Raw genomic sequence first — 108,793 nt, forward strand, 5'->3', positions numbered from 1 at the left:
GCTCATCTGCATTTTTCCACCCAAAGATTGATTTACTTCCTAGTCTCTCGCACTGGTGCAGGTGCAAAGTCTTGGGTTACCTCCCATGCATTCTCAGGCACATTAGCAGGGAGCTGGATTGGAAGTGCAGCAGCCAGAACTTGCACTAGTGCCAGCATGGGATGCCAGTGTCACAGGCAGAGGCGTAACCTATTGTACCATTGAGCTGGCCCTGGCCTTTTTCTACCAAACCAAACCACTTAGCAGAGCCACTGAGTGAGGAAGAGATTAAGATATAGAATTCTCTCTATTTGCTCACTCCCCAGTGGTCCAGCCAAAGTCAGGAGCCAGGTACCCCATCTAGGTTTCCTCTGTGTGGGGCAGGTGTCTGGATACTTGAACTGCCTTTGGCTGTTCCTTCGGGTACATCAGGAAGCTAGGTTGGAAGTGGTACAGATGGGACTCAAACCAGTAGGATGCCAGAATCCTACTCAGCAGTTTAACCCTCTCTGCCACAGTAGCAGCCCCCACCAGTAATCTTCTGTTCTCCAGAAAATGTGTTCTCGCTGTCATTCTTTATATAAATTTGCATCCTAATTATTCAAGCAGAAGGCCTGTATTCCTTGTACTGCTCTGTTCAATGGCATGCTGCTCTATGGTAAAAATCTTTTGTTGTTGGGAATGGAAGAGGCTTCAGGTCCATTTTTCTGTCATTATCTTTCCCTGTACACCCCTTACTCTGAAGATGGATAATTTGCCACGTGGAAGTAATGTATGGATAATGGAGGCCTTGCATACTTACTGTTTTGTATTACCTCTACTGCTGAGCATAATCTCATTTGATAATGGTCAGTTGGGCGTGGACTGGGTCTGGGCTGTGCCAGACTGGACTAGACTCCAGCACCTGCTGGTGCTCCTGAGAGCCTCAGTGGCTGTAGGACAGGCTGGGCTAGGTTTTGGTTCCCACTGGGCCACGTGTGTGCTGTGTCAGGGCATGGACTAGGTGTTGGCTGGGTTGCATTGCCCAACAGTAAGAATTGGGTATAGGCCATTTAGGCAGGGCTATGGTTCTTATGAGGACAGAAGGTGGACTAAGTCAGCCTGGCCAAGGACCCACCAGTGTGCCCAAGATCTGCCACTGAGAGGAGACCCAATAGAGCTTGGGGAACTCCTTTGTCAGGATGCATTCCCTGCAGGTGAGCACCAGAACCAGAGCAAAGAGCAGCCCAGGTTACAGTAGCTGCTGGCATACGTGTGACTCGGGCCTGTGGCTGGGCCAGGCTCGGCCGGTTCATAACACCCGTAAGCAGATGTGAGAACCAGGAAGGGGTGCAAGACAAGCTGGGTCTGGCCACGTCAACAGCCAGTTCACATTAGGGCTGTGACTAGGGGCTGGCTGTGCCAGACTGGGCAGCAGCTCCAGCCAGAGTGAGCTGAAATGGGCAGACCAGGAGGGGCCATGCTGCAGCACCTGCCAGCAAATGCCGGGGTAAGATGGGCCACACCAGACTGGACCACAGCACTGACCAGCACAATTGAGACTGGGACAGGGGTCAGGTGGGGTGGGGGTGAGCCCGGTAGGGGAATAGTGGGGACTCCCTTGCTGAGCCACTGCACATGCTGGCTAGCATGAAAGCTGGAACTGGGGGCAGACCAGGGTCGGGTAAAAGATTGTATCCCACCAGTACGGCATGAGCCAGAATAAGGACAGGTGGGTTGTGCTTTGCTGCACCGTCAGCTGGCAAGAGCTGGGACTGGGGGCAAGTCGTGTCAAGCTAGACTGCAAGGTAAAGGGCAGGGAGTGGGTCCAATGGGGAGGTTGTGGGCTCCTCTCTGGATTTCCTCATCCTTGGAGCAGTGATATCAGTGGCATCTCAGAATCTGCAGAAAATATTCCACGGTGGGCACCCTGGGGTGGCGACAGGTGGCAGTGCCCCACCCCACAGGTGATGCAGCGGTTGGGAGGCTGGGTGTGGTTTCTGCTCTTCCCACCCTAATCAGCTATGTAAACATCATGGAAAAAAAAAAAAACCCAAACCAAAGCATAAAATTGCCCATAAAGGCTTTTTAAACAGTTGCAGGAAAAGCTGTTGACAATGAGTTTATCCCATATGCACAGGCTCCTAGCTCAGTAATCTTCCACATGAACCATTGTCACTTTGGGTGACCCAGGAAGCAAACCACGAGTCCACATTTCTCACCCTGACTCCCCGAGGATTAGCATGCTCGAGGGTTGCTGCAGCTGCTGCCCACGCGCCTTGCTAGCCCAGCAGAGGCCGGGCGGCCTGCCTTTCCACAGGTGGGCACCATTTGGAAAGACGGAGTGATGGCTCTGTACCCACCGTGTAGCCACCCTCTGGTACAGGGCTCACCAACAGGTCAAGTTGGAACACCTGAGTGTATCACTGCACACTTAAAACTGCAAGTAGTCTTGCTAGATACGCAGATTTCTGCAATTTCGTATATCTAGTCTTCCCGACCTTTTAGCATGCAGAAACTTGGATTTTTATGAATCCAGATAGCTTCACTTTACATGGCTTCCTGTGGTCTCTGAAATAAAGCGAAAAAATTCAAGCAGCGTCCAGTTGACGGACGTAGATTTCCTGCTTTTTAAAAAGTTTTATTTTTATTGGAGTGTCAGATATACAGAGCAGAGGACAGACAGATCTTCCCTCAGTTAATTGACTCCCCAAGTGGCCACAACGACCACCGTGCCAATCTGAAGCCAGGAGCCAGGATCCTCTTCCGGGTCTCCCACACGGGTGCAGGGCCCAAAGTTTTGGGCCGTCCTCGACTGCTTTCCCAGGCCACAAGCAGGGAGCTGGATGGGAAGCGGAGCATCTGGACACTAACTGGTGCCCAAATGAGATCCTGGCACATGCAAGGAGAGGATTTAGCTCCTAGGGTATCGCGATGGGCCCGACCCTTAGTTTTTCAAGGTCCAATGATATGTAGCCAACATTTCTTCAACCTTCCCCTCTACTTCAAGCTGGGAAGTCCGTCCACTGTCCCTTCTTCGTTCCTCATTTTTTGAAGGTGCTCACTTTCTGAACGACACTTAATGACATTGAGCGATCTCTGATTCCATTATACAGTAGACACTTTCAAAAGGTATTTCGGTCTCCTTTCTTTTCTATCCACAAGATGAGATTCAGCCTAACACCTGTGCGTCTGTAGTTAAGACAGGAAGATTTTCATTCCATAAGCGTGAGGAAACTTCTGTTTATAAGGGAACTGCAAGGAGTTCCTGGAAATGGAATTAAGCTTATTTTAGAGGAAAAAAAATTAAAACTCAATTTTTATGGGGGGTGAGGACTTCTTAAAAAGATAATGGACATGTGCATTATGAAAAGCTGTACAGATTTAAATAACTTTGCACTAAAATAAAATTAACACCACTTCCCACAAATTCTATGAAATATCTGTACATATTAAGAGACATGGGAGGGCCCGGCGCGGTGCTGCAGTGGTTAAGGTCCTCGCCTTGCACGCCCGGGATCCCATATGGACGCTGGTTCTATATCCCGGCAGCCCCACTTCCCTTCCAGCTCCCTGCTTGTGGCCTGGGAAAGCAGTCGAGGACGGCCAAAAGCTTTGGGACCCTGCACCTGAATGGGAGACCTGGAAGAGGCTCCTGGCTTCGGATCGGCATAGTATCGGCCCGTTGCGCTCACTTGGGGAGTGAATCATCGGACGGAAGATCTTCCTCTGTCTCTCCTCTCTGTATATCTGCCTTTCCAATAAAAATAAAATAAATTAAAAAAAAAAGAGAGAGAGAGAGAGAGACACGGGAGCACAAAGGATCTTTGAGACCTTCGGCAAGAATCTACTGTTCCCCTAACTCCTAGTCCGTGCTGGAACTTGGCCACGCCCAGAACAGCTGGGAAACAGATGCGTGATAGGCAATTGTCATGTGGACTGCGCCTGTGGGGAGGGCGCGGCAGAGACAGAAGCAAAGCTGGTTAGCACGGCGGTTATGCTTTGTCCCAGTGCTTCCCTCGGTATCTGCAGAGGAGGATATAGAAGGCAGCAGGACGCTAGCGGTGAATAAGCACTTACTATGGTTGGGAACGCAAGTGCCTGCGTAAGGTATTTAAATGTAAAGGGAAAGAGGAGAAAAGAACCAATGCAATGTGTAATGCAGCTGTGTGGATGCGCTCAGGTGCTTATAAACAACATACCAAGGTTGGCACATTTATAACAGATTTATAATATATATTTTAGATAACATGAGTATACGTGTATGTGAATGTAAATAGGCATATGTGCAAGTTTAGACCAAATATTTTGTGCTTTTCGTAATTTTCCTCTGATGGCAACCGCAAAAGAAGAATGTCACGGGCCCGGCAAAAATAGCCTAACAGCTGAAGTCCTCGCCTTGAACATGCTGGGATCCCATATGAGGGGCGGTTCTTTTTTTTTTTTTTTAAGATTTATTTATTTTTATTACAAAATCAGATATACCTAGAGGAGGAGAGACAGAGAGGAAGATCTTTCTTCCAATGATTCACACCCCAAGCGAGCACAACGGCCAGTGCTTTGTCAATCTGAAGCCAGGAACCAGGAACTTCTTCCTGGTGTCCAACACGGGTGCAGGGTCCCATGGCTTTAGGCCGTCCTTGACTGCTTTCCCAGGCCACAAGCAGGGAGCTGGATGAGAAGTGGAGCTGCCAGGATTAGAACCAGCGCCCATATGGGATCCCAGGACCTTCAAGGTGAGGACTTTAGCCGCTAGGCCACGCAGCCGGGCCCATGAGCGGCGGTTCTTATCCCAGCAGCTCCACTTCCCATCCAGCTGCCTGCTTGTGGCCTGGGAAAGCAGTTGAGGACGGCCCAAAGCCTTGGGAATCTGCACCCACGTGTGGGAGACCCAGAAGAGTCTCCTGGCTCCTGGCTTCGGATCAGGTCAGCCAGGTCAGCACCCGTCACTGTGGCCTCATGCAGAGTGAACCAGAGGATGGATCATTCTCTTCATACAGCCTTCTTTCTGTGTATCTCCCTTTACAATAAAAAAACACCCTTTTTAAAAAAGCTAAAATTTACTTTAGTGTAAAAAGTTGAAATTTGTGTGTTTCTCAGCAGTTTTCCATTAATTAAAGTTATTGTTATATTTTAAAATGCAAAAAATAAATATATATTTTTACATATTGAAAATGCACGTTTACAGAGAGAAGGAGAGATAAAAGAGGAAAGATCTTCCATCCACTGGTTCACTTCCCAAATGGCCACAATGGCCGGAGCTGAGCTGACATGAAGCCAGGAGCCAGGAGCCTCTTCTGGGTCTCCCACACGTGGGTGCAGATTCCCAAAGCTTTGGGCCGTCCTCAACTGCTTTCCCAGGCCACAGGCAGGGAGCTGGATGGGAAGTGGAGCTGCTGGGATTAGAACTGGTGCCCATATGGGATCCCAGCAGCGCTGCGTTCAAGGTAAGGACCTTAGCCTTAGGCAACTGCGCCAGGTCCTGGTTTCCTGCTTCTTAAACAGGTGGCCAGCACGGTCTGTACAGTTCCTAAGAGTGGGGACTCTGGCACAGGACAGTTGGCTAATGCCGCCCCAGTAGACTGAAGCCGTTTCTCACTCCCGCTGGAACCGTGCTTGCCCGGATCTATCCTCATTGCAAGGGGTCGCCCTTGTAGTTGAGTATGAAGCTACGTATCTTTTACTTTTGTATACTCTGACTTGTTCTTATTCCTTTGTGAATTTCCTGTTCTCATCCTCCATTTTATTGGTGCTCATTTTTTAACATTTTTCACTCAGATCTTTCACCATTTATCATGACCAGCATTACTGTCACTTCTCAATACCTTTCTGTCCCTCATAAACTCCTTTAGCAGGGCACACTGTGAGTGCTGGCTGCAGGACCAGCATCCCATATGGATGCCAGTTCAGGTCCCGCTGTTCTACTTCCCATCCAGCTCCCTGCCTGTGGCCTGGGAAAGCAGCGGAGGACGGCCCAGGGGCTTGGCACCCTGCACCCGTGTGGGAGACCCAGAAAGAAGCTTCTGGCTTCTGTCTGGCTCAGCCTTGGCTTAAAGAATTAGCAGAAGGAGGTCTCCTCTTTCAAATAAATTCAATTTTTTTCTTAAAAAAAGCACTGTATCCATGTTTTCTTGCAGTCCCTTTATGATTCAGTTTTTGGTATTTAAGTCCATGAGCCGGTGGGAGAATCAAGATGGCGGAATAGGGTAAGGACACGTTTAAACGGACGGAAAAGCATTTAATCAAGGATGAAGCAGAGAGGACATATTCCAGGAAATATGAAAGGACAAAACGACAGCAGAGGGGCACCTGGAGACTGACAGACACAGGAAAGCAGCAGACACAGAGTGTGGTGTTGCAGTGACTGATACTCCGGCAGCATTCAGCTAACGGGCGATCTGAACTCCACCAGCAGCTGGAACTCCACCAGCAACCAGGTGGGAAGGGACTTTCACTGGGAGCTTGGGAGGTGAACCCAGACGAAGAACTGTCCATCCTGCTTGTCTGTTTGATTTGACCAGGAGCAGAGACACAACAGCAGATCCCAGACAGGCAGTGTGAGAACAGAGTGGATTTCACAGCCCAGTCAGCCCCCTAGAGCCGAATCGGGTGCCATTTTGCATAAGGAGGAAAGGGCAAGGGAAAGGACTGAGCATGTGCTGAGCTGGGAGTGAACTCATTTCTGACTCTGTGAACTGCATCGACGTGGCATCCTATGGGTCAAAATAGGTCCATGTGGCACCCAGACATAACGTCCAACAGGCTCCAACAAGATCAGTGCCACCAACAACCTAAGTATATAGGACACCTGGTGTCTCTTTAATCCTGGGACCTGCTCCAACCAAAAGTGGGAGAAAGGTTGCAGAGACAACAGTGCAGCCTCAGCACTGTATCACAGGAGGAGGAGAGTGGTGAGCCAGGAGCTGGGGCTGTGGAGACCACGGTGGAAATCTAACATAAGAACCCAGATGTTGGAGTCCAGCTCCAGCTGAGTTCAGAACTCGAGAAGGGTGCGTGCATGAGGCGCAAAGAGGAAAGAAAGACGGACCACTAGGATTTCATGATCATAATGGACAATGCGGGAAAGCTGTCCACTTTATTTGACAGAATCAGTCAAACTCTGGCTCAGACTTTTTACGTCATGGTCAAGTGGGTGTTTCTAAGGATAATTCTTCCATTTGTTTTACCAAAAAAAAAAAAAAATAAAAAAATAGAAGTTCCTGCTACAATTTATCTGACAACTCAATCTTGTATCACAAAGAAAAGGGGAACCTAAAGAATGAGGAAAGCATGAAAGCCTAAATATAGGTCCCTTGATTAGCATAAGGTCAATGGGGACAGCCAAGACAGTAGGAATAATAGAAGGCCTTTTTGTAAGACATTATTATTGACATTAATCTCCAAGCTCACATTGAGTAAAAGGCCAGCCTCACAGTAGCAAACAATGCCTGGATGGATTAGAATTCTTCCACAGGGTGGTGTAGTGTCCATGCAAAAGAAGGTGGAGCTGCGTTCAGGTGGTTGTAGACATCTGCGGGGCCCTGCCATACAGCGAGATGTTCCCTGCGGCCCTGCATGCAATGGAACAATACTCTTCACACCGAAGTGTCCCCCACATACACTGCACAGACCCCAACACCCAGACCTGGAACTCACTGGAGGTTGTGGCACAAGTGGCTGCAAGCAAAAAGTTGTGTACCAACTGCAATAAGTAAAATAGCATTGTAGACCTGTGGGCGACACAGCTTAGAAACCTGCCCCAAGGAGAAGACTCTCCTAACCAGAAGTACAATGACCAAGAGCAAAAGAAGAGACAAAGGCACAATGAATATTACTGAAGACTCCCCTGCAAAGGAGCAAAACCCTATGCCAATCTCAGAGTTAACTGAGGAAGACATCAAGAAAATAGGGCACACAGAATCCATAAGACTCATTTTATTGCATGAGCTTCAAAAATGAGAAGCTCATGCAAGAGTTCAAAGGATTTAAGGAAGCAGTAAAGAAAATCAAGGCTGACATATCAGAAATTAAGAACACAGTAGAGCAAATTACAAGTACAGTGGAGAGTTTCCAAAATAAAATGAAGCAAGCAGAAGAAGTTTCCTGTCATCAGGGGGAAGCAAACAAAAAGCTGGAAGCAGAGCTGGATCAGGCCAAAAAAAGTATTCAAGAATTGAAAGACACTATTAAGAGGCCAAATATAAGACTTATGGGAGTCCCAGAAGGTGCAGAAAGAGAAGCTGAGTTTGCAAATGTATTTAATGAAATAATCAATGAAAATTTCCCTAATCTGGAGAAAGAATTGGGAAACAAGATGCAGGAGGGGCACAGAACACCCAAACAGGCTTGATCAAAAGCATTCCTCACCAAGACACATGATCATCAAGCTCTCTTCAATTGAACATAAGGAAAAGATCCTTAAATGTGTATGTGAAAAAAATCAATTGACATATAAAGGAATGCCAATTAAACTCACAGGAGATCTCTCACAGGAAACTCTACAGGCAAGAAGAGAATGGAGTGACATATTCCAGATTCTAAAAGGAAAAAAATTGTTGGCCTAGGATAATGTATCCAGCAAGCTTTCTTTCATCTTTGAAAATGAAATAAAATTCTTCCACAGTAAAGAAAAGCTAAAGAATTTGCCTCTTCCAAACCTGCCCTACAAATGATACTTCAAGGTGTTCTCTTGACAGAGAAGAGGAATAGCACCTACCAAAACCAAAGGCAAATGTGAAGAACATCCCAGTAAAATGTCAACAGAAGACTAAACCAATGGACAACCCATTCCTAAAATGACAGGACCAAAGTACCACCCATACATATTAAACTCTGAATGTAAATGGCTTAAGCTCAATCAAATGTCAGATTAGTACACAGGATTAAAAAACAAAACCCATCTGTTTATTGTCTGTAGGAGACACACTTCAACAAAGATCGGCAGAAACTATATCGCATGGGTTTTGTTGTTTTCTGTTGGTTTCATCTCTTCAAAACACTTCTGATTAAATCTTTCAATGACTCGTTCATCATGCAGTGGCATCATTTTCTTCAAGAAGGTTCTTGATTTTCATTTCTTCAGCTTCATGTTAGTCATTTAATAGCATGTTGTTTAACTTCTTGGTGTTGGTAATTTTTTTCTCCCTGATGTTGATTTTGTTTTGTGGCTCTTCATTTAAGGGGATGTATAGTAGGTGTGTAATGGAGACTGTTATATCTAGCTAGTAGCATGTCATTTAACTTCATGGCATTGTAAATTTCTATTTTTCTTTCTATTGTTGATTTTGTATTATGACTTTTCATTTAAGGGGATGTACAGTAGCTGTGAAATGGACACTAACATCCAGATGTGAGGATGAAGTGTGGTATGCACTTCTGCTTCCAAAGATGGACTTACAATGAAACTGTTTACTGTATCTTGACAATAGGATTCTGGACTCTCTGCCATTGTCCATGCCTGCAATGGACATATGACTGAATATGAATAACTATATGTTAGTAATGATATAGAGAGGAACTAGGTGGGGGGAAGGGAATTGGGGAGGGGATAAGGGAATATGGAACTGTTTCATAAAATGTAAAAAAAATCTTTAAAAATCCATGAGCCAGCAGAATTTTAATGTGTAATATGTAGAAGCAGCCTGGGCTCTTTTCCCAGGCCCAGCATCCCATCTCAAACAATCCCCTTTCCCTGCTAAGAGAGAATATCCAAGGAACCAATTTCCTTCTTGACAAGTAACATGCACCTTGCAGGAAAAACAGCATAGAGAGCACACAGAGCAGTCTGTGGTGGACGTGGGCGCTGTCCTCTCTAGGTGGTCCTGTTGTAGCTGACGGTGTGTCACGGCGGTGAACCACACCGCGTGTGCCAGCCCTGGCTGGAGGGGGGCACCGCGTGTGCCAGCCCTGGCTGGAGGGGGCACTGCGTGTGCCAGCCGTGGCTGGAGGGGGGCACCGCGTGTGCCAGCCCTGGCTGGAGGGGGGCACCGCGTGTGCCAGCCCTGGCTGGAGGGGAGCACCGCGAGTCTCTGCTCTTTTGTTTTTTTCAGACAGTACTCACGGTGCAGTGATGACCCTTATATGAGGGTACCTTGAAAAGCTAATGGAAAATGGAACTGAAAGAAGCTGTTTTTGGTGCCAACTAAAAGGAGAATAAAAAATCCAGGCATACAGGAGGGACTTCCAAAAGTTGATGGAAGATCCACAGGAGAACTCTGCGTGTTGTAATTTCATCTTTCCAGCCTTGTTTAAGTATTGCTATTTGCGCACTGCCGGTCTGTATGATCGCTAAGAACAGGACAAGGCATAAGGCGGCACCTGACAGTTTGAAATGTTTTGCAGAGATCAAGCAGCGTAACCACCAGCAAAACATGTCACGTGTCCATCAAACTTCAGATCACCCTGAGCTTTAGCGGGAGCATCAGCAACACCACGCTTACACACAAATCTAACCGACAGGCTAATCAAGCAATTCATTCTTTCTTACCCTGTGTTTATTTTGCGGAGGTTAATACCAAAAAAAAAAAATCTACCAGGCCTCCAGAACTAATAATAACCAGAACTAATAATGGGTTAGGTTGAAAGTGTGTGTGTATTTACTATATAGTCAAACAAAATAGGTAACAAATACAGTGAATGCTCTGGGTGGCTTGGGGGAGAGCGTGGAGTTGGCACGCTGGATGAAAGCTTGTGGGGAAGGTAAGAAGGGAGGAAGCATTTTGATGGCCAATATGTGACGCACACTCAAGGGGAGGAGCTGACACTGACGCTGCGGTGCTGCTTGCGGGCTCCCATCCCCCGGTCACAGCGGCTGGTCCCCAACTTCCACTCCCTGCCTGCGCGTACCCTGCAAGGCAGCAGGTGACGGCCCCAGTCCTCAGGTTCCTGTCACCTGTGTGGAAGACCTAGCTGGAGCTCCTGGTGCCTGACTCTGGCCTGGTCCAGCCCAAGCTGTTGCAGCCATGTGGGGAATGAACCAGTGGATGGAAAAGCGCCCCCCTCCTCCTGGTGGCACTCTCCTTTTCATATCAGAAAAAGATAAAAAGAGAGCGGCCACCATGAATCTATGTTGCCAAAAACCCCAACATGTAAAGAAAGGGGAAAGGGCAAGCCAGGGTGGTGTCCTGTGCCCCTCTTGCCATCCGCTGGGAGAGCTTGCCTCAGCTGTGCTGGCCTCTCCTGCTGCTTGTGGATGCCAACAGGAGCCTGCTCACAGGTCAGATCACAGCGGAACCCCGCTCAGCCTCACCACCTAAAGTGCCTCTGGGAGAGGGAATGGGATAGAGATTCCAGGAAAGAATTCTACACCAACTAAGTCCACCACCCAGCGTTTTAACAACCCAATGCAGTGACCTGTGCTACTCAAACCTTAAAAGTGGCTTCTGTAAAGAAACTATGTAGTAAAGGCAAACTCTAGCCTTTCTCTCCTTCCTTCCTTCCTTCCTTCCTTCCTTCCTTCCTTCCTTCCTTCCTTCCTTCCTTCCTTCCTTCCTTCCTTCCTTCCTCTTACATTTATCTCTGCTACTTTCCCAGAACATAACCACTGAGCCGGCGCACTCAGACCAGCAACTGGCGCCCACATGGGATCCTGGAGCAGTAGGTGAAAGATTAGCCACCACACGGGTTCCCCTTTGACTTTTTTTTTCAAAGATTTGTTATTTTGTTGCAATGTTACATTTACAGAGAGAAGGGGAGACAGAGAGAAAGATCTTCTGTCTGCTGGTTTACTTCCTAAGAGACTGCAATGGCTGGAGCTGAGTTGATCCAAAGCCAGGAGCCAGGAAAAATTTCCAGGTCTCCCACGCAGGTGCAGGGTCCCAAGGCTTGGGCTGTTCTCTACCACTTTCCCAGGCCACAAGCAGGGAGCTGGAAGAGAAGTGGAGCAGCCGGGACACGAACTGGCGCCCATATGGGATCCCGGTGCATGCAAGGCAAGGATTTAGCCACTAGGCTATGGCGCCGGGAGTTGGGGGTAGAGGAGGGTGAGTGTGTGGGGCTCCCCTTTAGGATTTAAATAAAGATAAGTAATTGCAGTTTTATTGCACTGATATGTTACCCGTGGGATAGGTGGTTTCCCCCAAATTATTAAGCAATCTCTTTCTCTAACTGAACACTCTTTTACAGGCTTTCACGATGCTCAAATAATTTTCATTCTTTATAACAAAACCAAAAATGGTTCAAATACAAGACTTTGCCTTTATTTATTAATAAAGTAATCAATTATTTTTGAAATAAAGGCTTCAACAGCTTCACATACATGTCAGCGTAGGTTAGGCCATCCAAAAGACAAAGCAGAGCCAACATCAAGTCATGGTTGATGATTATACAAATGAGAGATAAACAAGGCTGGTGGCACGTGTCAGTAAGGACGACCAAATACACCGTACTTGTTTATATAAAAGCATATTAAAGACCCCTTTAAAATAGTGTCCATATTTTCTCTTAAATGGGCATGAACCCCTCTGTAACCATGCACAAATATAATAAGCCTAAGTAATAGCTTTCTTAATCTTTTAATACAAATACAATTCGTCGCTGCTTTAGGTAATCCAGCAAAATAATAGAGTGAAGTGATTACAAAAATATGAACCTTTCTGTATTTATATTGTAATTTTAATTTAAATTGGAAAATACAGTTTAGATAATATGAAACATGAATTTCAGATTTACATACTACTTGCATCTAACTGATCATTAGTTATGCTTGGTTGAAATGCAAAAATACGATTGATTTCTTGGTAATAGATTAAAAATACTTCCCATTGAGAGCAGTGCCAGTGAAACACATTTTTAAAGTTACCATCTATTGACTGCCCCAAACAGGCAGGTCCTAACACTAAGCCCTTAAAATACATCTGCTTTAAAGATAACCGAATGGAGACCTCACATGTCAGATCATCTTTAAACAATCCTGTAAACATTGTTAAAATTTGCTTTCTGATAGAAGTTCAAGTAAACATCGAATATTTGATTTAAAGTAACTTGCGTCAAACTCATTTATGATTAAATGTGTAAAAAACTTTTAGAAAACCATCCTTAGGTAAAGATGGAACCAAGCTCTGTAAACATGCTCATCTCTAATCACTAATATACTACAGCTGCTCTTTGGCATAGTGAGATTGGTCAGACGCTGTTCAAGTAAATCTGTACCCAGCTGTATGTGTAGAATTTGTTTTTAATGGCAATGGCTAGACCTGAAATTCAACTTGGTTGTCCTTGAGTATCATCACTGATGTTCAAGTGTTTGAAGGACCAAAGATAACCATGATAAATTTTGGCAGGGTTTCGTTTTGACCTTTTGCCACCAAACAGTTGATAGCAATAATCAATGCCAGTTGAAATACCCGATTTCCATAGCACTTGTAGGCCCCTGAATAAATTTAGCTAAATATTCAGAACGCAGCAAAATGTTGGCAGTAAATTAAATCAAAGATAACCAAAGTAAGAGGGCTTCCTTGAGCTGAAAAGGCGCTAGCAGTCCTGGTAAATACAGGTAGTCATGTTAGATAACCAAGGAGAAGAATAAAGATCGATCGTGTGCCTGAATTAGATACTGGGGGAAAGTCAGGGCCCCGCAGTTGCTAGCCACGTACACACAAACTCTTGGATCTAAACAACACTCAAACACAACGTGCCAGGTGTTTCTGAACACAGCCAAGTTCGCTTAAACATTTACTGTTTCTCTGTAATCTGCAACTGAAGTGACAGTTTGATTGGGAGCTGCTGTCTCTTCGCCCACTCTAGGTCTCTGCAATCAAGATGCAAAGTGACAGAGCGGAGAGCGAAGAGCAGGATGCTTGGCGTCAGACTCCTGGCTGCTTTCAAGGTCAACTCATCCCTTTGAGTCCAAGGGGGTTAAAAAGAAAACCTTAAAGAAACTAACAGTAGACTAGCCAACAGAAATCAAATCAGGTATAACAACTTGTTAGAAGTCATTCAGTCCAACTCATTCCAGACCACCTTTTCCCTGTGACCTGATTTTACAGAGAAGGAAACCATCATCTTCACTACTTGGAGATGCTGGGAAGAATCCTCCCCCCACTTACAGGAAGCAGTGACTCGTGCGTCACTGGCTGTATTAGCTCAAGTTTTTTTCCTAGCTCAAATGGCATCCTTAGTTTCTCTTTAAGCTGCTAAAAGATCACTATAAAAAGTTTCAAAGTAGCTACTGATCATTATCTAAATCAAAATTCCCAAGATACTTCTTATCTTTCTCTTAGCTTCTCTTCTGGCCACCTGTTTGAATCGCATCCAATATTCCTGTAACACATGGGTCTTTGTCTTTTCCTGCCCATATAAATGCCCCTGAAAGTTCAACTAAAAATAATTAAAAAGCAGAATCCAAAACATTTTTTAAACTGACGAATTTTCCTTTAAGCTGTAGGCACATACTACCTTGCATGGTTATATGAATTCTTTAACTAAGTGAATTATAGCAATGTTTTCTATGTTCTAAATATTAGATTTAGGTATATGAATCCTTCTGAGTACTGTTTTATAGCCAAAAATAAAAAAAAAACTTTATTAAAAAGGTTGAAAAGTATAAAACAGTAATTATAAATTAGCAAACACTCAATTAAAAAAAGCGAGTTTTTTCCTTATGCAGTACGAGCAGCAGTAAGCTGGGTATCACTCTCAGCCACCATCCTCCCGAAAATCACTCATGTTTTTAGCTTGTGTTTGAGGAATGAACGTTTCTATGGATACTAGGAACCAACTCTAACAGCAACTCAGATCTCAAGAAAACACGTATGCCACGTTAGCAGGTGTTAATAGCTCATGTTATAGCATCGGATATCAAGTCAGCGTTACTTCAAGGAAAGCACTCAGTCAGGTCCGTGTTGGGAGTGTGCTGCGCGGAAGGACAGTCTGGATTAAGGCATCGCTCTGCTCTGGAGAAGGGCTTCTGTGGGTCCTGCGAACTGCACAAAGGCTTCCATGTGAAAATATATCTTCTGTTAGACTTCAATTATCTCATGCCACTGATCTTTTCTTGCAAATAAAACGGAAAATAGTCCATAATATGTTTTAAATACCTAGAAAAACAGAAAAAGACTGCTGATTAAACAAGTTTTTCTTTTTCAAAATATAAAATGGTTTTGTGGGTTAAAGTGTGAAGTTGCTGATACAGCAAAACAGGAGGTAACCTTTTTAATACTATGTATGTTATAGCTAATCTGAAAGTATTAAAGAGGTCTCACTGACTGGTTTTCTTTCCCTGAAGCATTCAAGAGAGTGTTTTCAAAGAGGTCTTTTTTTTTTTTTATCCACTTGAACACAGAGAAAAGAGACAGACCTTTTCACCTGCTGGTTCACTACCCACGCATCCTAACAGGGAGGTTTGGGCTGGGCCAAAGCCGTGAGCCACGTGGAAGCCAGGGCCATCATCTGCCCCTCCCCAGGATTCATGAGTGGAGCAGTTAGATCACAGTGTAGCTGATGCGACACAGGACAGTTAACCTGCTGCAGCTGTCCCCAGGGTGTCCCTAAGAACTCCGACCGCTGATTTGGTCCTCATATGAGGAGACATGCTATCTACCTACACCATCCTAAGGCATGAGGAAGTTTCCATGGCAACTGTTGGAGGCAGGTCAGCTGAGGAATCTCAGAAGCACCACCAGACAGTGCTATGTTCTGCCTACATTAAGCAGCCATGCAAACGAAGACCAAGGACATGTGTGACCGCCAAGTGCTGTCTACAGCCACGCTTCCTGGTGGCAGGCTCTCAGCCCTGGTGCCACGTGTGGCTTCCAGAGCTTCTCTTCAGTTGCAGCTCCCTCTGCCAGGCAGGACCACTTCCTCCTGTGGGGGCCTGGTTGTAACTCTGGATCGTTTTCTGGGGATCTGCCAGCTGACTTTGAGCCCTCAAGTGTGTACAGCCTGGGTGCCAGGTGATCCCTTGGGAAAGCAAACTCCTGTCATACAGACCAGGCATGCCAGTAAACATGTCACTCCCACGCATGTCTGTGGTCACCTGGTGACCATGCCTCACTGTCACAGCTGTCACAACTGTCACAGCCGTGTGTCACCCTCACGCATGTCTGGGTCACCTGGTGACCATGCCTCACTGTCACAGCTGTCACAACTGTCACAGCCGTGTGTCACCCCCACGCATGTCTGGGTCACCTGGTGGCCATGCCCCACTGTCACAGCCGTCACAGACATGTGTCATCTCCCACGCATGTCTGGGTCACCTGGTGGCCGTGCCCCACTGTAACAGCCGTGTGTCACCCCCACGCATGTCTGGGTCACCTGGTGGCTGTGCCCCTCTGTCACAGCTGTCAGAGATGTGTGTCACCCCATGGATGTCTGGGTCACCTGGTGGCCATGCCTCACTGTCACAGCTGTCACAGACATGTGTCACCCCATGGATGTCTGGGTCACCTGGTGGCCATGCCTCACTGTCACAGCCGTCACAGCTGTCACAGCCGTGTGTCACCCCCACGCATGTCTGGGTCACCTGGTGGCCGTGCCCCACTGTCACAGCCGTCACAGACATGTGTCATCTCCCACGCATGTCTGTGGTCACCCAGTAACTGTGCCCTGCTGCTGCAGCTGTCGCAAACTAAGCAACAGTAATCAAATGCAAGGTGAATGAATGAGGTACTAACCAAATTACTGCTACTACTGGACAAGTGTCCAGTATCCACCTTAAACTAAATTTATTAGTTTTCCCATTAATCCATCAACAAATATTTACTAACGTTATTTCAGAAGTGGTAAGGGAAATGAGATTTTTGGCAGATGTCACCTTCCAGTTGTTTCTGTATTGCCTAATTTTGTGGATAAAACTGAAGTTACCAAAAACTTTGCATATTGTTTCCAGACAATGAAATTAATGTCAATAAACTACATATGTTCAAGAAAATTACCTTTATACTGTCTTACCTTGCTCCTATTCAAATGGTTAGTCAAGAACAAGAGGTACTCAATTTTCGACTGCCACTGTAACATGGTTATTTGTCCCTGTAAGCACATAATTACACCGTGACATGGCAGAAAAAGAGAAGCATCCAGTTTCTAGCTCAATGGCGAAAAGTGATTACAGTGGAAGCAGGTGTAACATAAGCACTACTCGGTATTATGGCCACAAACACTTATTTCCTAGAACCCGGAAGTGGCGGCAGAGCACCAGAGCCGAAAGGCTGGTTTCGATGCTTATCCTTGCGAAGATACTACTTGGCTTTTCAGATGTTAAGCAGAAACAATGAAGAAATGCACAGAATGGTCTTTTCCCTTTATCCTATGCAAGGGATCTAACGATCTTAACGAAGGTCTAGGATAGTAAACTAAGAGACCATTTGAAATGCTGCGAAAAGTACGACTAGAACAAGCAAATTCTCGTGGCACGCTGTTTTCCAGGGGTGCTACCAACTGAGTGGACTGTCGCACCACTTTGTGCAGTGGAGGAAGATGATGACAGTGTTAGGCTGTCATCTTTAAGAACCGCCACAGGTGTTTTAGGCTGCAGTGTAATCCTGAGCGTTTAGCGACACAATTTGGTAAACCCTAAAACTCTCACTCAGTCTTCTCTGCGAGCCCACAATCCATGAGATGCATAACCGTCATCAATACAGGGTGCTAACCTTAAAGAATAAGGAGGCCTAAAACATGTGAATAGCCAATGCCAAAAGAACTTACAACATCTGAACGAAGAATGTGTGGATGGATGGGAAACCAAAAAGCTGACAGAATGGAATAAATCAGCACCGGGCATTAGACACACCTCTATCTTCCTTCCCCATATAATCGACCAATACAAAGTTTCATATTTCAGTATTTTGAAATACCGCATGATTTTGGCTTTCGCGCACTTATTAGACCTGCTGATCTGGATCTGACCCGGAGGAGGCAGCGTTTTCAGGCGAGACTATTACCTGCTCTGACACACTCTTCAGCCCCATTCTCCAGCCACTGAGACTCAGTGTCCAACAAACGGTTCTTGGACTCACTAAGCGGTCTGATAGGAAAATGCTGATTTGAGCCAATACTGAAAAGAGGATCAAAGAGTTTTAGTAAGCAGGTTTAATGTCCAATTAAAATGTCTAATAAATTAATAAGCAGGAAATTAGTATTCCTTCTCCTAAATATGTCAGGGCTCAGGAGATCTCAGCACTATTTGAAAAACTATCTCCAGAAGAGGAGGATGCCCGCAGCCCCCCTCAAACGGCCCTACACTGCCAACGGAGACAATCAGCCAGGAGAAGCTTCAGATGCCAGTCTGAACGGCAGAACACGTTAATCAGGAGCCATAGGGAGTGCGGGGGCAGGCGAGGGTCTGCGTCTGTGGCCAGTGCGAAACAGTTACCTGTCATTTCCCAAGTTCTCTGCTTTCTACCTCTGCAGTTTAGATCTAAGGGGAAAAAATGATTCAGTGATTCAGCGTAGACTTATTTTTTTTCTAGCTAAGAGATCCAGGGAGGAGGGAACAGAGCAAGGAAAGGCAGAGGGAACAGGAGTAACAGGAGGGCCGCCGGGCTAGGCGCTTTGCCTCTGCGACCTGTTCCCCTGGGAGCCCCTCTGGGGGCGGGCAGCGCTCTGCCAGTCTCCCCGCGCTGTTCTAAGCTTCCCGTGTCAGGCTTCGGCTCGGAGACCCTAGGCCCGTGTTCCTGCAGTGCGAGCGGGTTGGCCTGCACGGTATAATCCCTCCTCCCCCCTGGCTTATTTCTAACAAATGGATTTCAACTGTTTCACTTGGAAAGAAATATTTCCAGCTTCTTTACAATTTCATTTAAAATGAATGATTTCACTGATTTTGTGAAAGTTTGCTTGCTACGATAATATTGAGAATGGAATCTCTTGTTAGATGAATCAATAAGAAAAAAATGTAATTCCAAATCTTTTTATTATTTCGACATTGTAGCTTTAAATCTATAGATCAGATAGGTTGTAAAATAAAATGATAATCAGTACAATGATTAATTCTTTGAAAACATACAACTGATTGAAGGCAACATAATAGAATGCTGACAGTGCACCACACTCATCGTGCCCGAGTTGGCCGAGTCAGGGCGGTTTTGCGACCGTCTCGGCCCCAGTGTTGCTACACTTCCTAAACAAGAATTCTGCTTCCTGCTCTCCAAGTCAGAATGTTTGGGGTGATGATAAAATATGGGTACCCTAAGCATATTAAAGCATATGCACACAGTAGCCGCCAGTTTAAAATTTGAATACAATGGTACTTCGTAATGACCAAAGCAGTGATTTTTACATTTACTTAAAACGTTAAGTACATCTAACATGTTACAACTTGCTTGGCAATGAATAATTAAGAACTTAAGGACAAGGAGCACACCTTCTGGGGAATTCATCTTGATTTGCAACAGAAGCTTGCTCGGGATCCATCCCCACGAGGCGAGTTGGAAAACTGCAACCATCACCCAAGCTGCACAGTGGGAAATTCAACAAACATTAAAAAATTCTAGTGCTCATCAAAGGAGTAAAATGTAACACTTGTATTTCAGAGTTATAGCTTAAATAAATACCATAACTTATTATTTCAGAATAATTGCTAAAGTTATAGAGCTATTATTACCATGGAAGATTTGAATCCTTTTAATATAACATACATATTTTAAAATAACATCTTTTCAGGCCTATTGAGATTATGATGCCTGCTAACGTCTCAAACACAGACATTCAAACACGTGGCTAACTGAGTAGCTTCAGCACTTCAGACAGGATATGAGTTCCAAGAATTTATTCATTTAACAACCTTCATAAAACAAAAATTTACTGTATGTCCATGAGGTTCTCGGTACCATCTTAATCACAACGGAAACAGTGGTGAATAAAGAAAACCTTTTACAAGTTTGCAATCATCTAAAAAGCGCACAATTGTGTCTTATTGTCAGATTAAAGCGAAACATTTGCTACTACTGCTACTATTATTATTATTATTATTAGAGAGATTACTGAAAACTCCCGTCTGCCGGTCTGTCCCCTGTGCCCACAACGGCCTGGGCTAGGCTGGGGCCAAAGCCGGAAGCCAGGAACTCAAATCCCCCACCGCAACATCACTGCTTCCGAGATGTGCAACCGGTGGGATGCTGAAGTGAGGAATGAGGACTGGAACGAAGCCCAGGCGCTCGGACATGGAACGCGGGCATCCTCACCCTAGGTTACACACCTGCCCCACTTTCATATCTTATTTATCTTCTTTTAAGAAAAATGATATATTTGGATGGAGTAGGGAAAGACAGGGAGAAGAGGAGGGGGAGAGGATGACTACACAGTGACTCAGTGACTCCTATCACTCCTTCCCAGTGGTTCACTACCTAGATGCCTCCAACAGCCGCGAGCCAGAATGGAGCTGGTGGCTCAGCTCAGGGTGCCCTCCGAGTGGCAGGGACCCAGTGACTGGAGCTGTCAAGGCTGTCTCCTAGAGTCTGTGTCAGCAGTGGGAAACTTGACATTGGAAAGAGCCAGAAACCGAGCAGTATTTGTGTTTTCCACATGGGTAGCACAGAACTACAGACCTCAGAAAGAAGAAAAAGAAGCCAAATGAACCCCAGCATTGTGCCAGCCAGGACACTGGCACCAGGAGAGGAACCAAGCAGTGCAAGGTGATCTCATGGAAATGAGGCGTCCAAGGCAGAAAATCTAAGAACCTGAGGTGGCTTGAAAAGCATGGGATATAGAAATAACTACATGAACCCGTCCAGTGTTGCCCCTGAGTCTTTTAGTGAATGCTAAGCTGCACCTGTGAACGTGGAAAGCAGAAGATGTCACAGAGCTGCCACAGAACCTTCTAGTCTGACTACTCCACGTGGAAAGATCTTACTGAATACCTCGAGAGGAAAGGCAGCCTCCCTGATGGAAGGGCTAAACTAGCTGGTGAAAAGGCTACTCGTAATCAGGCCTAAGATGCAAGTAACTCAACGGCCTACCAACACTAAATACAAGAGTCTCTAAGGGCAGACAATAAGGCAGACAGCAGCTCCTGCCTCCACTCTGGCCAACTGCAAGCCCTGGAAGCGCCCTGCAGCAGCACCGGTGACTGGGCCCGCCACCCACGGGGGACACTCCAACAGAGTCCCTCGCACTGAGCTTTGCTTCGCCCAACCCAGGACGTTGTGGCAATCGGGGAGTAAACCAGCAAATGGGAGCTCCCTCTGCTTCTCAAATAAAAAAGAAACAAAAAGTCCAGCATTGAGTCAAAAGACTAGACAGCAAAAGCAGCAGAAACCGTGATCCACAACTGAGCGAAAACAAAGCAATAAGCAGCCAAGAGGAAAGAACCAAAAAGTTATCAATTAGGGAAAAAAAAACAACCCCACTTAAAACAAAAATTATAAATATGTCCATGAATTAAAAGGAAAAATGGATACAATGAAAGGATAAAGCATTAAAAGAATCAAGATTAACTTCTGGAGCTGAAAAATACACTTGAAATGGGAAATTCACTGGATGGGCTTAGCACCAAATTCAATACGGCTGAAGAAGAAATCAGTTAACTTTCAGACATAGTACCAGAAAACGGAAGCAAAGAGGGAAATGAAGACGAGGCTAGGACATAACCATGACCCGTGGATCACCATCAGACACTTTAACATGCGTGTACTTAAGAGTGAGATTGTTGTAGGAGACACAGAGGGAGAGAAATCTTGCATTCACTGATGCACTCCCCAAGTGGCTGCAACCACGGCCGAAGCCAGGAGCCCGGAGCTGCTTCTGAGTGTCCCATGGACGCAGGGGCCCAAACACTTGGTTACTTGCCCTGCTCCTGAGGTGCATTAGCAGGTAGCAGACTGCAAGTGGAGCAGCCGCGACTTGAACCGGTGCCTGTAGGGGATGCTGGTTCTCTGGGCGTCAGGTTTACTGGCTCCATCACAGCACAGACCTGATGACTACAGATGTCACTAAGGCAGAGTCCCCACAGAGCCCTTAAAACCAATGACAGAAACAGCAGCCAAATCCTAAACACACACAGAGTAATGGAGTAAGAGTCAGATAAAAGTAACAGGCTGACTTCAAAGACGCAAGATAAACCAGAAGACAAGAGAATAACATCATTAAAGCAGGGGAATCTCCTCTCCTGAAAAAAAACAAAACAAAACAAAAAACTGTGAACTTTGGATTTCCTATTTTGAGAAATTAGCTTTCAAAACAAATAGCCCTGTGTTTCAATCAGCAGGAGCAGAAAACCCTTGAGTATATGAGACAATGGAGACTGAACTAGAACAGACTGGCCGTTTAGGATTTGCAGGCAACACGGATGCTGCAGTGGCCACAGCCTGCGTTCTAAGGACTCTGGGGACAATCTCTGGGTACCATGTGAAAGAAAAGGGGAGGACGCCACTGGGATCTGCCTCCTCTTCCTCACTGCCGCTTTCCATCCCTTGGCCCTGGCCCACAGTCCCTGGGGTTGCCATTCTTTCCCTCCCTGGGGAAGATCAGAGAAAACCAGTGGTTGGGGCTGAGGCTGCAATTGCACAGTGAGAATTCCAGTATGTCTCTTAGAAGGCCGGGGATGGCAACCCAGTGAGCTGCCCAGCACAGTCCTGGCTGTGTCAACATGAACGTCTGTTAGACTGAGTGTAAATGTGTCTACCTCAGCAAATCCAGATCACGTCTGTCTTGTGGTCTGCTTCTAAGGGAGGTCAAACCCTTTGAGATCGGATGGCTTCTTTGACAACTATTAGCAAAGGGAAATTCATATGTTACAACTCTAAGCCTACTGCTAGTCCATGAGAAATGTAATTATGGAAAAATCAAGAGAGGGATACCATCACTCCCTCTTGCACACAATGCGTAATTGAACCCAAATAGTAATGACCCTCTTCTAAAGCACATTTGATGTCCATGGAGGGCGTAGCAGGTGCTTCTGTCCTGTAAGTCTGCTGTATAACAACATGAAGATTGACACTCTTTCCAACAGTTTACTGTTGGTATCAGAATAACAAGTGAATCGTCCTAAAAACATGAAGGGACAGCCATAAGATCCACACAAAATGGGGCACAAAACAACTGAAATGAACAGTAAAACACTAAGCCAGGGGGATGTGAAGTGGGCTTCATACATGAAGAGCTGGAATTCTTACAGCAATGGGAGGAAGATAAGACCACAGAATGAAAAATAATTGATAGGTTCTCCAAATTTGATGAAAGAAATAAAAGAGATCTAAGAATCGCAACCAGTTAAGTTAAACCAAAATATATGACATTCAAGTTTTATGAAAACAGCGATAAAGTTTAAAAAAAAAAAAAGCAATCAGAAAAAAGACACATTTGATACAGAAGGTAAAAATACGTGACTACTAATTAAAACAATGCAAGCAACATCTTATCACACAAAATATCCTTCGAAAATAGAGGCAGAAGAACCCATTTCAGACAAAAAAATAGGCTGTTCATTCACTACTTGTGAAAACACTTGATAATTTTCCTTCCCTACAATGAGTTGGCAGTTTAATGGCCTAAAATGGCTGGGAATTAGGGGAATATGTGTACCAGAATCACACTGCATATATATTTTTTCATTTTTGAGGTAAAATGGCATTATGTGTTTGATCTTTAAGATAATAGAATATATATAAAATTAGCAAAGGAATCTTTATGAAGCTAATAGGAAATTCTTTTGTTTTTTACTTACAAAGACTTAAGCTCATGTTTTTAAATACTCATTTTCAAACATCCTTTATCTTAATAAAAAGAGAAAATATTTTATATAAAACCAAGGTATCTTTAGTTTTCATCCCTAATGTCCATAAGACTGTCATTTTGTGTTCTATGAATGTTAAAATATTTAACCAGAGAAGCAAAACTACACAGATTCCACAACTTCTGACATCTGAATTTCATAAATTACCTTGAAAAGACTGGAAGCAGCCAATATTTCTTTTCATCACCAAAGACTTGTCTCCAATTTTTACTGCATCCAAGAGAGAAACCATTTGCATCTGGTCCATATGAAAATGTGGGTGCACGGAATGATTCTGTTAAATGCAATACAAAATTAATAAATTTAAAAATACAAGGTACATATTTTCATGCTTATATCTATAACATGAAAAAACCTGTAACTTTGATATTTGTAACTGAAATAGAAGGGACATTCCTCAACATATGGAAAATCCACAGCCAGCATCAGAGTGCATGGGAAGGAGTTGGGGGCATTCTCACGAAGCTTGGGAACCAGACCAGGCTCCCCACCTCCCCACTGCTACTCAATACAGCCCTGCAAGTTCTCGCCAGAGCCATTAGGTGAGAAAAAGAAATCAAATTCCAATTTCCAAGAGGAAGTTAAGTTATCGCTGCCTGCAGATAACATGATAAAGATGCAGGATACAAAATCAACACCACACAAGAATCAGTAGTAGCCTTGGGCTTGAAGCTTCCACTGCTGCCCAAGTGACTTGCTTTCTGGGGCCCAGGGAACCATGCGGGAGACTGGGGCCAGTGGAGAGAGCAGGGGGACACACATGTGCTTGGCTTCCAGGTGGGTGTGTGGGAGTAGGGGCAGGGGCAGGGGCCCTGATAGGCATGCCAGCAGATTGGTGTGGGCCTAGGGAACTATACATGTGCTTGGGTCCTGGATGAGTGCAAGGGTAGGGGTCTAGGTTGGCATGTGTGCCAAAGGACCAGGTCTGGGGATCCACTCATGTGCTGAGGTCCCCATGTGGGCGGGCAGGGCTCCAGGCCAGCAAAATACCCCACAGATGACCAGGCTGGGGAGCCCATGTGCTCACAGGCGCAGAGGCTGTAGATTGTTCAGGGAGGGGGTTATGAGATTTGAGGGAGAAGAGCCCACTGCGGGAATATGTTGCAGATAATGAGTGACTTCTGAGGGACTTCATCGACAAGGCCACCGTACTTGCAGGTAACCAAGGGGGCTGACCAAGAAGTTCTGAGGAGGGAAACTGGAGGACCTCATGGTCAGACTAATTCACCTGCACACATGGAAGAACTGAGCTGGGATAGTTAGCACTGACCACCACCAACCACAACCCACTGGTGCAAATGAAACCTAGGGCTGGGGGGCTCATCTGGCAGGGCTGAATCACAGTACCAGCCAGTGTCAGAGCAGATGATGGGTCACAATAGGCCATGACACTAACCAGCATGCAACAGAACCAAGGTTGGGGGCAAATTCTGTCAAGGATATGTGGGCTCACTCCTGTGGAACTATAACATCTGCTAGTTTGCTCTAGAGCTGAGAGTGGTGATGGGCCAAACTAGACAAGACCATGGAACTCAACGACACTTAGGAGTACTAGGGTTGGGAACAGGCCAGGCTGGTCCAGGCTGCAGCACCTGCAGGTACATCCAAAAATTGGGTGGGAGCAGGTCAGGCTGCAACAGCTACCAGCACACACAAAGGCTAACACTGCAGTGCTGACTATGCTGAGTAAGACCTAGCACCCACTGGCACATATGAGATCTGGGTTTGGGAGTGGGCCTGGTGTGGGAACTTGAGAAACTCCCCTGGTAGGTCGTCATCCCCACTTGTGAGCACTTCAGTTAGGGCTGAGTGTTGGGAAGGCCAGGCAAGGCTGCCCCACTTGGTGGCAGATGATGGGTTGGCTGTAGGGATGTGAACTGGGCAAGGCCAGGCCAAACTACAGCATGACAGCACGTTCAGGAGCACAGGATGGATGCAGGCCATGCTGGACTAGCCTATTGTGTCTACTGGTTTGCATGAAAGCCAGGGATCGAGGAAGGCTGGCAGAGGTAGGCTGTAGCATCCATCAGTGAGAGTTGGGACTAGGGATGGTTCAGGCCAGGCCAGGCCAGGCCAGATGAGGCCAGGCTGCAGTGTTATCGAGGGCAAAGCATAAGCAAAGGAATGGGTTATGCTGGTCTGGGTCAGAGCATCCACTGGCACATGCAAGATCTGTGTTTGGGAGCAGGGCTGGTTAAGGAGCCAAGGGCATGTTGTAGCTGGGATGTGATTTCCACTGGTGAGCACGAGAGCCAAAATGGGGTGGCAAACTGGACTGGACATGACTTTGGTGGGCTGGGTCTGGGGTGTTCCAGACTGGGCTAGGCTCCAAAACCAGCTGGTGCTCATGAGAACCAGGGTGGGTGTGGGGCAGGTGGGGCTGGTCATGGCACCTGTTGAACCATGCAAGAGATGGGTCTGGAGGGTGGCCCAGGTGCGGATGGGTTATAGCAGCCCACAGTAAGAACTGGAATGAATGTGGGCCATTTGGGCAAGGCCACTGCCCCTGCTATGATAGGAGGTGGGCCAAGTCAGGCTGGGCTAAGAACTCAAAGATGAGTGTTAGGTCTGCCACTGAGAGGTGACCTGACAGAGGAGCTTGGGAAACTCCTTTGTCAGGACATAGACCCTGCAGGTGAGTGCAAGAATTAAGACTTGGAGCAGCACAGACCAGGCCAGGTTACTATACCCATTAGCATATGTGTGGGTCAGATCTGGGAAAATGCCAGGCTGGCCACTCCATTCACCCACTGACAGATGTGACAGTATGGATGGGGCGCAGGATAGGCCAGGTTGCCCAGTTCACATTAGGGCCAGGAATGGGGGCTGGCTTGGGCTAGGCTGCAATACCTGCCAGCTAATGCTGGGGTGAAGTGGGCCAAATTGGGTCACAAAAGCCACCAGCACACGTAAGACCACCCACGTAAGAAGTGGGTGAAGCGAGCCTTGTGGGGGCGCTGCAGGGGCTCCCCTGCTGTGCAACTGCTCACACGGGTGAGTGTGAGAGCTAGGACTGGGGGCAGACCAGGATGGGCAGGGCTACAAAACTTATTGGACTGCATGTGAGCTGAATCAGGAGCAGAGCCAGGTTGGGCTAAGTGACCATATTGACTGGTGCATGCATGAACCAGAATGAGTCCAGTTTGGTTAGGTTTTGTCACAGCATCAGCTGACAAGTGCTGGAACTAGGGAAGAGTCCTGTCAGACTAGATTGCAGAACCACCTGGAAAGTGCAAGATCCAGGGTTAGGAGTGGGACTAGTAGGGAAAGTGTGGGCACCCCTCTGATGGGCTGCAGTATCCACCAGGGAGCATGAAAACCTGGGCTTAGAGTAGCCCTGGCTGGACAGGCACCCACTTGTATAACTGTGTACTGGATAGGGGGGTTAGCGGGGCTGAGCTAGGCTCCAAAATCCACTAGTAAACATAAGAGCTGAATGGGATGTAGAACTGACTGGACTATCTGCTCCACACACTGGCATATGCAGGAAACATGGATCAGACCTGGTAATAGTTATTGGGGATCACTCCAATGAGGCTATACAATTCCTGCTCGTGTGTGAGAGAGCAAAGTGCATGGTAGGCAGGGTTGGGCTGGGCACAGCATCCACTGGTTTGAGTATGAGAGGAGCTGGGGATGGAACTGACCAGGTGACTGGAACCTACAGTGTGTGTGTAAGTTGATGTGAGTGAAGGACTGAGCTGGACCCCACACTGGCTGGCACACACAGGAGTCAGTCTGGGCTCACCTTTGGTGAGGTTGCTTTGGGGAATGCTCCGCCCCCAACTCTACCACTGACTGCGGACTCCACGTTTTCGTCTTCTCACTCAGCCTTTCTTTTCTCTCCTTGTCTTACCCCTAAGCTCTTCGCTTTGAATCATGCACAGTTTTTGAATTCTAACACGTTATCTCCCGATGTGGCGCTGGAGACCCCAACCAACAGTGAATTAGAGTAACTTTTTCATCACATCTTCACTAGTATCTGTTATCTGTCTTCCAGGTGTTAGCCACTCTAACTGGGATGAGGTAAAACCTTATTGGGTTTTCTTTTTTAAAAAGATTTATTTTATTTTTATTGGAAAGTCAGATATACAGAGAGGAGGAGAGACAGATCTTCTGTCCATTGATTCACTCCCCAAGAAGCTGCAATGGCCGGAGCTGAATGGGGAAAACAAGCCCACCATCACCGGATTTATTAATTTTGAAGAGGAAAATATCTAGTGTCCTACATAAGGTCTGTGATGTCTGCTGCTGAAGGAGGTCTTCTGGGCTGCACCTGGCAAGCAGGCTACTTTTTCAGCATTTCTAACTAAGGAGCATGGAAAAGTGATTAACTCACAGGAGCCATCTTCTTTCTATGTAAGAGGGGTGAGGTACGGGCCCAGCGCGATAGCGCAATGGTTAAAGTCCTCACCTTGCACACACCGGGATCCCATACGGATGCCGGTTCTAAACCCCGCAGCTCCACTTCCCATCCAGCTCCCTGCCTGTGGCCTGGGAAAGCAGTTGAGGACGGCCCAAAGCCTTGGGATCCTGCACCTGCATGGGAGACCCGGAAGAGTTCCTGGTTCCTGGCTGCTGGGGAGGTCCACAGTGGATGGGGAGCTGGGGAAGCGCAGAAAAATCACAGGTGGGAAACCTCCATAACTTGCATAACTCAGTATCACATAAAATGAAAAGGATCCTCTTCCTTGCAGTGGTCCTGGCAGATTCACGGCCGTGACTAGAGGTGGTTTTTAAGTTTCTGACAAAACATTGCCAACAACAAATTCCTATTCCCGACCCTGCTACATTGGCAGGTGCACACACACTCAACTAAAGCATCGTGCTGCCTCCTCGCCGACACCTCACTCACGGCCACGGCCACATCTCTGCCATGCTTGTTCAGTTACTTGAATACGTTGCTGACATTTTCCCCTGTATTTTCATTTTTTAAAATGAGCAAAAAGAAAAGGAATTCTGATGTTAGAGAACTAACATGTAGATTTCAATAACTGATACAAATGAGGCACCCCACATTTGGCCTCAAATATGGAACATATGTCAGTCACATGGGGGGCACAGGCTAATCCCCTGCCTGCAGTGCCAGAATCCCACAAGGTGGCTGGTTCATGTCTTGGCTGCTCCTCTTCTTTTCTTTTTAAAATACGTTTATTTTATTTTTGATCATGTTTAACTATAGTTAAGAAGGATGCTTGCCCATGCAGAGCACCAGTTAGGATGCAGAGCGTCAAGCAATGGGAGGAAAGTGGATGAGACAATTGTTTCCAATCTCCTTTTTTTTCTTCCTTTTACCTGGGGAAAGTGGGGAGAGAAGGGGAGAGGGTTGCTCCCAACAGCCCAAGTGCCATTAGCAGCTAGGGATGGGGGACGCCCTACGGATGTCACCCCAGGGTCCCCGATGTGTGGCATGCTCCAAAAGCACTACTCAAGTGCTTTTGATAGTTGAGATGCTGTTAATTTTGTTGCTCCAAGGCTGAGGAAATCTTTCCAAGGTTCATTAGTCCTTCTTATAACCTCCACTCACCCAGATACTTGCTGCTAAAGCCTATCTGGCAGGGGCCAGGTGTGATGGCCTAGCAGCTAAATCCTTGCCTTTTGTGTACCGGGATCCCATATGGGCGCTGGTTCATGTCCCAGCTGCTCCACTTGCTGTCCAGCTCCCTGCTTGTGGCCTGTGAAGGCAGTTGAGAATGGTCCAAGGCCTTGGGACCCTGTGCCTGTGTGGAAGGCCTGAAGGGGACTCCTGGCTCCTGGTGGACTTAGCTCTGGCCATTGTGGCCACTAGAGGAGTGAATCAGTGAACAGAATATGTCTCTCCTTCTCTGCAAATCTCAATTTCCAATAAAAATAAGCAAGTCTAATTTTTCTGCCCTCCATGGTGCTAGACATCCTCTGCAGGCCTCAGTGAGCTGGTTATCACGTCCCCCATGTGCATCTGAGCATGCTCTCTACTGCAGGGTGTCAACGGCTGAGGAGATACCGTTGTAACATGCCCTCCACAGTCAGACCACAGATCCTGACATTCTTCCCCGTGGTTGGAGTTCTGAGTCCAGTGATCCAGTTGGGGGATTCACCAAAGAAACCTCACCATTGATGAACTGATTCCTGTGTGTGCCAGTCAGTACATGATCTGACTCAGTCCGTCACCCGCATCAGACTATACACACTGGTGGTGGCTGCATCAGCTCCAGCCCCATCTAATATACAAACCAATGGATGCTGCAGTTCAGCCCATCCCTACTGACCACACATTTGGCCGCCAAGCACACCATTACAAACTCCAGCTAGGTGGAGTGACCCCTAATAACCGCCCCCACCAGGTCCACCCCAGCCATGGTTCCTGCACTTAATGGTGTGTGTAGCAGATGGGTCTGCTCTGCTTCACATCCCATTTGGCTCTCACACATCAATGGGTTTTGGAGGCTAGCTCAGCCCAACCTACCCCACTATCCAACCCACACTCATGCTAGTGGGTGGCACTGCCTGTCCAGCCAGGTCTCCCTCAGCCCTGGTTTTCATGCTCACCAGTGTCAGGGGTACCCTCTTCTACTTCTACCAGGCCCACTCCCAGCGTTGGATGGTACGCTTTCCAGGTGGTTCTGCAGTATAGCCTGATAGGACTTGCCCTGAGTCCCAGCACCTGCTAGCTGATGCTGCATTAAAGCCCATCCAGCCCACACTTCCTGTGGCTCATGCATGCACTAGTGGATATGATTGTTTATCCCAGCCTGGCTCTCCCCACAATTCAGCTCTCCTGCAGGTCAATGGGCTGTGTGGCTCTGCCCAGTCTGGCCTGCTCCCAGTCCCAGCTCTCATGCTCACCAGCAGGAGCAGTGGCCTAGCAGGTGAATTCTCACAGCCCCTCTACCTGCTTTTCACTCTCCTCATGTCTTGCATGTGTTGGTGAATGCTGTGATCTATACTGGCATGTCTAGCCTCACCTCGGCATTCACTAGCAGGTGCTCAGCCTGACTTGACCCAGGATGCCCCCCAGTCCCAGCTAATTAGGATACAACTCACTTTGGCTGAGAATGAACCTCCATAAGACATGTGGCTCTATTATCTTTCATAAACTTGATTTTTCAAAAGAGACTATAAATGTGGGGTTGCTTTTACTTATCAAAATTCATAGTCTCTACAACATGTTATGAGAAATGTTTATAAAGTCAAACTCATCTTTTCAATCTTCTTCAAAATAACGAATCCTTATTCATTATATACATATTACTATTACTTTTAATAAAAAGCATACTTAAGATTTTCTTATTACCCAACTACTGGACTCTAGGGTCCATCTTCATCTGTGCTCATTTTCTTAAGGAAGTGTAATAACTTACTTTAACCTACTCACCTATTGTGGTTCTGTTTTTCCCAACTAGCCAGCAATGGTAGCTGAAAAGTGAGAGGACGCTGATGAAGAACATTGCAGACACAAAGAAAAGAAAAAGTACGTGGAATTTTGCACGTGTACCTGTTGGTTCACTCTGAAGAAAGATAAAACAAGAGTTAGTTATGAGATAGTCAACCTCTAAAATGTAACTTGCAAATTACCTAAAAGCTTACGGAATAACCCCAAAATTTCACAGGCAGGAGTAACAGTAAAATAAATCAGGTAATACATCCCAAAGCAACAACTGTGTAAGCAAAGAATTGGTACCATTAAAGCACACTGCTTATGGAAGAGGTCAGGAAGACTAATTTTAAAAATCGCTCTTAAGCATTGAAAGATTCTAGCATTACTTTTAGTAACAAATGGAAAGATGGACTCTTCTTCTACCCAACAATTCGCTTTTGTAGCGCATGCAATGAGTTTTCTCAACACTGAGGTTCTACCAGGCAGGGTTCCCTTATCTTTGTTAAAATATTGCCTTATTTTAATTACATATGCTGCTAACTAGAAACTACTGTGATATTGAAGGTTTACTTTTGTGTTTTTCTAATCGGTGTTTTCAAAACACCACAACAAACATACCCATCCTCTCAGAGTCCTACCTTTTTCATCTTTAACCTACAACAAATTAGTACCTGTTGACAGGAGAGGGCTTGGAGTGCTAGCTTTTAGAGAAAAATAATTTCAGAAACCTCCCTCCCTCTCCCCACCCTGCCCAGAAAAAGAGGCTGTTTCATTGATTTAAAAGTTATCAGTACTAGATTATGTTGACATCTCTCTCTCTTGCTTTTTTCCTAAACAACTACTGTATCTTCTAAGTACACTGATGGTTTCCTATGGCCATCTTGTGAAGGAAACTTCTATGAAACATATTTATTAGAAATGTCACAAAGAGATCATGAGAATGTCATGGCAATGGTGTATTTTACCTTTGGACAATTCTCTGTAGATTTCCTGCGGCAAAGCTTGTGTAAATAGAGACAACGTATTAAGAAACCAAATTCTATACAAAATTTTTCTCAATACTAGGTTCTAGAAATCCTTCACGTTCTTTACTAAAGGATAACTCTCCAACAATCATCTACAACATTTTCTCAGAACACGAAAAAAGACACAGACAAGGACATTGAGCTCTTGAAACACATTTTGGATACCGTTTAATTACACACTTTGCAACCGAGATGAACTGAATCAAATGTTTGAGTAAACTTTCTTAAACTTCTGATTAATAGTTTTGAAAAACTCAATAGGATGACATTTAAAAAAAAAAAAAAGATTTCTTTTACTTTTATTTGAAAGGCAGATTTTTATAGAGAGAGAGGAGAGGCAGAGCGCTCTTCTAGCTGCTGGTTTACTCCGCAAATGGCTGCAACAGAACTGAGCTAATACAAAGCCAGGAGCTTCTTCCCCATCTTCCCACACGCGTGCCGGGGCCCAAAGATCTGAGTCAGTCTGCTGCTTTCCAAGCCACAAGCAGGGACTGGATCCGAGTGGAGCAGGCGGGACACGAACCAGCACCCATACAGCGATACTTGCGCTGCAGATCAAGGCTGAGCCTGCTAAGTCACCATGCTGGCCTCCATCTGATGATTTCTTGCCATCCTTGGGGCTGCTGCCTGTTCCTCTGGGGCCCTACACAACAGCCTGTGAAACGAGCCGGCTGCTTGGCTGCCTGCACTCCTCCCGGTCCTCAGGTCAGCAGACACAGCAACGCTTCTACAAGTTAAATCACATCACTCCTCTCTCCATTTTCATCTAAGTGAAAGCCGTCACCCTGCCAGCCTGTGCCACTCATGTCCCCCCCACCCACCTCAGTGCTGGCTTTCCCCTGGTCTCTAGCCTGGCTCATTCTTCGCCAGCTGCAGCAGCCTCCTTGCTCAGGGTCACACAAGCTGGGGATACGTACCCTGTCCCTTCAACCTGAAGTGCTTTGCACTTTTCCTTCAAGGCTTTGCTCAGCTCCTTCCTTCTTCAACACTGCAACGTGTGCCAGCAGCCACCAAGTCTCTTTCCCCAGGTACCAAAGGCCTTACCCTGCTCTCCCTGCATTATGTCTCCAAAGGCTGCTCTGAGGATGGCATTAAGATATTTCGTCTTCCTCCTGGCTCCAGCTCCAATTCCAGCTTCTGATACAGGGCACCCTGGCAGGCAGCCACCTCCAGTGGGAAACCTGGGGTGCCAGGCTCCTGGCACCACTAGGTCCAGCCCTGGTCACTGCGAGTGTCTTTGGGAGTGAACCAGGTTGGTGCCTGCTCTCTCAAAAATTTTTAAAATATTTAAAAGGCAGCTCTATGAAGACAGAATTATTTCTTTGTTTACTGGTACAAGGCAATGAGAAACTTCATGGAGGGACTGACATTTACGTCACAGTGAAAGGTCAAATCAGCACCCAAGATGCTGGCATCCTGTATGGGTGCCAGTTCAAGCTCTGGCTGCTCCAGTCCTGATCCAGTTCCCTGCTAACGCACCTGGGAGAGCAGCAGAGGGTGGTCCAGGGGCTTGGGACCTGTCCACTCGTGTGGGAGACATGAAAGACAGGTTTGGATTTTGGTACTGGTCTGGTCAGCCCCACTGGTTGTTTCAGCCATTTTGGGGGTAAATCAGCAGATGGAGACCAATTTGTCTCTGAAACTTGGGTTAAAAAAAAAAATGTTCACGCAAAACACGTTTCAAAGACAAGCCTACTTTGATGCAACACATTTTTTGAAATCTATGCATAGCTTTTTTTTTCTTTCACTAGATATATCTTCCATGAGCTTCTTGAAAACATATAGATATAGCCCTAGTGACTCTCTGGCATAGCATTAGGTGCAAACTAAATATTTGTGAAATGAATGAAGATAAATGAAATTTTACTCATTGTGCTCATGAGGAATATTTTTAAAAAACATTTACTTTTTATTGGAAAGGCAGATTTACAGAGAGAAGGACAGAGAGAAAGACCTCCCATCCGGTGGTTCACTCCCCAAGTAGCCACAATGGCCAGAGCCGAGCTGATCCAGAGCCCGGAGCTTCTGGGTCCCCCATGCAGGTGCAGGGTCTCAATGTTTTGAGCCATCCTTGACTGCTTTTCCAGACCCCAAGCAGGGAACTGGATGAGAAGCGGAGCTGCTGGGACACGAACCAGTGCCCATATGGGATCCCTGTGCATGCAAGGCGGGGCCGATAGCCACTAGGCTACTGAGCCCAGTCCGCTCAGGAAGAATCTTTAAAACACTAACATCTGGTTTTCAATGCCCAAACTTCAAAAACTGAACGAGTCTCCAAAACTGAAAATCCTTCTAAAATGAATTAGATTCATTTTATTTATTTGAAAGAGTCACAATGAGGGTAAAGGGAGGGGGAGAGAAAGAGAGAGATAAACAGAGAGAGAGAAAATCTTCCATTGACAGCTCATCCCCCAGCTGCCTCATGGAGCACTTCCTTGTCTGTGGCCAGTGAGGAGCACGCTATTTTTTCAGTGGGGCTATCACTTCTGATCTGCTGCTCTCAACACTATCACCTGAACAATAATAAAACCTACATTTAAAACAAATCTTCACAGGGTTTCTAAAATTGTAAAGATGAAAGTACTTTTTAACTACATTAAAACATTTCATAAAGTCCAGAAAGGTGGTAACAAAAGTATCAGAAGAAAACATGGGTGAATATTCAATAACTTTAGATTGAACGAGCCTATAAATACAAAGAACTGCTTTAAAAATGTAAACTTATCTTGCTAAAACCAAATGAACACCAAGAACTAAAATAGGTCAAAAGACACACAGCAAACAAACAAACAAAAACACACACACACACAAACTAAAAAGTGAAAAAATAGACAAACCACCAAAAAACGCTTGCAAATCACTTCAGAAAATGGATTAACATATTTAGTATTGTCTCTTATACTACAGATGTAAAATCTTCTTTTAAAAAAGATTTATTTATTTTTATTGGAAAGGTAGATATACAGAGAGGAGGAAACAGAGAAGAAGATCTTCCATCCGATGATTCACTCCCCCAGTAAGTGCAACGCCTGGAGCTGAGCCAATCCGAAGGCAGGAGCCAGGAACCTCCTCCAGGTCTCCTACGCGGGTGCAGGGTCCCAAGGCTTTGGGCCTTCCTCGACTGCTTTCCCAGGCCACAGGCAGGGAGCTGGATGGGAAGTAGGACTGCCAGGATTAGAACTGGCGGCCATATGGGATCCCAGCGCATTCAAGGTGAGGACTTTAACCACTACGCTGTCTGAGCCGGGCCCCGATATAAATTCTATTTGAGATATACGCATTGCAAATATCTTTTCCAATATGTAGCTTACCTTTCATTTCCTTTATTTGTTTATTTAAAATATTTATTCCATTGCTTCACTCCCCAAGCAGCCGCAATGGCCAGAGCTGAGCTGATCCAAAGCCAGGAGCCTGGAGCCTCTTCCGGGTCTCCCATGCAGGTGCAGGGTCCCAAGGCTTTGGGCCGTCCTCGACTGCTTTCCCAGGCCACAAGCAGGGAGTTGGATGGGAAGCATGCTGCTGGGATTAGAACCGCCGCCTATATGGGATTCCAGTGCTTTCAAGGCAAGGACTTTAGCTGCTAGGCCATCATGCCGGCCTTTACATTTTTTTAAAGTTTTATTTATTTTGGGACCAGAGGAGAGACAGAGAGGAAGATCTTCCGTCCAATGATTCACTCCCTAAGTGAACGCAATGGCTGATGCTATGCTGATCCGAAGCCAGAAGCCAGAAACTCTTCCCGGTCTCCCACACGGGTGCAGGGTCCCAAGGCTTTGGGCCATCCTTGACTGCTTTCCCAGGCCACAAGCAGGGAGCTGGATGAGAAGCAGGACCACCGGGATATGCACCAGCGCCCATACAGGATCCCAGCAAGTTCACTGCCAGTATTTAAGCTGCCGCACTATCGCGCCGGGCCCTTACCTTTCATTTTAAGTTTTTTTTTTTTAAATTAAAGGCTATTACTTTAAGATTTATTTATTTATCTATAAGGCAAAGAGAGGAATAGCTCAATGTTCCATTCTGCAGTTCATTTCCCAAATGGCAGCAAAAGCCAGGGCGAGGCTCAGGCACCTGCATGCCTGCCAGCGGGAAGCTCAGGGAGGTGGAGCCGAGAATCAGCTCAGGCACTGACCGCCACACAGACATCCTGAGCAATGAATCGGTACCTCAAACTCCCATCTTGAAGCGCTTCATTGTAACAAAGTCTCTAATTCACTGATACTCTACGGCTAACGATTCCTAGGTTCTACCATCAATGTCAAGAAAAACAACTCAACAACTCATCCTGCTAATAGCAAAAGCTTTCCTACCTAAGTACAAAAACTTACTGGAAAGAAAGGGCAAAGAACAGCCAGAGGAGGCTCATGCAGCAGCCATGATGATGGTTACTGAGCATAGATTCACCCAGAAGCTAAATGCAGCAGATCTTGCTCGCAAGCCAGCAAGAACTGCCGCGCAGAGGGAAGGATAGGCAGATAGGAGACAGGGCGACCCACCGCTGCGTTACAGAAGTAGGAATGATTTAAAGCAGACTGAATCGGGAAAGAAATTACAGCGCATCTACTCCGGGTTTTCTACGAATCACATAATTAACGCTAACCTTCACATCCGCCTGGGGACAAACACCACCTCAGATTTTAAAAGTGAGCCACCAAAAAACTAACGTTCACATATCTTTACCACCATGGCCTTTTGCTCCGCCCTGCCAACACTCCCCACCTACTGTGTGCCAGGCAATATCCTAGTGGCCTGGAACACGACAGACATAAAACATCTTGTCCTCATGTAGCTTAGATCCTGGAAAATAAAATAACCTTTCTATAATATTTTTTTTTTGTAACAATGCAACCCTGATTTTAATTCCATGAAGGGAATGACATTGGCTCATAGAGGACAGCTGAAGGTTAACTGCTCTCATTAAAGTGAATACACGGAGGCAGATGAATGGCTAGAGGAGAAACTGCGGTTGCTTTGACAGCCCCTGATTTTTACGAGGGCTCATGGTGTCTGCTGTTTGAGTAAACAGCAGCTGGTGACTAGGGACAAAGGCTTGGGGCGTGGCAAGGGCCAGGCCTGCAAGGAGAGTATGCAAGCTACAGGAGTCCAGGCCATTACCAGATGCACGTCGGAGAGAAGCAAGAACGTGCGGGGGAGCCGACTGATGCTGCCTGCACGAGCGGGGAGGAAATGAGCCAAGAGATGCATAACATCTTGAGAATTAAAGAGAGAATTTTAACGAAAGGAGATAGTTTTGTTTTAAAATTGCTTCTAAGCTTCTACAACAAAATGCACAGATAAAATCAAATAATGTCAAAAAGCTTGCTTTTTTTTAAAGCATTTCTCTGTCACCCCCAAAGCAGCTGCTTTCAGTCTCCTTCGCTCTCTCTACTAAAGCACACACTTCCACAGTGACAAAGGGAAACAGAGTGAACTGCTATGATCTCATTGGCATAGATTACGATTTGTAAAAGGTCTTTACATTTAAAGGGTATTTGCAAAAAGTATGTCTCTTTAAGTTCCTTCTCAGAAGCAAGCACTGTGATTTTTTAATACGCTTTTCCAAAGATGACATACACAACTATATATTTTGTTATTTCTCCGTAGAAATGGTAGCACACTCTATGCATTCTTTCATACCTTATTGCTTTCACATGTAACACACCGCACATTATTTGTCACCAAGGGTTTCCCTACTTCTTCTTAAGCTACACCGCATTCTTTTGTGTGTGCGTATCTCTTAACTTAGTCCTTTGCTGATACAAGATTTCATTTTTCTTTCAACTACTTAAGGGCCAGAGCTGACACCGTGGGTAAGCTGTGATGTTAGCCTCATGCTGGTTTGTATCCTGGCTGCTCCACTTGCAACCCAGCTCCCTAACAGCCTGGGCAGACAGCTGAACCGGCCCACGTGTTGGGCTCCTGCCACGGAGAGGGGAGGCCTGGGTCAGCTTTGGCAGATCTTCACCATCTGGGGAATGAACCAGAAGTTGGAAAATGTCTCTGCATCTCTGAACTTCAAATAAGTAAAAGCAAGCAAACAAACAAATAATTTTAAAACACAAAACCCAGCTGGCCAGCCCGGCAGCAGGAGCTCGATGGCTGCAAGGAGTCCTGGCTGTCGCTGTCACTACTACAAAGCTGCAGGAACACCCGGAACTCAAACAGCAATTCTCTTCTTAAAACTGATGTCTTGGGCCCAGCAGATTGCGCAGTGGTTAAAGTCCTCGCCTTGAACTCACTGGGATCCTATATGGGTGCCAGTTCAACCCCGCTTCCCATCCAGCTCTCTGCTTGTGGCCTGGGAGAGCAGCTGAAGATGGTCCAAAGCTCTGGAACCCTGCACCCGTGTGGGAGACCGGGAAGAAGCTCCTGGCTCCTGGCTTCGGATAGGCGCAGCGCCGACCGTAGCGGTCACCTGGGGAGTGAACCATTGGACAGAAGATCTTCCTCTCTGTCTCTCCTCCTCTCTGTAAATCTGCCTTTCCAATAAAAATAAATAAATCTTAAAAACAAACAAACAAAAAACCCCCTGATGTCTTTATTTCAACGTGGCTGAAAACAACTTGGGTCACCAAGAAAAGCTGACTCTCGTTTACTACACGTGAACTTATAAATAAGTGTGTAGGCCTAGGTAAACGTCACTGTGCCCTCTGCTCCACTGTAGACGACTCTGACCCGCAGAACTAAAGAACCTCGAGTGCGATGGCATTGTGGTGCGACAGGGTGTGTCATGCTCAGTGACGCCAACTCCCTGCTCATGTGCCTGACCACTCGGGCCCCTGCCACCCACCCAGGAGACCTGGGCAGAGTTCCAGGCTCCCGGTTTGGGCCTGGCCCATCCCGCCACCGTACCCTTTGGGAAGTGATCCTTGCAGACGGAAGATCTCCATCTCGCCCTCTCGCTCTCTAATTTAGCCCTTCAAATAAATAACAAGCATGTCTACTTGTAAAAAAGAATCAAATTGTCTGGGAATATGGCATCTTAAAAGTCTCAAATACATGTTTAAGATAGAAAAAGACTTACCGTCCAAAATTTTATAAAGTACTCTAAAACCGTTGCAGCCACAAAAAGGCAGTACAATAAGGAATAGAATAAAAACAGCATGAAGAATTTGTAATTAGAAAATCCCACACAGTTATTCACCCTGGAAGAATAAGAAAGTTACACCATAAAAATAAGCAAAAGCACAAATTCACAGCCATAGAAAATACATGAGAAATTGCCAAGGACCAGTGGGAGGGGAAAATGGGGGGCTGTTTAATGAAAACAGTTTCAGTTTTATAGGAGGAAAGACGTTGCGGGGATTGACCATACAACATGTAAATGTATTTAATGCTACTGACTGTATACCTAAAAAAAACGGTTAAAGTGTTAAAATTTCTGCTTTTTAATCATAATGGAAAAATAAATCAAAATTTAATCATTATTACTTGGAGGTAGGTCATTTGGGAAATGGGAGGAAGTGTCTTAAAAATGGATGCATGTTTTAACACATTCTGAAAAGAACTTTGGAATTTTAGTATTAATACTTAACACATTGTGATTAGGCTTAATAATATCAGAAGATATTTTTAAAGGGAAACATTTAATATAAATACTCTTCTATACATACATATATGCATATAAGCAGATCAATCTTAACACCTATAAGTAATGAAATGGACCTTTAAAATTTAGAAACACTCTAAATCCCACCCCTCCCACCCTGCCATAATTGTATTCTTCATACATACCAAGGACAGTGATGATCCATCTTAAGAATACATCTAAGAAACAAACAAGCATAAGAAAATTCATGCAGAAAAAAATTCCCTGTCTCTAAATTCTTACACTTTTATTTGACTTAATTCTCTCCTTCGAGTGCTAGACCAGAAACACCAGGTTAAAGACAGTTTGTGACATTGCCATAGGTATCTCACACAGGCCATGAGTTTCCACAGCGGGATGACAACTGAACATTTCCAGTTATCTTGGATGGTATCAAATAAAATTTAAATCCTCACTTCTGATGGACACATTGGATAGGACAAGCCTACAAATCACCTGAATGAGATATAGGAAATTACAAACGTGACCCTATGTTGTCTTAAACATACAAGTCATGAAAAATATAACTAGAAGCAAAGCATATACAAATGAACACTAAAGGGCATGGAGACAGTTACTTTCCTACCGACTGTGTTACGTTTAATTACAAGCATAAACACTACTGTGTTGTTACAATGGAGGACAAAGCAAAGCCCAAATTCACCTCCCTACTACTGTGTGCGTTCTACATCTGTTAGACCACAGATCAGCTCCAAAAACGTAGCAAACTGGTAACGAACAAAGACAAGGCAGGCAGCTCGTCTAGACAAAAATCGAGAATTAGCTGCATTCCCGAGCTAAATATTTTTAACATACTCACTACCTTCTCACACACGTAGGAGCAGGGATGGCTTTCAAATCTCTTTGGAAAAACTGTCACAAACGGTAACTGAAGCTAGTTACTCGGGTGACTTTTGTAGGTTTTACATATCAGGACTAACAACAGAAACAAGAAATCTCAGTGTGTTTAACATCCAGTTATCTTTCTCAAGGGGATTATGACCACTTGGTCATCGGGAATATAGAGGGCATCTTCAAGAAATTCATGGAAAATGCATGAATTTCAAAACGTTTTAAAAAACAAATAAGCTGATTTTTTTAGATTCCATTTTTCCACAATTCTTGAAGTTTCTCATTGTAAGTATATAGAAAGTCTATTTAATGTCAAAATTCTCTATGCTGTTGTCAGACACTTTTGAGCATATTCTAACTTGCGCAAATGTCTCTGTGGCCGAGTGTACAGCAAAACAGCGGGCCTCCTACCGCCAGCTTCCAGTGTGCGGTTTATACGAAGGCACAAGAGTGAGGAACACTTACGTGTCACAGGCTGAGCAGTGATGTGCCCGATCAGGTTTAATCAACTGACACTTCTCACAATATCGGATCGCTACAGGACAGACATAAGAGGAAAACACGGAAGGAGATGCAAGGTTAACTAACTTGATCGTAAAGCTTGATTTTTAAAAAATAAACAACTCTAAGAAACTGTAAAATAATCTGAAAATCATCAGTTTCTCAAAACAGAATGTTGAGAGAGAGGCCAGCACCAAGGCGTACTGGGTGGACCCTGCCCATGGTGACAGCGTGACGTACGGGCACTGGTTTGAATCTTGGCTACTCCACTTCTTTCTCTTTTTTTTTCTTTCTTTCTTTCTTTTTTTTTTTTTTTTGAATTTTTATTACAAAGTCAGATACACAGAGAGGAGGAGACACAGAGAGGAAGATTTTCCATCCATTGACTCACTCCCCAGGTGAGCGCAACGGCCAGTGCTGCACCGGTCCGAAGCCAGAAGCCAGGAACTTCTTTCTGGGTCTCCCATGCGGGTGCAGGGTCCCAAGGCTTTGGGCTGTCCTCTACTGCTTTCCCAGGCCACAAGCAGGGAGCTGGATGGGAAGTGGTGCAGCCAGGATTAGAACTGGTGCCGATATAAGATCCGTGTGTGTAAGACGAGGACCTTAGCTGCAAGGCGACCGCGCAGGGCCCACTACTCCACCTCTGATCTGACTCTGCTAATGCACCGGAAAAAGCAGTGAAAGTTGGTTCAAGTCTCTGGGCCCTTGAACCCACATGAGGGGCGAAGAAGACGCTCCTGCCTTGGGCCCGGTCCAGCCTCAGCTGTTGGGGTCTATGGGCAGTGAATCAGAGGACGAAAATCTCTCCCCTCCCCTACCTCTCTCTGTATCTTTGACTGATACAGATAAATGAATCTGTACTGCATGTTCAACATAGACAGTAGCTCCAAAGCACGTGACTGCGTAAGGTCAAACGGTGCGGTGAGTCGCAGCACTTGTCCAAGAAGGCAGACATTCTGACACCCAGGTCCTGTGTTTTCTCTATTGTCACGGAGGTGTCAAGGTAAGAAACATACCAAGGGCCCGGCGCGGTGGCGCAAGTGGTTAAAGGTCCTCGCCTTGCACGCCCGGGATCCCATATGGGCGCCGGTTCTAATCCCGGCAGCCCCGCTTCCCTTCCAGCTCCCTGCCTGTGGCCTGGGAAAGCAGTCGAGGACGGCCCAAAGCTTTGGGAACCTGCACCCGCGTGGGAGACCCGGAAGAGGCTCCTGGCTTCGGATCGGCATAGTATCGGCCCGTTGCGCTCTCTTGGGGAGTGAATCATCGGACGGAAGATCTTCCTCTCTGTCTCTCCTCCCTGTATACCCGCCTTTCCAATGAAAAAATAATAAAAATAAATCTTTAAAAAAAAAAAAAGAAAAAGAAACATACCAAGACAATCAGGACAGAACACTGACACACTGTGTCTTGGAGACGCTCGGGGCTCTCGCCAGCTGGCTCTGATACTAGCATTCCAAAACACGGGATCAGTAAACTACTCTCCAAGAGCATTCATTTCCTAATTTGTAAATACAAGTAGTATCAAGTGGAAGGATTATTGTATTAGAACAAAATCTGGGGGCGTGGCACGGTGGCTTAGCGGCTAAAGTCCTCGCCTTGAATGTGCCGGGATCCCAAATGGGTGCCAGTTCATATCCCGGTGGCCCTGCTTCCCATCCAGCTCTCTGCTTGTGGCCTGGGAAAGCAGTAGAGGACGGCCAAAGGCCTTGGGACCCTGCACCCGTGTGGGAGATCTGGAAGAGTTCCTGGCTCCTGGCTTCGGATCAGCATAGCATCAGCCATTGCGTTCCCTTAGGGAGTGAATCATCGGACGGAAGATCTTCCTCTCTGTCTCTCCTCCTCTCTGTCTATCTGACTTTGTAATAAAAATAAATAAATCTTTAAAACAAATAGCCTTGCCCCTGACCCATGCCAAATGTATGCCAGTGGGAAACTTTCCATGGCCTGTTCTGGGCTGTTTCTTATCATGCTTCTTGCCTTTACCTGCAGGGACTGTGTCCTGCCAGAGGAGTTGCCCAGGCTCCTCCATTAGAACCCCTCCCAATGCCAGATTTTGCGCATACCAGTGGGTCCATGAGCCAGCCCTACCCAGTTCACCTCCTGTCCTAGCAGGAACAGTGGCTTTTCCTGACTGGCATTCAACCCAAATCTGGTTCTTACTGTTTAATGTTTTAGCCCAGCCAAGATTTGTCCATACCCACATACAGCTCACACATGGTTCAGTAGGGGCTGAGACCTAGCCTAGTCCATCCCACAGCTGCCCTGGCCCTCCAGAGCACCAGATGGTGTTGGAGTCTAGCCCGGCTTGGTGTGTCCAGTCCCAGTTCATACTTGTACCAAGGGAGACTACAACCGTATCCTGATCAGAATCAGTCCTCATTTCAGTCTCTTTGCTCCTTGGTGGGAACTTCAACCCAGTTAGGGTTGTCCCCTTAGCTCTCCAACCGGGCCTGTTTCCATCCATAGATCACATGCATGCCAGTGGTTGTTCTGACTCAGCTTGGCACAGCCCCTCTCCTGTCCCGGCTTCTGCCTTAGACACTGTAGCTTAGTGTCCCTGGCTCATGCAGACCAGTAGGTGCAAGAGCCTAGCTCAGCATGATCTGTGCTCCATCCTGATTTCTATTTTCGCTTGTGAGCTAAGGGTTGCTCAGTTCTGCCCAGTCCACCCCGTTCCATTTCCAACTCACACATTAGCCAGCCATTGGAGCTACTTGCTGAGCTTGTCTCACCCCCAGGTCTGGACCACATGTTCACCAGCAGAAGCTATGACCTGCCAGGGGAGTTTCCCAAGTTCCTCCACTTGACCCAGTTCTCATACGTGCCAGTGGGTTTTAGGCCGATGACCAGCATAGTCTGGAATTCCATTTGGCCTTCTATGAGCTGCTGAATTGCAGCCCGGCCCACCCCACATCCTATTCAGGATGCACATTTGGGTGCTGCTGCCTTGAGCAGTCCAGACTGTTGTTGATTCCTACACTTGATCTTAGCCAAAAGACCAAGAAGCGATTGTTGCGGGTTCCTGTGAGTGGTGACAGGCTCCTTGGTCACACCTAGCTAGTCCATCACCACCCCAACTCATGAACTAACCAGTGGGGTTAGTCTTTCCACAGTGTTTGGCCCACACTTCCCCCACAGAATCTACAGCAGAGGATGGCCCAAGCATTTAGACCCCTGTACTTGAAAAGGAAAATTTAGGATAGAGGAATTTAATTTGCTTTTTTGCCTTCTGTACTTTGCTCGCTGAAAAAGACAATGGATAGCTGAACCAACATCTCTAACCAGACAAACATCTCATCACTTAGAGCCTGGGAACCAGAGAGAGATAAGGGGCACCTGTGGCTGCATCCGGATTAGATCATAAAAAAGTCTTGAGACAAGCATCTCAGGGAAGAAATGTGATAAAGAATTGAGGGCGCAGTGGAAAAGACCCTAATTGCATGGCAAGGCAAAGGTCTTTTATGGCCCCCTTTCCTGAGTATGGTTTTTAGCCTTTAAAAAGCATGCTGAACAAAGCCTCGGGGCTGGTGTGCCTAGCCTCCCGTGTGGGGACAGGCCCCAGCCCCAGCACGCTGGTGATTGAATAAAGCCTCTTGCTTTTGCATCAAGCCTCCTCTTCCTTGGTCATTGGGGAGACTCACTCTCTCGGGGGATGACGTTAAGGTCATCCCATTTGGGGGTGCCCTACACTCACACAGGAGACGTTCATAAAGCTTCTGAAATTGTAGACCTTGAGTTGAAAATACCTGACCCACAAAACTGTAATTGGTAATAATTTAAGCTAATTATTTTAAGTTAATAGAAAATTATTTTAGAATTAGTGATCATTTATTGTAAATGAGACATACTAGAAATTTATTATTACATATAAAAATCTATACCAAGTATATTTTATGTGTATTGTTTCATTTAATATTTTACTAACAGAGATGTTGATGTCATCCTAGTTTTGAAATAAGCAAAATAAGGCTTAGGAAAATGAAGTGACTTGTACTGCACTAGTAAATAAAAAAAAAAAAACAGAATTTGGTCTGTAATCATGCTTTCATTCTGTATATTAATCTATTCATTATGCAAAAGATTTTTATAAACGTATTAAAAGTGAGAAGTTCAAGAACCCTTCCTCCTGAAGCTTACAGCCACTTTAAATTGTCTGCAGTCACACATAGGAAAAGTCCCTTCCACTTCAACTTGAAGTTGAGAAGCCCACTGGGTTCTGAGCCAGAGCACCTGGATTCAACTCCCAGTCTCTTCACCGACCTTGACCAAGGCACTTCACCTGTAAAATAGTGACTGGAGTATCTTCCTGACACAGCCTGTTGTGTAAAAAGACTAACTGTCATCCTGAGATTAGTTTGTTATCTGAACCAATTAATCAGGCATACAAAAAAAAAGCTGTTTTAGCTTTTGTATTTAAAGGACCAGGCTGACCCTCATGGGCTCTTCCCTGTCAGGAGGCTAAAACCAGAGGCAAGGCAGCAGCCATAGCAGTCATGACCTCAAGGCAAGTGCTGATGCAGAGGGACCACCTCCATCACTGAACAAGTTTCTTCGCCTGCGTCCACAGTCTGGATGTTATTCCGTGGATCATGACACATGTATTCAGATTCAGACCAGAATTTCCAAATAATGGCTTACTAAGAGGACTTGGTGAAATTTTTAGCCATATGGCTGAGGGAAAAAATGAGCAGAGGAAGGGTTTATATCAAAGTATGTCTCTTAAATAAATTATGTTAATTTTTCTATTTGTGTATCTAAAAACTGGAGAAGATACAGAGAACAGGACAATCTTGCTCCTGAAGAAGTGCGTGGCAGTGGCAAACCATGAAAACATGGTTTAACCATATTTCGAAAACTCTTTAGAAAGTTTAAGATTTGCACTTCTTACCTCTTGAAGCTGATGTTGTATAGATGGGTAAGTCTCGTGCTACTCGTCTCAAAATTTCTTGCTGTCTTTCTTGGCTGAATTCCTTTTCATAACGCTCCTTCTCGGCATTTGACAAGTAGAACTACAGAAAGGAAAGAGAACTATCAAAAATTTGAAATCCTACTATGTTATCTATAAAAAGTGCTATCAACAACAAACAAAAACCCCCGCATTTTGTTTTATTTAGGTAAATCTTATCTTCAAACTTGTTCAAGAAGATAAATCTCTTTTAATCAAAATTACATACCTCTGAAAGATTAAAAAAACATTTGACATCTACAGTCATAATAGCAAAGACATAAAGTACGTATTCTGCATCTTTGTCTTTAAACTTCCTGTACAAGGAGAAAAAGGTTTAATACACACCTTCTGTTAGTAAAAACATTTTTGTCTAAAAGTTACTACCAAGAAACTTTCAGTTTTTGGAAACATGTTCCAAGATGGACTTCTTTTGGGGAACAGGCTAGGTTAAGAATAAACGGATCACCGTTAGCAACGTCATTCTTTTATATGGTTACTCTCCAGGAAGGTTCGTTTGCAGGGACAGTTCCTCCAGCTCCATCACACAGTGCCCCCGTCAGCACATCTTCCTCTCAAGGAGAGAGCATCCTCATAGACCAGTGCGTTTCTCAATGTTGGTTCCCAGCACATGGCCAGCCTCTAGCTCGTTCTGTTCGCCTTTTCCCTATCATAGAATTGTTTAGCTGCTACTCCTTTCCTGTGTTTTCCCATCATCTCAAAGGCCTTCTTCTTCATGTCTGCATCTCATGTAACCAGGAGCTTTACGCTCCCATTGGGCTATTTAAATACATGGCTTTCTTTTCTTAACTAAGAATGGCTTGAGACTTGGCTCCTGATTTTTTTTTTTAATATCTTTTTAATGTTGCTCAATTTTCATTTACTTGCAACGTTTTGCATTAAAAGTCTTAAGGATTCAGGACTGGAATTTTCTCTTTTCATACAGAAGTGTATTTTAGTGTGTTCCATCTGCTAACTCAAATGCTTTCCTTTTGCTGCCCCATCACTGATAAAGTATTAGCTTGACCAATGTAATTTATTCTTTCATAAATGAGGCTAGAGCTTGGTGTAATAGAGGGAGCTCTAGGAGATTTTGAGATTTCAGAATTATTAGCAGAGCTGATATTTAAATCCTTTTGGGTTCTACTCCAGCATGTTTTCCTCTATACTGGCAAAGTAGAGGAAATACTCTTGCTTTTTACAGAATGCTGGCTGACTAAAGTCAACTTAGATTATCTTGCTTGGTACCCACCATCAAGCTGACAGGATGCAAGGCTATCAAATTCACTCAATCTTAAAGATAAAAGTGTCAAGGACTGTGGAGGTCACTTGCATAATCTCCCAACACAGACAGGGGTTCCTCACACACTTCTGACAGAGCCATCCTCTTCAATATTTTCAGAGACAGAAATATGTTGCTACTTTGTAAGATAGCTCATTCACTTTTATAAAATACTGTGCTCATTAGCAAGTTTTTCCCTGGCAACTCTCTGGAACATTCATAGAAGTTGCTGTAAAAATCATACGGTATGTTAAGTATGTATTTTGATAGGAAAATTCCTCATCAAAATTTACAGGTTCTTTGTAAAATCTCAACAGATTTCACTAGCCTGTCTTACTCTTAGAATGCAGGAATAGCCCTAACCTTCCTTATCCTTATTTTGTTACTTTCACTCAAAAAGAACTATTTACTTTTTACTCATGCAATGTTTTCAATAGCCATTGCTACTAGCAATGGATTAAATCTAAGTGTTTTTGGACTTAGAGATTAAGAAACGAATGATTGTGCTAATTATGACTAAATTCCTGAAGAAGGTACCTTAGGGTTCACCAAGTTTGACTTACGGTTTATTTCTGGAAACACAAGCATCCCACTAAAGACCGGCACGTTTACTAGTATTGAATGAAGGTACACATAACAGGTGTCATTTTGTAAGCATCTCTCTGAAAGAAGGACACATACATCCCCCAAGGGACAGGCACTAGAATATTTACAGCAGCTCCATTGTAATTGAAATAGGAGATTTAGCCTAGCATTTAACATGCCCCCATCTCACATCAGATTTCTTGGGTTCAAATCCTAGTTCCACTGCTCATGTAGACGGTGGGAGGTAACAGGTGCAGGTGATGGCTCAGAAAGCTAGGTCTCTGACACACTGTAAGACCCAGACTGACTTCCTAGCTCCTCGTTTAGCTCGGTCTACCCGGGCTATGGCAGACACCTGTGGAGTGAACCACCAGATGAGCGAGTGCTTGTGTGTCACTTGGGCTCATATTTTTTCTCTCAATAAGTAAATACAACTTCTTGAAATTGGTACCAGAATTCTATTTTTCATTCACAATTGAATAGAATTGGCAGTATGGGATGTCATTATTACTTTGGTGTTAAGCTGATTCCATTTAAATATCTATCAAATATCAATTAAGGATCAGTGTTATTCCCGACAGTAGGGATCTAAAGATGAATGAAAATAACCCTCATCTTCAAGAACATTATCATAACCTAGTGAGAATTATAAAATAAGAATCAGCATAAGCACAACATGAACAATACATGATCATGTATGATAACAGCTCCCTTGAGAGGCAGTGGGAGCTGTTTTTGAAGGCAGTTGTGCCCAGCTCATTCACTCAAGTCTACCAACTTGCTGACTATACAGAAGGCTGCCTTCTAGATCATGAAGCTACAGCAGTAAATGACAAATATTTTTCCTTTTGAAAAGTTACTAGAAGAGATACTTACAGAGCTGCTGGCTTTAATGCCACTCTATAGAGAACCTCTTTGGCCAATATGATGAAATAAGCTTTTACTATTATGCTCTGTCCTACTGCCATGTTCATACTCTAAATTTAACTAATTTTCTAAATTTCTGAGTTTACTAAAATACATAACGATGTTACTTGCTTGATCATTCATCTGTCCTGCTAAAGTGGAAAGACCATGTCTGTCTTGGTTTCCTTTCTGAGTCCAGCACAGAATCCGACATCCAGTGGGTGATCATCAAGTGCTGGCTAAATGAAAAATCCTAGTATTTATAACTTAACCTGCTTTGAAAATGTACAGTTCTTCTTCTCTGGTCTCAATCTGTTCTTGTAGGCAGCACAATGCAGGCGCAATGAGATAGAGCACCTTGAATCCTGTTGGCTGCCACTGGCACTGTGCTCTGAGCCTTTTGATTTCGCTCATTCAACAGCTCCTAAGCACCTGTCACATGCCAGACAGTGAGTGGCTGTGAATGTGATGGGAGTGTCTTCTGACAGGACAGATGGAGCACATCATAGCATAGCCACTGGACACAGGCCTGGGGAGCTGTGAGCAGAATGGACGTAAGAGCCTAAGGTTTGAGCTGCAATATGCCGGGACCACACAGCCAAAAAAGAACAGAACATGCTGTTACAGGGTGCTTATGTCTTCTAAGGGCTTTACCTAAGCTATTCTATATATTACTGGTTCCATTTACTACTAATTTTTTTGGTGCTTACTATAATCTCATGGGATACATACTGCTATCACCCTCACTTTATACAGCAAAGCAAAGTCCGCCCCCCTAGCCACAGCACTGGTATCTAACAGAAGTCTGAGTAGAGTGTGGGCAGTTTTGGCTACAGAATGCATACTGCTTCTTGAAAACATTACAATTTGTTCTACATTTTTATTTCCTGCAAGAAGAACTATTTACTTTTTACTCATGCAATGTTTTCAATAGCCATTGCTACTAGCAATGGATTAAATCTAAGTGTTTTTGGATTTAGAGATTAAGAAACGAATGATTGTGCTAATTATGACTAAATTCCTGAAGAAGGTACCTTAGGGTTCACCAAGTTTGACTTACGGTTTATTTCTGGAAACACAAGCATCCCACTAAAGACTGGCACGTTTACTAGTATTGAATGAAGGTACACATAACAGGTGTCATTTTGTAAGCATCTCTCTGAAAGAAGGACACATACATCCCCCAAGGGACAGGCACTAGAACCTTTACAGCAGCTCCACTGTAACAGCTCTAAACTGGAAGCTACTCAAAGCCCATCAACAGTAGACCCAGTACATAAATCGTGTTAAACATTGCCACAGTTGAAAACCAAATGTGGATAAATGATGTATGTTTATATGTGACAACATGGATGACTATCATGAACAGAATGTTAATGAGAAATGTCCCAGACACATAAGCATATATTACTGTGATAGCATATAACCACACACACTGCTTACTACGTGTTATATACAGAAACGAGCAAGCTCATCTCTGCTGTCTGAAGGCAGGCAGACGATGGGTGACTGAAGGGAGCATGGGGGAGTTTGATGGGAGGCCAGCAAGGTTCCGCTCCTTACACTGGGCTGGGTGGCAGTTACACGGCTGGTGTACGTTCATGACGTCTAGCTTTCCGCATATACGCTCTTTATGACAAAGGTAACGGGAAGTTGATATTAATCATTTGATCTATAACATTAATACATTTTGATAAATTTAATGTGAAGGGAAACAACATTATTTACCATCATTCAACAGGAATGTCAATCATGTGGCAGCCACTATATTAAAATACTTACTTGGACAAATTTCATTTACTTCTCACAATCATCTTTTAAAGACAGGCATGATTGTGAGCTCCATTTCTGATGACACAACTGAAGCTCAATGTGTTAGAGCAGAAAATCGGACAAATCTAACTCTAGGGAAGATGCTCTAAACCATCTTGCAATAATAAAGGCACGCCGAACAAGAACGTACATGGTTAGATCAAAGCAGGCTAGACTACAAGTCACAAAGCTCACTCCACATAAATGTTGACCTATATATATATATTTTTCAAATAAAACTTCCAATAGGAAGAAATGCCAGTCACATTAAGGTGGGAAAAGAAATAGTCTAGAAAGTTCATTTCCCACAATCAAAATAGATGTGCTTTACTTGTCACACCACTATGTTCACGCCTAACATAGTATAAATGTTAAGAGGGTTTCAGACAGTGAATTCTGCTTAAGAAACTGCACGGCAGAAAGCATCCGCACACAGCTTCCCTTTATGTCAGGAGGCTGTGTCTGAGAACAAGGACTCACACTCACAACACAGTCACCAAGCAACTCAACGACCGGAAACAGAACAAATGCATCATGTAAAGTTTTCACAAAGGTAACATAAGGGAAAAGAATTCCATTTTCAACTACAACATTTGGTAATTTACCAACATTCAATTTACCTCGTTGGAGGGGGTAGCGGGAGATGTGAAAATTGTCATCCAATAGGACCATACAAACATAACAAAGAACAGATGGAAAGCCACAAGGTAGACAACGGTCTTTCCTGGTAAATAAAAGCAAATAACATTTCATTGAATCCAAGTGAACACAAGAAAAATCATTACATTAAAACACAATATTTGGGTCTATAGACCTAATTGAACAAATTTTTAAATTAAAAAATAGCAAAACATTAGATACATAAACTCTTTTAGCTGCATGATACAGCATTGATATGAAGGAATACTCTCATCCATCTGATTTATAAGACTGAGATGAGATTTGATTTCATTAAGTCGATGAGCACAAGCTAGAACAATTCCTTTATTCACTATGTTTTACTCTCCCTAAAGTTAATGTTTAATGACTTAAAAACAACTTAAAGCAGAATGTACCACCATGAACATTAAATCCAGGAAAGCGTAAACTGAAAGCAAGTGAAGTCACTACCACTGCAAATAGTGAGTTTAAACAACCCAATTCCCGCACTGCCAGAAGCAAGACTGTGCGCCTCATTCTCTCACCCATCTCTTTCTCACCTAGTGACACCGAATTTTTATTCAACTGTTTCTCAAAGGGGCTTGTGTAACACTCCAACTTCATCTCTGAATATTAACTCGCTCACGTGATTCCAAGCTTTTTGTTGTGCTCTGCGGTCGTTTGTATCTGGAAGAAACGGGACTTGCCTCCATGAGCAAGAATGATCTACCAGCCACTTAGAGCTTCGGTTTGGGGCGCAGCATCACAAATGCACTGCAGATGATGCAGGCAAGCCCAAAGGCATGAGACTCTGCTCATTTTTTAAAGTTCAAATCAAATGTTATTTCTTCCACAAAAAAAAATCTTCTGTAATTATATTAGGGGTTCATTAACTCATACTGGACACCCCAAATAATTTGATTAGACTTTAACTAAGGGATGTTTGAACAACTGCTTAAAATGCAAAACACTTAGGATAATGCCTGGTGCATAATTAACCATCACTGAACACTGGCTCCCCAGGCATCTTAGTTCTCTTCCTCAATATTGTTTTGTTCTTGTTATACGTTCTCTATTGCAGTATTTCTCAAGTTTCAATAATGAGAATTTTCAATCAGTCTGTAGGAGAATGAAAAATATTAAAAACATCGGAGTCAAGTTTGTAAAGTTAATATGCATTCAGTTTCAAGTACTGGCCTTCCTTCTTCCGATGTCATTTGCCTTACATGAAACAGGTATGACAAAAGACTGAGAACCTTATCAGAACCCAGCATTTTCTTTTTTTTTTTTAAAGATTTATTTTTATTATTTTTTTATTGGAAAGGCGGATATACAGAGAGGAGAGACAGAGAGGAAGATCTTCCATCCGATGATTCACTCCCCAAGTGAGCGCAAGGGCCGATACTATGCCGATCCAAAGCCAGGAGCCTCTTCCGGGTCTCCCACGCGGGTGCAGGGTCCCAAAGCTTTGGGCCGTCCTCGACTGCTTTCCCGGGCCACAGGCAGGGAGCCGGAAGGAAAGCGGGGCTGCCGGGATTAGAACCGGCACCCATATGGGATCCCAGGGTGTGCAAGGTGAGGACCTTAACCACTGCGCCACCGCGCCGAGAACCCAGCATTTTCTTTCGTAGCTGTACTGTCTGTTCCTGATTTCAGAGGCTAGGATCCCCGGTGCTCGAGTGACCCTTGACCTCACAGCTAACCAGCGCAAACTGCCACTACTGCTGCTGGCTATGGAGTCACCTGGCAGTCATAGCTCATGTGCCTCCTCTGTACCTCTTAAGTCTAGCAGGTATTCCTCCAGTTTACAGATGTAAATACTGAGCCTCACAGAACTCAGTATCATGCCCACATCACTGGGTTACTAAATGATAAAAACCAGAATTCAAATCAATATTTACTTTATAAAGTCCAATAATCTTTTCCGCATGTCATCCCTAAGATTATATTTTCCTCTTCTTATAAAAAACACATTTATTGGGCCCGGCGCGGTGGCGCAAGTGGTTAAAGGTCCTCGCCTAGCACGCCCGGGATCCCATATGGGCGCCGGTTCTAATCCCGGCAGCCCCGCTTCCCTTCCAGCTCCCTGCCTGTGGCCTGGGAAGGCAGTCGAGGACGGCCCAGGGCTTTGGGAACCTGCACCCGCGTGGGAGACCCGGAGGAGGCTCCTGGCTTCGGATCGGCATAGTATCGGCCCGTTGCGCTCACTTGGGGAGTGAATCATCGGACGGAGGATCTTCCTCTCTGTCTCTCCTCTATGTATATCCGCCTTTCCAATGAAAAAAATAATAAAAATAAATCTTTAAAAAAAAAAACACATTTATTTTATTTTTCTTGAAAGGCAGCTATACAGAAAGAACAGACAGAGAGAAAGTTCTTCTGTCCATTGATTCACTCCCCAAGCGGCTGCGATGGCTAGTCTGAGCCAATCTGAAGCCAGCACCCAGGAGCCTCTTCTGGGTCTCCCACGCAGGTGCAGGGTCCCAAGGCTTTGGACCGTCCTCGACTGCTTTCCCAGGCCACAAGCAGGGAGCTGGAAGGGAAGCAGGGCTGCCGGGATTAGAACCGGCGCCCATATGGGATCCCAGCACGTGCAAGATGAGGACTTTAGCTGCTAGGCTACTGCGTGGGCCATTTTCCTCTTTTTAAAGCATCATTTTAATGATTTTCTAAGCCAATATTGGATGCTAAGATAAATTCAAACTACCATTTTCTTCAACTCCCAAATGTTCTCTTTTCACCTCCTCTCATATTGCTACCGCACCGAAAATTCTGGTTTCTCCAATCTGCATTCTGTCCTCTTGTCTCCAAGCTGAACCTTACAGTATACCCAACAGACTCTTAAATCACTGTTGGGCTGTTCACCTTTTTCTTAAAAAAAAAAAAAAGCTTATTTATTAATTTTAGAGAGTTACACACTAAGGGGAGTTACATAGTAAGGAGAGATGGAGAGATAGACCACCCATTCACTGGCCACAACACTGTATTAGGCTGAAATCAGGAGCCAGGAGCTTCAGCAGAGTTTCCCAAACAGGTGCAAGGACCCAAACAGTGGGCTAACCTCGGCTGCTTTTGCCAGGCTTTAGCAGGGATCCAGTGGGTGGCCGGTGTCCCAGGCAGGCCACCTGACCCACTGCACCAACACCACACCTTGCATCGTTTGTTTTTCCTTTGGACAACATGTAGCAGCTTTGTCACCTACTGCTATGCAGCACCAGGGCTAACCTTAGGTCACGGAGTGACTAGGCAGGATGTCATCTGCAGCTGCCTCACTTTTATTTCTCACGGATTCCCATATTCAGTCAAGCCGATCATTCCCCACCTGGACACTAGTGCACAGTTTTGAGATAAACAGTACCAGTGAGATACTTTAAACTCAATCATTTATCTGCAATGAACAGGAGTGCCCAAAGCAAGGCTTATATTTTTCAGGCATTTAAAAAATAGTACAGTATATTTTTAGGATATTTCTGCTCTCCGTAAGAGCAAAACATAATGATCTGGTCAAAATTAACTAATTTTTAAAACAAGAATTGTTAAAATTAGGCTCTTAGTACTAGGCCTGGAATATAGTAAGTATCAGATATTATTAACTTATGAGTAAACAACAGAAAACATTGTTTTTAACTAGGTACAAATTAATGTCATCATTAATACACAAACTCTTGTCACACCATGAGCCACTGGTTATTAACAATATGGAAGATGTTATTTCACTAGGCAAATTGCGTCAAAGATGAGAAAAATCTGAATTTATAAATCAGGAACGCTGTGTCCAAGAATCACCCAGTAAAAGTCTCCTCAAGAGACATTTGAGAAACAGCCCCAAGAGATAACACAAAAATCCTGTAAGAACTTCTGAAATTCTCCGCTTTCAACAAACAAAAAATGGTTTTGATTTAAAAAGAAACAGGAGGAGTTGGGTTGTAGAGAAGCAGGTTGACCTCCTGCGTGAGATGCTCAACACCGTATGGGCACTGGTTAAAGTCCGGGCTGCTGGCTTCCCATCCAGCTCCCTGCTTGTGGCCTGGGAAAGCAGTTGAGGACAGCCCGAAGCTTTGGGCCCTGCACCCACGTGGGAGACCAGGAGGGGAGTGAATCATCAGACAGAAGATCTTCCTCTCTGTGTCTCCTCCTCTCTGTATATCTGACTTTGCAATAAAAATAAAAATAAATATTAAAAAAAATTGTGATCTCAGTGGACTTGCAAACTTTTCTTACACCCAGCTGGATTCTGATTTGAAATTTTGTTGAGGGCCCGGCGCGGTGGCGCAAGTGGTTAAAGGTCCTCGCCTTGCACGCCCGGGATCCCATATGGGCACCGGTTCTAATCCCGGCAGCCCCGCTTCCCTTCCAGCTCCCTGCCTGTGGCCTGGGAAAGCAGTCGAGGATGGCCCAAAGCTTTGGGAACCTGCACCCGCGTGGGAGACCCAGAAGAGGCTCCTGGCTTCGGATCGGCATAGTATCGGCCCGTTGCGCTCACTTGGGGAGTGAATCATCGGACGGAAGATCTTCCTCTCTGTCTCTCCTCTCTGTATATCCGCCTTTCCAATGAAAAAATAATAAAAATAAATCTTTAAAAAAAATAAAAAAAAAAAGAAATTTTGTTGATTTTTTTCCCTCTATGTAATATATTTTTGAATAATTACTACAAAAATTTTATTGATCTTGAACTAGTAATACAATTTATAAATCTGTGTATTCTGGCTACTTTCATTAAATATATCTGGGTGGCGAAGTATCGTTTTTAACAAACACATCAAAAGCATCAATTAAATTCATGAGATCAGATTCTCCTCCCCAACCAGCTGCATCTGACATTAACAATAAGAATGAGGCGTTCTGGCAAACATACAAGGCAGGTGAACCTAAATAAGTATTTAAGAAACACGTATGTGAGTACTAAGCACTTCATATGATAACGGCTGCTTCAATTTTATTACCTTATATAAATAATACAGAGAATATACTAAATGACAATAAACCTAACAATAACATCACTTCCTTTTTATTTACGTAAGTTTTAAAGACACTCATTTTCTTTCTGAAAAATAAAAACCACAAGTGTTCCTCAATAAATAGTAAGTGTGTGAGTGGCACTGAGATATCATTAACATTCCACTTTATTAAGATGAGGCTAAAAATGTCTTACCATTTTCTTCATTTCCAAAGATAGTACCTAGAATAGAAGAAAAAAGAATGAATAAATGCACTTTAAATGTTCTGTGCTAAGTTTTACTTCAGGTTAAATATTCATTTTCATATGATTGTCATAAAAAATAAAGTAGGCTCAAAAATATAAAAACCAACATAAAATCAGATCATTCTTAAAAATTTTCAACACTAAAATACGACAAAATTTCCTCTCATTAACATTCCAGTCACACTGAAAATTTTCTGTAGACTTGTTACTTTCAAGTGAATCCATCTAACTATCTAATCATGATGTTTTGTTTAGCTCTTAACATATGGAGAATCAAGGCCTGGTGTGGTAGCCTAGCAGCTAATATCCTTGCCTTGAATACCTGGGATCCCATATGGGCGCTGGCTCTAATCTCGACAGCTCCACTTCCCATCCAGCTCCCTGCTTGAGGCCTGGGAAAGCAGTCAAAGACGGCCCAAAGCCTTGGGACCCTGCATTTGTGTGGGAGACTGAGAAGAGGCTCCTGGCTCCTGGCTTTGTATCAGTTCAGCTTCAGCTATTGCAGGTGCTTGGGGGGGAGGGGGTGATTCAATGGATGGAAGACCTTCTTTCCCTGTTTCTCCTCCTCTGTAGATAGATAGATAGATAGATAGATAGATAGATAGATAGATAATCTGACTTTGCAATAAAAATAAGTAAGTCTTCAAAAAATATATATGGAGGATGAATAGGACCATCTTTCATGGCACCCACTACTTATTAGTCTGTGATGTGCCCTACAGATCTTTTGGTAAAACCTGAACTCAAGAGAAATCTTTCTCTTTTTAAACCTACATGTAATAATCATATATTTTTATGGTATAAAATGTGATAAATGAATTCATTCACACAATGACCTCAAACCAAGGTTAACATTTCCAATTCCTTTACATTTGGAGCCTCAGAATTGGGTCTGGCACCCCAGCTCACCAGGTTAATCCTCCATCTTTAAGTGCCAGTATTCTACATGGGCGTCGGTTCTAGTCCCCGCTGCTCCAATTGATATCCAACTCTCTGCTTATGAACTGGGAAAGCGGCCAAGATGGCCTAAATTCCTGGGACTTTGCACCCATGTGAGACCCAGAAGGAGCCCCTGGCTTCAGATTGGCTCAGCTCCGGCCACTGTGGCCATTTGGGGAGTGAGCCATTGATGAACAATTTCTCTCTCAGTACTAAACTTTAGAAGGTATACTATCATCTGTAAATGACAGCTGCCCTATTGCTCTGTGGAGCACTAGGACTTGCTCCTATCCAGTTGTATTGTGATGCAGGTGATTCAGCATTTGTCTCTCCCTAGCTTGACTGCCCTTCCTCATCTCTATTCGGCTCTCTTCTTTAAGATCAATTCTTTTAGTTTCTGCACCTGCAAACATGTATTAGGTAAATCTATTTCTACAGAAAAAGAAATAGAAATAGTTTCTGTAATTTTCAGAGCGTGCTTTTTCTCTGAACACTCAGGTTTAAAACAACAATTTTTTTTTTTTTTTTACTTCTGATGACGTTTACGTAGTTGACCAGGTGGGAAGCATCGAGGACTAGGGGAGAATGAGCGAGACCACTGACTCCAAATCTTCCCCCTCTTCCTCCTGTATGTGAGGGTAGGAAGGAAACTAGGGCAGAAGCCACACCCAGCTTCCCCACCACCCCCAAACCCGGGGATGCCATTTCCAGGTCCCTGGTGTGCAGCCTACTCTGAGGGCTCTGCTCAAGTGGCTTCAATAGTTCTGAAATGCTGTCGATCTCACCACTATAAGAACGAGGAAATTCTTCCAAGATCCACTGGCTGACAGAGTCTACCCCAGTCTCCAATCACCCAGATATTTGCAGTCAAAACTTGGCTGGGCAGGTTGAGCAATTTTCTGGCCTCCTTTCTCTGCTATGGTACCAGATGTGCTTTGCAGGCTCCAATGAACTATCACATATTCTGTGCGCGTCTGAGCATGCCATCCACTGCTCCGTCTTAATTAACCACTAAGGACGTTCAATTTTAACACATGCGTTCCATGGTCAGACCACAGGTCCTACCATTCTCCTCAAGGTTGGAATTTTGAGTCCAGCAGTTCAGCTGGGGGAATCCCCACAGAAACCTAATCTGAGGCGATCCCAGCCCTGACTCTCGTGTTTGCCAATACAGGGTCCCGCTCAGTCCCTCATGCATGTCAGTCTACACACACACACACACTGGGAGTTGCAATTGTTGGGTCAGTTCGATTTCCAACCCCTTCTTTTTATGTAAACTAATGGATGCTGTAACACAGCCCATTCCTGCCCACCACACACTTGGCCCTCACATTCACCAGTGGGAACTGTAGCCTAGTTGGTGTGACCCCCAATGAACCCAACTAAGCTTGCCCCCACCTCTGGTTCCTATGCTTGCCAGTGTGTGCAGCAGACTGACCCAGTCGGTCCTGTATCCTATTCATCTCTGGTATACATCAGTGGGGGGTTGAATCCTAGCTCACCAACCAACCCCTATATCCAGCCTACACCCCTACTGGCAGGTGCCACCACCTGTCTGGCCAGTCTCGCCCCCAGCTCTCGTTCTCATGTTCACCAGTAGGAGTTACGGCTAATCAGAGAGGTGCCTCAGTTTCCCTAACAGGCCCACTACCAGGCTCTTGTACATGTTTGGTGGTTCTGCAGTCCTGCCTGACAGGATTGGCACTCAGTCCCAGCACTTACCAGCTGAAGCCTTCAAAGCCCAATTAACCTGCATTTACTTCAGCTCATGCCTGCTCCAGTGGATACAGTCTGTTAGCTCAGCATGGATCTCCCCAATCCAGAACACATGCAGGTGTTATGCCCCTCTCGGCATGGTCTACCCCAGGTCCTAGTACTCATGATCACCTGTGGAAGCAGTGACCCAGCAGGGGAATCCTCCCCGCCTCCAGTCTCATGTGAGCTTGTAGGTTCTGCAGCCCAGTCTAGCATAAGCCTCACCTCAGTGGTTGCCAGCTGATATTAGAGCCTGGCCTGGTCCAGAATGCCCTTAGTTTCAGCTGAAGCTGGTGAGTGCTGCCACCCGGTCTAGCCCAGCCAGCCCCCAGTCCTGGCTGTGATATGGACTGGCTGGTTTTGCAGCCGAACTCAGTCTGTCCTGCGCCCTGTCCGGGTTCTGATTTGCCAGTGGCTGCCCCCATTTATGCTAGCAGTTACTGTGACCTGGCATGGTCGGGGATGCTTCTGATCTTGATTCTTGCACTCACCTGCAGGGACAGCCTCAGAACAAAGGAGTTCCCCAAGTTCCGCTATCAGATCTCTCCCAGTGGCAGATTGCACACACTGGTGGGTCCTTGGCTCAGACTGACTTGAGTCCACCTCCTATCCTGGCAGGAGCAGAGGCCTTGCCCAACTGACCTATACCTGTTCCAGAACTTACTGTTGATTGCTATAGCCCAGCCACAGCTCGTCCACATCCAGATATAGCTCTCATGTGGTTCAGCGGGTGCTGAGACCTAGCCCAGCTTGTCCTACACTATCTTGGCTCTCATGAGCACCAGTGATGCTGAGGTCAGACACACTCTGGCACACCCCAGATCCAGTCCACACCCATGCCTATGGACACTAGTCATGTCCTGCCCAGATCACTGTCCCCATTCTGACTCTTGCGCTCACCAATAGAAACCACAACCAAGCAAGGGCATGCCCTTAGCTCCCCAACCAGGCCTGTTGCAGCCACAGATCTTGCATGTGCCAGTGGTTGTTCTGACCCAGCTTAGCATAGCCCATACCCCATCTTGTGCCATTGGATGCTGCAGCCTGACCTGTCCCAGCTTGCCCCTAGTCCCAACTCTCACAGGCGAGTGCTGCAGTCTAACTCTACACAGTAAGCTCCCGAACCTGATTCATGCAAACCAGCAGGTGTGATAGCCTACCCAAGCATCATTCGCACTCCAGCCTGGCTCCTGCCCTGTCCTCCTCTCTCCAGAACCAACCCACATACTTGCTGAGAAGTGGAGCTACCTTGCCCGGCCTGACCAATACCCAGGACTAACCAACATGCTCACCAATGGGAGCTACAGCCCACAAGGGGAGTTTCCCACCAGGTCTACTCCCAGAACCAGATCTCACATGTGCCAACAGATACCAAGTCCTTACCTAGTATAGTCTGCTCCCTCTGTCCTGGCATTTATAGGAACTAGTAGCTGTTGTGACCCAGCCAACCCGAAACCTTACTCTTGGGTGTGCCTACAGATACTGCAGCCTGGACCTACCCGACCCGTACCTAATACCGGCAGCCTTGAGTATCATGGACTCCATGGTCATTCCTAACTCCAGACTGTCACCACTCCCAGCTCTTAAGCAAACAGTGGATATTGCTGCTGCACAGGGGTGGGCCTACATATTCCCCACAGAATCTGAGCCCAGACTTGGTTCTCTCATGTGCTGGTTAGTGTCACCGCCCAGCCTAACATTACCTGTCCCATGTTCTGACTCTCACTGTGTGACACTGGAATCTATCCCTGCCAGGTAGGTCCCCAGCCCCAGCTTTAGTATGTACTGATACCAATCAGCTGTGATCCAGGCTAACTAGTCCAACTGAGATCTCCTACAAGGCCTGGTGCATCTGTCTAACCCATAAAATTCTTGCAGCGGGCCCGGCACGGTGCCTAGCAGCTAAAGTCCTTGCCTTGAACGCACCAGGATCCCATATGGGCGCCGGTTCTAATCCCGCCAGCCCCGCTTCCCATCCAGCTCCCTGCTCGTGGCCTGGGAAAGCAGTCAAGGATGGTCCAAAGCCTTGGGACCCTGTACCCAGGTTGGAGACCTAGAAGAAGTTCCTGGCTCCTGACTTCGGATCGGCACAGCACCAGCCATTGCAGTCACTTGGGGAGGAAATCTTTGGACGGAAGATCTTCCTCTCTGTCTCTCCTCCTCTCTGTCTGTCTGACTTTGTAATGAAAATAAACCTTAAAAAAAAAGTCTTGCAGCTTCCTTCATCCAAATTGCTGGGTCTCCCCCCCGCCCCTCCCCCCCTTACCTGAAAGTACAATAACCTTGTCGATGGGAATCCCTCAGAGCTTTCCTCATCTGCAACATAGTCCCTCACAAGTCTTCCCTGCCAAATACCTCCTTATGTCCCTGATCAATCCATGAACCACATACGGTGAGAAATACCCACGCCTGTTCTGCCTGCCAGACATGAGGTCTCATCACACCCCTGATGGCAGCATCCCCCAGCACCCCCACAAGCATAGGACCGGGCTTGTCCTCCCCACGGGCAGCCAACTGCATGGGGACGGCTTGCCATGAAGCCAACACTCATGCATTTAAGAAATTAAAGTAAGTACACAAAAGTCAGCGTTTACTTCTTACATTTTCTTCCCCCTCCCCCGCCCCCAAGATTTGTTTACTTTTATTGGAAAGGCAGATTTGCAGACACACACAGAGAGAAAGATCTTCCGTCCACTGGTTCACTCCCCAAGTGGTCACAATGGCCAGAGTTGAGACAATTCAAAGTCAGAAGCCAGGAGCTTCTTTGGGGTCTCCACATAAGTGCAGGTTCCCACGGACCTAGCCCTTCTTCCACTGCTTTCCAGGCCTCGAGCAATGAGCTGGACAGGATGTAGAACAGCCAGGATATGAACCTGTGCCCTTAGGAATGCCAACACTTTGAGGTGGAAGATTAGCTAGTTGAGCCAATGCATCAGCCCCTAATTCTCTTACATTTTCTTCCATCTTGCATTACTATTTTGATTAATATATCCAACAAAGACAGGCCAGTAGCCAAGTGGCTGAAGTCTACGTCTTGCATGCCCCAGGATCTCATATGGGCACTGGTGCATGTTCCAGCAGCCCCACCTCCCATCCAGCTCCCTGCTTGTGGCCTGGGAAAATAGCAGAGGACAGACCAAAGCTTTGGGATCCTGTGCCCACGTGGGAGACCCAGAAGAGGCTCTGGTCTCCTAGTTTTTGATCCGAAGACTGGGGGCTGGCTGGGCTGGGCTAAGTTGTAGCCCCCACCAGTGTGAGCTGGAATTGAGGGTGGGATGGTCCCAGCCAGGTTATAGCACCCCCTGGCAAATACTGAGGAAAACCAGGCAATGTCAGACTGGGCCGCAGTACCCAACCAGCACACGTGAGAACGGGGATAGGGGCAAAGCTGGCAGGCGGTCTCCTCCACTGGACCACCATTCACATTGGAGAGCGTGAGTTGAGATGAGGACAGACCAGGTTGGGCAGGGTTACAACACCTGTTGGTCTCGTGAGCTGGATCAAGGGAAAGCCAGGCTGGGCTGATTGTTCCTACTGATGCAAGCATAAACCACAGTTGAGTATGGGTTGGATGGACTTTGATGCAACATCAGCTGATAGATGCTGGCATGGGAGTAAAATTCTATTAAGTGAAACTGCAGAACCACCTGGAGAGTGCAAGATCCGGGACGGGGGTGGGTCCCGTGGAGAAATAGTGGGCACCTCCCTCTTGGGTTGCCACTCCAACAGGTGAGCATGAGAACTAGCACTGGGGCAGGCATGACCAGACAGAGTGGCACCCGCTAGCATGTGTGTGGGCTGGATAGTGGGGCTGGTTGGGCTGAACTAGGCTTCAATGCCCATTGACATGTATGAGAGCTGAATAGGATGTGGGAGAGTCTACAGCAGACTGCTGTACATACTGGCAAGCATGGGAACCAGGGCAGGGGGCTGGTGTGGTGGGGATTATTGCAGGTTGCTCCGACTAGGCTGCACTTTCCACTAGCGTCCATGAGTGCAGAGTGTGTGGTGGGCAGGACTGGACTGGGCTCCAACAACCATTCGTTTGTGTAAAAGACAGGGCTGGAGACAGAACTGTGCATAAGCTGATTGGGGCGACAGACTGTGCCGGACCTTGTATTGGCACGCACACGCAAGAATCAAGTCTGGGATCACATCAGATGAAGTTTCTATGGGGAATCTCACCAACTGAACCATTGGACTCAGAACTCCAACCATGGAGAGAATTGCAGTTTTCATGGTCTGACCATGGAGTGCATGTGTCAGAGCTGGGCCTCCTCAGTGACTTACATGGAGCAGTGGACAGCATATCCAGGTGCACATGGAGGATATGGCAGTCCATTGGAGCATGCAGAGGACACCTGGTACCACGACAGAGGACAGAACAAATCGATCAAGTGCTGGCAGTGAATAACTGGGCAAACAGAGACTCTGGATTCTGGAGAGATTTCATTGTGCTTGGAGTGGCGAGATTGGCAGTAATTCAGAACTGTTCAACTATTGAAACCTCACGAGTAGGACCCCCAGAGCATGCCCCACATCGTGAATTCTGGGGTGGTGTTGGGTGGCTGTCCTCCATCCCAGGGTGCAGAGGCATTTGGGAGGCTGGGTGTGGCTTCTCTCCTTGTCTCCGCCCTTCCCCCTGATACAGGAAGCCAAAAAAGAAAACGTGGAAATGGTGATCTCACCCACCTTCCTGTAGCCCTAGTCCCTAATCACCCTAATGAACTATGTAAAAATCACCAAAAATAAAAATAATTAATAATGTAAGAAAAAAGAACTAACGCTCTGATAATGGATGCCAACATCACAAATAACACTTTAACCCGCAGTGCTACTTCACTAGTCCCTGCAGTTAGTTTTTAAGGGAAAAAAAAAATTTTATTTGAGGCCCGATGCGGTGACCTAGTGGCTGAAGTCCTCGCCTTGAACGCACCAGGATCCCATATGGGCACCAGTTTTAAATCCTGGTGGCCCTACTTCCCATTCAGCTTCCTGCTTGTGGCCTGGGTAAGCAGTCGAGGATGACCCAAAGCTTGGGGACCCTGCATCCGCGTGGGAGACCCGGAAGAGCTCCTGGCTTCGGACTGGCGCAGCTCTGGCCATTGTGCGCACTTGGGGAATGAATCAATGGACGAAAGATATTTCTCTCTGTCTCTCCTCCTCTCTCTATATATATGTTTGACTTTGTAGTAAAAAAAAAAAAAATAGCAAATCTTTAAAAAAAAAAAAGTATTTGAAAAGAAAGCAAGCAAGCTCCTCCACCTGCTGGCACAAACTCCTCAAATGTCCACAATGATTCCTGCTAAAGCTAAAGCTGGGAATCAAGCAGTCAACTCAGGGCTCCCACGGCGGTTTCAAGAGCTCAGTTTCTTGGGCCATCACTGCTGCCTCTAAGTCGCTGGAGTCAAGAGCTGGAAGTCATGAACCAGGCTCTCTGATGTCACATGTGGCCACTCCACCTGGTGGGCTGAGGGTCCTTTTGTCCCCAAGAGCTGCGTGTTCCCAGAAGTGCGGAATCACGTCTTAGAGCATTTGCAACCCTCAAAATTACCATCAGCTCCGGTTTGCAAAGAAGTTATCTCTGGCTCCAAGTGCTAAAATGCTTTACCTAAGGTCACAGAGTCAACATGCATCGTGTGGACAGAATTTGAACTAAAGTATGTTCAAACCTGTTCTCTTTCTTACAGCGTCTCCCATTGTATTCCTTGTGTTAGACTCAAAGTGTGGTGCAGAGCAGCAATGCTTAAAAAATATTTAAGTCCATATTCATTTTTTCCCCAAAACTTGGTACAACAGGATACTTCCTTATTGCAATATATGTATATGATATAAATTCATAAACCAGCATAATTAAATGAGATCGTATCCAGCAGTGTTATCACTAACGTCAGGAACAACAGAGCATGTTCACAATCAGTAGTCCTTGAGAAGGCAAAGACAGACACGCCTGTGGACAGCTGCAAGCCTCTGGGCCATCGCACACCTGTCAGGGCCTGCAGTCGTTCGATACTGTGCCGGTCACCACTGACCTCACGTGGCATGTTCTATTTACACTACAAGAGACTAATTTTCTGTGTATGCCATGACGTGAAAGTGACTGGGGAGCAATATACTAGCCACACAACTATAAAACAGAAACGGATTTGTGGCATAAAGATTGAAAAGGCCAACATTGGGTCCAGCATCTCCCATGGTGCTGGCTCAAGTCTCGGCTGCTCTACTTCCAAGGCAGCTCACTCCTACGAGCCCGGGAGAGCAGCAGAAGATGGCGCAGGTCCCTGCGTCCCTGCAGCCATGTGGCAGACCTGGATGAAGCCCTTACCAGCCCTGGCCATTGTGGCCATCTGGGGAGTGAATCAGTAGATGGAAGATTTCTGTGTCTCCCTCTCTTTCTGTCTTAAAAAGAAATACAATAAATGTTTGTAAAAAAGGCAAATGTTATCACTCTTGCTACTACAGTCACTGACAAAGCAAATAATTAATACATTATATATGCATGACGTGATAGTGTATAAAAGCTGATATTAAGTTTAACTTCATCTCAACAAAAATACTAAAAGAAGAGCCCACTGAGTCTGAAGCCTGGTGATGTAACTGAGGGTCTACACAGAGGGAGCTGGTGCAGCACTTCACAGAAATAACTCTGTGTGCTAATACAGCATGACTTCAAGAACTTGTAGGATGTTTCTCCAGACATTTGAGCTATTCAGAAAGTCACCATCCTAGGCTTCTAAGAGAGAGAAGAAGTGATAAACCTTCCATCCTCTGGTTCACTCCCCCAATGGTCTCAGCAGCCAGGTCTGGCCCAGGCTGAAGCCAGGAGCAGGAGCTTCATTCAGGTCTCCTGCCTGGGTACAGGGTCCCAAGGAATTGGGCCTTCCTCCGCTGCTTTCCCAGGCACATTAACAAGAAGCTGGATCTGAAGTGGAGTAGCCAGGGCTCAAACCGGTATAAGCACGTGGGCCGGCAAGAGGTAAACAGCAGGTTAAGCCAGTCCCCAGATTTAAATTTTTTAAAGCCCAAAATCAAACTACGTAAGTTCATGAATCCTGGATATATATAATTTTAGAGATTAGGTTTTTCAGACAATGACATAAAACCTAGATGCCATTACAAAAAGATGGACACATGTCCCGGCGCTGTAGCCTAGCAGCTAAATCCTCGCCTTGCACACGCCGGGATCCCCTGTGGGCACCGGTTCTAATCCTTGTGGGTCCCACTTCCCATCCAGCTCCCTGCTTGCGGCTTGGGAGAGCAGTCGAGGATGGCCCAAAGCCTTGCAACCCTGCACCCACATGGGGGACCTGGAAGAGGCTCTGGGCTCCTGGCTTCGGATTGGCACAGCTTTGGCTGTTGTGGCCCTTTAGGGAGTGAATTCGCGGATAGAAGATCTTCCTCTCTGTCTCTCCTCCTCTCTGTAATTTGACTTTGCAATAAAAATAAATAAATATTTTTTTTAAAAGACTGATATATCTGATTACATAAAAAAAGAAAATAAATGCTTAAAAAAACATACAAGAAAATGAACACCAACAATAAATTAGGAAAAAATGTCCACAATTCTACGAATTTCCTTTTCGCATTTTATCAATACACAAAAGCTTGTACATATTTTGGGCCCGGCGGCGTGGCCTAGCAGCTGAAGTCCTCGCCTTGAAGGCCCTGGGATCCCATATGGGTGCCAGATCTAATCCCGGCAGCTCCACTTCCCGCCCAGCTCCCTGCTTGTGGCCTGGGAAAGCAGTCGAGGACGGCCCAAAGCCTTGGGACTCTGCACCCATGTGGGAGACCTGGAAGAGGTTCCTGGCTCCTGGCTTCGGATCAGTATAGCACCGGCCATTGTGGTCACTTGGGGAGTGAGTCATCGGATGGAAGATCTTTCTGTCTCTCCTCTCTGTATATCTGACTTTGTAATGAAAATAAAATAAGTCTTAAAAAAAAAAGCTTGTACATATTTCATCATATTTCTCTAAAAGATCTCATGTTTTTGATGCTGTTAGAAACAGTATATTTGTAAGGCAGGGAGACAGAAGGAGATTTTCTATCAGTTGGTCAATGCCCACAACAGGCAGTGCTGGGCAAGGCTGCAGCCAGGAACCCAGAGTTCCACGCAGACCCCGCCCTCCCTGGGGCCCACCTGCCCAGGATGCGCATCAGGAGGAAGCCAGATCAGAAACAGAGCAGTGACCCACTCCGGCACTACCATCTTTACCCACTGCACCAAACACCTGTCCACATTTCCATGTTTAATTGCTCATGGCTGTCTAGAAATGCAACAAAGTTTTGCTTATTCATCTTGTATCCTGTGACTTTGCTTTTTAATAGAATCTTCCATATGAAGGATTAGTCTGGTAATCAACTTTGTCTGTTTCAAAAAAAAAAAAACTTTGCATGAGTGTATACTTCTATTTCCAATAAAAATTCAAATCTACACAAGTTTTATTTAGCATCGTCTAACATTTGAATCTCCCCTATTTCTCAAGGCCACAGGGGTGAAGAATACCCCATAATACTAACCGAGCAATCAGAAGATAATGAGACCAGCAAGTCATATCACATGCAAGTTTAAGAAATTTTCCCCATAAGTTCTCCATTCTCTAATACTTGGCTGTCTCTACACTGTTAAGGCATATATTCACTACCATTAAAAACTTACTTTCTCTTCCTTAAAATCTTCATTTAGTTTGGGGTCTTCAAGAAGACAATGTTTCTATCCGGGTTCAAGCTGTACCCCTGCCTGTAGTCACTTTGATTATCCGAAGCCCGCTCTTACTTTCATCAAGCTAGTCTTGTTACAGATGTTAGTCAAGATGTTGCATTTTCATGCAGAAATGTATGGCAATTCAAAAGTCATCTTCCCAGAATCCCAGGGCGGTGACTTCCTGAATAGCTGAGAAGTCTTGTGAAACATCCTGAAGTTCTAGAAATCACCGTGCATGAGCACACACAGTGGGCTGCTTCTGTGAAGTGCTGCACTGCGTCCCTCTAGGTAGACACTCAGTTACATCACCAGGCTTAGGCCATGTGCGGTGTCTTCAGTTTTTTGCGATTACAATTTGGCAATAGATGATCATGTGCATGTGTTACTTGGGGAAGTTTATTTTTGGTGTCGTTTCTCAATAGTGGTATTAACAAACCAAAACAAATCTATGTTTCTAATTTTTTTTCCAAAGTCTCTGACACAGGGGCTAGAACCCTTCTATACTCTAACCAGCAGTGTGAGATGTTGGCAGATTCATTGCTATAGCCTGGCTCACCCCCAGACCTGGCTCTCATGTAAATCAGCAGGTGCCGGGATCTAGCCCAGCCTCTCCCATACCCACTCTGGCTCTCTCTCTCATGAGCGCCAGTGGAAGATGGAGTCTAGACCAATTGGCCCAGGCTCTGGATCCAGACCACATGCATGTTGAGGGATGCTGCAGCCTTGTTCAGCCTGGTTTGCTCCTGGTCCAAGCTCTTGCACTCACCTAGCATGGGAGTTCCCATGGTCCCCTCCAAGACCTACCCAGCCCCAGATCTTGCATGTGTGGGCAGGTGCTTCTACGCAGCCTGACATAGTCCACCACCAGTCAATGATGGGTGCTGCAGCCTACCTGAACCTGGACTTCACCAGCCCTGGCTCTCATGCCAATCGGTGGGTGCAACAGCCTAGTCTAGTGCAGCCCCCACCCTGTCCTGGCTCCCACTCACATCCAGGCTCAGTTCTTACACATTCTGCAGCCTTACCTGGCTTGGCCCACCAAACCCTGCTCTTGTGCTCACCAACAGGAGCTGTGGCCTAGCAGAAGAGTTCCTTAAGTTCCCCTGCCAGTTCCCAGTCCTGGCTCTCACATGTGTTGGTGGGTACTAGGCACTGACTGGCATAGTCTGCCACTTGTTGCATCCTTTGCATGTGCTGACATGTGCTGCAGCCTGGCCCAGCACGGCCAGCTCCAGTGAGCGTGAGTGAGATGAGTTCTGTGAACATGCCCGGCTTGGCCCATCATCACCCCTAGCTCTCATGCAAACCTGTGGGTGCTGCAGTACACAAATCCCCTACAGAATCTGCTCCCACACCCAATTTTCTCACATTCCGGTTGGTGCCACAGCGCAGCCTCACATGGCTCAGCCCCTTCCTCGACACACTGGTGGGTACTATGGCCTAGCCCTGCTAGGCAGAACCCCCAAATATTCAGTTTGTAAAATTCATATTTGGTCCATAATGAAATGACCAAATCCAGGAGAAGGAGAAGGAAAAGTATCAAATGAGCCTGAAAAATGTGTGCTGCCAGAAAGCAACAAAGTCCTAAAAATTATGAGAATGTGTGACATTATGACACAGAAAACAAATTGACAGGACTCTCACTGGCCAAGTGTGGGATAATTTGAGCAGCAAAATAAATGCTGGATTATAATCCCCAAGTGTATATGGATGTACATGAATGATTCAATAAATAAAATTCTAAGAGTTGATGAACTGTTCCTTATAGTAGTAGCATTTTAATAAATGCAGATGTGATAGAATTTACAAAAAAAAAAATGAAGCAAAAATCCTGGAAAGATGCTTTACAAAGAATAACTATAAGTAACAAGGAGTGGATTATTTAGAGCGGTTCAAAGTGTTTCCACATACGATACTGTCTCAGATTAGCTTCCCTGAAATCAGATGCTGAGACGGTTCGGGGTCCATATATTCAGCAGGGAACCACACTGTGGAAGCAAGCGGAGGAAGCAGAACTGCACTGAGGGAGAAATCTAATTGCGATGCAGCCCTGCTTCGGTAACCAGCGAAGAGCTCAAGTGAGCAGAGCTGCCCAAGTCAGGCGCAGAACGTGGGCTGCCCCAGCAAGGGGTGACCTCGGTCGAGTCAAGCTCCAAGACTCGGCAGCTCTGCCGAAGTTGTCTGCCAACCACAGCCGCCACAATTGGGCAGCAAGCCTTTCCTGGGATGGGAAATCTGCCTAGAGCATCTCTGAGTTGAGCAGAACACGTATCCATTACAAAGGGAAACAGACCCTTTCCAGGACAGAGAAACCTGATGGCACAAGCAGCGACGGTGTTTCAGTGCTGTTCTTGCTGGAAGCATCTACTCCGAAGTGAATCACGAGGAGGCATGGGATACACCCGAATGGAGGGGCGTTCAGGCATTCAGATTCAAAATAAAAATACTATTTAAGAAAACGGCACGGTCATAAAACATACAGGCTGAGGAACCTTTTCAAGTTAAAGGACACAGAGACACGGCCGCTGCTACAGAAACACACGATCCTAGCCTGGGTTGTGGAGCTGAACACAGGACTGAAGGACAACAGAATCCTGCAGAAAGGCTTGCTCAGCGCTAATCCCCGCTTTCTGCATCGTCTCTTCCTGCGTGAGGAAACGTTCTTACTCCTAACAATAATGCTGAAGTATTTATGGGACGCCATATTCGCAGCTTACTCTAACATTTAAGGCAGAGAAGGAACAAAGTACAAAGGATTTATGGCAAAATAACAACTGAGGAGTCTAGGTGAATGATTTATGACCATTATTTATACTGTTTTTCACAAATCCGGAATTATTTTAAAATAAAAAGTTAAATATGAAACACACACACAATATCCCTTTGTAGTTCATCCAGGAACGCAGTGTGGGGTATGGAACTGATTTCATCACTTACCAAATATGTATGCAATTATCCTATCTTCTCTTTCATGATACGAGCTGCTATCTTTACTATATTTTAGTTCCTTTACTTACTATTTCTGAACCCTCTATTCTGTATCACAGGCCAACCTATGAATCTGCGCCACACACATCCATGCAGTTTTCTTGCTAACGCTGTTTTCAGAGCACCTGTAGGTTTGTGGCCAATGGAATGGAGCAGTGTTCCCACACAGCCCTGCCACAACGGTTTCAGCTCTCAGCAGAGGCCTGTGGCAGGCATGTCCTCCTCAGGCTGGGGTTTCTCCTTCTTTAAGTTTTCATTTATTTTGCTTTGAGAAGCAGGAAGAGAGAATGAGGGAGAAAGAGAGAGAGGGGAAGCAAGCTCTCATCTGCTGGTTCGTGTTCCAAACGCCCCTACCATGAACATGATCAGCTCTCACAAGTGGGTGGAGGGACCCAGCTGCTTGAACCCCCACCTGCCGCCTCCAGGAATACATGTTAGCAGGGAGTTGGGGTAGACCTAAGACATGGACCAGGTACTTCAGTGCGGGTTGCAGGCACCTAACAGCTGGATTAAACGTCTGCCCCTCAGGGTTGCAGGCACCTAACCGCCAGATTAAACGTCTGCCCCTCAGGAGTTTCTCAGTTCTTCATTCTTTTTAGTTTGCTTTTCCATACGACTTTTAGTATCACTTGTTTTGCACCAGAAAAAAGGAAAAAAAAAAAAAAGCTTTAGTGGGATAAGAATTCATTAATGCCTTCGGTTACGCAGAAGTGGTGTCTTTGCAACGCCAAGTTATTCCGTCCGTGAACATGACATATGACTCGCCTTTCCCCTTGTTCAGCTCTAATTCTGCGCCAGTCAGGAATGCTCTGTCCTGTGGGGTTGCCTTAATCTCACGTTTGTGCTTAAATTTTTTGCTTGATGTTAATGGATGTTTGATGTTATAGACTTCCAGTATATTTTCAGACTAAATTATCATGAATATGACAAAGTATTGGGTCTTGTCATCAAGATGGCACCAAAGGCAAAGAAACAAACTCCTCCCCCCGCAAAGCCACAAAGCTGAAGCCCAAGGGGAGGCTCTGAAGGCCGAGAAGGCGATGCTGGACCGTGTCCACAGCCACAGAAGATCCGCATGTCGCCCCCCCTCCCCCGCCACCTTCCCCAGGCCCAGCACACTCCGCCTGTGGTAGCAGTCCAAATACCCTGGGAACAGCACTGCCAGGAGGAAAAAGCTTGACCATGGTGCCATCATCATGACAGAAGACAACAACACACTCTTTTCACTGTGGATGTCAAGGCCTACAAGCCCCAGAACAACACTAGGACACTGATGCGGCCCAAGCCAACATCCTGATCAGGCCTGATGCAGAAAAGAAGGCATACCTGCGGCTGGCTCCTGCTATGATGCTCTGGATGACAGCAACAAACCTGGGGGCATCGAAACTGCTTCCAGCTTTCTAATTCCAAACATATATGTTTTTCACCATAAAAAAGAGCATTGGGTTTTATCTGCTAATTTTACGTAGTGCCATCTTACTCAGATCTCGTTCAGGTTTTCTGGAGCTACTCAGATGTCAGCGTACACCAGCACATTGTTCCCACATACACTAGCTCTCCCTGCCCCCTTCCCAACGTACTGCATTTCTGTCTAAATTCTCATGCTTGAGTGTGGCAGTTAATTCTGTCAATATGATGTCACACAGTAATGACCAATGTAAACATTCTTTATTCCAGGTTTCAGTAGAACTTTCTCAAATACTTTGTGTATAGCTTTGAAAATGTCCCTTTATTCGTATTTACATAGGTGTTGATGCGTATTTGACTTTTAAGTTTTTTGAACTTTATTTGAAAGGCAAGACACAGAGGCCGAGTGAAAGCAAGAGAGAATGAGAGACACAGAGAGAAAGAGGAAGGGGGGAGACAAAGAGAGGGTGAGAGAGGATGGGATAGAAGAAGAGAAAGAGAGAGGGGAAGACAGAGTAAGGAGAGGTGGGAGGGAGAGAGAGAAATAGAGAGAGGGAAAGAGAAGGAGAGAGAGGAAGGGCCTACACCCTTTCCCTCTGGCTCACTCCTCAAAGTCCTTTCAGTGTGACCCCTCGTCCTGCTCCCACCCCTGGAGCTTTGCTGCAAGTGCTCAACAATGACCTAAGCAAAAATGTCAAGCTGTCTCATTACAAGAACTCTGACAAAAGAAAAAAAAAATTAGAAAAATACTACTTAAAATCTACCAAATTCAGGTATGGCAGGACTTAATGGAATCTATGATATGCAAACGAGACATGTGAAAATTCACAGCAGAAATACCACTATGATGGGGTGAAGTTGGGTGACAGCTAGCACCTTACCACAGCGGTCAGGCTTGCTGGATGGGCGATGCGGACAGCACAGAAACAGGTCCAGGCACCCCACCCTTCCTCCTCCTCCTGAGCCAATGGCAGTCTAGTGGCAGCTACTGTTGCCAAGCTCGGACAACATGCTCCTCCTGGCCTAGGCTCCTCTCTTCCCTCTGTTGTGGCGACACCTAGGTGGTCCTCAGGGGACAAGAAGACTTGGGCTGGGGGCCGGCAGAGAGGAGCAGGCCTGGGAACTCCCACACAAGTTTGGGTCCCAGGCAGGCAGGGGTGGGGTGGAGTTAGGGCCCCAGGCTGTCGTGCTGGCATGATATACTGGTAGATGGGGCTTGTGGACTCATTATGCTTGAGTCCTGGCTGGGTGGAGGGGTAGCAACCCAGGGCAGCACATCTGCCAGAGGGCTGCATCGGGGGTCCTGAGTACGTAGGCAGGACCCCAGGCCAGCACATTGCCCTGCTAGAACAACGAGCTGGGGAACCCATGCACTCGTGGGTGTGGGGACTGTGGATTGACCAGGGAAAGGGGTATCAGATATGTGGGATGGAGGACCATTGAGGGAGTATGTTACAGGTGAGGAATGACTTCCGGGGACTTCCACCAACAAGGCCACAGTAATTGCAAGTAAGTGAGGGGGATGAGGCTGAATGGTTTGGAGGAAGGAAGCTGGAGGACCTTCCAGGATCAGACTGATGTACTAGCCTACATGGGAGACCTGAGCTGGGGTAGTTAAGCATCAACCACCACTGACTACTACCCTCTGGCCTGCACTAAAGTTAGGGCTGGGAGCCTACATAGCAGGGCTGGATCACAGTACCCGCCAGTGAGTGTCAGAATAGGGGATGGGAAACATTAGGCTGGGCCATGGCACTAATCAGCACATAAAAGCACCACATATCTAGAGGCAGATTCTGCGGGGGATATGTGGGCTCACCCCTGTGAACTGCAATACCCAACAGTTTGCTTAAGAGCTGAAGCAGCTGATGGGCTGAGTTACATGGCCATGGAACTCCCCCAACACTCATGGGTACTGGGGTTGGGAACAGGCAGGGCTGGTCCAGACTGCAACACCCACAGGTACACACAGTATGCGTGGCAGGCTGCACTGCAACATGCACCAGCACACACAAAGGCCAAGACAGAGAGGGCAAACTATGTTGGGTAAGGGCGTAGCATGCACTGGCACACATGAGATCTGCATCTGCAAATGGGCCTGAAAGGGGAACTTGGGAAACTCCCCTAGTGTGCTGTAGCTCCTGCTGCTTAGCACACGCGTCAGGGCTGGGTGTTGGTCAAGCCGAGCAAAATTGCTCCACTTGTCACCAAGTGTGAGGGATGATTCTGGGGCATGCAGACTGGGCAAGACTTGGCCAAACCTTAGCACACTGACATGTGCAGGAGCCAGGATAAGAGTGCGGGTCATGCTGGGCCAGACTATCACACCTACTGACTTGCTGGTTTGCATGAAAGCCAGGGATGGTGGCAGGCTGGGCAGGGCTAGTCTGCTAAACCCACCAATGAAGGTTGGTACTAGGGGTGGGCTGGGCCAGGCCAGGCTGCAGCACCTTATGGAAAAAGCCAAGACAAAGGATAGGCTATGCCAGGCTGGATCAGAATAACCAAAGGCATGCACAAGATCTGTGGCATCTGGCAGCCAAGAGGACGCCCCAGCTGGGTTGTAGTTCCTACTGGTGAGTGCAAGAGTCAGAATGGGTGCAATAAACTGGGCAGAATACCTCAGCATGGGTGTGGACCGGGTCTGGGGTATGTCAGTCTGGGCTAGACTCCAGCACCTGCTGGTGTTAAGAGCCAGGGTGAGTGTGGGACAGGCTGCACTAGGTCTTGGCACCCAAAGAATCATGTAAGAGCTGGGTTTGAGGGTAGACTGGCTGGGCAAGGCCACTGTACCTACCAGGATAGGAGGTAGACTAACTCAGACTGGGCCAAGGACCCACCGGTGTGCATGAGATCTGCAACTGGAAGGAGACTTGATAGAGGAATTTGGGGGATCTCCTCTGTCTGAAGGCAGTCCTGCAGGTGAGCGCAAGAATCAAGATCAGAAACAACCCCAAACCAGGTGAGGTCACAGTACCCACCAGCACACGTGTGGGTCAGGTCTGGGGGTGGGCAAGGCTGGGCCAGTTCTTAACATCCACTGTTAGATATGAGAACCAGGATGGCATGTAGGACAGGCCAGGTTGGGCCACAACATCAGTCAGTTCACACTAGAGCTGGGACTGGGGGTAATCCAGGCTGGGCTAGGTTCCAGCACCCACCAGCATGAGCTGGAACTGGAGGCAAGCTGGGCCAAGCTGGGATACAGCACTGATCAGCAAATACCAAGGTGAGACGGGCCATGCCAGACTGGGTGGCAGAAGCCACCAGCACATGTGACAATTGTGGGGATGGGGGATAATTATGGTAGGGGAGCAGTGAGGACTCTCCTGCTGGAGCCACACTGTTCCTGTGGGTGAGTGTGAGAACTGGGACTGGGGGCAGGCTAGGCTAGGCTAGGCCACAACAGCCATCAACCTGCATGCACACTGGATTAGGGAGAAAGCCAGGCTGGGCTAAGCGACTGTATCCACTGGCGTATGCAGGAACCAGAATAAGTGCAGGCTGGTTGAGCTTTTCTGCAACATCAGCTGGCAAGCACTGGGAATGGTGGCAAGTCCTGTCAATCCAGACTGCAGAACCACCTCAAAAGTGCAAGATTCAGGGCTGGGTGTGTGCCTAGTAGGGAAACTGGGCACCTCTCTGATGAGCTATAACTCCCGCTGCTCAGCATGAGAACTAGTGCTGCAGGCGGGACTGGGTAGGCAGGCAGTAGCACCTGCCAGCATAAGTGTGAGCTGTATAGTGAGGTTGGTTGAGCTGAGCTATGCTATAGCACCCACTGGTGTGTACAAAAGCCAAATGGGATGTGGGACAGACTGGACCAGTCTGCTGCACATATTGGTAGGTGCAGGACCCAACACTGGGGGCAGGCCTGGTAGGGTTACTCCAGTTAGGCTGCAGTTCCCACTGGTATGCATGTGGGCCAAGTGGTGGGCAGGAGTGGCCTGGGTTGCAGCATCCATCAGTTTGTGTAAGAGATGGGGCTGGGGACAGAACTGACTAAGCCACTACAACCACCAGTGCGTGTGTACATGCTGATGTTGGTGACTGACTAAGCCAGACCCTGTATTGGCAAGCACACAGGAGCTAGGTCTGGAGTCACCTCAGACAAGATCTTGGGGGACCCACCCCCCCAACTGAACTGCTGGACTAAGAACTCCAACCATGGGGAGAATCGCAGGATTTGCGGTCTGACCTTGGTGTCCATGAGCCAGAACTGGGCCTCCTCAGTTGCTGAAGATGGTGCAGTGGACGGCATGCCCAGATGCACGTGGGAGACATGGCAGTCCATTGGGGCCTGCAGAAGACATCTGGTACCACAGCAAAGGATGGAGGGCAGAATGAACTGAGTAGCTACCCCAGCCAAGCGTTGCAAGCAAACATCCAGGTAAATGGAGACTCTAAGGTGGACTATGTCAGTTAACGGACCTTGGAAAGTCTTCCTCATTCTTGCAGCAACAAATTCAACAGCACTTGAGAACCATCAAAAGCTCTCAGAGCACGCTCCACACTGGGGACCCTGAGGTGCCACGGGGCAGCCATCCCCCCATTCCTGGGTACTAATGCAGTTAGGACACTGGGTGCAGCCCTCTCCTCCTCTAACTCCACTTCCCCCAAATACAGGAAGGGAAAAAAAAAATGGAAACAAATAGTCTCATCCACTTTCCCCATTCCTTGACCCTTCCCATCCTAATCAGTCCACACGAGCGGCAACCTTCTCAACTGTAGAAACATCATCAAAAAACAAAAAAATTTTAAAAGACTCCTCCTAACACCCCACACTTGTGTCCAGTGCGACTTCTCTCACGCTCCATAACACTACCTGAAGTCCAAATGCATTTGGCTATGGATATGTACATATATCTTTGTGTCTTTATTGTACACTTACAGAACCAGGAAGCACAGAATCAGTACTGCTAACTGACGAATATATGGACAGTTTTAAACCCATGAGAGCTATCCGCATTTGAAGTTGCATGTTGCCCACTGTATATTCCCTCATTAGCCAGCATAAGAACTGGTAGCGACAGAAATCAATTCACTCCTTCAACACACACCTACTGAGAACATATTTGCATTATGCTACACCCTGTTTGAGGTTCTACAAACATTTCTCAGTAGAGAAATATGAATAACCATATGCCAAATAGTAGTAAGAGCTATGAAGAAAAAGAAGCAGGGCAGGGGTAAAGAGGTAAGAAGGAAGAAGCACTTGTTCAAGAATATTGCTCTGATGCAGAAATCAGGAGAAAAGCACGCCAGGCTGAAGAAGACAGAGCTGCCAAGGACTGTGGCACCATGGTGGATGGCTCAATGGGTAAAGAGTCAGGTGGCTTGTGTGTGGGGATCAGAGTAAGCAGAGACAAGGTCGGAAGCAAAGGGTAGCCTCTAACGTTGGCCTTCATTATGAATGAAGCAGAAACCCACCGACGGGTGCTGAACAGAGGAGTCACAAGCTGAGTCTGAAAATATTCCCTCTAGGACCCGGTGCGATAGTGTAATGGTTACAGTCCTCACCTTGCATGCGCCGGGATCCCTTATGGGTGCCAGTTCTAATCCCGGCAGCTCCACTTCCCATCCAGCTCCCTGCTTGTGGTCTGGGAAAGCAGTTGAAGACGGCCCAAAGCCTTGGGACCCTGCACCCGCGTGGGAGAACTGGAAGAAGTTCCTGGCTCCTGGCTTCGGATCGGCGCAGCACTGGCTGTTGCGCTCACTTGGGGAGTGAATCATCAGACGGAAGCTCTTCCTCTCTATCTCTCCTCCTCTCTGTACACCTGTCTTTCCAATAAAATAAATCTTCAAAAAAAAAAAAAAAAGGAAAGAAAACATTCCGTCTAGCTATTTGAAGGTTAAGGGAAGAATATACTCAGTCATACGCTACCAGCGTTCTCACATACTTGAGGTGATTTGCTGAAGTCTAACCATACTCTTCCCATTCAATTAAATTTAAACGTCGTCGTCCTCATCATGTGGAATCTTAGAAGCTTCATACACGAATTGTAAGCATGCGCTCTCTCACACAGCAGTCTAGCCTGCCTTGCCTTTCCACATGGCCAGGTGTTCCAGAACAGCTAATGCCCACGATGTGTTAGCACCCGAGGCTTAGGTTCCAGAACCAACACCGCACGTCACTTCTACCTCATTCTACGAAGGCAGCCAAACTCTACCTCTCACTGGGAACAAATTATTGCAGCTATGTTTTTCAAGTTAGCACCCAAAGTGGAGAGCATCGGGGCTGGATAGGACATAGCTGCAGTGCCCTGGGGAGAGCAGGCAGGTTTTAGTGTATTTGGTGACAAGATTTTCTGATCAAGAGACTGGAACGGTAGGACTGTCAATCCCTGAATTATGATAGGAGCAGGAGGCTCAGAAGAGGAAAAGGAAGATCAAGACTGTCCCTGTGGACGCGTTAGGTCTGAACGCCTGCCGCTCCCGCAGCACACACGTCAGCAGGCAGACACTGGAGCCGAGACGTCAGCACACCACGTCAGCACACCACTGCCTTCTACCAATGAAGCGCAGGTGCCTAGAGGAGCAAAGCTTAGATTAATAATCCAGGGCAAACACTTCCATACAGTGTGAATCAGTTTCCAAGTTGTCCAATATCTTTTTCTTCCACATTTCCTATCTTTCAAGAAGGAAGTTAAGGGCCCGGCGGCGTGGCCTAGTGGCTAAAGTCCTCCCCTTGAACGTGCCGGGATCCCATATGGGCCCCAGTTCTAATCCCAGCAGCTCCACTTCCTATCCAGCTCCCTGCTTGTGGCCTGGGAAAGCAGCAGAGGACGGCCCAAAGCCTTGGGACCCTGCACCCCTCTGGGAAACCCGGAAAGAAGTTCCTGGCTCCTGGCTTCGGATCGGCATAGCACTGGCCGTTGCGCTCACTTGGGGAGTGAATCATCGGATGGAAGATCTTCCTCTCTGTATATCTGACTTTCCAATAAATAAATAAATCTTTAAAAAAAAAAAAAAAGAAGGAAGTTAAGCCTCAAATAAAGGTCAGTTTATGTGGAAGAAAACATAGAAGATTTATTTTTATTCATCAGACTTGGAACTACTTTGGTGTTTTTTTTTAAGATTTCTCTTTATTGGATTGACACAGTGCAATAGATCAGTGGCTAAATCATTGCCTTGCATGTGCCAAATCCCATAAGAGCACTGGATCGTGTCCCAGTGGCCACACTTCCCATCCAGCTCCCTGCTTGTGGCCCGGGAAGGCAACCAAGGACGGCCCAAAGCCTTGGGACCCTGCACCCGTGTGGGAGACCCGGAAGAGGCTCCTGGTTCCTGGCTTTGGCTCTTTTCTGCTACAGACACGGCAGCCACTTGTAGAGTGAACCAACATACAGAAGACCTTTCTCTCTGTCTCGTCTTCTGTAAATCGGCCTTTGCAATAAAAATAAGAGACAGAGATCTTCCATCCGCAGGTTTATTCCTTACATGGTCGCAATGACAAAAACTGGGCTGGTCCGAGCCAGGACCCAAGAATTTCTTCTGGGTCTTCCATAAGCATGTAGAGGAAAGCTCTTCAGCCATTTTATGCTATGTTCCCAGGCCATTAGCAGGAAGCTGGACTGGAAGTGGAGCAGCAGGGATTTGAACCAGTGCCCATTAGAGATGCTGGCACACAGATAGAAGCTTAACCTGGTAGCTGGCAGCACTGGCCTCAAGGATAAAGATATATATACTTTATATATATAGATGCTGAGCCAATCCAAACCCAGGAGCCAGGAGCTTCTTCTTTGTCTCCCACACAGGTACAGGGTTCCAAGGCGCTGGGCCGTCCTCGACTGCTTTCCCAGGCCACAAGCAGGGAGCTGGATGGGAAGTAGAGCTGCTGGGACATGAACCAGTACCCATATAGGATCCTGGTGCGTTCAAGGCAAGGACTTCCATAACTAGGCTACAGCGCCAGGCCTGGACATATTTTTTTTTTTTTTTAAAGATTTATTTTTATTATTATTTTTTTCATTGGAAAGGCGGATATACAGAGAGGAGAGACAGAGAGGAAGATCTTCCGTCCGATGATTCACTCCCCAAGTGAGCGCAACGGGCCGATACTATGCCGATCCGAAGCCAGGAGCCTCTTCCAGGTCTCCCACGCGGGTGCAGGTTCCCAAAGCTTTGGGCCGTCCTCGACTGCTTTCCCAGGCCACAGGCAGGGAGCTGGGAAGGGAAGCGGGGCTGCCGGGATTAGAACCGGCGCCCATATGGGATCCCGGGCGTGCGAGGCGAGGACCTTTAACCACTTGCGCCACCGCGCCGGGCCCCAGGCCTGGACATATTTTTAGAGAACTAATTTTACTATCTGGTAGCAGGAGAAAATAAAACCAAGAAATATCAATTCAATAGTCATAAATAAAGAAAAAAAAACTGTTCTTCAAACAAAAGAAAAAGTGTGGAGTACCTGGGGAATACATAGTGTGAGGGACTGTAGTTTCCAGAAGGCGAGTTATCTAGAAAATCCTTCAATGCTAGCTATTTGAAAAACAGGATATAAAATCAGTAAATCATTTTAAACAATTCAAACTGGTATTTTGTAACTTTTCTCATAATTATGCCAGTCATTAGATGAGGTTGTTTTTTTGTTGTTGTTGTTTTGTTTTTTTTAAGATTTATTTATTTGAGAGGCCGAGTGGTAGACAGAGGGAAACAGAAAGAGGATGGAATCTTCCACTCACTGGTTCACTTCCCAAAGGACCACAAAGGCAGGGACTAATCCAGGCAGCAGCCAAGAACCTGAGACATCTGGAATCTACCATGCGGTGTCACAGCATTAAAGACCGGGCCGTTCGCTGCTGCTTTGCTAGCTGCCTCGCAGAGAGCCGGGTCCCAAGAGGAGCAGCGGGGACTTACACTGCCTTTCCAGTCTGAATGCTGACGTCCCAGGACATAAGTCGCCAGGCCACAACGCCAGTCCCGAAGGATGACATTCAGTCAGCCATGCTTTTATTTCTTGTTTTAACATCTCAGCATAATTTTAAGGAATCACTCTTGCATAATCCAAAACAAAGGCTAGAGAATAAGTCACGTCATCTAGCCTTTAACACCAGCCCTTATAAAATATGTTTTATAACTGTAATTAGTATTGTTTTGCTTGTTCATGTACTTTAATATCCAAACACGATTAAAGGGAATTTATACGCATATGATTTTATTATGTTCAACAAAAAATAATTAGAAGTTGGTGCAGTCCTTGGCGCTGAGGCTGGCCAGCCTGAGTCCTGTATGGAAGCCCCTGGGAGGTAGCAGCGATGGCTCAGGGGGTGGGCACCTGCCAGTCCCGAATGCCCTGGGTTTGGCTTCAGCACGGGGCAGGGCTGATGCAGGCATTTGGGGAGTGGCCCAGCAGATGAGCCTCTCAAATTAAAAATAACTAAAAAGTATCACTAAAAGAAGAAAAACAAGTCTTCCAGGATTTCTACTGAGTGTAAATACCAACAAAACTCAATCATGTTATCAATGGTATAAGCTAGATTACTTAAGCATTTAAGTCCCTGTGCATATTTTTCATGTATATTCTAATTCACAAATGATTTGTAAAGATGTACTAGAGATGCAGTCCTAAATAATACTATAAATATATATATATATTTAAAGATTTTATTTTTATTGGAAAGTCAGATATACATATACAGAGAGAAGAGACAGAAAGATCTTCCATCCGATGATTCACTCCCCAAGTGACCGCAATGGCCGGTGCTGCGCTGATCGGAAGCCAGGAGTCAGGGACCTCTTCCAGGTCTCCCACGCAGGTGCAGAGTCCCAAGGCATTGGGCTGTCCTCGACTGCTTTTCAGGCCACAAGCAGGGAGCTGGATAGGAAGTGGAGCTGCCAGGATTAGAACTGGCGCCCATATGGGATCCCGGCATGTTCAAGGCAAGGACTTTAGCTGCTAGGCCACACCGCCAGGCCCATAATACTATAAATATATTTTTAAAATAGAAAGAATACACAGTAGAATGCGAAGCAAGCACATAAGGCAGAGATACTGACACATACTAAAATGCTTCATAAAGCTAGCGAAAAAAAAAACAGAAATACAAGCATATTCTAGTATCAAATATTTTTGAAATCCATGAGTAATTTTTTCACAATATATACTTCCAAAATATATTTGAAAATCTCTTGCATTACAACACAGATGGGAGAGCGATGAACTGCAATGGGCATGGGGAACTGGATGAGCGCTAAAAATGTTCTAAAAGTGGATCGCTACGAAGACTGCACAAACTGATACATCACTGCATTCTCTCGCATGTAGCTGATCTTGGTAAAGTTTTTCAAAAAACAAAAGCAAATTAAAATCTTCTACAGGCAGAAGAGCTGAAATGGTTCATCACCAGTTGACTTGCCTAAAATAAATGTCTAAATTAAATAATACCAGACACAAATGCGTATCTATAAAAAAGAACAAACAGCACCAGAAATGGTAACGGCATGAGCAAATATGCAACATTTGTCTTTAGTATTTATTTCTTACTGATTTGAAAGGCAGGAACAGACAGATCCAAGCACAGGCTCACACCCCCAATGTCCACAACGGCAAGGGCTGGGCTAGGCCGCAGTCAGCAGCCAGGATTGCCTGCGCTTCCTGTCCTGGTGGCGGGGATCCAGCCACCAGAGCCTTCTGCCTTCTCTGTGCGTTAACAGGAAGCTGGGATGGGAGGCAGACCCAGGGCTCAGTGCCCGGTACTCCTACATGAGATGCAGGCATCCCAACCAGCTTAACTTTGTACCAACACCCATCCGTATTTTAAATTATCTAAACCTTTAAAAATGACACGCATGCCTGCCAGCATGAGCTGGAACTAGAGACAGCACAGATGGAGCCAGCCTGTGGCACTCGCCAGTGAATGCCAAGGTGAGGTGAGCCATGCCAGTCTGGACCACAGCACTCACCAGCATATGTAAGACCAGGAAAGGGGTGGGGGCGAAACTGGGAGGTGTCTGCGGGGGATACCCTGCTGGGTCACTCTCCCACTGGCAAGTGTGAGCGGGGAGAGCCAGGCTGGGCGAAGTGACTGTATCCACTGGTGCATGTCGTACAGGTTGGTGGGGCTTTGCACAGCATCAGCAGGCAAGTGCTGGGACTGGCGGCAAGTCCTGTCAGGCCACACTGCACAACTACTTGGAAAGTGCAAGATCGGGAGCTGGGAATGGGGCTAGTAGGAAAACTGTGAGCACCCCTTTGATGGGCTGCAGTTCCCACTGGTGAGCACAGGAACCAGGGCTGGGGGTGGGCCTAGCTAGACGGACTGTTGCACCTGCCAGCATCAGTGTGGGCTGGATAGTGGGGACGGTCAGACTTAGTCAGGCTGCAGTATCCACTGAGGTGTACAAGAAACAAATGGGATGAGGGATCGACTGGACCAGTATGCTGTACATACTGACATGTGCACAAAGCGAGGTGGGAGGTGGGAGGCAGGCCAGGTGGCAGTTGTTGGGAGTTACTCTGACTAGGCTGCAGTTCCTGCTGGTGTGCACGAGGGCCGAGTTTGTGGTGAGTAGGGTCAGGCTGGGCTGCAGCATCCATTGGTTTGCATATGAGATGGGGCTGGAGACAGAACAGACCAAGTGTATGTGTGTGTAACCACCAGTGTATGTGTGTGTAAGCTGAAGTGAGTGACGGACTGAGCCAGAGCCCACACTGGCTGGCACATGCAGGAATGAGGTCTAGGGTCACTTCTAGCGAGGTTTCTTTGGGGAACCTTCCTCACCCCCACTGGTGTCAAATTCCAACTACAGGGTAAATCAGAACATCTGCTGTCTGACCGTGGAGAGCATATGTCAGACCTGGGCCTCCTCAGCTGCTGAGGCCTATGCAGTAGATGACACGCACAGATGCACTTGGAGGACATGACAGATCACCGAGGCCTGCACAGGATGTCTAGTACCATGGAAGCAGAACAAACTGGACAATTTTCCCAGCCAAGTATTGACAGCAAGTATCTGGGTGAGTGGAGACGCTAAGGTGGGCTATGTTAGTCCTCCACCTTTTTTTTTTTTTTTTTTAATTGGGAAGGCAGATTTTAAAGCGAGGAGAGACAGAGAGATGATCTTCCATCTGCTGATTCACTCTTCAAGCGGCTGCTATAGCCGGAGCTGAGCTTTCTCCAGGTTTCCCATGTAGGTGCAGGGTCCCAAGGCTTTGGGCCATCCTCTACGACTGCTTTCCCAGGCCACAGCAGAGAGCTGGATGGCAAATGGAGCAGCCAGGACAGAAACAGGTGCCCATATGGGATAGTGGCACTTCCAGGCAGAGGATTAGCCAGTTGAGCCATCATACTAACCCCAAGATTTCTTTCTTTCTGCCTCTCCCTCAATCTCTATAAGTTTACTTTTCAAATAAATAAATAAATCCTTAAAATAAGGGTTTTTTTAGCAGAAAAAAAAGACATAGCATCCTAACAAAAATCAAAGGAAAGGTTAAAAGGTTAGACAACATGCAACTTTTATTGAAACTTTTTAAAATGTGACATAGTAGACCAGAGTAAACAATACTACCAGGGTATGAAAGTTATTTCAAAATGACAAAACAATCAATTCATTATAAGATCTTAATCATAAATTGTTCATGCACCTTATTATAGAACTGCAAAATACATCAGACAAAAATTGATAAAGGGGCTAGTATTGTAAGACAGTGGGTTAAAATAGTACTTACGATACAGGCATCCCATATTTAGATGCCAGCATCGCATATTAAGGCATCCATTTACATCCTGGCCTGCTCTACTTCCGATCTATCTTCCTGTTAATGGGCCTCCAAAAGCAGTAGAGGAAGGCCCAAGTCCTTGGTTCCCTAACAGCCACACAGCATACAAAAATGAAACTCCAGGCTCCTAGCTTTGGTCTGTACCAGCCCAGGGTCTGTGGCCACTTGCAGAACGAACCACTAAATCATATTTCTTCATCCTTCTCTTTCTTTTCCCCTCTGTTACTCTGCCTTAATAAAATTTAAAAATAAGGAGCCAATGTTTTAGTATATAGGGTTAAACTGCTCCTGTGGCACTAGAATTCATTTTGGGGACTTGTTCAAGTCCTGGCTGCTGAACTTCCATTCCAGGTCCCTGCTAACATACCTGGGAAAACAGTAGAAGCTGGCCCAAGTTCCTGGGTCCCTGGAACCCTGGGCCCAAAGGGAGCAGGAAGAAGCTCCTGGCTCCAGCCTGGTCTACCCTTGACTGTGGCCATCTGGGGAGTAAACCAGTGGATGTTAAGATCTCTCTATCTCCATCTTTCTCTGTAACACAAATGAATTTGTAAAAATTGGCAGAAATATATGGAAAAATAAAAATAGACAATTATGGTCATACTTCTCTTAATAACTGAAAGTATACAAAAGAGTTGAATGCCGCCAACTTGCTTTAATTAACTATTTATAGAGCAGTATGACATAACAGAACACACTACCCAGTATAAAATATTACGCCGAGTATACTCGCAACACTGGTAAGGGAGACCACATTTGAGATGATAAAACAAATCTGAAAACAGTTTAAAGAATTCCAGTCAAAAAGAGTATGTTCGTGCCTGACACGGTGGCTTAGTGATTAAAGTTCTTGCCTTGAACGCACCAGGATCCCAAATGGTGCTGATTCTAATCCTGGCAGCTCCACTTCCCATCCAGCGCCCTGCTTGTTGCCTGGGAAAGCAGTAGAGGACGGCCCAAAGCCTTGGGACCCTGCACCCACATGGGAGACGTGAAGGAAATTCCTGGCTCCTGGCTTTGGATAAGATCAGCTCCAGCCATTGCGGTCACTTGGGGAGTGAATTATCGGACGGAAGATCTTCTCTGTCTCTCCTCCTCTCTGTATATCTGACTTTCCAATAAATAAATAAATCTTAAAAAAGAGAGAGAGAGTTTGTTCTCTGGGCCTGGTACAATGGCTCAGAGGCTAAATCCTCGCCTTGCACTTGCCCAGTTCAAGTCTCAGCAGCTCCACTTCCCATCCAGCTCCCTGCTTGTGGCCTGGGAAAGCAGTTGAGGACGGCCCAAGGCCTTGGGACCCTGCACCCACATGGGAAAAAACGCCTAGCTTCAGGTGGGCTCAGCTCTGGCCGTTGTGGCCACGAAGTAAACCAGTGGATGGAAGATATTTCTCTATCTCTCTGTAAATATGCCTTTCTAATTAAAATATATATATATATATATATGAAAGTATATTCTCTGACAATGTAGAATTAAGCCTGAAACCTAATAATTGGAACTAAGCTGGATTTTTCTAGAATAACCCAGGGAGGCTAATGATGAAATCAAAAGGGAAATAAGAAAGCCACTTAAACAGAGTGAAAATAAAAATGCAACATATCAAACTTAGAAGCAGGAGCAGCATTGTGATGAACAGGTTAAGCTAGCACCTGCTACACTGGCATCCCATATTAATTCAAATTCCAGCTGCTGAACGTCCTGTTGAATTTCCTGTTCATGTGCCAGAAAAGCAGCAAAAGATGGCCCAGGCGCTTGGGCCCGTGCATGCAGTTCCGGGTTCCTAACTTTGGTCTGGACTTGCCCCAGCACCCACCTAGGTGGTAAACTAGCACATGGAAGATCCCCTTCTGTCTCTCTGGTATCCTGTGTCTCAAATGAATCTTCTTTAAAAACTGATGGGATAGGACTAAAGTAGTATTTCGTAGTAGTAAATTAATGGGCTAATACCTAAAAATGGGCTCAAATCAATGACCTTGGTTTTCACATCAAGGAACTATAGAGGGGGCTAGCATTGCGATGCTTGAGTTAAGCCATCAACTGCAATACCGGCTTCCCCTTTGGGACCCCTAGTGTGCCTGGGAAAGCTGTGGAGGATGGACTGAGCCCTCAGGCTCCTGAGGCTCCTGGCTCCAGCTTCGGCTGGCCCAGCTCTAGCCGCTGGGGTAACTGAGGAGTGAGCCAGTGGATGGAGGGTCAGGCTGCCTCTCATCCTTTCTCCCTCTTTGACTCTACCTTTCAAATAAATAAGATAAATCTTTATAGAAAAAAAAAAAACCCTAGAAAGAGAGTCAAGTAAACCTAAAACAAAATGTAAAAGAAATCAATGAAACAGAAATAAAAGCTGGAAGAAGACTCTTGAGATCAATAAAACATCAGAATTGACTTATCTTAAACTGTGCCCAGTGATACTCAATGACTGAATTTGGAGAAGTTACGCAGGAAAAACAAGAGATAACAGATAAGGTAAGAAGTTAAAGTTCTAATGTGTATATTTCTGATTCAGAAAAGATAAAACATACATCCATCCCCGTATAAACTAAGGATATTTTCAGGTGTTTAATTACAAAACCAGGAAGCTCCAGAGGCTGGGATGGAAAGAAGGGCCTCTTGCTTGGGCCAGGTATTTCTATTGTCTGATACATTCAGGAACCTTATGCTGATTTTTAAAAAATTATTATTATTATTTTAATCTTAAAAGCAAAGTTACAGAGAAAGGGAGAGATCTTCCAGCCACTGGTTCACTCCCCACATAGCTGCAATTCTAGCAGACCAACAGCATCCTTCAGGTCTCCCACGTGGGTGCCGCGTCCCAAGGACTGGAACCACCATCTGCAGCTGGCCCATGCCACAAGCAGGGAGCTGGATCAACAGCTGGAGCAGCGGGGGCTTGCACCGGCACTCATACAGGATGCAGTCTCCCCGCTCTCACTGCCGCTGTTTAATACATAAACGCGGATAGAATGACATTTTCCTTGAATATCCTGATCTGCGTTAAGTAAGTAAACTCATCATTCACTTCCTGGTGGCTGAACTGAAGACAGGCTCGGAGGCAAATCCCCCGAGTCCCACCTCTGCTCCTCATCCACTGGTTCTACAGCATCTAGTGGAAACTGGTTAAACTTACGGAATTTTATTACAGACATCCAGTTAGTACACATATGTAAACACACAGAATTATGATGTCTTTCCTTGTAGTTTGAGGATGAATATCAGGAACTAAGAAAATTCTACAAAAATGACTAAGATGGCATGTAACATCCATACTTCCTTCAAAACTTCGGAAGTGACGTATTTGTGTAATCAGTGGGCAGATTACTGTTCATGAAATATATCCATGTGTATACAGGTAGCTTAAAAGATCATACACTTTTATACCCAATTTGAGAGTCCACTGACACTATGTCCCAAGTTCTAAAATCAGGTATCTGAGCAGTATGAAATGCAAGCCTTTGTACAAGACCTCTTGTCATTGAATACTGAGAAAGTCCTCCGAGCATCGGGCCCTAACTGCTGCAGAATGTTCTAACTTCATAAGGATCCTAGAGTTACATTTTCTAAAGGATGGGCCTACAGCCAAACTAGACGATTTTCAAAAAATGGAAGCCACTTTAACCTACTACCATATCATGAACCAAACAATGACCGTTGTTCCACTGACTCTCATTTTGGCCAGTAAAAGTATGGAAACATGTGGTTCACATTCTAATAGTCACTCAGCGATTATACAGCCTAACAAATCAAAGGACCAAGCCAACCATCAGCTGTTTCCAGCTCTGGAGAGAGTTGTGGGTGCTCTGAGATAAGGGGTGACTTAAGACAGCAAGTCAACTCATCCCCTTCATATTTGTCTCCCCTTCTTTATACGAAGGGAGGAAAGAAATTAGGACTAATTTAAGACTTGTCATATCATTATTTGATCCATGTGCTCATATTTTTGACAGAAGCCATTCATAGGTTAAACTGTGCAACTGAACATTTTAATTAATTTCAAATTATCAGTGTTCTTTCAGAAGTTTTACTTTAAAACCACTAATGAGAAATGCAATACGGTGGTACTCTTCTGGCCTAAGAATGGCATTTCAAAGGAAGTACTACTGTAAGTGGGTACCATCCTAAGAGAGTTCTATGACCACTATTGCTTTCTCGAGGCACCCACCCACCCACACACACACAAAGCTTAAACATCCAAAAGGCTGAGATATTCAACAGGTTAATGCTATTATTTGAAAATAATATTCCACAACTACTTTTTATTGGACTTACCTACAGGGATAGTTTTCCTCAAAATTAAACAAACATTCTACAGGTGCAAAACAATTTTCATAAGGGTTTTTTTTTTTTTTAAATGTCTATCTTCATCTACTGAGAGGCAGAAAGTAAGTGTGAGAGAGAGGGGAACACCTCTTTCACTGGCTCATGCCCCAAGGCCCAACAGCAAGAACTGGGGAAGCAGGTGTCCCACCTGGGTGGCAGCGGCCCAAGCACTGCAGCCACTCTCTATTGCTTCCCCAGATGCCTTGTCAGAAAGCTGGATCAAAAGCAGGGTGATCTGGGATTCACCCAGAAACCCAGTAGAGGAGTTGGGTCCCCCAGAGGGCCAACTAGAACCCTTGGGCAACAACACCCTCCCCTAAGGGTGGATATTTTAATTCAAAAACCTGCCGCTAGGGGCAGGTATGCAGCACAGTGCGGAGAACCTGGGCTGCAGTGTGGACTCCACCTCCACCCCAGCCTCCAGCTGAGCAGTACACCTGGTAGATATGGAGACGGCTCAAGTACTCCGACCCTGCCACCCACGTGCAAAACACCATCTCCCGGCTGGCCCCACCGGGACCTCAGCAAACATCTGGGGTGTAAACCAGCAGATGGGAGAGTTCTGTCGTCCTGCCCCTGCCTTTCAAATCCAAACAATGAAACACCTACCCTGAATCCTTCTCAAGGTATGCTCTTCCATCACAGAACTCATTCTGTAAACCTACAAATCTAGAGCCGGGATCATGGAAATCCCATCAGGAAAAATGGGGTGGCACAACCTTTTTCTGTTCCACAACAGATCCCTATCTCGGCTGCCTCTTCAGTCAAGTGGTCCTGAGGTGGGCCTGAATCATCCGGGCACCGGGAGACGGCTTCTGCAAACGCCATGTACCGCTCGGCCCCAGCTTTTCATTTGAAAGAACTGATACAGAAAGATGTGTTCAGAGCATCCTCCAAGCTCATGAAAATGTATAAGACAGAGCAATCCTGGCGCAAATGTTCAGTATATCACACACACACACACACACACACACACACACACACACCCCATACCTGTGAACGTTGTGCCAGACGACAATCGCCTTCCACCTTACAGACAACCCACTTTTTAAGCAGATCAAAGCCTTGCAACGTACTGCCGTGCTATTCCTTTTTATCACGCCCCTCCCCCGAAATAACGAAAACAGAACAAGACCCCGCAATCTGAAGGTGCAAAACACACACAAGCCTCCATAATCAACAGCCAAGAAAAAGCAAATTGGGGGGTGGGGGGCGTTCCGTATCGCCTCCCCTTCATTCGTTCTGCCCTTAGAACAACACGCTGGATCCAGACTTGAAATAAATGAACTTTTAAAAAGGACCAAGCATCAGCAAAAATCAGCAGCGAGCGGGTTTCCCTCCTCCAGGTCTGGGGGGGGAGGGAGCCACACCTCCCTTCCCCCACCCCCAGCCGCCGGGTACCCGGCGTTCCTTCCCGCGCTGCTCGCACAAAATTCTCTCTGGAAGGCACAGATTTGTCTCTGGCTCCAAGGCGAGGCGGAACGGCCTAACCTGCACCCCGAAACCCAGCGGGCTCGGCTCCCCGCCTGCCCCAGCCCGCGCTGGACACGCCGTCACACAAGGATGAGGAGGAACCAGGAAGCTCTCGGGGCGCGCAGGGCCCGGCGCCCCGGCCCCCCAGGACGCCCCAAGGCCGAGGCGGGCGCCCCGCGGTACTCACACACGCACAGCTCCACCACGTACGCGTAGTAGGACCAGACGACCACGAAGGTGATGAAGAGCACCGGCACCCAGCCCACGACGCGCTGGCAGCCGCGCCAGAACGTCAGGGGCGCCATGTTCCGGCCGCGACGCTCGAGCCCCGACTCCGACAGTTGCGGGGAGAGCCAGTCCTCCAGCGGCTGCTCCTCGGGCGCTCCCGCCGGCGCCGCGGCCAGCTCCTCGGCCTCCGAGGCCGAGCCCGACAGGGAGAAAGTGGGAGTCGCCAGAGCGACTCCTCCCCTCAGGGCCCACGGCCCGGGCCCGCCCTTCATCCCGCCACCCGCCCCGCGCCCACCCCGCCCCCGCCGCGCCTGCCGCCCGCCGCCTGCCTCTGCGGGCCGGGGCGGGGCCTGGGGCGGGGGCGGGGCCTCTGCGGGTCGGGGCGGGACCGCTGCGGGCCGGGGCGGGGTCGACGCGCTGGGGCGGGGCCTCTGCGGGCCGGGGCGGGGCCGCTGCGGGCCGGGAGCGAGGGCGATGGTCTGGGGGCGGGGCCTCTGCCGGCCGGGGGCGGGGTCGATGGGGATGGGGCGTTGCCACTTTGCTATCACGGTCCGCCTCCGATGGGAAGGGCCGCTGGTGGGGGCGGGGCCTCTGAGATGGGGGCGGGGCCTCTGCGGGGCAGGGGCGGGGCCAGCCTCCGGAGGCGGGGCGGGACTACCCCGGGGTGGGGGAGAGTGGGTGATGGGGCAGTGGCTGTAGGAAAGCCACCCGGCTGGAAACATCCCTTTGCTGGAAGAGGTCGTTGGGGGAGGGGAAGGACACTGAGTTCAGAACGCCTTCCTGGGTTGGGGGCTTGGGGCAGGTCCCTGGGACCTGTGGGGATATGGAAGGCCACGTGCGTGCAGGAGGCGGGCTGGGATGCAGATGGCTGGATTCGCTGCTCCCCGCCCGCAGAGTCTGACGCGGATGGCCGGTGGAGACCCTTTGTCCTTGCTGTGAGATCCGAGGGCAGAAACCCCTCGTGTGTTTGAAGACAGACGCCTAGTTGGCTTTGGGTTTTCACGGTGGGAGCCATGTGGATTCTGCCGCAATTTGGAAGCCAGATTGAGGTTGACTTGGGAGAAGGCGAGCGCGTACAGGGTTGGTCCTCTCCCTGCCTGCACCGCCACCCCGTGACCACTGACATCTCGAGCGTTTATTTACAGCTGGAGATTGCTAAGCAATGGCTGTGATCATAATAGAGCCCAGGGCGGCGTCACGGCGCAGACGTCATAACGCCAGGGCTGGAGCTTTGGAAAACATTCCCCACGGTGCTCTTCATACCAGCCCCTGCTGCTGACGTGTCGGCCCTGGTTAGAGATTTTAATTAGCTACTGCACGGTCAGGTCTCCCTGAAGATGCCTCCTGCCCACTCCTCACCTCCTGCCTCCCCTTTCAGAGTGATATACGAGAGTAAATGCCAGTAGCCACCGCACATTCCTGCTTTTAAAGGAACAAAGCCTATCTAAAATGTTCTGTTCTTCCTGATCTCCTGCCTTGCAGTCGTGTTCATGGCCAAGTGGGCACTGGGTTCTTGCAGGGTCTTACGGGGGATCGGACGGACTGCCTGGGTGTGGAAGAACACAGCGCTCCGTCTCATGCGCTCCCCTCTTCAGAGCTCCCAGCAGATGCTGTGTTCTGCACAAACTCCACGTCAGCTGGAATGATTTGTTTTTATTATGCCATTTTGTTTATAACACAAGCTATAAAGCCAAGGGCAGCACTGGCGTCCCCAGGTTGCTATAACCAAATGCCACAAACCAGAGGCTTACAAAACAACTCGGATTTGCCTGGCAAGTCCCTGGGTGCCTCCGAGAGACTCCTTCCTCTCTTCCTGGCTTCCGGGGCACTCCTCTCAGACCCGGGCTAGCATGCATCATGCGTCCCTTGTCACCTGATGTTCCCGCCTGTCTGGACCGCTCCTGCTGGATGAAGGGCCTGCCCTACTGCAGTCTGACCCCATCTGGAATAAGGACATCTATGGAAGCCTAGTTCCAAATAAAGTCACATTCTGAATTACTGCGGTGCGGGCCTTCACCCTAAGAGTTTTGAGGGGTGTAGTGCAGCATATACAACACATGGTTTTGAAATATTTCACCCAACTTACTGTTCTGGAAGGGCCTTTAAAGCTGGGTATATGTCTTACACACCCTGCCCCTCTCCCCCGCCCAGGCCCCAAAAGGGCCTTGAATGTGCAGTAACTGTTGAATGGCCGTGTGAAGGTTTCCATCACCATTGTCTATTGTCCCTAACTTTTGGGATTCCCAGCCAGATCCATTCTAAATGTCTGCCACATGTTCCAAGAAGGTGCTGACTCTGAGTGGGACTCAGAAAGCATTCCTGGGCTATTTCTTTGTGCAAAAGTCTCTCCAGTGAGTATTGATCTTTGAAAGGTAGTAACACATGCATTCCTTTGGGAATGCTTTCGTTTTCCGTGCCTACGGAGCTAACGTTCTTTGGGCTGCAAACAGGAAGCAGCATCAGTGAGCAGGTGCCTTGGTCCAGAGGCTGCCGTAGTTATCCAGGCGGAGTTGACAGTGGCCTGAGCTAGACCGGAGGCATGTGGAAAAGTTGACAAGAAGGACACGTAGGACTTCAGATGAACTTCCCATGCACCCAAAACCTAGCAATGGTAGATAAAATATAAAACCAAGAAGATAAGCACAGATACAAACTTTAATTCCAAACCTCTGTTCTCCCCATCCCCAACACATTGATAGGGAAATTGTGCTAGTCACGTGGAATTGGGGGACAAAAGGTCTCTCCTGACCCTGGGTGTGGACCAAGCTGGCAGCTGGCCATGGGGATGGCACCTCTGGCTCCCTCATTGTGACCACCAGCCAGGAACCTCAAAAGACCACTTAAAGTTCTAGTTGTACATTAGGTTTTATGAAAACAACACTCAAGAGCTCTAACACCAAAAAAGGATGCAAGTAAAATCTGACAGATTGGAATGAATGCGAAATGAAATTCATTATGTGACAGAAAATGTGAAGGAGTCACAGCATTCTAAAGAGAAGATGACATTTCAAAAACAAAACCAGCAAAAATAGAAAAAGTACAGATCTGAGAAACATCCACATGGAAACCTTCAATATAAGAAAAAAACAAAAAAACAAAACTGCTGTCAAATTCACACCCCGGGAGAGGGGACATTCCCAGTGTGAGCGCTGCATGGAGGGACAGACGCGCATCTTGGCTTCCAGATGTAGGGGACAAAGCTTACTGTGCCCTTCCACCATCTCATGCCAGGGAGGATGGGAAGGAAGCCGAGGACACATGGAAAGCATACAGCCAAACATCCCTGTTTCTAACCCATGGCGGTCGGGACATACTTCACCTAAACAGTCCCCCCGAAGTCCTGCTAAGTTCCCCCCGGTTTACGACCAGTGGATTAGCCCCCTGTGTCCTCCCTCTTGTGACTCTGGCATGACTGTGCAAAAACACCCAGATCTCTCTGTTTCTTTGGAAGTCCCCTATATCACACATGCTCTTATTAGTCTTTCATTCCTTTTTTTTTTTTTTATTGGAAAGTCAGATATACATAGAAGAGGAGAGACAGAGAAGAAGGTCTTTGGTTCAATGATTTACTCCCCAAGTGACCACAATGGCCGATGCTGCGCCGATCCAAAGCCAGGAGCCAGGAACCTCCTCCAGGTCTCTCATGCGGGTGTAGGGGTCCAAGCCTCTGGGCCGTCCTCAACTGCTTTCCCAGGCCACAAGCAGGGATGGGAAGTGGAGCTGCTGGGATTACACCTGGAGCGCATATGGGATCCCGGGCGAGTTCAGGACAAGGTCTTTAGCCTCTATGTCACGCTGCCGGGTCCTAATCTTTCATTCTAAGTGATTCAGCCGTGAACTTTGCCACGGCTGAGAACTCTCTTCTGCCCTGAATACTCCGTGAGGAGCAGGCATTGTAGGATAGCCAGTTAAGCCGCCGCTTGGGATGCTGGCATTCCATGTCAGAGCGGTGGTTGCGAGGCCCAGGTCCTTGATTTCCAACCCAGCTTCCTGCTGGGGCCTCCTGGCAGGTGGCAGATGACAGTTCCAGGGTATTGAGGTCCAGCCTGGCTACTGTGAGCCCGCAGACACAACTTAGGTCTTTAAAAAAAAAGATTTTTATTTTTTAAAGTTTTCAGTTTTTAACAGAATTCTATATAGTTTCTAAGAATATAAGAATATTCTCTTCCTCCCTCACTTTTACTTTTGTGTTTTACATTTTGAGATCGCATCTTTAAAATTCATGTGACAATAAAAAAAAAAGGCAAAATAACCCTAGTTGAATACAGACAGCTTTAAATAATCATTGACTGGAAAGAGACCATTTCACTCGCTGTACAGACAGTTGAATCACAATTCATTAGATCTACAGTAGTGTAACATTCTCAGCCACCGATCTGATGCAAGCATAAAACAAATATCTCGGACACACTTCCAATTCAGAGTTAAAACAAGAAGATTCACAAAGTATTCTTTGAGGGCTCGGTCTGTGTTAGGAGTAAATGAGCTGGGAGAAGCTGCAGGTTCACATTCTTGGGCGTGGCACTGGGAGCAGAAGGGCACAGGAGAGGCAAGCTGAGGCTGGTGAACGAAGGAGAGGAGAGGGGAGTCGGAGCCACTTGAGGCGGCAGAGGCCGGATCCCAGCGGAGGCCTGACCTTGGTGGGGGCTCCTCTTCCTCCCTCATTTAGCCTTCCTCCTCCTCGTCTTTGTACTATCGGCTGTTGCTGGATTAACTGGACAGCCTCCTCCGGTCAGCCTACCTATAACTGCATTCTGATGACCTGCTTCTTGCCTGGCACTGGGCACGGAGTCCAGGGAGTAAGGAGACCCCATCCCACTCCCCACATAGCTATCCTTGTTCCTACTGTTCTTTCCACACCAGGCTCGGGGTGAGCTTGTAGCAATGCCAGCCTGGTTATGCTTGAATGATTTTTCTTAAGATTTGTTTTTTATTTATTTGAAAGGCAGATTTACAAACAGAGGAGGAGAGACAAGACATGTTCCACCCGCTGCTTTGTTGGCCAAATGGCCATGACAGCCAGAGCTGAGCTGATCCAAAGCCAGCAGCCAGGAGTGTCTTTTGGATCTCCCAGGTGGGTGCAGGGGTCCAAGATTTTGGGTCATTTTCCACTGCTTTTCCAGACAATTAACAAGGACCTGGATAGGAAGTGCTGAGACTTGAAACAGTGCCATACGGGATGGAGCTACAGGCTCAGCTTGCTAGGCCACGGCCCCACCCCATTGAATGACTGTTAAATCATATTCAACACTGCTTCCCAACCCTTTGTCCACTGCCCTTCCCTCCAGTCCTGCCCTGACCCTTCCCAACAGCTGTACTTACCTGAGCAATGCTGATTGATCTTCATGCCTTGCCTGCAAAGTCTCTGTCAGAGGAAATAAACAGAAGGTGTAAAAAGATTGATGGATGGAGAGGTGTGCCTGAGGCCTGGGAGACCCAAGCCCAGTGTCGTTTAATGACCTCTCAAAGTGTTGCAAACTGGTCCAATTCAAGCCAGAACATCTGTGTTCCCTGGTGGTGTGTCTTCATGTGTCGCTCTGCAGAGGGCTCTGCTGGAAGCGGCAGGCTCTAGGTAAACAGGGGGATTTACCCACAGACTGGGGGATACTTTTAAAGACTGGATCGGCTCTTGGTCGTGTGCTTCCACTGCCCTGGCACTCTGACTTCCGGCTTTCCCAGGACAGAAAGCTCGTGGCTAACTTTGAGCAGCGTTCTGGGATGACCATAACCACATCCTTACCATCATGTATCTTTGAACACATTCACTAACTGTGACAGACACAGGAAAGCAGCAGACACAACGGTGTGGTGTTGCAGTGACTGATACCCCAGCGGCATTCAGCGAGCCACGATCTAAACTCCACTGGCAGCCGCAACTCCACCAGCAACAAGGTGGGAAGGGACGTTTACCGGGAGCTCAGGAGGTGAACTCAGACAAAGAACTGCCCGTCCTGTTGGTCTGTTTGATTTGACCAGGAGCAAAGACAGAGCAGCAGGTCCCAGACGGGCAGTGTGGGGAACAGGGTGAATTTAACAACCCAGTCCACCCCCTACAGCAGAATCTGGTGCCATTCTGTACGGTGTGAGAAACTTTAAGACTGCGGGGACAACAGTGAGCTACACACGTGCTGAGCTGGGAGCGAACTCGCTGAGCTCAGTGCATTGCACTGGTCCCACAGGAAAATAATACTGATTTTGGCATAATACTGATTTTGCCAACAGGTTCTGGCAAGCTCAGTACCAACAACAACTTGGCTGTATAGGACACCTGGTGTCTCCCTCATCCTGGGATCTGCTCGAACCGGAAGTAGGAGAAAGGTTGTCCAGACAATGGTGCAGCCTCAGCATGACATTACAGGAGGTGGAGAGTGGTGAGTCAGCAGTTGGGGCTACAGAGAATATGGTGGAAGTCTAACATAAGAAGAATCCAGACCTGGAACTCGCTGGAGGGAGTGGCACAAGTGACTGTAAACAAACAGTCGTGTATCAACTGCAATAAGTAAAAGTAAACTGTAGACCTGTGGGTGACACAGCTTGGAAACCTGCCGCAAGGAGAAGAATCTGATAACCAGAAATACAATGACCAAGAGCAAAAGAGACAGAGATACAATGAATATTACTGAAGACTCCCCTGCAAAGGAGCAAAACGCTTTGCCAACCTCAGAGTTCACTGAGGAAGACATTGAGAAAATAGGGGATACAGAATTTTAAATACTTGTTTTAAAGCTTCTTATCAACAATGAGAAGTACATAAAGCAGGCATTCAAGCAATTTAATGAATCTGTTACACAGCAAATAACAGCAGTGAATCAAAGGAAAGCTGATATATCAGAAATTAAGAATACAGTAGAGCAAATTAAAAGTACAGTGGACAGTCTTCAAGATAGAATGAAGGAGGCAAAAGGAAGACTCTCAAACTTAGAAGATATTTCCTGTCACCAGGGGGAAACAAACAAAAAGCTAGAAGTAGAGCTGGATCAGGCCAAAAAAAGTATTCAAGAATTGAAAGACACTATTAAGAGGCCAAATATAAGACTTATGGGAGTCCCAGTATCGGGGGTCCTCCCGTCCCGCGGAAGAAATCACCCGACACTTGAGAGAGTCTCCAAGGCGCTTTTTATTCTGCTCCTCCGTCCCGTCGTGACCGTTGTCCGTTGACCGTTATCACCGTTATATCCGTTACGCTCCAGCCCCTCCCCCGCCAAGCCCCCCGCTTAACTGTCAAACTTGACCAATCAACTTAAAGAGAACCAAGGCACACCAATCAGGGCAAAGGGCCAATCACAGGGCAGGAAATGGTCAGTGCCCCCAACAGCTCCCCCTTCTTGTTTTATTAAGCAAGGGACCGTGCCTGTCTTAGGTGTTCCGAGTTCAGGCTCCCCTTACCCATCATGGGCTAACCACGTGGCTAGGAACGTGGCACCTGTCTTAGGTTGGTGAAGCCATATCGGATACTTACCCGTCTCTGGCTACCGGTCCAGCATGCCTAGCCAGACTTTTAGGGATTATCTGTTGTGAAGGGCAAGCACAGCTTGCACTAGCAGCTGCTGTTACTGCTGCTGACGCTGTGCTCAAGGATGAAGCATCCAACGACCCCAAAGAATGATATAAGGCCCAGGGCTACTATACCAGCCCATTGGTGTGCAAAGGAAAGATCCTTTAGTATGCAATTTGTCCATTGCTTTACTGTGGCAATCTCTACTTTTATGCTATTTATGGCTATAATTTGGGATCTTAGTTCCTATGTCAAATTATCGAATCGTATGGACCAGCTTCCACTAGGGGATAGCATAGCGGATAATTCTCTGGACAAATTCAGTGCTCGGGAACCATTGGTGACAATAGAGGGAGTGACACACATTCCAGGTAGACTAAGCACACAGGAGGTCCCCATATGATGGAAATAAGTTGTGGAATGCGTACCAGCACCACAGTGCCAGAGCCATTCCAACACTGGTTAAGGGCTCACTTAACTACAGAGCAATTCAAAAGGGTAACATTAGCACTCATGGAAACATTAAACATAAATGGAGCTTGTACACATACATAAATAGCATTATAGATAACATAACAACTGCAATTAACTTTAACATTTTCTTCCCATATTCTAGAACTATTACTACAATAATTACAATTTCTTATCACTACCTTATCAATAAATGCAAAAGCTGATATATCTGAACACCCACCCCTATTAGTGCAAAGTACCCAGACATTCCAAGACTGAGCAGAAACAGATTGAACAGGGTTACCATATGTTTAGTTATACCCCACAAAGGCACAATTTGATCAGGTAGGAAATAAATTGGTCACAGCAAGATCAGGTGCTACTCTTCTAGGAGTCACAGTACTTTGACAGCAGTCCATTCTGGGGGCCATTTCCAAGGCCCTAGACAGCGAGTCAATATTTGCTGCACCCCTTTTATGGTGCAGTTTTAGCTGGAGATTCTGGTTGTCTCCTCTCGGTATCTGAATGAACATCAGGCTGGTCAGCATCCACCACGTCCACAGGTTCATCTTGCTCCGGCTTTCTTATCACTCGCGTCAAACGTTCTGGCACCCACACCGGTCCATCAGAATCCTGTGGAAAAACACAAACCGCTCCTCGCGTCCGTCGTAAGACAGGATGCGGGCCCATCCATTGTTTTGTTAAAACATCCTTCCACATCACCCAATCTTTGCAGGGGCCTGCGCCAACAGCGTGGCGTTCGGCAGCAGAATGGCCATCCAAATCCAGAATCAAAAAGTTAAAAATATAAGTAACTAAAGCCAATTGATGTTTAGGACTTTTGGGATATAGGGTGGCTCCTACTCCCCCTTTTTGTTTTATTAATAATGCTTTGAGAGTTGCATGGGCACGCTCTACCACAGCCTGGCCTGTGGGATTATATGGGATGCCAGTAGAGTGTTTAATTGCAAATTCAGAACAAAACTTATCAAATGCTTTGGCTGCATAGGCAGGTCCATTATCAGTCTTATAACACTGGGGGACTCCCCAGGCTGCAAAAGCCTGAAGGCAGTGAGATATAACATCTTGAACCTTTTCCCCTGTATGAGCTGAGGCATAAAGAACCCCAGAGCAGGTATCAATAGAGACATGAACAAAAGAAAGGCGACCAAAACTGGGAACATGGGTAACATCCATCTGCCATATATGATTAGGCATAAGACCACGGGGATTAACCCCAAAGCAAGGCTGGGATAAAAATGGGACACAATTTTGGCATTGTCTAATAATACAAAAATATGGTCAGATCCAATTAGTATACTCCAATACCTGTTGGAAATCATTAAGAGTCTTTAAACCATCTATTCTGATTTTTTTTTTTTTTTTTTTGCGTTTCCATAAGACTTTCTCACCTTCCTGTATACGTCCTCTGAATTTATCAGTGCCATCTGTCAGGCAAGACTTAATCAATGTCCAGAACCTGACCATTCCTGGAGGGATGGGCTCCTGCTGTTCTGCCCTAGCTAAGTCTCTGCCTAAGTGTTCCCATTGTGGCAGGATCAAAAGATCCTCCTCCAGAAACCACAGCACAATCCTCTGCACAGTTTGCAAAAACAACAGCACTGTCAGCAGTTTCTGCAATAAAGGTTGCATGTGCACTGAAAAAGTTAAATTGGCCATATTTCTAACACCGCTGATCGTCGCTAACCTGCAAACTTGACCGATTGTCAAATGGTGAAATTGATCTGATCCTTAACTGCTAACTTGAATGGGCGCTAGATCGCAATCCTGAATGGCGGTAAACTGCGATCCTGAATGGCGGTAAACCACGATCCTGTATGGCGGTAAACTGCGATCGTGAATAGCGGTAAACCGCGATCGTGAATAGCGGCAAACCGCGATCGTGAATGGCGGCAAACCCCGATCGTGAATGGCGGCAAACCACGATCGTGAATGGCGGTAAACCGCGATCGTGAATAGCGGCAAACCACGATCGTGAATGGCGGCAAACCCCGATCGTGAATGGCGGCAAACCACGATCGTGAATGGCGGTAAACCGCGATGGTGAATGGCGGCAAACCACGATCGTGAATGGCGGCAAACCACGATCGTGAATGGCGGTAAACCCAGCTTTAATGGTCGCTACCCGCAAACTGGACTAACTCGACTCGTCGCTACCCGCGAACTTGACTAACTCGACTCGTCGCTACCCTGCGAACTTGGCTCGTCGCTAATCCGCGAACTTGACGTGCACGTCCCCGCTGCTATCAGCGGCTCCCTGAGGTAACCTGAAACCTCAGCTTAAATGGGCCCCCCGCTGCTGCGGCTTCCTGAGCAAAAAGCTCAGTTGTAAACTAATTCCCCGCTCTAAGCGGCTCCCTGAGCGATCTGCTCAGCTTACCTTCCTGGCGTTCACCAGCTGACTTCCATCGATTCACAGCGCCAGTTATCTTCTTTCTATCCGAGTCACAGCACCAGATATATTCTATCCGAGTCACGGTACCAAATATCGGGGGTCCTCCCGTCCCGCGGAAGAAATCACCCGACACTTGAGAGAGTCTCCAAGGCGCTTTTTATTCTGCTCCTCCGTCCCGTCGTGACCGTTGTCCGTTGACCGTTATCACCGTTATATCCGTTACGCTCCAGCCCCTCCCCCGCCAAGCCCCCCGCTTAACTGTCAAACTTGACCAATCAACTTAAAGAGAACCAAGGCACACCAATCAGGGCAAAGGGCCAATCACAGGGCAGGAAATGGTCAGTGCCCCCAACATCCCAGAAGGTGCAGAAAGAGAAGCTGAGTTTGCAAATGTGTTTAATGAAATAATAAGGGAAAATTATTTTCTGGAGAAATTAAATTCTGGAGAAAGAATTGGGAAACAAGATCCAGGAGGGGCACAGAACACCCAACAGGCTTGATCAAAAGCAATTTTCACCACGACACATGACATTCAAGTTCTCTTCAATTGAACATAAGGAAAAGATCCTTAAATGTGCACGTGAAAAACATCAATTGACATATAAAGGAATGCCAATTAAACTCACAGGAGATGTCTCACAGGAAACTCTACAGGCAAGAAGAGAATGGAATGACATATTCTAGATTCTAAAAGAAAAAAAATTGTCGGCCTAGGATAACATATCCAGCAAAGCTTTCCTTTGTCTTTGAAAATGAAATAAAATTCTTCCACAGTAAAGAAAAGTTACAAGAATATGCCTCTTCTAAACCTGCCCTACAAATGATACTTGACAGAGAAAAGAAATAGCACCCACCAAAATCAAAGGCAAATGTGAAGAATATCCCAGTAAAATGACAACAGAAGACTAAATCAATGAACAACCCATTGTTAAAATGACAGGACCAAATTACTACCTATTTGTATTAACCCTGAATGTTAATAGCTTAAAGCCATCAACCAAATGTCATAGATTAGTAGACTGGATTAAAAAACAAAATCCATCTATTTGTTGCTTATAGGAGACACATGTCACCAACAAAGATCAGCGGAAACTATATCTCATGGATTTTGATTTTTTTTTAAGTTTCATCTCTTCAAATAGATCTATCTAAAATAGATCATTTTCTTCAAGAAGGTTCTTGATTTTCTTTTCCATTTCTTCAGTGACACAGTCATTCAGTAGCATGTTATTTAACTTCATGGCATTGTTAATTTCTTTTTCCCTCCTTTTGGTGATTTTGTTTTGTGGCTTTTCTTTTAAGGGGATGTATAGTAACTGTGTAATGGAGACTATCATATCCAGATGTGAGGATACAGTGCAGTATGCATCTCTACTTCCAGACAAAGATGGACTCCAGATGAAGCTGTTTATTATATCTTAACAATAGCATGCTGGATTCTCTGCCATTGTCCATGCCCGCAATGATGGACATATGACTGTGTATGGAGAACTATAGTATAGTAATAATATAGGGGAACTCAGAATGGGGGAGGAGGGATTTGGGGAGGGGGGTGTTGGAAATCCCAGGGCCTATGGAACTGTATCATAAAATGATAATAATAATAATAATAATAACAATAATAAAGTCTATGAAACAAAAATAAAATAAATCTAAGCAAAAAAAAAAAATCGGTATATTTTCTTTATAAAGAGAGGGCTCCAGGAATTTTCAGAAGGAAATGACAGGATAGATAAGGACTGCAGAGATGAAGAACAGATGGTTCAGGCTTGGTTCACCTGCCAAAGACCAAACAGACCTCTTAAAAAAAAAAGATTTCTTTTTATCAGAAAGGCAGATAAACAGAGAGAAGCAGAGACAGACTAAAAGATCTTCTGTCCACTGTTTCACTCCCCAAGTGACTCTAACAGCTGGAGCTGAGCTGATCCAAAGCCAGGAGCCAGGAGCTTCTTCTGCATCTCCCGTGCAGGTGCAGGGTCCCAAGGCTCTGACCCATCCTCCACTGCATTTCCCGGCCACAAGCCGGGAGCTGGATGGGAAGTGGAACAGTTGGGACAAGAACGGGCATCCATGTAGGATCCTGGCGCTTCCAAGAGGAGGATTAACCAATTGAGCCATCTCGCCAGCGGACCACAGGCCTCTTACCCACATCACTCAAGTCTGACGGAGCTGGTAGATGAGACTTACAGCTCTGTTGGGACTTTCCTGACACGGGTCCCAGTAGGGATGTCTCCTGAACACTCGGTGGTCCTTTTAGAAGCACTCTGTTCTCATTTCTGTCCTTTCCTCCTTGCCCATAATTCCCCACCCTCCACCCTTCCCCTTGCCCTGGCCTGTGCCTCCCCCGCCCCTTTCAGCCTCAGGGGGTGGATGCAAACACTGCTGTTGAACCTCTGCTCTCACACTGAAACTCTGCGATGGCCTGGGGCAGTGGTATACCTGCTCCCTAGGGCTTAAACAGCAGAAACACCGCACGCGTTCCGTGGAAATGGGTCTTAGCGTGTGGCGGCTTCTCCTCTGCCTCCACCTCCATTTCTTTTGCAGCCTTTTTTATTTTGAAATAATTTTAGATCTACGGAAGAGTTAGCACAGAGAGTTCCTGTGGAGCCTGCACCCAGCTTCCCCAAATGTTACCTTACGTAAGTATGGCATCTTTATCAAAACAAGGCAGCAGACACATCATGCGCTCAGGCAGGCTTTGAAAACTGGATCTCAGCCAGTGTTTCCACCAATGCCCTTTTTCTGTGCCCGGATCTTGAATTGTATTTATTCTCAATCTTTCTTTGTTTTGCATGGAAAAACACTTTGGAAAAGTACTGGTCAGAGCCCAGGAAGACAAATACCTCCTGTTCTCCCTTATCTGTGGATTCTGAAACAATCGGACCCATAGAAGCAGAATAGTGGTCACCACTGACTGGGGTGGGAGGCGGAGGATGTGGGGACATGTTGACCGAGAAGGAAGTTTCAGTTAGATGGGACACATTTTGGTGACCTACAGATAATAATATTAGCGATCAGTGTTAGGTTTCTAGTCGTTAAGAGTACATTTCAGATGGTCTCATCACACCAAAAAGGGCGAACATTTGAGGTGACAGGCACACTAGTCAGCTTGAATCAAAACCCCGCTTCGTAGTCACACAGCACCGAAGCACGCTGCACCCCAAAGACACATGCAATCGTAATTCGTCAATATACATGAGGGTTTTTAAATCCTGAAATCCAAAGTTCACTTAGAAAAAAAAATGGTTTATTCAATCTGTAAAAAATAAATAAATAAATAAAAAAGAATGAAGTATGATAAAGAGAGGTAAGAGTGGTTTCTGGAAAGAGGAAACAGAGCTAAAAGAGGAACGTCCCGCAGTGGGCTTGGTCTGGGGTTCCTCGGGGCTTGATCGGGGCCCCTGGGCTCTGCCTCGGGAAGACAGCCGGAGAGCCAGATATCTCATCGAAGCTACCATCATTCCCTTCCCCTGCGATCTTCAGGAGAAAACAGCCGTGAGCTCCAGCTGCATCCAGAGGGTGGGGAGATAGACGCCACCTCCTGGAGGGAGGAGCAGCAAGGAAACTCTTAACCCGGGCGGTGATCACACCTTTAGCAAGAAAGTGCTCGCAGCCCTGCGCAGCCTGGGTCTCCATCCAGGAGAGTCAAGTGCATTTTCCTCTCCGCCAGTGAGCCTTGCCTGCAACAGCCCCTTTTTCTTTGTGGGCGATTGCCTAATGATCTCCTTCCTGACTGATGAAATGTGGCAAAAGAAAAAAAAGGCAGGGGGAATTGAGAGGTTTTGCTGCCATGGGTGGGGGTTAATAAATAGATGCCTTGACCCGGACGATGATGGCTTAAGTTCCTGGCTGGGTTAGGTGGATGGTGTTTCCACTTCAGAAAGTCCGTCCCCCAGAAAGCTTCCTGGCCGCTTGTGCATTGATCAGTTGAGCAGCTTATTGATTGGGGATGGCAGGGGCCAGCTGCTGCTGATGGAAGTACAGAAGGACTCAGCAGCCCAGTGGGATGTAGCAAGGTCAAGCACTGGAGAACAGCTTTGCAGGACGCAAGCCCCTGCACTGTGTCTATTCCTGTGACATTTCTCTGCAAGCCCTTTGGCTGAGAACCCACAGCTCTGGTAAACAGAGGCCAAGCATGCATATTTCAGATGCTGAGGAACCCCAGGCTCCCAATGCGTGTACGGGGGCGGGGCGGAGGGGGACCGGCTGCCGGGTGGTGGCATTCCGGACAGCTCTTGTAGTCCCATAGCCAGTGCGTGTTATACCCTTATGTGATGCACTTTAGTCCTTCTCCTTTGAGGTACTTTAAAATGTTGATAGAAAACAGAATTAAAAGTTGTCCATTTCAGCGCCAAAAAGGTTGAAATCTGGGCATGCATACCTTCTTCAAAAAGTTCCCAAAGACAAGTGTGATGAAAAAAAAAAAAAAAACAAAAAAAAAACCCCAAAAACGATGTGTGGGTCCCAGCGTGGTAGCCTAGAGACTAAAGTCCTCACCTTGCACACGCTGGGATCCCATATGGGCGCCTGTTCATGTCCTGGCTGCCCCGCTTCCCATCCAGCTCTCTGCTTGTGGCCTGGGAAGGCAGTCGATGACAGCCCCAAAGCCTTGGGACCCTGCACCCGTGTGGGAGACCTGGAGGAGGCTCTTGGTTTCCGATTGGCTCAGCTCCAGTCATGGTCACTTTGAGAGTGAATCAGCAGATAGAAAATCTTTCTCTGTATTTCCTTCTCTGTAAATCTGTCTTTCCAATAAAAATAAATAAGTCTTAAAAAAAAAAAAAACTACATGTGGATTTCGGTAAAGTTTGACACCAAATCCTGTCTTTGAAATAAACTGGCTAATCACAGAGGAAAAAGGAACGAGCCCCCAGTTGCTGGTTTCTGGGGTCCGTGCAGTGGATGTGGGGGACAGGACGGTGTGAAGAGTATTGTTCCACTGCAGGCAGGGCCCCGCAGATGTCTCTACAACCACCTGAACGCAGCTCCACCTTCCTTGGCATGGACACCGGACCGCCCTGCGGAAGAACTCTAATCCATCCAGGCATTGTTTGCTACTGTGGAGTTGGCTGTTTTACTCAGTGTGAGCTTGGAGGTTAACGTCAATAACAACGTCTTGCAAAAGGGCCTTCTATTATTACTACTGTCTTGGCTGTCCCCATTGACCTTATGCTAATCAAGGGACCTGTATTTAGGCTTTCATTCTTTCCTTGATCTTTAAGTTCTCCTTTTCTTTGTGATGCAAAACTGAGTTGCAGAATCAAAATTGTAGTACGAACTTCTATTGTTTCTACGTGAAACAAATGGCAAAATTACTCTTGGATACACCCACTTGACCATGATGCTAAAAGTCTGCCAAAGCTTGTGACTGCTTCTGTATAAAGCGGACAGCTTTCTCGCTTGGTCCATTATGATCATGAAATTGTAGTGGTCCGTTTCGTTCCTCTTTGCGCCTCCGGCAGCTGGTTATTCCTCAGATGTCCATAAGAGCTGGGACTGGGCCGCGCATAAGTTGGGAGCCGGGAGCTCATTCTGTGTCTCCTTGGGGCTTGAGCGGGGACCCAACTACGCGAACCGTCACTGGTGTCTCCCAGGGTCCACAATCACAGGAAACGGGAACCAGGAGCTGGAGCTGGAAGCCAGACCCACTTCCTCCAGTATGGGCTGCGGATGTCCGACTGTATGTTAACCGTCAGGCTGAACGCTCCCCCTGACAAAGCTTTTTATCATGTTAGTCCACCTTCTAGGAATGATTTATTTTTAATATTATTACAAAGTCAGACAGGAGGAGAGACAGAGAGGAAGATCTTCTGTCTGATGATTCACTCCCCAAGTGAGTGCAACGGCCGGTGCTTTGCCGATCCGAAGTCAGGAGCCAGGAGCCCCTTCCAGGTCTCCCACGTGGGTGCAGGGTCCCAAGGCTTTGGGCCGTCCAGTCCACAAGCAAGGATGGGAAGTGGAGCTGCTGGGATTAGAACCGGCGCCCATATGGGATCCCAGCGCGTTCCATGTAAGGACTTTAGCTGCTAGGCCATGGCGCCGGGCCCCAGGAATGCTTTCAAATACCCCCAGTATGTGTAATGATTCCATTAAAGATTGTCACTGTGGCCACCGGGAAGCTAGAGGAGGAACTAGTGTTCGGGTTACCGTTGAGCGCCCTGCACACTGCCAGGCAAATATGACGCCAAGTCACAGACCTGGACCAGGTAACTGATGACTCAGCATTGGGATCTCCAGGCTTTCCCTCCTGGTTTCTGGAACCTTCCTCGGCGTCCCAGGAGCAGCCTCACTTGCCCATTATATTCCCTGTTCTCGTAAGCCTAGTGACGCGTCTTATTTACACTATGATGTAAAAACGTCGTGGACAAAGTCTAGGACTGACCAGTGCTGAAGACTCAGGATGGACTGACTTCCGGGTCTGACCAGCGGTGGGGGCACAGAGCGCAGGGCACAGGTTGTGGGATCAGGGATGCTGGGGCTCGAGTCCCATTTAGAATAGTCCCATTTAGAATAGTTGGGGTTACTCCCGAAATATTGTGGAAGATGGAATGGAAACAATTTAATTTTGGAGCAAGAGTTTTTGAAATCCGTGCAAATGAAGTTTCTTTTAAAAGGTAGTGGAAAATGATGAAAAATGTGCAAGGATTTCATTTTTTTTTTTGCACCAAAATTAATTCACCTTTTAATTCCATTTCCTGTGAAAGTTTTGTACCCTTATACAAATGTAAGTATATTCTGTGTGTGCATCTAGTTATAAATCTAACATATAGTTTCAGTCCATATTATATATTTCATTTTTTAAAGATTTATTTTTTATTGGAAAGTCAGGTATACACTCCCCAAGTGGCCACAGCAGCCAGAGGTGTGCCAATCTGAAGCCAGGAGCCAGGAGTTTCTTCCCAGTCTCCCATATGGGTGCAGGGTCCCAAGGCTTTGGGCCATCCTCTACTGCTTTCCCGGGCCACAAGCAGGGAGCTGGATGGGAAATGGAGCAGCCAGGACACAAACCGGTGCCCACAGGAGAACCTGGTGGATGCAAGGTGAGGATTTAGCTGCTGGGCTATCTCATCGGGCCCCATATCACATACTTCAAAAGACAAAATTTAGCAGAACTGAATCAAGTCTTATGGAACCTGGGAGAAAGAAAAACCAGGAACTGGAATGCCTAGAAAACAACTGCCCCCCAGCTCTCCACACAGGAGGAGGGTAGGTTGGGGAGGTAATATCAGAATTTAGAAGCTCCCAGGAAAGGCGCAGAGGGCTCAGTGAGGGGCGCCTGGCTTAAAAAGAGGTGGGGGCTGGCTGTGTGCTGGGGGAGGCACACAACGAGGCTGGTTCTGAGGTTGCCAAAACCCTGATTCTGGTACCAGGGGCTGCCAGGGTGAAGGCTGAGACTGCTACGCAAGTTACACCACAAGGCACCAGGGCGAGCGGGCTCCTCTCGCGCGGGGCACGCATGCTCCTTCAAGAGCCGCTTAACCCCCGCAGGTGGAGGGGAACCGCGCTTTGCAGGTCCCTGTCCTAGCGTTGCAAAGAGGGATGGAGCCGGGAAGCCTGGGAACCTGGCTCAGCAGCCAGCGACATCATGGAA

At 46.6% G+C, this 108,793-nt stretch overlaps 1 protein-coding gene across 4 annotated transcripts; it reads right to left on the reverse strand.

The window, feature by feature from the left end:
- Positions 1-12,133: 12,133 nt before the first annotated feature.
- On the reverse strand, positions 12,134-91,114 carry ZDHHC20 (zinc finger DHHC-type palmitoyltransferase 20). 4 transcript variants are annotated; one of them, XR_005884718.1, is made up of 14 exons: positions 90,798-91,114; positions 56,265-56,291; positions 51,094-51,197; positions 45,832-45,952; positions 40,908-40,977; positions 39,737-39,769; positions 39,027-39,147; positions 30,975-31,107; positions 23,768-23,894; positions 19,253-19,342; positions 18,266-18,310; positions 17,835-17,947; positions 16,846-16,923; positions 12,134-14,993 (listed from the first exon to the last, which is right to left on the reverse strand). XR_005884718.1 is itself a non-coding variant. In XM_040988370.1 (13 exons), the coding sequence occupies exons 1-12, from the start codon at positions 91,108-91,110 to the stop codon at positions 16,886-16,888; spliced, it is 1,290 nt and encodes a 429-aa protein (XP_040844304.1). In that variant the 5' UTR covers positions 91,111-91,114; the 3' UTR covers positions 12,134-14,993; positions 16,846-16,885. The 4 variants fall into 4 exon arrangements, 3 of the variants coding, with proteins under 3 accessions (XP_040844304.1, XP_040844306.1, XP_040844305.1); XM_040988370.1 differs by lacking the exon at positions 18,266-18,310; XM_040988372.1 differs by lacking the exons at positions 18,266-18,310; positions 90,798-91,114 and adding an exon at positions 67,669-68,131.
- Between the last annotated feature and the right edge of the window lie 17,679 nt (positions 91,115-108,793).

This window comes from Ochotona curzoniae, unplaced genomic scaffold (assembly GCF_017591425.1).
Source record: "Ochotona curzoniae isolate NIBS_2020 unplaced genomic scaffold, NIBS_Ocur_1.0 contig_4838, whole genome shotgun sequence".
Lineage (NCBI taxonomy): Eukaryota > Metazoa > Chordata > Mammalia > Lagomorpha > Ochotonidae > Ochotona > Ochotona curzoniae.

Coding starts and splice junctions, on each gene's coding strand:
- ZDHHC20 (XM_040988370.1), bottom strand. CDS start 91,110: ATGAAGGGCGGGCCCGGGCCGTGGGCCCTGAGGGGAGGAGTCGCTCTG. Junction 39,770..40,907: donor CACTGCTCAGCCTGTGACAC/GTAAGTGTTCCT, acceptor TTTGTTTCTTAG/ATGTATTCTTAAGATGGATC. Junction 16,924..17,834: donor TGAAGAGTGTGTCAGAGCAG/GTAATAGTCTCG, acceptor ATGTGCTTACAG/GGACAAATAACCATGTTACA.